The sequence below is a fragment of the Apiospora aurea genome (genome assembly GCF_038362705.1).
Source record: "Apiospora aurea strain CBS 24483 chromosome Unknown utg000006l_segment0_segment0, whole genome shotgun sequence".
NCBI lineage: Eukaryota > Fungi > Ascomycota > Sordariomycetes > Amphisphaeriales > Apiosporaceae > Apiospora > Apiospora aurea.
Window position 1 is genome coordinate 2,981,542 of NW_027117393.1, and position 134,394 is coordinate 3,115,935.

General features: G+C 54.1%; 40 protein-coding genes across 40 annotated transcripts in view; 18 read left to right on the top strand and 22 right to left on the bottom strand.

Moving 5' to 3' along the window:
• Positions 1 to 4,793: 4,793 nt before the first annotated feature.
• On the top strand, positions 4,794 to 5,679 carry PG986_009489 (ARP2/3 complex protein; the record flags this gene model as incomplete). The annotated part of the gene is made up of 3 exons (XM_066845711.1): positions 4,794 to 5,048; positions 5,215 to 5,342; positions 5,439 to 5,679. 3 exons carry the CDS (start codon positions 4,794 to 4,796, stop codon positions 5,677 to 5,679), a joined length of 624 nt encoding a protein of 207 aa, XP_066698109.1.
• A 773-nt stretch (positions 5,680 to 6,452) lies between these two features.
• PG986_009490 (uncharacterized protein) lies at positions 6,453 to 8,213 on the bottom strand (the record flags this gene model as incomplete). The annotated part of the gene is made up of 1 exon (XM_066845712.1): positions 6,453 to 8,213. One exon carries the CDS (start codon positions 8,211 to 8,213, stop codon positions 6,453 to 6,455), a length of 1,761 nt encoding a protein of 586 aa, XP_066698110.1.
• Positions 8,214 to 8,829: 616 nt separating this feature from the next.
• PG986_009491 (uncharacterized protein) lies at positions 8,830 to 9,887 on the bottom strand (the record flags this gene model as incomplete). Its single annotated transcript, XM_066845713.1, has 3 exons — positions 8,830 to 8,971; positions 9,111 to 9,522; positions 9,776 to 9,887. The coding sequence occupies 3 exons, from the start codon at positions 9,885 to 9,887 to the stop codon at positions 8,830 to 8,832; spliced, it is 666 nt and encodes a 221-aa protein (XP_066698111.1).
• An 812-nt stretch (positions 9,888 to 10,699) lies between these two features.
• Positions 10,700 to 14,026, bottom strand: PG986_009492 (uncharacterized protein; the record flags this gene model as incomplete). Its single annotated transcript, XM_066845714.1, has 7 exons — positions 10,700 to 10,864; positions 10,940 to 12,883; positions 12,942 to 13,275; positions 13,331 to 13,620; positions 13,677 to 13,720; positions 13,799 to 13,812; positions 13,875 to 14,026. 7 exons carry the CDS (start codon positions 14,024 to 14,026, stop codon positions 10,700 to 10,702), a joined length of 2,943 nt encoding a protein of 980 aa, XP_066698112.1.
• A 1,147-nt stretch (positions 14,027 to 15,173) lies between these two features.
• On the top strand, positions 15,174 to 16,240 carry PG986_009493 (uncharacterized protein; the record flags this gene model as incomplete). The annotated part of the gene is given in 2 exon segments (XM_066845715.1): positions 15,174 to 15,221; positions 15,236 to 16,240. 2 exon segments carry the CDS (start codon positions 15,174 to 15,176, stop codon positions 16,238 to 16,240), a joined length of 1,053 nt encoding a protein of 350 aa, XP_066698113.1.
• Positions 16,241 to 17,097: 857 nt separating this feature from the next.
• PG986_009494 (MFS-type transporter) lies at positions 17,098 to 18,792 on the top strand (the record flags this gene model as incomplete). The annotated part of the gene is made up of 3 exons (XM_066845716.1): positions 17,098 to 17,421; positions 17,538 to 18,197; positions 18,283 to 18,792. 3 exons carry the CDS (start codon positions 17,098 to 17,100, stop codon positions 18,790 to 18,792), a joined length of 1,494 nt encoding a protein of 497 aa, XP_066698114.1.
• Positions 18,793 to 19,985: 1,193 nt separating this feature from the next.
• Positions 19,986 to 20,619, top strand: PG986_009495 (uncharacterized protein; the record flags this gene model as incomplete). Its single annotated transcript, XM_066845717.1, has 2 exons — positions 19,986 to 20,061; positions 20,225 to 20,619. The coding sequence occupies 2 exons, from the start codon at positions 19,986 to 19,988 to the stop codon at positions 20,617 to 20,619; spliced, it is 471 nt and encodes a 156-aa protein (XP_066698115.1).
• Positions 20,620 to 20,844: 225 nt separating this feature from the next.
• On the bottom strand, positions 20,845 to 23,951 carry PG986_009496 (uncharacterized protein; the record flags this gene model as incomplete). Its single annotated transcript, XM_066845718.1, has 5 exons — positions 20,845 to 21,087; positions 21,167 to 21,459; positions 21,571 to 22,806; positions 22,890 to 23,305; positions 23,692 to 23,951. The coding sequence occupies 5 exons, from the start codon at positions 23,949 to 23,951 to the stop codon at positions 20,845 to 20,847; spliced, it is 2,448 nt and encodes an 815-aa protein (XP_066698116.1).
• A 912-nt stretch (positions 23,952 to 24,863) lies between these two features.
• PG986_009497 (phosphoesterase) lies at positions 24,864 to 26,245 on the top strand (the record flags this gene model as incomplete). The annotated part of the gene is made up of 3 exons (XM_066845719.1): positions 24,864 to 24,986; positions 25,089 to 25,396; positions 25,492 to 26,245. 3 exons carry the CDS (start codon positions 24,864 to 24,866, stop codon positions 26,243 to 26,245), a joined length of 1,185 nt encoding a protein of 394 aa, XP_066698117.1.
• Positions 26,246 to 27,617: 1,372 nt separating this feature from the next.
• On the bottom strand, positions 27,618 to 30,097 carry PG986_009498 (Nitrogen assimilation transcription factor nirA; the record flags this gene model as incomplete). Its single annotated transcript, XM_066845720.1, has 6 exons — positions 27,618 to 28,242; positions 28,307 to 28,372; positions 28,477 to 28,758; positions 28,815 to 29,125; positions 29,181 to 29,888; positions 29,960 to 30,097. The coding sequence occupies 6 exons, from the start codon at positions 30,095 to 30,097 to the stop codon at positions 27,618 to 27,620; spliced, it is 2,130 nt and encodes a 709-aa protein (XP_066698118.1).
• Positions 30,098 to 30,924: 827 nt separating this feature from the next.
• Positions 30,925 to 31,341, bottom strand: PG986_009499 (uncharacterized protein; the record flags this gene model as incomplete). The annotated part of the gene is made up of 1 exon (XM_066845721.1): positions 30,925 to 31,341. The coding sequence occupies one exon, from the start codon at positions 31,339 to 31,341 to the stop codon at positions 30,925 to 30,927; it is 417 nt and encodes a 138-aa protein (XP_066698119.1).
• A 4,353-nt stretch (positions 31,342 to 35,694) lies between these two features.
• PG986_009500 (thiolase-like protein) lies at positions 35,695 to 37,132 on the top strand (the record flags this gene model as incomplete). Its single annotated transcript, XM_066845722.1, has 2 exons — positions 35,695 to 36,188; positions 36,250 to 37,132. 2 exons carry the CDS (start codon positions 35,695 to 35,697, stop codon positions 37,130 to 37,132), a joined length of 1,377 nt encoding a protein of 458 aa, XP_066698120.1.
• Positions 37,133 to 38,745: 1,613 nt separating this feature from the next.
• On the top strand, positions 38,746 to 40,372 carry PG986_009501 (uncharacterized protein; the record flags this gene model as incomplete). The annotated part of the gene is made up of 5 exons (XM_066845723.1): positions 38,746 to 38,931; positions 39,118 to 39,457; positions 39,532 to 39,655; positions 39,726 to 39,821; positions 39,931 to 40,372. 5 exons carry the CDS (start codon positions 38,746 to 38,748, stop codon positions 40,370 to 40,372), a joined length of 1,188 nt encoding a protein of 395 aa, XP_066698121.1.
• A 919-nt stretch (positions 40,373 to 41,291) lies between these two features.
• Positions 41,292 to 43,341, top strand: PG986_009502 (maltose permease; the record flags this gene model as incomplete). Its single annotated transcript, XM_066845724.1, has 7 exons — positions 41,292 to 41,555; positions 41,626 to 41,635; positions 41,711 to 42,361; positions 42,435 to 42,475; positions 42,606 to 42,654; positions 42,735 to 43,165; positions 43,237 to 43,341. 7 exons carry the CDS (start codon positions 41,292 to 41,294, stop codon positions 43,339 to 43,341), a joined length of 1,551 nt encoding a protein of 516 aa, XP_066698122.1.
• A 545-nt stretch (positions 43,342 to 43,886) lies between these two features.
• Positions 43,887 to 46,417, bottom strand: PG986_009503 (fungal specific transcription factor; the record flags this gene model as incomplete). Its single annotated transcript, XM_066845725.1, has 4 exons — positions 43,887 to 43,895; positions 44,069 to 45,733; positions 45,787 to 46,105; positions 46,302 to 46,417. The coding sequence occupies 4 exons, from the start codon at positions 46,415 to 46,417 to the stop codon at positions 43,887 to 43,889; spliced, it is 2,109 nt and encodes a 702-aa protein (XP_066698123.1).
• A 1,654-nt stretch (positions 46,418 to 48,071) lies between these two features.
• Positions 48,072 to 48,721, top strand: PG986_009504 (uncharacterized protein; the record flags this gene model as incomplete). The annotated part of the gene is made up of 3 exons (XM_066845726.1): positions 48,072 to 48,117; positions 48,185 to 48,326; positions 48,622 to 48,721. The coding sequence occupies 3 exons, from the start codon at positions 48,072 to 48,074 to the stop codon at positions 48,719 to 48,721; spliced, it is 288 nt and encodes a 95-aa protein (XP_066698124.1).
• Positions 48,722 to 52,356: 3,635 nt separating this feature from the next.
• On the bottom strand, positions 52,357 to 52,788 carry PG986_009505 (Iron copper transporter; the record flags this gene model as incomplete). The annotated part of the gene is made up of 2 exons (XM_066845727.1): positions 52,357 to 52,526; positions 52,701 to 52,788. The coding sequence occupies 2 exons, from the start codon at positions 52,786 to 52,788 to the stop codon at positions 52,357 to 52,359; spliced, it is 258 nt and encodes an 85-aa protein (XP_066698125.1).
• A 1,245-nt stretch (positions 52,789 to 54,033) lies between these two features.
• PG986_009506 (Nulp1-pending protein) lies at positions 54,034 to 56,262 on the bottom strand (the record flags this gene model as incomplete). Its single annotated transcript, XM_066845728.1, has 1 exon — positions 54,034 to 56,262. The coding sequence occupies one exon, from the start codon at positions 56,260 to 56,262 to the stop codon at positions 54,034 to 54,036; it is 2,229 nt and encodes a 742-aa protein (XP_066698126.1).
• Positions 56,263 to 57,470: 1,208 nt separating this feature from the next.
• On the bottom strand, positions 57,471 to 59,359 carry PG986_009507 (uncharacterized protein; the record flags this gene model as incomplete). The annotated part of the gene is made up of 5 exons (XM_066845729.1): positions 57,471 to 57,476; positions 57,520 to 58,391; positions 58,504 to 58,600; positions 58,818 to 59,181; positions 59,343 to 59,359. The coding sequence occupies 5 exons, from the start codon at positions 59,357 to 59,359 to the stop codon at positions 57,471 to 57,473; spliced, it is 1,356 nt and encodes a 451-aa protein (XP_066698127.1).
• Positions 59,360 to 60,487: 1,128 nt separating this feature from the next.
• PG986_009508 (uncharacterized protein) lies at positions 60,488 to 61,801 on the bottom strand (the record flags this gene model as incomplete). Its single annotated transcript, XM_066845730.1, has 1 exon — positions 60,488 to 61,801. One exon carries the CDS (start codon positions 61,799 to 61,801, stop codon positions 60,488 to 60,490), a length of 1,314 nt encoding a protein of 437 aa, XP_066698128.1.
• Positions 61,802 to 62,253: 452 nt separating this feature from the next.
• PG986_009509 (Pyridoxal phosphate homeostasis protein) lies at positions 62,254 to 63,270 on the top strand (the record flags this gene model as incomplete). Its single annotated transcript, XM_066845731.1, has 3 exons — positions 62,254 to 62,361; positions 62,451 to 62,622; positions 62,693 to 63,270. 3 exons carry the CDS (start codon positions 62,254 to 62,256, stop codon positions 63,268 to 63,270), a joined length of 858 nt encoding a protein of 285 aa, XP_066698129.1.
• Positions 63,271 to 66,553: 3,283 nt separating this feature from the next.
• On the top strand, positions 66,554 to 68,030 carry PG986_009510 (uncharacterized protein; the record flags this gene model as incomplete). Its single annotated transcript, XM_066845732.1, has 3 exons — positions 66,554 to 66,793; positions 66,814 to 67,863; positions 67,923 to 68,030. The coding sequence occupies 3 exons, from the start codon at positions 66,554 to 66,556 to the stop codon at positions 68,028 to 68,030; spliced, it is 1,398 nt and encodes a 465-aa protein (XP_066698130.1).
• A 613-nt stretch (positions 68,031 to 68,643) lies between these two features.
• Positions 68,644 to 70,417, top strand: PG986_009511 (threonine synthase; the record flags this gene model as incomplete). Its single annotated transcript, XM_066845733.1, has 3 exons — positions 68,644 to 68,727; positions 68,799 to 69,171; positions 69,237 to 70,417. The coding sequence occupies 3 exons, from the start codon at positions 68,644 to 68,646 to the stop codon at positions 70,415 to 70,417; spliced, it is 1,638 nt and encodes a 545-aa protein (XP_066698131.1).
• Positions 70,418 to 70,935: 518 nt separating this feature from the next.
• PG986_009512 (uncharacterized protein) lies at positions 70,936 to 72,909 on the bottom strand (the record flags this gene model as incomplete). Its single annotated transcript, XM_066845734.1, has 3 exons — positions 70,936 to 71,304; positions 71,375 to 72,439; positions 72,490 to 72,909. The coding sequence occupies 3 exons, from the start codon at positions 72,907 to 72,909 to the stop codon at positions 70,936 to 70,938; spliced, it is 1,854 nt and encodes a 617-aa protein (XP_066698132.1).
• A 2,122-nt stretch (positions 72,910 to 75,031) lies between these two features.
• On the top strand, positions 75,032 to 75,797 carry PG986_009513 (cutinase precursor; the record flags this gene model as incomplete). Its single annotated transcript, XM_066845735.1, has 3 exons — positions 75,032 to 75,336; positions 75,405 to 75,562; positions 75,640 to 75,797. The coding sequence occupies 3 exons, from the start codon at positions 75,032 to 75,034 to the stop codon at positions 75,795 to 75,797; spliced, it is 621 nt and encodes a 206-aa protein (XP_066698133.1).
• A 355-nt stretch (positions 75,798 to 76,152) lies between these two features.
• On the bottom strand, positions 76,153 to 77,646 carry PG986_009514 (Acetylornithine aminotransferase; the record flags this gene model as incomplete). The annotated part of the gene is made up of 2 exons (XM_066845736.1): positions 76,153 to 77,178; positions 77,287 to 77,646. 2 exons carry the CDS (start codon positions 77,644 to 77,646, stop codon positions 76,153 to 76,155), a joined length of 1,386 nt encoding a protein of 461 aa, XP_066698134.1.
• A 1,503-nt stretch (positions 77,647 to 79,149) lies between these two features.
• Positions 79,150 to 81,368, top strand: PG986_009515 (uncharacterized protein; the record flags this gene model as incomplete). The annotated part of the gene is made up of 2 exons (XM_066845737.1): positions 79,150 to 79,241; positions 79,292 to 81,368. The coding sequence occupies 2 exons, from the start codon at positions 79,150 to 79,152 to the stop codon at positions 81,366 to 81,368; spliced, it is 2,169 nt and encodes a 722-aa protein (XP_066698135.1).
• A 482-nt stretch (positions 81,369 to 81,850) lies between these two features.
• On the bottom strand, positions 81,851 to 83,061 carry PG986_009516 (adenosine deaminase; the record flags this gene model as incomplete). The annotated part of the gene is made up of 2 exons (XM_066845738.1): positions 81,851 to 82,663; positions 82,690 to 83,061. The coding sequence occupies 2 exons, from the start codon at positions 83,059 to 83,061 to the stop codon at positions 81,851 to 81,853; spliced, it is 1,185 nt and encodes a 394-aa protein (XP_066698136.1).
• A 12,619-nt stretch (positions 83,062 to 95,680) lies between these two features.
• On the top strand, positions 95,681 to 98,317 carry PG986_009517 (fungal-specific transcription factor; the record flags this gene model as incomplete). Its single annotated transcript, XM_066845739.1, has 3 exons — positions 95,681 to 95,973; positions 96,252 to 96,863; positions 96,934 to 98,317. The coding sequence occupies 3 exons, from the start codon at positions 95,681 to 95,683 to the stop codon at positions 98,315 to 98,317; spliced, it is 2,289 nt and encodes a 762-aa protein (XP_066698137.1).
• A 2,157-nt stretch (positions 98,318 to 100,474) lies between these two features.
• PG986_009518 (glutamate decarboxylase) lies at positions 100,475 to 102,638 on the bottom strand (the record flags this gene model as incomplete). The annotated part of the gene is made up of 7 exons (XM_066845740.1): positions 100,475 to 100,528; positions 100,598 to 101,209; positions 101,267 to 101,443; positions 101,566 to 101,588; positions 101,649 to 101,817; positions 101,957 to 102,145; positions 102,282 to 102,638. 7 exons carry the CDS (start codon positions 102,636 to 102,638, stop codon positions 100,475 to 100,477), a joined length of 1,581 nt encoding a protein of 526 aa, XP_066698138.1.
• A 3,169-nt stretch (positions 102,639 to 105,807) lies between these two features.
• PG986_009519 (uncharacterized protein) lies at positions 105,808 to 110,212 on the bottom strand (the record flags this gene model as incomplete). Its single annotated transcript, XM_066845741.1, has 4 exons — positions 105,808 to 106,047; positions 106,093 to 109,778; positions 109,832 to 109,902; positions 109,959 to 110,212. 4 exons carry the CDS (start codon positions 110,210 to 110,212, stop codon positions 105,808 to 105,810), a joined length of 4,251 nt encoding a protein of 1,416 aa, XP_066698139.1.
• Positions 110,213 to 112,822: 2,610 nt separating this feature from the next.
• PG986_009520 (uncharacterized protein) lies at positions 112,823 to 116,122 on the top strand (the record flags this gene model as incomplete). The annotated part of the gene is made up of 1 exon (XM_066845742.1): positions 112,823 to 116,122. One exon carries the CDS (start codon positions 112,823 to 112,825, stop codon positions 116,120 to 116,122), a length of 3,300 nt encoding a protein of 1,099 aa, XP_066698140.1.
• Positions 116,123 to 116,700: 578 nt separating this feature from the next.
• PG986_009521 (uncharacterized protein) lies at positions 116,701 to 117,510 on the bottom strand (the record flags this gene model as incomplete). The annotated part of the gene is made up of 1 exon (XM_066845743.1): positions 116,701 to 117,510. One exon carries the CDS (start codon positions 117,508 to 117,510, stop codon positions 116,701 to 116,703), a length of 810 nt encoding a protein of 269 aa, XP_066698141.1.
• A 179-nt stretch (positions 117,511 to 117,689) lies between these two features.
• On the bottom strand, positions 117,690 to 118,464 carry PG986_009522 (uncharacterized protein; the record flags this gene model as incomplete). The annotated part of the gene is made up of 3 exons (XM_066845744.1): positions 117,690 to 118,085; positions 118,138 to 118,205; positions 118,260 to 118,464. 3 exons carry the CDS (start codon positions 118,462 to 118,464, stop codon positions 117,690 to 117,692), a joined length of 669 nt encoding a protein of 222 aa, XP_066698142.1.
• Positions 118,465 to 119,693: 1,229 nt separating this feature from the next.
• PG986_009523 (putative triacylglycerol lipase V precursor) lies at positions 119,694 to 121,824 on the bottom strand (the record flags this gene model as incomplete). Its single annotated transcript, XM_066845745.1, has 5 exons — positions 119,694 to 120,771; positions 120,867 to 121,061; positions 121,116 to 121,271; positions 121,327 to 121,447; positions 121,599 to 121,824. 5 exons carry the CDS (start codon positions 121,822 to 121,824, stop codon positions 119,694 to 119,696), a joined length of 1,776 nt encoding a protein of 591 aa, XP_066698143.1.
• A 2,346-nt stretch (positions 121,825 to 124,170) lies between these two features.
• PG986_009524 (uncharacterized protein) lies at positions 124,171 to 125,901 on the bottom strand (the record flags this gene model as incomplete). Its single annotated transcript, XM_066845746.1, has 1 exon — positions 124,171 to 125,901. The coding sequence occupies one exon, from the start codon at positions 125,899 to 125,901 to the stop codon at positions 124,171 to 124,173; it is 1,731 nt and encodes a 576-aa protein (XP_066698144.1).
• A 1,785-nt stretch (positions 125,902 to 127,686) lies between these two features.
• Positions 127,687 to 128,878, top strand: PG986_009525 (glycosyl hydrolase family 61-domain-containing protein; the record flags this gene model as incomplete). The annotated part of the gene is made up of 4 exons (XM_066845747.1): positions 127,687 to 127,821; positions 127,896 to 128,210; positions 128,270 to 128,323; positions 128,387 to 128,878. The coding sequence occupies 4 exons, from the start codon at positions 127,687 to 127,689 to the stop codon at positions 128,876 to 128,878; spliced, it is 996 nt and encodes a 331-aa protein (XP_066698145.1).
• Positions 128,879 to 129,118: 240 nt separating this feature from the next.
• On the bottom strand, positions 129,119 to 130,723 carry PG986_009526 (uncharacterized protein; the record flags this gene model as incomplete). Its single annotated transcript, XM_066845748.1, has 1 exon — positions 129,119 to 130,723. The coding sequence occupies one exon, from the start codon at positions 130,721 to 130,723 to the stop codon at positions 129,119 to 129,121; it is 1,605 nt and encodes a 534-aa protein (XP_066698146.1).
• Positions 130,724 to 131,164: 441 nt separating this feature from the next.
• PG986_009527 (Protein SDA1) lies at positions 131,165 to 133,435 on the top strand (the record flags this gene model as incomplete). Its single annotated transcript, XM_066845749.1, has 1 exon — positions 131,165 to 133,435. One exon carries the CDS (start codon positions 131,165 to 131,167, stop codon positions 133,433 to 133,435), a length of 2,271 nt encoding a protein of 756 aa, XP_066698147.1.
• Positions 133,436 to 133,818: 383 nt separating this feature from the next.
• Positions 133,819 to 134,394, bottom strand: part of PG986_009528 (uncharacterized protein) — a gene marked incomplete at both ends in the record, with an annotated part of 1,858 nt that continues 1,282 nt past the window's right edge. Inside the window, one exon of the mRNA XM_066845750.1 lies at positions 133,819 to 134,394. This exon is cut by the window's right edge and continues 1,011 nt beyond it. Coding sequence (XP_066698148.1) covers positions 133,819 to 134,394 — 576 coding nt within the window.

A 134,394-nucleotide genomic window follows, 5' to 3' on the forward strand; every position in this document is an offset into this window, starting at 1 on the left:
ATGGTAACGTGTGCAAACATACATACTACTACTGGCGAATGTAGACCGCCAAAGACACCATGCCGAATCCACTCGACTACGCCGACACGTCAACGTACATACCTACGTACAACATTCTCTGCATGTAAGAGACTTTTCTTCGGACCGAGCGACCGCCCAGGGGACAGATTCATCTTGTACGATACACACAGACTCGACAGGCCTCGGCATTCAATCTTTCTAGAAGGGTTCTAACGCTTCCATGCCCACTGAATTGGAATTGCAGCTAACGGCTATTGTTGACAACATACCCACTACCGCGTGGATCGCACCAGGGAGCCGAAGAAGTAAAGGAGTTGCCGGCCTCCACGATGGCTTCTAATCTCCAGGTGACAGCCGGCGGTCCCTTCGAACACTCCACCGCTCGAACACCAGCTATTTTCCACAAGGCAGGGCCATCATCTCCATACATGGCAGGGAAGGACCGCCTTGATCTGCTTTGCCGAAGAAAATGGCCTACCGAGCCGCCTAATGTTCGGGCCTTCCTTGAGGATGGGTCTGTTATGTACTCACAATGCACTATCCAAGGACCTACTATGCATGCATCATGCATGCTTTAGCAGAAGCAGGTAGGATCGCTGTGTAAGTACTTTTTCTCAACAGACACAATTCAGGGTAATCCATCAAGGGACAGGACTGGAGTATGCACCGTCCTCTGCGGTGACAGAGATAGGAGGGGAGGGTGCTTCGAAACGTTCATCCCACACCGCTGAGCTGCCTGTAGCTATATCATGGCAAGATAAGGTTCCAGGTGTCAGCTGCCGCATCGTCAATCCTTAACGTATAAACAAAACAGTCGTCATGTACATCATGTGTGTGACGGTGTAACAGTACATGTGCCTTCAGCGATGCCGTTACGGAGATATCGCTGCCGGTGCTGGTATGTGTGGGCTGGATGTATTAGGCCAGGACCCCTATTGTCTCTCTTTTCTGCTGCTTCTGCCGGGGTGACGTGGTGACGTGGTGACCAGAAGACGAGGGTCGCAAGAAGCCTCTCTCCACCTGCAGGGCAACTTACAAGGGACTGATGTACCGGACGTACTGCGTGCAGTCTAGCGAGCAGCAGTAGCGAGCCCAACGGGAATGGGTTTGTTTTCCCTCCAATCCATCGTATCCGTTCCAGCCTAGCGAGGAAGCCTTCTGGAAGGCTTCCCAGAAGGCTTCCCAGAAGGCTTCCGCCCTTCCTTCCTTCCTTCCTTCCGCCCACTTCTAATTCTAGGTAGCCTCTAGCTAGCTTCGGAGGGAGGCTCCACTGCACCTTTCCCCCAGCCACGTTGCATTGATAGCTTGGTACTGCTTCTACAGTACCTACTAGTAACCGTCCTGCATGACCCCCACTGGTTAAGCATTGATCTCAGAGAACAAAACCCATTGTTTACTCGACCGAAGTACACCGACCTCCTTGCAGTCAATCCATGCTCAGCCGAGGTGTAGGAGGTGGCCTCTGTTCGACTGTCTGTGTGGTGGTATTCGACTTGCGTCTGAGCCATGCCAATCCATCCATCTGCGTCCATGCAATCCGGCATTGGTGCACGATTCCGCCGATCTGGGCTTTTCTTCTTCTTCTTCGCAGATCAGAAGAGAACGACGCGAAAGCACGTGTGCAAAGAAAGCCGAAAAGAGGACGTTACATCAAATGCAAAGCAGCCTGACACTGACACTGACATCTGCATGTACATACCTGCTGTCCGCTTTCTAGCGTCCGCCAGTAGCAACGCGGTACATGTAGCAACGCAGCAGGGGGAGAAGAAGTGACAATCGAATATCTGGCCCTCCGACGACTGTATGTACCTCGTGGCGCCGTCACCGGGGAATCGTCCCGAGCCCTAGCACCTGAAACCAACTCTTACATGTACCAGTATTCCGACATTACCGTCCTGCTATTGACATCTCGCTAATCAGATAGGAAAATTTTTCCCTTTCCCTTGGGTCGCCTATAGCAAACACTCTGGGCCACGCCCGGGGCATCGGACCCTAGCTGCCTAGTGAGTAGCCCCGGGCGTTAGAAGGCAAAAAAAGTTTTCCATCCTGAACCAAAGGACGACGGTGGAAGGGATGATCTGCGGCTATGCAGGCTGATGGACTGATATTGACTGATATTGGGATGAACGGTGATGGGTTTGGCCGAGCTACCTGCTAGGATCTTCCTGGAAGTGACACGTTTCGGGATGCGGACTCGTTCCCCGTCGCAGCCCGTCTGGACGGCCTCGCCTCCACGGCTCAATGCCGTCCCTCTGCCTGCCAAACTTCGGGTGGTCGAAAAGGCTGGCTGGCTGCCTTACCCACCCGTTTCTTACGACGTGAGCACGATTGTGAAATCACAACCCCATGCCCACGCACCACACAGACGGGACTGCTCCCCAAACGGGCCCTGGGAAAGCCCACATGTCTTTGTTTTCGACCCCTGGGCGCCATAATAAAACCAGCATCAGCCTTGTTTGAGAAGCTGCTCACTAACGACACATTGATGCTACCAGAAGGTGTGGGTAAGGTGGACCATGGCGATTCTCGGTGAACCGCGATTTCTCACCTTGAGCCAGAACCGTGGCCCCCCTGCACGGAGAGGCCATATTCGGACTGATTGGAAGCATTATTGCCAATCCCCGTCGACCTGGGCAATGGATCAGATTGCCAGATGGGTGACCGCCAATGCCGCCCAATGTGACCCGGCACACCGGCGGTCAATCCGAACGAATCCAATAATTTTCCTTGGACCCGGGGGCCTCGGGGCTCAATTCGCTTCCACCGCAGCGGGATGTTGAGCCTGCATCCCGCCCCCTTTTGTTCCCACGGCCATTCCGCTCCAAGGTTTACAGGCTTACAGCTGTGGTTTGTAATTGGCGGTCTACTGTCACTGATACTGCCGGGTGATGTCACACAACGTATGTTCTGGTATGGTATTGTGTTCTACACTTGCTATTTTCGATTGGATTGTCTCGCCAAAACTCCTCTGTGCGATGCAAAACCTGTTTGCCTCCTGCAGACGAATGGCCTTTTCCACGTGGCTTATGCAAGGGCTGAGGAGACACTATTACCGCTCAGTCCAATGAGAAAAGCCGTCTGTCGCTTTGGAGTTTTGTCTATTTGCCCGACCTTCCGTCATACAGACGGTACCGGCAATCGCACATGCACATACGACGAGCTGTGATCATAGGGCTTCCCTTGGACCGTTCAGCTTCAAGGGATCGGGAGAGTACAAGGCCTGGCTGAGAAGGCGGAAGCTGGTAATACGAATTGGGGCATTCTACAACGAATTGCAGTGCTGCAACCACCATTGTATGACATTGCATGTCATTCAGCTTCCGATCCAACAGGACGTCTGCCCACACCCCTACTTACTTAGCTACTCCTTAGTAGGCGTAACTGCTATCGGATGCGCACATCTTGCAAGCTACCACTGGCTTGCCAACATCACTTTTTACCATGTCAGAACATCACCAAGGTCGTATGAAGGTTTTTTTTTTTTTTTTTTTTTTCCTTTTCCTTTAATCTTCTTCTTCTTCTTCTTCCCGCAGCTGAGTTTGTTGCGATGCTCCGGGTGTTCGGTTATTGCTGCCTAACCTCAACAAACTGGACCCTGATGAAGCAAGAATCGTTCGTTAGCTGATGGATAACTACGTGTCGTGCAGCTTGTTCATGTAGGAAGATGGATTTCGACGTTATATACGAACCACAGAAGCCCAACCAGCAAATGCCTGCCTGCCTGAACTAATGTAGCCCACGTGCCCCTGGCATGTGTGAATTATTCTCCATGTTTTTTTTTTTTCCCATAAAAATTTTATCAAAGAAAGACTGGCGCCCGCGGCGGGTTCGTTGTTTGTCCAAGACTCGGCGCGCATGCACTTGGAGCAGCAGATGTAGCGGTACAAACGCGCTGTCGAGACTATCCATCTGCCTAATGCAATGCAAGCAGCGCGCACATATGACTCACATTGTATCATCCTTTTGATTTTGGACTTTGGAAAGAGCGCAAGGGAGCCAATAGGTACGTGAAGGCGGTCGGTGTAAGTGCAGGTCTGCGACGAGACGAGGCAGACTGCTGCAAAAGGCCTGCAAAAGGCCTGCTCAGCCCCTCATCCAGCTCCCTGTCAAGCGCCCAATGAAGTGGGCAAGCCTGATGTGGCAGCTCTGATTTGGCCGTGGCCGTGGCTTGCCGACAGCTTTTCAGCAGCCTCGCCCCGCACTCGACCAGGCTTGACTGCACTCGACTGGGGAAAAAGGAGCTGCTCTCTGCAGTAGTGAGTAGCACGAGCAAGCACGAACAGGCTCTCGCTGCTGGTGCCGGCCAGCAATCAATCAATCAATCAATCGAAGCCAGCCAACATTCATTCGACCGACTCCGACCTCCTCCTCCATCACCGCCCGCCCCACTAACCCTCACCTCGAAAGACCAGAGACGCCTACCGCGGCAACAACCTCACCATTGATCCCATCCCATACCTACAGTACGTCTACGTACTTTGCGCTCGACCAGCAGCTGCAGCATTAGACACGCACCCCCCCCGCCGCCGCGCTCTATCGGCTGCACACACCTCACGATAACGTGTCACCTGATTCGTTGCCCCCTCACAACCGGCCGAACAACGCATACGTAGCTTGCGTAGTAGGAAGGCAGCAAAGCAGCAGCCAAAGCAGCCAAAGCAGCCAAAGCAGCAAGCAGCAAGGAAGCGACCAAGCGAGCAAGCACGACAAACCCACTCTCACACAATCCGACCGTCGTCGTCCCGTCGTCTCCCTCCTCAACAACATACGCCATGTCGATCATACAGCAGCACACCTCGGCGTCCCTGAGCGATGCGTGGCGCACCATCAACATCGACGCCCTGGACCCGGACTCCTCGCAGAACTTCGACACCACCACGCTCCACCCGCCGCTCCCCGAGATCAACGAGGCCGACGTCCGCCAGCTCAACGCCCAAGTCCGCCAGCTGCTGCGTGGCGGTGACGCCGAGGGCGCCCTACGAGGCTGTCTGGAGACGCCTGTCTACAATGGCTCCGAAAGTGCCAAGGTATGATGACGATGCTTCCTGCTATTGGCCCTTCCATGTTGTCCGGGACAACCAACCCCTATGGTCCTATCTGCTACGCCTACCGGTGGTAGGGGGGAGGAAGGATATAGGGGATGTGTAGAACCAAAAGATAGCTGGCTGACCATGATCTTGCACAACACTATAGGAGGCGCACCTACAGACCGTCACTGAGGTCCTCCAGTCGATAAAGGCGAGCGACATGTCGCCGATGCTGGAGCGCATCCACCAGTCCCCAGGAGGCAGTGAGCTCCTGGATGTCCTGATTAAATACCTGTACGTGGCCAGAATCGCTTTTAAACGGGGGACCATCCTCTTGTTTCTCTTGTTCAGAGGGAACCTATGACTTACTGACGAACTATCAAACTACAGGTACAAGGGCATGGCAGCCTCTGCCGGAGCCAGCGGTGCTCCTCGGGCGGCCGGAAGCCGGACCCCGAGCACCCTGACGCCTCAGCAGACGGGCTTCAGCCAGGTCGGTTCGCGGCCCGGCTCTACCAACGAGTCCACAGGTGCCGCCATGAGCGTGATCCTCAGCTGGCACGAGAAGGTCATCGACATCGCGGGCTTGGGCAGCATAGGCCGATGCATGACCGACTGGCGCAAGGTTTGAGCATAGACAGCACGTATTTTAGACTGGATGACAGAACCTTAACGAATTAAATGTTACATGATATATTCTGGTGCCGGGTACGCCTCTCAGGGATGACTTACCAAGATGGGTGAGACTGTGTTTGAAATGCAATTCGGATCGTAATCGTGGTGCCGGCTATCTGCTATCCTGTAGGATAACGTCTTCAGTCATTTGCATATCCAGGGGGTGCGTTACATTAGCCCCTCATGTAGAGAAATTGACTTTATCTCACTTCTATGTTATCACCAGTGATTGTGTCGTTTTATTTTAGCCAAACTGCTCACGATGGTAGCTATATTGTTGCGTTGGTCAGCAACTCGTACTATTTAGTAAACTACGTCTCGGCGGAAACAGGGTTTACGGTCATGATATCATATTGTCGGGTAATAATCACCTGGGCTAGTAGTCGATGTAATAACATGAGAGGAACGCGTTGAGAAATCGTTGACATACTCTGTCCGAGATTCAAAATAAATGATAACCATATATAGTAACAAGTTTGCTCGTCTCCCCCTATCCGACGAACTGTCTTGATTGAGATGCTGAGAGCCCGTCCTCAAGTTACCTCGTCTTCCACTACAGAAATATCTTACTCCCACTAGTTCTGATTGTGATGATACATCTAGTACTTCATTGTCTCTCCATTTCCCGGCCTTAATTGGGTACAACTTGCTTCCACATCGCGTCTGTTCGCCATCAATACAGAAGTGGCACTTTAGACTCCAAGCTGTTTGGTTCAGGCAGTGCAGATCTCACGCGCACCGGAAGCTTTCCGCCTTTGTAACATCCCCCTTCCCATCGTACCTAGCACGCTTCGGGTACTTGCACAGCACCCGCTGCCTGCTTCTAGCGGAACTAGCACCAACGTCGTCATGATCGTCGTCACCCAGAGGAGGGGAATTCGCCACCATCGTCCGAGCCGCAGCCGTGGCCGGCAGGACCTCAGGCGCCTTCCCCTCCTCGACCCACGCCCTCAGGGCCCCGACGAGCCCCTCCGGCCGGAACCCGACCCCGCCGGCGGCGCCGCCGCAGTGGCCGACGCCGGGCGCCTCGAAGAGCCGCAGGTAGTCGTCGACGTTGTTGGCAGGGTCCCGGGCCACGACGGACTCGTAGTACGTCCGCGTCTGCGCGTAGGGGATCGCCTCGTCGGCGAGGCCGTGCCACAGGAGCATCTTGGCCCCCGACGCCCGCAGCTCCGATAGGTCCGCGTCGCCCGTGCCGATGACGGATTCGTACCACTGTCGCGACGTGCGCAGGGCCCGCTTCAGGCCCGCGATCGTGAGGGTCGTCTCGTCGATGGGCTGGTGCGTCCGGTGGATGAAGTACTGTAGCCATTGCATCGAGGGCGCCAAAGCCGCCGACTTGCACTTGGGCGTGTTGGACTTGAAGTCGCACGTGGTGCGGAGGTAGTTGAAGGGCCCCTCCATGGCGGCTTGGTGGCCCAGCCCCGGCCAGATGAGCGTGCGCTCTCCTCCTTTCCCGTCGGTCTCGTCATACCAGCCCTCCCAGACGGCCTGGACTACCTGCGCGCCCTTTTCGGTGAGTTTCAGCTTTCTGCCGCCCGCACCCTCGTCCTCGCAGACGAATTCCTCGCCGGCCAGCTTCCGCGGATCGAAGCTCGCCGCGCACAGCTCCGTCTCCGAGATGACCCCGTCCTCGACGCCGTCCAAACCGTCGCAGTGAAGCAGGGCGCGGCGCGAGAACTCGTTGAGCTCGCACGCGGGCGGCACGTAGCCGAGCTCCGCCATGACGGCGTGCGGGTACAGGGCCGCGACGGTGAAGCGGTCCCAGTAGATCGCCGGGGCGCCCGCGAGGTACCCGTCGTACAGCTCGGGCCAGCGCTGCGCCAGCATGGCGGCCTGGCGCCCGCCCGTCGCGCAGCCCGCGTAGTAGGCCTTGTCAGGCCGCTTGCCGTAGAAGCTCGCCGCGACGTGCTTGCCGACGACGGCGGCGTCGCGCAGGGCGACGCTCGCAAAGTTTTGCAGCGCGTACAGGTCCACGTTGCCCTCGCCCGCGAGCGCCCACGTCGCCGGGTCCCCAGAGTTCTGCGTCGTGTGGCCCCCGTCCGTGCTGACGACGGCGTAGCCCTCGGACACGGCGGCGGCGTGGCTCCAGATCCAGTGGCCCGTCTGGAAGAAGCCGCCGCCGCCGCCGCCGCCGCCGATGCTCAGCATGACGTTGTTCCACGGGACGCCGCCGCCGTCGCCCTTTGGCGGCGGTAGGGGCAGCCAGACGTAGGTGTGGATGCGGTCGTGCTGGCCCGGGTGCGTGTGCGCCACCGTGACGTTGCAGAAGGCCTGCGGCGGCGTGCCGGCGGTGTGGTCCTTGTTGAAGGCGGTGTCGAAGCCCGGGGGTGTCGGCATGCTGTAGTTGGCTACGACGTGGGCCTCGACAGCGAGCAACTCGGCGCCCGTTAGGGTCGGGAAGGTGAAGGACGCGGGCTCGCACGTGGCGAGTCGGGAAAGGCCGCCGCCGCCAAACCCGAAGCCGAGACTGCGGGCTAGGAAGTCCATGATCAATGAAGATATGGCCAGCCCCCAATTATTTGAATATGGAGGTAAGAGTAGCCAGGGATTGTTAGAGGGTTCCTGATGAGAGTGGGATGGGAAAGAAGGCCATGTCGACTGTTGGGAGGAAATGGGACCTGTATTTATGTCTCGGATGCGTCGAACATGTGGATAACCAATGCATCGTGAACTCCACCCCCCATCCTTGCAGTCGTATCTGCATTCCCATCTTGAGTAAGTGCGTGTGTACTTGGCGGTGAGACACCAACCCGTGCTGGAGCTGCATCACACTTACAATCACCTGAATATATAAAGTCCAGTTTGCATGTAGATTCGGTTAGGAATCGGATGGTGGTTTGGTTTGCATCAGTTGATTCTATGTACATAAACTGGGGACCCAGCTTCAGGCGTCCGAAACGTATACAGAAGAAGCTTCCGGTGTTGGGTCGATGCCACGATCCCAGAATAATCATTACAAAAGATAATTCTTCCGGTCCCGCCAGTGCAACTTGGGCGTTTCGTACAGAGACCAAATCTCGAGCCTTTCCCTTTCCTCTTCTTTCTGCCTTTCCCTCTTCTCCCACAAGTTTGGCTACATGATCTTCTGATGTTTGGGCTTCTCTCACTTGGCGGCCCCGGCGCTGGTATCGCGTGTCGTAGCCGTCTGGTTCTGGACAAAGACTAATAGTCTGGCCATCTCCTCTAGGTTCAGCCGTTGGCTTTCGATGATGCCCTCTTGGGAATTTAGTAGCCCCCTGTTGAATCTGGACGAGCTTCAAGGCATAGTCCAGAGAGTCCTGTAGCTTGCGGCTCCTCTCCCATAGCTCACCGGTGACGGCGGCGCACAGATGTAGCGTTTCCAAGTCTGTTGCTGGCTTGTGTTGTCGGAGAAAGGTGACATACGATGATGGTATAGCATCCTCGACGCTTCGTCTGACGTGGACCCAGAGACCCAAAAGGCTGAGTCTCATCGTGATGAAGGGGTTGGCGGCAGACTGTCCACCCGCGGAGGAGACGGCAGGGTCGGAACCGGGCACCTCGCTTGCAGCGACCATGCCGGACACGGGGGTGTGCACCCAATTGCACAGCGTCAGGATCTTGGGCCGCTGGGGATCGGGGCAATACATGTTACCGGTCATGGCCGCCGTGGCAGAAGGCTCTATAGTCGTGGAAGCCTCGGGCGGCGTTATCACGGTAGGTGGTGCCGTGGTGGTCTCGGACGGCGGCAACACGAACACAGTCGTAGTCGAGTATACCGTCTTCCGCTTCTGCAGCGAGCCATCGCTGGTGTCGAGAGCTACAGTGGTGGATTGATCTGTAATGTGAATAATGTCAGCATCGATCCTTAAGGTCAGGGAAACGATGTGGACGATGGAATCCATCATATACCAAGGATATCAGCTGGGATCAAGCTTTCTTCGGCTTCAGCGTTGTCCACGGGATCTGCGGCTTGGCCATCCATTTCCATGACGATGTAACTGAATCCGACTGTGCATGCGTAATAATGGTCAGCTTGATGCACTGCCTATAGGTCGGTAGATATCATGGCCTGGGGAGGGAAAACATACATATCACGATCACCGTGGCAATGCCGCAGATGACGAGCAATCCGACCCAGGCCACCTTGTGGCGGCCCCGTTTAACCTTGTCCTCGACTGCTTGGTACTTGTCCCGTAGCATGTTGGCGTGGTTCCCCCCTCTGGCGTTGTCCGTGCGTACAAACAGCAGCTGTATGTATGGGTGGGTGGGCGAAGGAGGAACTGGAATCTGTACTCGATTCGAGAGGTGCGAGAGCAAAGCAGATGGAATACCAACTCCCAAATCCAGTGGAGTCGCTGATGTTTGTGACAAATATTTGACAGTGGTACAGGCGAGGCGACTACCCGACAGCAATGTGCGGTCAAGGGCCACTGGGATAATTGATCATACGAGTCAAGCTGCAAGATTGTGGTAGCATTCATTGACCAGTTGGTGTAGCAAACTCCAATGTTGCGAAAGACAATCGCATAGATCAGGTCGATTCTATCAGGTCCCACCTTCGGTGTTGTTGTGGTTGTTACTTAGGTGGGAAGGGGGACACCAATCCAGAACATACTTGAGAAGTGGTCATTGTTGGAACAATAAACACCGCCCCTTCACATGGACCTGGCCTGACTCAACTCGATCGTCTCCAGTTCAGACTCACCCATACAAATTCGGTACCCAGGCATCACATCACGTATCGCAAACCATCACCACACCACCATTAGGAAAACACGGGATCCAGGGATGTGGCCCGTTGCCGTCAACAAGACGAACTGGACTGTTCGAACAATCTGTCTGCATCAACTTCAAACACTTATGTACCCTACCCTACCCTACCCTAACCTCAGAACGCCAGTCGCTGTGGCTGTGGGAAAGCAGTAAGAAGCCGGGGCCGGATCTCTCCTATTAGTAAAACATGGCTTTTGTCCATCCATCTTTGTTCAGCCCCCCATATGTTCAAGAGTATCCTACGTGACCATGACGTTGCTAAACATGTCCGAGATATCCTGCTTGGTCGGCCCTTCGTGGAGCTCCGGTACTATCGACACTCCCGCGGCCAGCCTCTCCTCCATCATCTTCAGCATTACCGGAGGCACGCTCTCGTCAGTGGCGCGAATGGTCAGTCGAATCATCTAGTTGGTAAATGTCAGCTTAGTCTGGGAGCCCACGTAACCGACCATGGGAGAGGAAGCGTCATGTCATCTTACCTGTGATGTATAGTTGGGTTCCAGTCTCAACAGACAACCAAACTTGCCGCCTTCAGATGTGTGCAAAACACTGGCACCCACCAGGTTCTTGTTGTTTGGGTCAACTCCGTCCAGCACACCCCATCGGAAGCCTTGTACTGTCTTCCGGATGAAGCTCTCGTTGATTTCCCTCTCGTCCTTGTTTCCGGACAAGCCAAAGATCTGCTGGGCCTCTCGCGGTGCGCCTCCTATCTGCTTCCACCTCCTGAAGAAGTCATCTGCGGCAAGTTCCGCCGGGTCCATGAACTTGTGGGCAGTGAGCGGCAGCTTCAGCGTCAAGGCTTGAAGGGCGCCCGCAAGATAACTGATTCGAATAGTCGGTGCTTTTTCGAACACCCGTTTGCATTCAAACATGATGACTTGTCGCGTCTGGCCCCCATGGCTAATGCTGCTGTCGGGCATTGCCTTGATATCCCACGTGAGGTTGGCCTTCTCGCTTTCGTGAAGATCCAGAGTGGTTGTGAAGCCGCTGACGGTAGCTGGCGTCTTATTAGTGAAATAGAGAATGATGCAAGCCATCTGTCCTCTGTATTCTGATCGGACACCGACTTGTATTTGCCCGTCTTCGAACAAGATACCGTCAGCTCGAAGCAATAGCTTATAGAATCCTTGCTCCCAGCCCGGTGACAAATGCGCAGCACTGGCCAGGTTGGGCACCTTGAGCAGTTTCTGCTCGTTAGGACCAGCGTTCATATCCAATCCCACAAGATCGTCACTGGCATGTCCATTGGCGCCACCATTGGCCGAACCGTTCATGGGTCCGTTGGTGCTAAATGTCCTCTTCAGTCCAGAGTTCTTGGCCATGTTGAGTTCTGCCGAGTCCGCATTCGCCGACTTGCCTCCGACAACCCATGTACGCTTATCACTAGTGTTGACATGCTTCTGGTGCAGCCGGGACAGCAATGCGGACTGTCGTTCGGGGAAAGGGGGCATTTCGTCGCAGACCGTTCGCAGCAGGTCGTCTGTGGGCATGCTAGCAAGCGACAAGTATTCGCAAGCTCTTTGCTGAAGCTCCGAGTCCAGTGTATGGCTATAGACGTCAAACACGTGGACAAGTTGCGGTTTGATCTCAGGGAAGAGATTCACGAATTTGACGAAAGACGAAAGGATCATGGCTCGTGTACTGGAGGAGCAAGCCGGCAGTTTGGTCTGCAAGGCCAGGAATTGCTCGACAGGGCTGCACCCCGGTTCTTCCGCAATCAAATGGCCAAACTCTCCGAGGATGTATGCCCCTATTTTGACCAACGTCTCGTGACAATGGTCCTGCTTGACGTGCTGAAGGGTGTTTTGAGCTGCGTAGACCTGGAGTTCTTCGTTGTTTGTCACAATCTGGATGACTCGTTGCCAGACCTCATCGCTCAGGTGATCGCCAGCCACGGCGACTAAGCGTAAGGACACATTGATGTACCATTGGATGTCCGTGGCGTATTTTTCTGTGAGGATGGCAATCTTCAGGGCCATCTCCTCACGGATGGCGAAGTCGGCATTTTGCAGGTAGTGCAAGAGTTCCGACACGATGGGCCCGGAGTTGGTAGAATCGCACATACTATATAGCAAGTCAAGACCTTTCCTGCGCACACTGATATCTCGGTCTTTTAGGGATCCAAGAATGACATCTTGGTGCTGCTTAATCGGCTCGAGATCTTCAGCGCGGGCTGCCAAATGAGTCATGGCTTCCAGGCCAAGGTACCGCACATTGGTCTCCCTAGAGGTAATGAAGCGGCCCAGGCGCGTCGAGATTTGCCTCATCAAAGCGTGCTCGGTGTCGAGATGAATGATGAGGTCGATGGCTTCGAAGAGAACGGCATTCTGCGCGTTGTTTTGCTGGACATTTTTGTTGGTCTCCATGGCCAAGTTCAAGATCTTCTGTAGAGATTCCCTTATCATACCGCGAACATGGCTGTCCTCTGCAAGAAGTCTGAGCTCAGTATTGGTAAAGTTGTCGGGGCAAGTAAAAGCTTACCGGAAGGGGGAAATATTGCAGCAGGCGCAGAAGTTTGATCTGTATCCAGGGGCAAGGTACTTTGTAGTACAGGTAGTCTGGCGAGACTTCACCGTCGATAAGTATCCGCTTCAGTCTCGACGCCGCCTTGACGTAAGCCCCCTTGTATTGTTCCAGGTTGTCTTGGGCAACGGTCATGACCAGAGAGGTGATTGAGAGAGCTACTCCAAGATCCTGGTCATCCATTAAGGAGATGATTCGCTCCGCCCACTGTGGTTGAATGATATCCGGGTGCTTGCGGTACAGGCGCAACAACGTCAACGCCGCCTTCTTCTTCACAAAAGCTTTCGATGTCCTTTTCGACACGTTAGTACACATGTGCAAGGCAAGCGCGGATATCCTCGACTTACGGCGAGATTAACAGTCTGTGGACCTCGGCACTCAAGGCCTCACCCATCTCCCTACCTCCGACATTGGCGATCGCATGTAGAGCCAGACAGTTGAACAGCTCGTTGTGGTCGAGCAGATCTTTTCTTATACTGTTGACTACCAAGTGCAACAGCTCATGCTTCTCGTGCAGGAAGAGGGTCATCGCAAGATAACCAATCTGCTTCTCCGAGTATTTGTTGGCCGAGATTAGGTTTACGGCTTCGAGGTGCCCGAAATCGACGTTCCAGCCGAGTATGTAAATATAAAGCAACTACATATCGATGGGTTAGCCAAGCAATAGTTGGGGGGCCGGAAGGGCAGACTTACCTTGCAGACGTATTTCTTCTTGTGGTAGCCGCTTAAGCTGCCATCTGCGAGACCTCGTTGTCAATACTCTTCATCTCCAGGCGCATGTACACGACCAAGTCAGGATTCGTGCAAAGACAAACCTTTGAACTTTTGCCTATATGACACAGCCAGTTAGTATTTTAGACCCTAGTCGCAGCATCTTGACACCCAACGCACCGAATGTTGGCCAACTCCTTGTTGATCCGTTTCTCTTCCAGTTCCCGAGCTCGCGCATTTCTCAGGTCGGCAATGAACTGGACGAGGCCGCGCATATTCGAGTTGCTGCTGCTCGATCGGCCGAGGAAGCCGGCAGCTGCTGAGGAAGCCATGATGTCGTCGCTAGGGTGCCCCTATATGCTGTGCTACCATGGGTTCTCTCGGTAGGTCGGTTCGTGTCGGGATGTCGTAATTAATGTACAGGGCGTAGGGTGGTTCGGAAAGCGCGCGCTCTTGCTTGCGGCTATCTTGCCAGGTGTCGATTATTCACAGAACATGGTCTCGCGATCAGACGTTGGTGTCGCTTGGGGGGTTCGCGGGTCGGCGGCTGAGGAGAGGTTGAGGTTGATGATAGACCGGGGGTCGAGGGGTCCCGTCGACTTTCGGGAGCAGCTAAGGTTAATGTTAACCACGACCAAGTGGGATGCGCTAAGGTCGCGGGCCTTGTTGGTATGGGTATATATTCCTAGGCGTGTTTTCGCGCAAGTGAATTGAAATGCAGGGCCCCTGGCTCCTCCGGCGCTGGGTGCTGTTCACGAAAAGATTGGAGCAATACAGAAGCCCAGCCAGCTAGGGATCGATGGGCTCTCGGTTGAATTGAAGGGGGTGGGTTGGATTTACGGATGGGTAGCGGTAGCAGTAGCAACAGCAGCACAGAACGCGGTAGGGTCAATTTAGAGTGGTTGTCCCTCCTTCACCCGTGTTGATCACCCACTCACTCGGCGTCCTGTCTGTCTGTCTGTCTGTCTGTCTGTCTGTCTGTCTGTCTGTCTGTCTGTGTCTGTCTGTCTTGCCAGTGCGCCACCAATGGCTTCGTTTATTATTTATTATTATTAATTGGCCTGGGGAATCATAAGCAGAGCAGCGTTCAGGCGGATTGCAAACGAAAAACCTCCAGAACACGACCTAAGGCGCCTTGCCCGGGTTGATCAGTGGTGGCGGCAAAAGTGCCTGTTCATTGGCCTGACAAATTATGACAGAAGGTAGCAGTAGGGGATGCACAGGTCTATTCGGGCTAATTGGTCCCCACCTGTCCATGCCCAGCACGTATCATCAAAGCTTGACTGGGTGCATCCCACTGGAAGGTCTAGAGGCTCAGCTTGTACGGTCGGCCTCGACGTCACGCCCCTCGAAACGCCCATCTAACCTACACCTTTGCACATTGCCGGCCTGTGAGCTCCCCCAAAGCTCCCGTCTTACGACTCCAGGCGCTCTATTTCACGCTAGAATGTGAATTGGTCCTCCAATTGATCCGGGACAATGCATTGGACAGTCTCGCGCCTCCAGCTCCTGCGGACAGCCAAGGGAGTAGGAGCTGCTAGCTGTTGGTCGTCTGGAGCTCGACGGTCATACGCCTTTACCACAGCCGGGCCCCCGTTCACGAAGTTTTCAACACGCGGACGAAATGGCTGCAGAAAGAACGCGCCGCCTCCCGTCTCGAGGAGAGTCGAACCGCCGATTACTTGAAAGATGAAGTCGCCATACGCCTTTGCGAGAGACTGCTGGACATCAAGCGCAGCTACCCGCGCGTACTCGACGTGGGCGCCAACTCGTGCAATGTTGCCCGCGCCCTGACAGCTCCAAACCCCGACTCAGACCCAAACATGCCCGAGTCAGATCCGTTGGTTACAAAGATCAAACATCTGACAGCTGCGGAGTCGTCGGAAACGATGCTCTACCGCGACGTCGAGGAACCCTTCAACCAACAGATCAATATGACCCGCGAGGTTTTGGCCAGCCAAGAGACACTGCCCTATGGGGCCAACACGTTTGATCTTGTTCTGAGCTCTCTGAGTCTGCACTGGATAAACGACCTGCCCGGCATGCTCTCACAGATCAACAATATACTTAAACCGGACTGCGCCTTCATGGGCGCCATGTTTGGAGGAGATACCCTGTTCGAGTTGCGGACTTCGTTGCAGCTGGCGGAGCAGGAGCGTAGGGGCGGAATATCGCCCCACGTCTCGCCACTTGCCGATACTCGCGATTGTGGCGGTCTGCTACAACGAGCGGGCTTCAAAATGGTCGGTGTAGATGTCGATGACATCATTGTCGACTATCCCGATTCCTTTGCCCTCATGCAGGACCTGCAGGCCATGGGCGAGAGCAACGCGGTCCTGGGCCGAGAGATGGGTGCGATCCAGCGGGACGTGCTCCTGGCTGCCGATGCCATCTATCGTGAACTTCACGGCAATGAAGACGGCACCGTGCCCGCAACGTTTCGAATGATCTATATGATCGGCTGGAAAGAATCAGAGGACCAAGCCCAGCCATTGCCCAGAGGTAGCGGCCAAATCAACCTCAAAGATGTATTGGAGAGCAAATAGAGAGCCAGCGAATATCACGTATCAACAGGTAGTTTCGTCCATGCGCACGGAAGGTGAACAAGGCTAATATATGGGGACGCAAGTGCACCTGTTACGAGCCAAGGCGTCTGGGAATTTTCTTCTTTTTTGGTCAGATGTTCCTCGTTCTACCATCGTCTCCCCTTGGCTGCGGCAACGGTCGACGTGAACGATATGCACCACCGGGGTTTTGTGGGGGTTTCGGTGCGTTCTAGCGCGGAAGTGCCGGGGAGGCGATGCAATCTCCGGGAAAAGATGCCATCTTTACTTTCCACCTCTCAGTACCGAGTGACGGGCACCCTTTTGGGGCTTTTTGGGCGCCACAGGGATAGCCGCGGTTGGGATGCCAAGCAGCAGAACTCGCAGTTTCCAGAGCCATTCAGACGTCGCATCATAAATGCCGATACGCTTATCTTACGCTACCAGGGTGGGTGGCTTACAGGCCTTACAGCCAAGGGCCCATCCACTTTTTCGCTTAAGGTCGTAGCCATCGAGCGTCGTCGGCACCACCTGCAGTACGTAAATTGGGGCCGACGACCGGCCAGCCGAATCGAAGCCTGTCGCTGTGTCAGGACGACACGGTCACTTGGGATGAGCTCGCCACGCTCGCGTTCTCCTTCTCGGTTTAATGCCACCCCGTGGCCCAACCCACCGCATTGTGGGCTGGCTTGGCCCAACCATGGGAAACGCGAGTGTAAAAAAGATGGAGTTTGAGGACCGAAGGAAAAGAAATCCACACCCCAGCGGCAGGCTATTATTTAGGAATGGCTCGCTCCGATCCATTCTAGTTCGGTGTGTCCTCTTTCTCACTATCTAGAATTCAAGCAGGCAGTGACAAGATGGGGATAATCAACGAGAAAGATGACGAACGTTCGCCGCCCAAAATCATCGAGACGGCGGCGCCCCACGGTCCGGGTGGGCCAGGCACGCCCATCCGCTCAGACGTGCCCGACGACACGGACGGCGAGTCTATACCACCGCTTCCCAGCCGAGACGACGGGGCCTTGAGGCCCTCGAGGACCGGGGAGCGAGGAAGTTACATACCACGAGCATCAGAGGATCTCCGTAGGGTCGCCTCCAATGCCCTCACCCAGGTTGCCACGCGCCTAACAACGCGGGACCTACCCGAGCCGCCGCCTCCACCAGACGGCGGCCGTAAGGCTGTAAGTCACCTAATCTACCCCATATGCACACGCGCGGGTGTGCCAAGAAAGGCGCCGAGATGGCGCCTAAGTCAGTGGGTTTCCTATGCGGGATTGCTAACGTGAGGTCCGTATAGTGGACACAAGTCGCCTGCGGTTGGCTCGTTATTTTTACGACCTGGGGCTACGTCAACTCCTTTGGCGCCTTCCAGACGCACTACACGCTGACCATGGACAAGACCCCCTCCCAGATCTCCTGGATCGGCTCTGTCCAGACGTTCCTGACGCTGATAATCGGCGCCTTCTCCGGCCGCTTGCTGGACGCCGGCCTGTTCCTACCCACCTTCCTGGTCGGCGCCGTGCTCCAGGTCCTCGGCATGTTCCTCATGAGCATTTCGACGAGCTACTGGAGCCTGATGCTGACCCAGGGCATCCTCACCGGCATTGGTGGCGGAATCTTCTTCACCCCGTCCCTGGCCCTGGTGGCCACCTATTTCAAGGACCGCCGTGCCCTTGCCGTGGGCCTGGCGACGACGGGTAATTCGGCCGGCGGCATAATCTACCCTCTCGTCGTACGCCAGCTTATTCCCACGCTGGGCTTTGGCTGGACTGCTAGGGTCTTGGCCTTTATTAATCTGGGCTGCCTAGCTGTCGTTTTTGCCTTCATGAGGCCGCGACTTCCGCCGCGGAAGTCGGGTCCTTTGGTTGATGTTAGTGCCTTCAAGGAGGTCGTTTATGTAGGCTTTGTTGCCGGCTTATTCTGTCTAATGTGGGCCAACTACTATGCCTTCTATTATGTACGTATTGCCCACCTAGGCATCCCTCCATTTGCCTTTTTCCCCCTCCGAGCCATTGATTATCTCGCTAACACGCCACAAAAAGATTGCTTCGTATGGCAACGAAGTTCTGGGTCTCGATTATTCCAAGGCCTCGATCCTCGTCATCATCCTTAATGGCGCCGGGATGCCGTTCCGCGTGATCCCGCCGCTGGTGGCCGACCGCATCGGCCCGATCAACGTGCTGATCCCGGTGGCCTTTTTCTGGACCATTGTGACGTGGTGCTGGTTCGCCGTGGGGAGCGTGACGCAGTACTACGTCTTCACCGTCTTCTACGGCATCTCGGCGGGCGCCTTCCAGTGCCTCATCCCCACCACCGTCGCCAGCATCACCGAGCGCCTCGACATGGTCGGCACCCGCCTCGGCATGGCCTTCGCCGTGGTCTCGTTCGCGTCGCTCACGGGCCCGCCCATCGGCGGCGCCCTCCAAGGCGCCATGGGCGGCAGCTACACGGGGGCTCACGCCTGGGCCGCCGCCGTCACGACGCTGTCCATGGTCATGTTTGGCTTCGCCCGGTTCCATCTGTCGGGCTGGCAGGTTGCGAAGAAGTGTTAATGTTTGTTTTTGTCCTTATTGAGCGTGTATGTGTCATGATGTGCAGCTGAATAATGATCTATGGGATATAGACGGAAATTGTGTTAGCTTTGGCGGATTCCCTCAATTACGAACGATACGAGCCTAAACCTATTAGTATTTAAGAAACAAATATATACGACTGTTTTATAAATGGATATAAATGAAAATGTATTTTACCTCCTCATCAAATTGAATAAGCCCAATTTGTGATCTCCAGACCTCATGTTAGGCATTGGGAGGAGGTTGGCGAGTAAGCACCCACATACACAAGTATGCATGTACTTGTATTGCACTGGTTTGGCAGGTGAGGAGCCCCTGGAATTCCAAGGTGTGTGTGCGGGCTAGAATAGAAACATGGCCCACGATACGGTTCTGTGTAAGCTGACGCCCCAATAAATGCCCGAGTTGAGCCACTATGCACCGCGTTGCTCAGGAATCGGACTACTACTTACAAGTACTACTGCTACTAGTACTTGCGATCAGACTCCACGGTTTACCAGGCCCAATAATCCCCATGATGTCGCTGTATCGAAGAACGACCATATCTATATGTCTTTGAGAGGATATAACAATAACTGTGACTCGGCAATTGCTTGGCCGCCGTTGTCATCCCATCGAGGGGTGGCTTCTGATAAGCGCTGACACATACCACGGAAAAGCTGATCCTGTTACAGCCCTCATTTACTGACAAAATGTGTCACATGGTCCCCCAAATTAGGAATAAGAAGAAATGCCGACTTGAACCCTGTTGGTCTTTTTCCCCTTCTCATTCGGCATGCTGGCAAAGGTATTGCTGCTCGGCTGCGGCACGCATTGGTGCTGTCCACCCGAGACATGCCAACCCAATCCGGTTACACGAAACGTGCAGCAGCAAGCTCTGGTAGACCGTACGACAGTGCCGCCTGCCTGCTACTCCTCACGAACCCCTTGCGGCCTGCTGCTTGCAGCTGCCTAAGGATTAAATAAAATGGTAAATGCCCCCTTTCTCCCTTCCTCCCACTTGTGTTCACAATAGAAACAGACCCATGACTTCGTTTCACCTGGAAAACGCTAGAAACAGACGCCTATTTCTGTTGTATCGCGAGTCGGGCTAAGGATAACGACAGAAACCTATACGTTTCCCCAGGATCATGCGCGATGGGGGAACTAATCAACAAAGGCCTCAGGGCCCAATGCCCATCATAGTCTGTTGCAAGACGGAACAAGTCGGCGCCGGGGTGATTCAGAGTCTCAAGCCAGAGTACGACGGTGCGTTTTCTTGTGTTATCATCATGCGTCTACGAAAGAAAGAGGCGAGAGTCGTACCGTGGAAGAACCATACGAGAAAAGGGAGCCACATACATACACATACACATACACCCTTACATGAGAATTGAGACCAACCGTTGCCCCCCATTTGCCCCCTATACAGTAGTACACTTCATCATCGACGCCGAAAACGCGAGCCGCGAGATCGCCAGCGTCCTGCGCGGCCAAGCGCCTCCCACGCCGAGCAGCCGCCTGGGCAGCCGAAGATACGGCACGAGCGAAGCGCTGCGGCCGAGGGCGGTCGTGTTCGGCGGCGCCTGCGACGACGGGCTCATCGAGACTATAGGCGAGGAGGTCTTGCTGGGTAGCAGGATCGGCGGTTGCAAACCGACCACAGTAACGAAGGTACCGCTCCTCAAGGCGAATCAGGCGGCCGCGATGCCGCCGCTGGGCCCGGAGTACGGGAGGAAGATCGTGCAGCGAGTCAAGGCGTGCCTGCGGAGACTGGAGGAGGAAGGAAAGTTTGACGGGACGCATGGAGGGGTTTATCTATACTGAGAGAGATGGCGGGACCGTTTGAATACGGCGTATCAATACATTTGACGAGAGTGGTATATATGGACGTTTTTGAACTCGTACAAAACAAAACCCCTAGACACGCACACAACAGAGAAGTGTTTCTTTTTTTTTACACTCACATTGCCGCTCCCAATCCACCAGCATACACACAGGCTATGCAATTAACGCCTCCTTGCCACCAAGGTTTTACTCATATAGCTACACTCAAATGAAATTCTCATTGAAATCGATGCCCCACAGGTCGTTCAAATTCGTGCCGAGTAAGTCGAGATTGTAGTCTGGATTGGGGCCAAATACTTGGCTCGACTGGCCCGGATCGGCCATGGGCATGAGCCATCCAGGCATTGCCGCGGACGGGAGAGTAGGCGTTGCCGCAACGGTAGTAGAGGCCATTCCCAAGGAAGAGCTCAGGGGGGACGCCCCGTAGATGGAAGAAGGCGTATTTGGCTAGATATCTCACGGGTTAGTGTCATTCTATTTTTATTTATTTTCACGTGGATGGGGTTTGAAGTTTTAAACGCCGTACCTTGGGCCCATTATAGGACTCTGGACCGCTGGGCGGCTGACTGGTATCTACCGTCTGGTAAGCCAGAAGCTTGTAGTGGAGGCTGATAAATCGTTCCGCCGATGACGCTTTAGCAGCATCCGGGGTTTTGATGCCCAAGTGTGTCTCCAATAAGCCAATCCCGGCACACAGGGACGAATAACCCCAAGGGTCGTTGTTGCCGACTCGAAGTATTCGATCTTCTTTCATCGCCACGCACTTCTCCATGAGTCGTATTGTATCATTCGAGTTCGCCACAATAAGCCCGAGTGATTCTGAGACGTCGACTATTAGCAAAAACGGTAGGCAATCAATTTGGACGAAGGTGATAGATGGGGGTATATAGATTGGGGGCTTGTGATTGTCTCCCGCGCACTACCACTAACCTTTGGGTTGGAGAAGTGAAACGTGGGCCAAGTTCATTGCCGCATTCGACGCATCGTCTCGCAGGAAATATAATGCCCTCATCCCTTGCTGGAAGAGGCGGTCATGCATGAGAACAAGGTCCCGGGCTGCATTATAATAGAAATACTCAGCCACTTGGTACTTCGAGTTGAACTGGCGGAGCTTCAGAAAAGGTTGGTGCAGTGGAATGAGATACTGTCGCAGCTGCAAATGAAGCAACGTGTATCCGAGGATGGGTTGAGAAACGGCATCCGCGTCTTTCGTTAACTGGTCCAACGGAGGCAGCGAATCAATCTCTTGGAGAACCAAGTCGCGATACTTGGTAGCTTGGTCCCAGTCCCAATGCGGAGTAGGTCCAGACAGGACCTGACTAAGTTCCAGACGTAGCTGTAAGCTTTGTCGGCTGATGTGCTGATAGGAGGCGAACGTGTACCTGTCTGCGGGACGTGACGCCGGGAGCGACTCTGAATCCTCATCGAAGGCATCGTCCTCTATATTCCGGGGTGCCCTGGCCTGGATGTCCAGCTGACTCAGCATGGTGGGGAGACCTTGCTCGAAGGAGGATTGGATGTCAAACTCCATCATGGTGGCCCAGAGGCGCCTCCTCATCTCACTGTAAAAGGGGGTGATTTTGGTGGAGACGGAGTCTGGGTCACGGTGAAGGCCAACCGAGATGCCGTTAGCCACCAGAGCAGCCGAGGATGCCCACTGTCTCTTTTTCTTGATGACGTTGATTCTCCTGGCGACGTGCAGGAGACATATGATCTGATAGTGGATGAGTTTGCGGTGTTTCTGGCTCTGTTTATCTAGCCAAACATCGCAAGCCTTGATCCATCTCTCCGCGGTCTGGTACGAGCTCGACTTGACACCGACAAATTTGGCCGCATGCTCATCTAGAGAGTTTGATATCGAGAGTATAGCGAGAACTAGTGCAGTGAAAGCAGCGTATCTAGGGGTAGTAGGGTCCCAGAAACTGTTGTACTCGCGCCGAAAGGAGGGAATATGGAGGATTCGGTGAAGTTGCTCGAAATGGTCCAAGTACTTGTTGACGAGCAGGTCGACTTCCGTCTTTGGGGGCAACAGAGCTTCGAGTGACGCATCGGGCTCCAAGAACCGCTTGTCACGGTCCTCCTTGCGCTTCACTCGATCTTTACTCTGTATGTTCAGTGGTCTTAACCACTGATTAGCTGTCTCCTTCATGAACGGCATTAATCCATCTACGACGACATAACGTTAGCTTTGGTTCTTGAGTACGCCATGTTCGGCTCGGGGAAGGAAGGCAACAACAGAAGATCCTTACGTAGTTGATAGAAAGAGGACCAGGAGTTGTGTGGACCGAAGTAACGCGCTTTGAACTGGTTACCCTTCACAAATTGGCATTCGAGACCGTCGGAGGGTTCGTTGGCACAGCCAGGTGGCGCTTCGACCGGGGCCGCCGGGCTTTCCTTGAGCCCCTCTCGCAACGTCGATGGGGAGGCTACAGTCGTGCCATCCGGCGATGTCTGCTTTGATAGTGCGTTTCGGAGTTGGGAAACTTCGAGCTCGAGCCTTTTGATCCTGTCATGGTCCCGGGCAGCGTCTCTGAGGACAGAGGGCTCGATATCCCGACGGGGATGGGAGCTGTCGCCGGTGTGTAAGGACACAAGGCCATGGTCTGATAGAAGGGCCGAGGATGCTCTATCAGATGCCAAACCATCTCCACGGGGGCGGGCCTCACTATACCAGATGGTCAGTCTATATAACCACCCACGCTATCTTGAGTGACTAAGCCAAAGGAACTCTCATAACAGGTACGCGTTACAGCCAGTAAGTGATCGAAGATGACAGCATGCGCCGCCAAAACGAAGCCGATGTGGTTGCTAAACTCAGTGAGCATGGCGGCGTTTTTGGTAGACCACCAATCCACAGTCCGGCCTGGACGGGGTTGTAGGAAACATATCGCCGAGCAAGTGCGACTTCGGCCGAGCACCTATACGAGCCTGGGCCATTTGTGTAGGTGCATGTATATGTATGTATATATAAACCCGACGAGCCGGGTAGCACAAGAAGGTTTCATGCAAGCAGTGGTTTGTTGCAACACAAGCGCAGGAAGTTCCACTTACTAAGTACATCGTTCGGGGGTGCCGGACTTGACACAACGGTCGCAGGGAAGTTCTCTTGAGCAAGACAGCTTGCGGCGGCGGCACTCTAGACACGACAGACGGACCCGCTGTCTTTTGCGCGGCGGGTGACTAGCAGCTGAATCATCATGAGAGTGCGAGCCCTCGTCGTTGTGATCGTCATCTTGTCCGCCCTCTGGGTGGAGCGGATGGGTGATCTTTTCCGGTGCGGCCGCCGTGGTGTCTGCCGTTGTGTCCACCATGGTGGTTGCTGATGATGAGGTTGGTATATCTCGGGCGGGTGGCCAACCCGGAGCAGCAGCACAACGAAAGGAAGCTAGCCACGATAGTTGATTCAGAGATCAGAGATTGATAAGATTACTCGAGCTGAGTTTACAATGGGCCGGGACACGGATGGGCGGTGATACCATGGGGGGGGCCTTTGCTGACTTTGAAGGTATCCGGAGCAATAGGGAAATCTCACGCTCGGAGATGTCGGAAGTCCGAGCATGGGCGAAAATCCCGCGAGCTGACAAACCCAAGGATTCAACCAAACACTACCACCACCCGCCTACCAACACACGCGTCAAACGGCATTTCGCAGTGACTCGTTCGCTTACTCTGGTCAGGGTTTCTCGGAGTAAATAGAAACTGAGCCGAGTACAAATACTAAATAATATGATGAATCCATGGTTGGTTGTTGGCTGTTGCAACTTTAATGCACCGCTCCTGCCATCGAAAACAGGATGGCCAACACCTAATTACTGCGTGGATTGTTCTGCAATAAATAAGACTTACGACCCAACATGAGCGCAACATCGGATGACAGCAGATAGAAAGGGGGGGAAGCATTGGTGCTGGAAACCCAATCAGGTCAGAAAGTTCCATGTATACTTGGATTGAATATATATGGTGTAGGGAAGATAGATAGCCTGGAGGTTAGCTGCCACAGCTCTGGCAGCAAGGTTTACCGTCTGTCTCGTTGCAATGAAATGATGCTCTGGCCTATAGCGAGCCGCGTAGACACGGCTCGCGACCTGCCCCTGAGACCTGAATTGTGGCATTTCTCATCTGAAAACCCGAGCGCCCCAAACAAAGCCTTGTTACTAGATTGTCTGTTGTTGTATACAACGACAAGTCGGGCGGGCCATGCTTATCCAGCGTTGTTTTTAGCGATGTCGAATAACTTCCTGCGCCTACTTTTAGTGGGCTTCCTCGTCGGCCTAGCGCCCGCAAATAGTGCCATCTTCCCCGGGCGGGTCTTCGATAGGTTTATCAGCATCTGGCTCGAGAACCAGGTAAGTTCGCCCGTCGAGCCGCCGCCATTGCTCTCTCTCCCTCTCCTCTGCCTTGGGAGTATTTCCTCAAAATAACCCGACCTCTACGACCCGTCAATGTAGGACTTCGCGCAAGTGATCAAAGACCCCGACTTCGCCATCCTGAAGCGCTACGGCATCCTGCAGACCCGCTACTATGCCAACACGCACCCCAGCCAGCCCAACTACCTCGCCTCCGTGGCCGGCGACCACTTCGGCCTGAACCACGACGAGAGCGTGCGCGTGCCCGACAATGTCTCGACCATCGTCGACGTCCTCGAGACGCGCGGCATCAGCTGGGCCGGCTACTACGAACACATGCCGGGGCCCGGCTACCTGGCCGACTTCAGCCTCGATGCGAACGGTACATGGGACTACGTGAAGAAGCACAAGTAGGTTGAAGTCATTGCTCGGCTATGAGAACACTCCCGGTACTACATTTGAGCGGTTACACCAAACCAATACGTTTGTACTGTAACGCTGACAGCCAACGGGGGGAATCCCCCGCGACCAGCCATTTCGCCTCCTTCGACAGCATCAACAAGAACGGCACATGCCTGGCACAGCTCCGATCCTTCGAAGCCTTCAAGCGCGACCTCGCGGCGGGCACTGTCCCGCAATACGTCATGATGTCGCCGGACATGCGGAACGACGGGCACAACACGACGCTCGAGTACGCGACCAAGTGGGCGCGCGAGTTCCTGCTCCCGCTGCTCAAAGACGACAAGGACAAGAACAGTCTCGGGAAAGAGCGCACGGTGATCCAGCTGACGTACGACGAGGCCGACAGCTACGACCAGCCGAACCGCATCGCCTCGCTGCTGCTGGGCACGGGCGTCCCGAAAAGCCTCGAGGGCACCGAGGACGCCACCTTCTACACGCACTACTCGGTCCTCGCGACGGCGCAGAGCAACTGGGATCTGCCGAACCTGGGCCGCTACGACGCGGCCGCCAACGTGTTCCAGTTTGTCGCCGACGCGACGGGCCACGCGAACCGGGACCCGGCCAACTTGGCGGCGCTGGACAACTCGTTGTCGTACGCCGGCTTTCTCCACAACGAGACGGCGAACCAGCTCCCCGTCCCGCCGCCCAACCTGAAGCTGGTCGGGGCCGGCGGCCAGGGCGTGCTGCCGATGGTGCAGAGTATCTGGAAGGAGCTCGCCGGGGAGAAGTCGCCGTACGACAGCAGTGGAAACGTCTACGACGGCAAGACCGTCCCAGTGTACAGGCCGCAGGAATAGAATCACAAAGATAGATAGTTAGACTAGACAGCTTTCGTGCGTACAATTGAACCAAAGCGTCTCTATAGCCACAGGGGGTGTGTAGCTGAACAATAAGCAAAATGTCTATCTACAGCAGTGATCCTAGTTGCTCACGTCTAGTATGCAATGCGGTCGAGGACCGACTTACCTCGTCATGAGATATGATTAATTGGTTCGTACACGACGATAGGTACTCTGAACTCCACTCAAGCCCGGATTTCATGTTCTCCTGGGTGACTATAATACGATACAGTATATCTCTTTCGGAATCTTCTGTAAATGTAGCAGCGTTTAGAAAAAGAAAAGAAAAACCGCTTAGTGTGTGACATGCAATAAGCGGTGATATATATATAGACAGACAGGGGCATATGCATCACCCCTGCAGCCTTCGGTTTGAATGTCCCGTTGATACACAGCGGCAAACTACGTCGAAGGGGTACTCAAGGGGTACTTGCCAGTTCGTAGCGCCAGGTTCGGTTTAACTCCTCATGTATCATTTCTAATTGCTAGGTTTCATAGTGTGTGTGTGTATGTATGTATGTATGTATGTATGTATGTATGTGTCGTAGAAATGCAAAACAAGACATGTAGACGAGGTATCTAGAAGAAAACAAAAACAATCCGCAAATGTCGGCCGACGCCTTTCAGTACCATTAAGATAGAATCGCCGCCACCAAGATGCGAAACAAGTGATATATAACGTCGAATTTCCAGACTTCGGTGACCTTACTGGCTACCGAGCAGGCCCATATGCTGCGAATGGCAGATGCCACGCCACTCGCCCTCGATTTGGAAAGAAATACAAATGCTCAACGAAAGAGGCATGTTATTTTTTAGCGGGCAAAAGCTTTCGCCTTTGCCGTCCACTCACGTACCCGCTCAGTCCCATCAATGCTCTCCACGGCTTCAATTGCTTTCAAAACGTTGGCCATGGGGGTTCCAATTCGGTTCGTAGGATCGTGGAAGCCCAGATAATGTACAGGGCACACTATGGGCTTGAATCCCTATTCCATCAAGCATTGGGGCATGTCTGGTCTCGCCTGCCTGTGCACTGGACTCAAAGACCGACGACCAAGTCAAAAAGACTATCGTCGTCTGGAGACTTCTCTGCCTCGTGAAACTGAATTAACCGGCACCCGACCCGGCAAGTCGGACTTTCTAGTTCTGGGTAATGATCCACTGTCATAAATTGGCACAAGGTTGCGGTGGCAAAGGGGGAGGGCAACCCCGTTTTCGACTCCGACCTCGCACAGCGGATCGCATTCGAAGGGTCGTGAAGAAGGACCCAAGTCCACAACGTAAAGATGCCTGGCCTCTTGAGCATATTTCGTTGCGTGTGGTTGGTTAAGGGCTAAGGCTGGTATCTGACCCATCCTCCATTGGCGGTCAGATTGAAGCGATTGGTTTCGGTTGATTTGCCTTTGCTGGCTTGTGGTTCCAACCAGCGGATGAATTCGTGCAGTGAATGGTCAATGGGCTCCTTTGTTGCGCTGTAGACACCAATAGGCCATTGCGACCGAACCTCACGAATCATTATGGCCATCCTGTCGTCCTCATCGTCGCAGCTCGCAACCTCGCGCTTCAATACCTCCGAGAGCTCCGAGTCCTCAGGGCGCAGTGAGCCCAGGAGGAAATGGAAGACAGCTTCTGCGCCGTAGTAGTTCCGCCCTTGTTCCCATATGCCCTTGGCGCATAGGACCAGGGTCGAGATAAGGCTTTTCCGCTTTTCAGAGTCGACATCCTTCTTATCCGCATCTCTCAAATCGCTCAACGTGCCGAATGCAAGCATCGGGAGAAACTGTAACAATGTGGTGTCGTAAGACTCGAAGCCATGACGAAGGTAGTAGATGCGAACGAGAGTCTCGAAGCAAGCCTTTGACTTGGCTACAATCAATTCCGGCGCAGGATGATTGCTCGCCGGTTCGATATGCATATAGGGTTCAAACAAGCCCACCAGGAGTATGTGGAAATGCATGCTGGTTCGGGGTATTTGGATTAGAACAGGCTAGTGATTGAGAGGGCGAGCCGGATCAAACTCACTGAAGCTTCAAATGGCTTGGCAGAGCTATTCGATCAGGGGTCAGAGCCTCTGGAAGTCGCTGGTACCTGAGTTCGTTTAGTATGAGACCAACGAAGATGCACTATGTTACACGGGGAGTCGGCAGGACGTGCGAGCGCCGGATACTTGCCAATTGATAGGGCGCACTTACCAGATCTGCAGTTTACCATATGCGCCATAGGCGTCATTTAACGTTATGCAACTCGAGCTTTGTGGCTCTTTGAACGATTTCTGGGCAACTTCATTCATAATCTCGCGAAACTCTGAGATGGCCCTAAAGACGGCACCGTTGGAGATGCTTGTAGCCGTGTCGCTCCCCGGAAACTTGACTCGCACATCGCCATAGTAGTCCGGCTCAGCGTCAGGGTTCGGCAGTGGGCAGGTGGGTGGCTCATCCACCAATGGCGGCCTGAAATTGTGGTAACAGACTGCACTGTACGCCGGTCTTAGTATCTATCAATTCCCGAAAAGCAGTGATGTCTTGCTTACGCTTGCCAGTTGAACAGACTCCAGGCCGTGGTACCAGCAACGATCTGCCACAAACGGCTCGACTCTCGGCTGTGAACAAAAAGATCAAGCTGTCGCGCCAGACTCAGAGATTTGAGTAAAAATGGCCATCCTAACTCGTCAATGCCATTTATGATGCAAACCGAATTGAGGATCGCAGCAGCCTGCACGGTCGTGATCTTGGGAGATCCCTGATCGAGCTCCAAGAGTCGTTTGGCCTCCGCCAGAAACCGATACCCCATATTATCGGGGTGCCAATAAGCAGCCCGAGACTTGAACTCGCTGTTTCCGTGCTATGGAAGGGTCAGCGATTCGCAACGGGGCAAATAGTATATGCGGAAAACCCACCCATGCGGCTGCAAGCACTGCATTCACGAGAAGAGGTGAACAGAATCGGAGATCCCCGCTCAACAAATCATCAAGAAAGAGGTCCTTGTGGAAAAAAGGGTGAAACGGATATTCGAAGATGAAGTATATCTTCAAAAGGCGGCGCAGAAGCATGTTGTCGGGAGTCACAGCTGTCCACTTTGCAATATCGGCCGACTCAAGTTTGGGATCGGCCATCTCAGCCGTATGGTAGGGCACCAAGAACATCCTCTGCGATTCATCCGACATGATCGTCTCCAGATCGACGGCGGGCGATTGGCGTGGGGAGGGATGGATTAGAGCCCTTTGATGTAGTGTTGATCCCAAGTACGGGTTGGACCGGGCGTCGCCGTCCAGATTGGGTGGCATTTCTCGTATGTATGGGAACTCATATCGAAATCGATCCGGGGCTCGGAGGCGGAGTTGGAGGAGAAGGTCGCCGGCTTGCATGGTTTTCACGATAGCTGCAACATCGTCGCCGGCTCGAATCCGTCGAAGAACTATGTCCGCGTCGGGTCCCTGTCGACTCCTGAGGATCGTGTAGAGATCCTCGTAGGCCTCGCATTTTGCCTGGAGGTCAGTCAATCGGCGCTTCTGCGCGGTGAGGTGGGTTTCCGTCGGGAGGGTTTTGTATTCGCAGGGAGTCTGTCGCTCAACACAGATAGCACACCGCGGTCGCTCGGCGGTACACTAAGTAGTGGACAGTCAGTCGCGCATACAGAAGAAAACAACCGATCCGTGTGGAAGATGGGCAAAACAACCTTGGACTTTCTGCGGCGGCAGGCCTCGCAGGCGGCCTTGCTTGCAGTTCGCTTGGGTACCTGGGGAGTAGGCGACGAGTCGGAGCTATTTTGTTGTCCACGGCCGGCGGGCAGCAATGGGCGCAGCGAACGCGACATGACCTGCAAGTGGCAGCTTCTCGGGTGTGCTGCCAACGATGCCCAGGCGACACAACCGGGATTGGCAATCCTACACCCAGTGCGAACCCGAAACGAACAATCCTCCCAGCGCTTGAACCGCACGATGGATTATGTTAATCGCCCAGAACCCTGCGAGGAAATAGTGAGGCTGGTGCAAGTGGCGGTTGTGGCGTGTTGAACGGTGTGGACCATGTCGCTTTCAAGTTTCCCATCAGTCTGCCTCGGACGAAGGGCAAGTGTCATGGTATGGTCGGTGGTCGACGGAAACGAGGGTGCCAATCGCCTGGGATCAAAATGCATATGGGTTAGTTTTGGCCCAAGTCACGAGACAAGCCGTGCCCGCCCCGTTGTATGAATGCCCGAATGGACGGAGTGTGAAGGGTGCGGGAGAAGGCTGAAGTGAAGCGCCCGTGGATGGAGTGTTGTAGACGGTCGAGCTGGTGTTCGTTGCGTGGTATTCCAGCGCTGGGTGCCCTGTGCAATCGGCGGGTTTGGGGGCAGAATGCTAGTGAGTGTCGGTGTGTTAAGGCAGTAGTGTATCGCCAATGCTGATGCTGCCCTCTATGCCTCGCCCAATCTGATGCTGATTAGGCTGATCTTGGTAGGTACACACCAGCTTCATCTCCAGTTGTTGAGCCTCGCGCCCAAACCCAGGTCAATGGAACAAGACCTTTTCCGGTAGCTCAAACCAATGGACAGCGGAGCGGATGCCGGACGTATCCGGAACAGGTCACCCCTCCTGGGGGTTGCATGTAAGCGCCCCTGGTCGTGGGGACAGTAGATTTAGCACAAACGGCGGAGAGGTGCTACTGACTGACGGGGGCAGGAAGCTTGTAGCCATGTTGCCTTGCCAGCCCAGCAGCGAGACGAGCGTCGGCTCCAGCGAAGCCAAACCGGCAGGCGGCCATGGGCACAGGTTTCGGCTCCTGCAAAAAAACGCCAGCGTGAGTATGGAGATGGGTAGGAAAGGAAATGAAAGAGAGGTAAGTCGAAACTCGGTGCGAGCGAGGAGAGTTTGGGCGTTCTTGAAGCTGGTCTCTTGTCTTGACCTGTTCCAGAGGGAAACCCACTAGGTTGGCCAGAATCGGCCTGGCCACCACCCACCATGCAATTTTCCTCAGGTCAACGGCCAGAACGGCGCTATTGCGACGCCACTGATCAATGGGGGCTAGGCATGGACGCACGCTTTGCGTAACAATGCGAGTATCGTCTCGTCCGTTCATTGTTGCCCTCCATTGTTGCATGATTTTGAATTTCTCCTCTTACCGAGCTGTCCTGTAAAAAACCACCCTACCAAACTCAATTAGCTCTATCCCTGAAATCGACATCGCTTAAGCCCTTCCGGCCCTCACCGCGGTCTGGGGGCGGACTGGGGAAAGATAAGCAACTAACCGAGCGACTAGCATCTGGCCCAGCATCTGGCTGGCTGGCTGGCTGGCTGGCTGCTGCTGCTGCCGCTGCTGCTGCAGATTGGCCCTCCCGCGCTCCAAAAACTGCGATTAGCCAACCAAGACAAGGACACAAGTTAACACATCAGCCAGCAAGATGTGCTTCGAGTTGGCCCTTGATCCATTCCCGCTTTCGATTTGCGCATGCACAACACTTGTTAAGCATCGGAGAAAGAGGCGAAGGGGATAGAAAAAGGTATTCCGCCGTTACCGTCGCCGTGCACGGTTTTGGTTTTGCAACTTATCTTATACTGGCCATCTAGGGCAAATAGCATGGTGACGAAATCCGGGCAAGAAATGTTTGCTTTGTTAGCATCCCTCATCAGCCCGCGAAGGCCTCCATCTCGTGGACGTTGCCTTCGAGGCCTATGATATGGCTTGTATGGCTTGTATGGCTTGTAGTATAATCTTCGGAGAGGACTTTGCTCTCTCCAGCCTGCACCAAGCAGTGTTCCCGGCTGCAGGTTTGCTTGTACTACCTCACCTATATGTATACTGCAAGAGAGGCCTGGCCATACCGCCGAGTGATGGTGATGCGTTATCCCTGCGCATCTTGATGAATGCAAGCGTACAAAGGTTAAGATCACTTGATCCATTACTACTCGTCGAAAGCCCTGTTGTTGTAATTGGGTTTCTCGGCGTCTGGGTATTGTTCAAATGGGGGTTCCTTTGGTCGATACGGTCGAGGTCTAGGGACCGGCAAGATCGAGATGAGGTTTCCGGTAGCTAGCTAATCGCAGTTTGGTCTTCGGTATCGGTTCGGCTGCACACTGGTTCATCTTACGCAAGCGCAGAGGAGGAGTCTCCTGGCTTGACGTTCGAAAGGGGCATTCGAAGTGCGTATTGGCATGGATGGTCCCATGCCAAGGAATTTCGAAGGGTTCTTAATAGTGCCGCCACTCGCCAACGTGATGGAACATGATGGTAGCTTTGTTGCAAGGTTGGTTCTTGTTGAAGATCGACTCGGGGTTGGGTCATTCGTGTAGGTGACGAGTTTCGAGCCAGCGTATTGCGATCGAGCATATATAGCTTTGGGACTGTACAAACAAGCAGTCGGCTCCCATGCCGGATATTTCGGAGGAAAGAGCCCAAGTAGTGGCTAGAAAGACAGAAGTCGAGGGACATGGACGATGTCGGAATAGGGTTGGGTTTTGTGCGTGCAGAAGAGAGGCGGGCGGACACAGCCAGCCTTACAAAGGACGAAATGAACCTTCTTTTTGATAGCGGAGGCGCCTCCGGCTCCGCTGGTTGCCTGCCCACCGGTCCTGCAAAACCCTCGCATGTACACACGCGCGCTGTAAGTAAGTCTTCGGGACCTCGTTCCGCTTCGGCTGATCCACCAGTAATGTCGCATGCATAGCGACTGGGGGGCTGCCGCTACAGGGAGAAATTGCATACAGCAATCTATCGATACTTTTTCGAATCGCGGTCCCTTGATTGGTGCGTTTCCAGCTTAGGGGGGTTCTGATTCGTGTGAACTGCAACCTGGACCAACCTTGAGTCGATGGACGTGAGGGCGAGACGCCCACGACTTCAGCTGCATTGGGGTTCCTATTCTTTGCATGGCTTCGCGGTCTTTATCAGCCAAACAGAAAACCTATGTGTAACACCGCAGAGCAACCAGCTCGCTTGGAGCTGAATATTCCGATTGGAGAACCGAAGCCGGATTGCGTCCGGTCAGACTTCGCCAATCAAAAGCACTGTTTGCCGCAGGTACCGCTGCTCCAAGACATTGTAGAAGCAAACGACTTGAAGTTCACCCAGTACAGAGGAGTACCTTTGAAGGTTACACAACTGTTTCTGCCGTCGAATTGGTACGTTCCTAACACGCGGCATCCAAGGCTAGGGTTGAATCCACTCATCGATGTTATTGTATTCTATGTGAGTTTAAGTCCTTTAAAGTAACATACTACCGTCATTCTCATTTGCACCGAAGCCAAACTTGATTCAGTTGAAAGGGTCTCAGAGAGCAGCCCATCGCGGAGAGTCGAAGACGGATCTGGATCAGTGAGCATGGAATTTTCGGTGATAATGCTTAGTAGTCGAATATGTATGGTTGAAAGGATCCACGGATGGCGTAAATCTCTGACCCTCTTTGAAATACCGGTACCACGGATAGGAATGGCGCTATTGTGGTCTTCTCCTGGCGATTGAGTCAGGCTAGCATGCGTTTTCTTCTCGGCATGTGTCATTCGGTGGCTGGCTGCCCACGTGTGTCTGGGCGGAATATCAACAGGAGATGCATTTACACGGACACTTGAGCATATCGCTCTCGACTTCTTTGATATGGTTCCCTACAAGCATGGCCATCTCGCACCTAGCAAGAGCGACCGTTTCCAGTGCTGTTTCTCTGTACGGCGCCCATACCCAGGCCTTGTATAGTGGCAGTGGCAAGTTCCGCCGGTGACCGCACACCCCCGGCTATTCCTCGCCGTATAGTGCTAGACTAAACTCTAACACAGTTAGCATTGGTACATGTATGACAGCACAGCACAGTATTGAGTCGGAACTGCCACAAAAGTTCTCATGTGGGGTCCTGGCACTGGGGTCTTACGATGGTTTGATGGAGCCATGAAACCAGGGAAGTGGGATACTGACAAGAGAGGAGAGTGACCATCTCAAGATCCATGAAAAGTGCTCGGCCGGGCCTGGCCAAGACTGACCCGGGCCAAGTTGGCATGGGGCGCGTCCAAATCCCGATGCGCGAGACTGTCAGTTCCTACTTGATCCGTAGACCTCCGGTACCCAAAAAATAAAACCCGAAAGGGGCTTGTGCAGGACCGGCCTTTAGGAGGGCAGGTGGTCCCCATGAGTCCATGGGCGTGGCTCAGTAATAAGGTTCCGGCCGTCGAGAATTTTCGGGGCATCTTTTCAGGACAGTGTCGACCTGATCCGTGATTATCGGGTTTGGACGAGTATATGCATGTATATAGTATAGGAGGATCCGTCGAGGACTAGCTTGGGCGCGGAGTGGGGACCCGACTTGTCATCCCTAGTGCATCTCGCACTCAATCTATCAGCACAGATCTATTGGCCTGCGCTTTCCCCTTTGCGGCAGTCCTCCCAAAACGGTGGGAGCCCTGAGCCTCTTGGCCACGCGAATCAAAATTAGGCAACCCGCCTGCCGCTCAGCACCCGGCTTGACCTCGGGGTTTTTCTTCCCAGGACAGGAGAAGCCCGGATCTCGAGCAGTACTCGAGAGGGGATTTCGCGGTCGAGAGATTCCAAGCTCGTTGCCGCGATCCGTCTAGGCTCTGTTTTGTATGGCCATCTCATTCTCATACCATAAACACCATATGACATGACATGTCAATCTACCTACTGTACCTACAAGGTCGCACGGACCTGCCTGTGCGATGCGGTTACCTACATACCTGCATTCGCCTGAATAACATGCCAGCGCGAGTGCGAGGCGACAGTTGACCTCGCCTCGCTATTACTACCAGACACTACTCAATAATACACATAGTAGTAGTGCAGCCGAGTCGGTTGATTCCCGACAATGTTGGTTGCCAACTACCGCCGCCCCCCACGCCCGCATCCACACCTGCAGTATGCCAGTATCTACAAGAGAGCTCCTACCCGAGCACCTCGGCAAGCGTACCTACCATTGCTACCTCTGATTTGCAGACGGGGTTTGCGGCCGCCGCGGGAGGGCTTGTGGCCAGAATTGTGGCCTTGTGGCGTGCAGTTCATGTCGCATGGAGAGGTCACCTCGTCAATCAATCGGAAGAGGGGGTCGTATTGTTGATTGATGTTGTACCTTTGACTTTTGTCGCCGTCAGCTCCACGTCTCGCACTATGACCGAATCGGACAATACCTCGGTCCATGCTGACGCTGTGTGGCCACTGGCCAGTGTTCCCCCGCGCTTGCCTGTCGCACCGCAACGGCCATCATTGCACAGATTCATGGGGTAGCGGCCGGCGGGTCAAAAACCACATAAATCAATACCCGCGCAGCTAGATACTTTAGCCTCACCTACCCCGGATTTCGACGCGACACCGACATCAACCAGGACACTTACCACTCCACTGCCAACGCGCCCATCTACAGTAACTTGTTTCAAGCCCAGCGCCAAGTTAGGTAAGCAAGTGAGTGGTTGTTTGTTTGTCAGATTGGCCGTCAAGATGCCGTCCAAACAGAAAGCCCCTGTCTACGTCCTGGGCGTGGGCATGACCAAGTTCATCAAGCCCCGCGGCAAGGTCGACTACACCGAACTGGGCTTCGAAGCTGGCGTCAAAGCCATGCTAGATGCCCAGATCAACTACGACGATGTTGAGCAGGGCATTGCCTGCTACTGCTACGGCGACTCGACCTGCGGCCAGCGAGTCTTCTACCAGTTCGGCATGACCCAGATTCCCATCGTCAACGTCAACAACAATTGCTCGACCGGCTCGACCGGCCTTGCCATGGCCAGAACCACCATTGCCTATGGCGGGGCCGACTGCATCCTGGTCGTGGGCTTTGAGAAGATGATGCCCGGCAGTCTCCAGAGCTTCTTCAACGACAGAGAGAACCCCACCGGCACGAGCGGCATGATGATGGCCGAGACCAGAGGCGTCACCAATGCCCCCGGCGCAGCCCAGATGTTCGGTAATGCGGGACGAGAATACATGGAGAAGTAAGTCGGCCCTCCCCGTGGTGTGGAAGGAGCTGTGGCCCCTAACACAACACCGCCGCAGGTATGGCGCTAAGCTGGAGGATTTCGCCGAGATTGGCCGCATCAATCACCTGCACTCTGGCAAGAACCCTTACTCGCAGTTTCAAGACGTCTACACACATGAGCAGATCATGAAGGCGCCCATGATCCACGAACCCCTTACTAAGCTGCAGTGCTGCCCTACCTCGGATGGCGGCGCCGCGGCTGTCTTGGTCTCGCAGGAATTTCTCGATGCCAGGCCGCACCTGAAGGACCGCGCAATCCTCATTGCTGGCCAATGTCTTGCGACGGATGCCCCGAGCCTGTTTTCGAAGAGCTCAATTGATTTGATGGGGTTTGAGATGTCCAAGTACGCAGCGAAGATGGCTATGGCCGAGGCAGGTATCGCTCCCGGTGATGTCCAGGTCTGCGAGCTCCATGACTGTTTCTCTGCGAATGAGATGATCACCATTGATGCGCTCGGTCTCTGCGAAAAGGGCAAGGCCCACGAAATGGTACGGAAGGGCGACATCACCTATGGCGGCAAGATGGTCATCAACCCCTCTGGTGGCCTGATCTCGAAGGGCCACCCTCTCGGCGCTACCGGCATTGCGCAATGCGCAGAGCTAGTCTGGCACCTTAGGGGATGGGCGAACAATCGGGACTTCCCCCACACCAAATACGCGCTGCAACATAATTTGGGTCTGGGAGGAGCCGTCGTCGTAACTGTTTATTCCCGACCAGACCGGAGTGAGGCGCCGAAGCTGGACTCTGCCACGATCGGTACGATCAACAAACTGGGTTACAACCCAGCTATCGAAGCCAAGGGCTTCACCGCAGCCCAGGCAGCAGCCGTTCGCAGCAAGAGCAAGTCCAGTGCCTGGGCACTGCAAGACACCCTGAAGAAGGTTGAGGCCAGGTTCTAGAGGAGTGGTGTGACGACTATCAAAGTATGTATGTAGGTAAATAATTTATGTTTCCGCTTACCTGCAGCATCAATGCCAGCAATGCATTTCTTTCACTGGGCTATCTATGTGTACCTGCGTAGCCCCAGTCCCAGTCCCGTCCCCCTATGCATCACGACATCCCGAGCGCGACTCAGTTGAATGGCGCCTATTGTCTGGTGATGTTTCCAGACACGAGATGAGACGGCCAGGTCTTTTGTGGAGATGGTTGCTGTTTTTTTCCCCTTAACAGACCGTTCTAGGCGTCGATCAAACGTCGACAGTTCTTGCTCGCCCAAAGCGAAGCACCAGGGCATTGCCATTTCATGCGCTCCAACTCTAGATCAGGCAATCCAGGCATTGTGCCTGTAGCTACGTCAGCATAATGCCGTTTCCCCACACACGAGTCTCGGGTCAATTGTCGGATTTGGCATTGTTCGTCCGCCCGAGCCCGAGATGTTTTGACTGTTAGATGGAGAATAGTGCTTGTCTGAACGATAAACGGTTTGTTGAGTATTACTCGTGCTTATGACACTCGTACGGACTGATTTTTCCCGTACACCAGAAACCGGCAGTTGGCGATGATTATCGAGAACAGCCGAGCCGCCCCCTTGAGCCGGATGGGATATGTGCATCCTCCAGGGGGTCACCCCTGCCAAAGCGTCACTTCTGCCGAAACCTTAAAATGGGTTGCAACACCAGCAGGCCAGGGGCCAGATATAGCAATCGCAGACGACAGAAGCATCAGTGGCAAATGCGACCCCACGGCACGGCACCGCCCCCTTGGATCCTCTCTCTGCCTTGGGTTATCGTCTGTGAGGCCTCAATCAACTCGAGGCATGTTTCTTATCGCCAACTCCCTGATAATAGAAAGGCCTCGGGTGCCCACAGTATCCGTCATGGTGGGATGTCGGAACAGCTGAAGTGATCCAACGCAGCCCAACCCGGCATGTGTGCATCAAGGCCATGACTGCCCTGCCTCAAAATAGAAAGCCTTGCCCTATCCCTCTGGTCCGGGGAAGGTGCAATCTCTCGTGGCTTGGCGAGAACAAAAAGAAGCACCCGCGCTCGGAAAAACAAGACTATCAGAAAAAACACTCTTCCTGGACTTGACGACCTGAACCGATCCCTACCCGTGGCTGCGACTTGTTTCTAGGCTCCTCCGAGCCAAGCTATACATATACAAATGGTAGTTGCTGCCGTTTTGCAAAAAAGTCTATCTCGAAAGGGGTCAACGAAACGTGGATTACATAGAATCGTGATTGTCAGCTTCTTCTTTTCTTCCCTCTTCCAACTTCTGCCGTCTCGCCAGGGGTGTGTTTCGGTTCCATACACACTAGAAACAAGAACGAATCGCCGTATAAACAAGATCAACGACCCTGAAAGCAAAAGTGCTGGCTGCCGTCCACACACACAGACACACACGCTTGTATACTCAGGAACACCATAATCCGACCCGGCACGTGAATAATCTGGTGCCATCAGCACGACTGTCTAGCTCATTGTCGACGGGTCTCGATTCTAACTTCCTACCCTCACCCCCGAGCTCGCATTCCGTGTGGTCAACTACTGTCGTTCATGTCACCATCATCACCATGTCGGACACCATCCCGGACGAAGGCAGCGTGCCATCAACCACGCCGGATCAAGGAAAGATCCTTCTGGCGGTGTCGATATTGACCAATGTCGTCGCATTATGGACGTGCGCCATGAGGATATTCGTCAGCCGGGCCGACAAGGGAGAAACACACTGGGCCAACCGGTTCGTCGGCTTGGCTATGGTGAGAATCACTCCCTGTCTCGCACGCACACAAACCCCCTTGCTCATCCACTTACTCTTTCTTACACAACCGTTTAAGGAGACATGGCATCCGCCCCGTCCTCGTCGCCGCTTACCATGTGCATTTTGCCTGCCTACCTATCTACGTTTTTCGGCTGACCATGATGCTCCTCTCCCGCTTCGCTAGGCGTTGGGAGGCGTCAGCAACCTCTTCATAATAGTAGAGACGGTAAACTGGGACAAGCCCCAAGCGGCCTTGGAGGCCGACTTCTTTGCGCAACCGTGGTTGATACTCGGCGCCACTTCCGCCAAAACGGCGATATGCTTCTCGCTGGTGCCGCTCCTCCAAGTAGACATCTGGAGGCGCGTGCTCGAGATCCAGATCCTGGTCATTGGCTTGGTGAACTTCGCCTTCATCGCTGCCAGCCTGTTCCAATGCCAACCTATGTCGAACTTCTGGACCCCAGGCACCGATGGGCAGTGTTGGGCGTTGCATACCCGGCATAGTCTCGAATACGTCCAAGGCAGTGAGTCGGCAGCCCGCCCTTACGCATTGAGTTTCCCTTTTTGATCACCTGAACTGACCTCGCCATAATGATAGTCTTCGATTTGTTCTCACAGTTCTACATGGCCTTCATCGTATTGATCGTGGTGCACCAGAATTCGGCCACGGCGCGGCGCGGGCTGAAATGGGGCTTCTGCTTTCTCTCGGTGGCGAATTTGATGTAAGTCATGAGGCAAAGGCACCAGCGGCAAGCTTTGCGGGACTATGGCTGATACTGGTAATTGCCTTAGCATCGCCGTGACAATAACGGTCAAGATGTATTTCATCTCCCTCACCACTAGCGAGGACAGGTACCTGCCTCAGCCAGTCGGTACAATCCTCGCAGTGTAAGTTGCCCAATACTTGGGAAGTGGCGCATTCTCCTTCCCCTACCCAACAATACTTCTGGTCTGTATATGCAATGCGACTCGAGTATACTGATACATTGGAGAATAGTCTCGTTATGAACTTCCTGATCATGGCCGCAAACATCCTGCCCATCACCACGTTTTTCCTCAAGGACGGACGGACCCTGCTCCAGATGCTCCGGGAGCCGCGGCCCACCACGAGGCAGCAGCGAAACCACCCGGAGAGCGGTTTCTTCGTCCATTTCGACGCGGGGTCGATGATGTCGAAGGGGGGCGGCCCGATGAGGCCGAGCCTCGGCCGGGTCAGCTCGCTGCGAAGACGGAGCAGCGGATCTACGTTCTATGTCCAGACAGCCAGTCCGCAGGGAGGTCGGAACCAACAGGGGCACGTTGAAATCGATGGCCAGCCGCGACACGTGGAATTGGACGGGTTCGAGCACGTCGAGCTGGATACGGGCTCCGGGACGGTGATATGCAAGGTCATGCCGGGAGAGACGTTGCTGCTATCGCCCCAAGGTAGAGACAGATAGCAGCTGGCTTCCAATCTATACCCATGAACATAATGTGCTTCCTTCTGCTATTCTTCGTTCTCTTGACACGACATGTCGTATAATGTATAGCATAATATGTAGGCAAGGGGCCGATGTACATATACGAGGTACATGATGTAAGGTAGTAGGTAGTCGGACATCATCAGACTGGATGCATTAGCGCTCGGGTTGGATACTTGTACTTGAGTATGTGTACCCCGCCATTTCCAGGGAGTCGAGGGAAACTCCGGGGAAGTCCAGGCTGCCCAGCCGCTGCAACTTCTCCCTCCCCAAGTTACCACCTACTCCACTCTCCACCAACTCTCACTGTAACCTTCCCACCAACTCACCTCCCCCTGGCTACTTCATCCAGTAGTATTACGACCTCACTATTTGCCTGCATCACTCGTATCACTAACACATACATATACCGCATCGGGATTCTTCCTCTTTCAAGAATCCTAATTTTCGCTTGCTAGATAAGTGAGAGACAGTGGCGTGCATCGCTGGGCGTGCCGGCTAAATTCGGCTAGGATTGCCGGGGGGGGGGCTGCACTGCACTGCACTGCGCGGCACGGCACGGCACGGCATGCCTGCTGATTCGATAAGAAGGGAGCAGAGGACAATCAGGATAAGTACCTGCCACCCCCTACCGACCATGGAGGCAGGAGCCGACGACGATCAGCATGTCTCCGTTGTCGCGTGTCGTCGCCAATTGTCAGTCCGCCCTCCCTTGTCTCTCCGCTTCTTGTTGCTGTCCCTTGTGTTTGCATATATTATCGCAAACAACGCATTGAGTTCAAGATTTCTGTAGTTTAGCAGTACCACGAGTGCTGCCGGAGAAGAAGGCGACCAGGATTCAACAACAAACCTGATCCCGGCTGCTACTGCTACTGCTAGTGCTAGTGCCCCTGTCGCGATGAATACCGTCGACACGGCAGATGATCCCAAGCGCGGCGGCGCCACCACCACCAGCGCCGACCAAGTCGTCCTCGCCGAGGCCATCCAGTACGAGCATAGCCTCGCCTTCTGGCAGGCCGTCAAGCTCTACCCGGCCGCGGTCGGCTGGTCCATGTTCGTCTCCATCGGCGTCATCATGCTCGCCTTTGATCCGCAGCTCCTGGGCAACTTGTATGCGACACCGCAATTTGCCGCCGACTTTGGCTACGAGTATGAAGGAGAAGTAAGTATATCTACTGCCTCAGCCCTTACAGAGACTAGGCTAACAATATCACGCCTGTTTGTTTGTTCAGTACATCATCAGTAAGTGATTACAGCCATCTATATAACCCAGCCCAAAGCACATGTAACTCGAAGTACTCAATGGAACCCCAAAAGGCGCTCCCTGGCAAACGGGCCTGTCCATGGGCAACCCCATCGGCCAAGTAATCGGCGCCCTCATCTCCGCCTACCCCATGGATCTCTTCGGCCGCAAGCGCACCTTCGGCGTCTGCGTCGTCCTCACGGGCGGGCTCGTCTTCATCCAGTTCTTCGCGCGCTCGCTGCCCATGCTGCTCGCGGGCGAGCTCCTCGGCGGCCTCGTGCTGGGCTGCTACGTCGTCATCGCGCCCGCCTACGCGTCCGAGGTCTGCCCCTTGGCCCTGCGCGGCGTCCTGACCAGCTACACCAACCTGTGCTTCGTCATGGGCCAGCTGCTCGCCAACGGCGTCACCGCCGGCACCTCCCAGCTCACCGACCACTGGGCTTATAGTATCCCCTTCGCGCTGCAGTGGTTCTGGGTCGCCATCATCATCCCGGGAATGCTCTTCATCCCCGAGAGCCCCTGGTGGCTGGTACGCCAGGGGCGCTTCGCCGAGGCCGAGCACGCCCTCCGCCGGCTGTCCTCAAAGCAGGTCGACGTCGCGGCCACGTTGGCTGTCATCACCGAGACAGACCGCCTCGAGCAGGAGATTGAGGCGGGGAGCACTTACTGGGATTGCTTTAAGAGCGTGAATGTACGCCGGACGGAGATCTCGATTGGCGTTTACAGTATACAAGTACTTTCTGGTTTGTCTCTATGGAGCCTATGAGAACAAGTAACGATTGCTCACCTACTATATAGGCATCTATCTCATCAACTATGGGACCTATTTCTTCAAGCTGGTCAGTAGTGATGTAACCTCCCGAAACCGCTACATCCTTGGACTGCTGCCCGTTTCTCGCATCTAGCCAAACCCCTAACAGCACTCAATTTGTCGACTCTTGCAACTCGGGCTAATATAGACATGTGAAGGCCGGCCTTCCGACTGACAAAGCCTTTGACATGGGTATCGGTTTCTTAGGTGGGCCAACCTTCACAAGTAACTCTACGCAACTGCGGACATAAAGGAATGCTGACTCGAATCTCCCCTGGGACCAAAAGCCGTCGGCTTCGTCGCCACCATAATCTCCTGGTACCTCCTCACCGTCTTCGGCCGGCGCCCCATCTACCTCCACGGCCTCTCGGCCCTCGTGGTCCTGCAGCTGCTCATCGGCATCCTCGACTGCATCCCCGGCCGCCCCGCCGGCGTGGCCTGGGCCGAGTCCTCGCTCATGCTCGTCTGGAACTTCGCCTACGACCTCTCGGTCGGCCCCGTCTGCTTCACCATCCTCGGCGAGTGCTCCGCCACCCGCGTCCGGTCCAAGACCATCGCTGTGGCCACGGCGGCGCAGGCGCTCGTCGGCATCGCCATGACGGTCGCCATTCCGTACATGATCAATCCCGACGAGGCCAACATGCAAGGAAAGCTGGGCTTTTTCTTCGGTGGCCTCGCTGCCCTCTGCTACGTCTGGGCTTTCTTTCGTGTGCCCGAGGTAAGTACTATATCCCCATGCCCAGGTCTCTCCTGTACTGCGTGATCCTGGCCCTGACTCGCATATCCCAGACTGCTGGACGAACGTACGAGGAACTCGATATACTCTTCGCACAAAAGGTGCCAGCGAGAAAGTTCAAGACTCATCGGGTGGACATTACAGATCAGGGGCACTAGGGCGGATGCATACATGCATATAAAAGTAGATATATAAGATCTAAGGATCAGCAGATACCGACAAAAAGAGACGGTGTGGGGGGTAGGATATAGTTGATTCTGCCCCGCCATGTAGGACCAGAAGTACAACGAATAAGCGAATGTGGTATTATTCATTAAATAGGGTACGCACATATTGAATGTGTATATCGATGTGCTATATATATGGCTTTCGTAGCCGGGTCTCAATGATTAAAGAAGCTCCAGGGGATGAGCAATCATCACCACCCCCTATTTCTAACCTAGGTCAACCATCATTGACAGCTAGTAACTCAATCACCCCAGCCAACGCCCCAGCTGACGAGGTCAGATCGTGCCGTTTTGTAACAGCGGTTGCCAGAACTCCATATCCCACATTGCAAAATCATCGGGTATCTGAGGCCCGAGGAAAGTCAGCAAACAGGCACACCACCACAGCCTAGCTTCCAGGGATCAACAAGGGGCTCGGTTCCAGCGACTCACCACGTTAGGAAGCTCATCGGACATTATGAAAGGTTGCACAGGGTTCACATAGCCTGGAGGCGTCTGTATAGTTACCAAGGACATGGGTGTCTGTAAGACAGTCCAAATTCCCCGCTGGTCAGCTATCATGAAATAACTCTTACAACCCAGAGATGCACAGTATTTGCGTGCAGTACGAGCTTAAGATGGAACCAGAAATGGACAAAGGAAGGAAGTATTCACTTACAGGGAGCGAGGCAATGGCCTCATGGCTTGTCTGCATGGACTGCAAGCCCGTGTCGATAATGAGCTGGAGACCTTCAAGAGCCCTTTTCTGTACCTCATTGACGGTGCCACCGCGACAGACGCTCAGTACCACTGTCAGGGTAACGAGATCTTTGAGGTCGGTGCCGATCTCGCGGATGCGCCGGGTCTGGGAGTTGAAGGCGTTCTCCACCACGCGGATGAGCCGTGGTAGCGCGAGCGCGATGGAGTTCTCCGAGGCAACCAGACATGCCTCCTCAATCGTCTCGGGCTGCGTCCGTGTCGGGTTCCAGACCCCCGAGTGGAGCGTTGTTGCAGCGCTGCTTCTGGCATGGCTACCGTACTTGCCGTTGTTGGCGGCGATGATGTGCCTGATATAGTAGCAGACACTGAGCGCGGCTTGCAGTATGTCTTGCCGGAAGACGAGGTTATGGCTATGCCAGAGCTGCGTGTAGCTTTCAGAGCTTGGATCCAGATCGTCTAGGTAAGTGAGGAAGGCCACCGAGGATCGGAGATAAGCGGCCAAGATTTGCTGAGGCACGTCGGGGGTGCTCAATGCGAAAGGCCGGTACAGGTTCAGCAGCGCGCGGCGACAGTGCATGTCCAACACCGTCCGGATCGCCCATTGCTTGTTCCTCTCCTCGGGAGTGGCGGGAAGCGTCTGAGGCGCCACTGTGCGGATGTCATCCAAGGCGCGCTCGAGTGCTGTGCCGGTCTCGATTACTTGCTGGTAGTCGGTCAGGCTGTCAATGCGGTTGATGAGATCCACCACCTTGAAACGATATCGTATTGTACTCGAGGCGTACACCTGGATTTGCGAGTCGGTCATGTGGTCGATCGGCCTCGACTCCGGGAGTTCTTGCATTTCTAGATAGACCTCATCGTCGTTCAAATTCCGCGGCGGTCGGCACGTAAAATCGCCATCACGGACACAGACCGGCAAGTTGCATTGCGTCGACATCTGGACGTCTAATTCCAAGATGGTGTACCACAGCTTCCTCCTTTGCTCAGCCCAGTAGGGCGAGATCTTGAGAGGAAACTCGGACGCGTCCCGATGGAGTCCCATGGTCATGGCCATCCGCACAATCAGACCTAGGTGAGTCCATGTCTCCTGGTTCTTGGGGTTGATCATACGTTGTGCCAGCAAGAGCAGGACCTCGGCTTGAAGCGTGCCGAAATCCACCAACTGTTTGCCCCTGAGACCGTCCAGCCACCCCCTCACCAGGCTACAAGCTGTAGGTATGTGAACGCCGTCTCGATCGGGCTGCAGACCTTTTCCCAGGCCGTAAAACCTGTAGCCTATGCAGAGTGTTGAGAGAAGCTGTGGCAGGAATGACTCGGATTGCACGTTGCCTTCCCACCACCTATTGTAGATAGCCATGAAGGAAGGGATGTGAAGGACTCGGTAGATGGACTCGGACGCCATGAGATACACCTGCAGAAACTGGTCACATAACGCCTTTTTCGGTAGGATGTCTGCCATGCGTTTTTGGATCGGGGTCATGCTGTCCACAAAAACCGTGATTGGCGTAAGTGCCTTCCTCTGCTCATCCTGAAGTGTCCTGTGAATCTTCTGGATGTCGGAAAATGCCTCCATGACTTCACGAGGCTTGTTCCTGGAGAACATGAATTCCTTGGCTTCGTCGAACTACTGGATAGTCAGTACTTGGGCTTTCCACGAAGGAGGTAGATTGCCCTTACCAAGTTGAGGAGCACGCGGGTGCTGTTTTGCCCAAAGAACCTCGTTCGTAGGCCTCCCTTGACCGTGAGACCGCGGATAGTCATCGAGGAAGCTGTGAGAGGCTGGTGCCACAGATTAGGGGTTGAGTTTGTCGACCTTTCGGCATTCGCAAGGACGATTGCCTCTAGCCGATCCAGCCTGGCCCCGTAATCCTCGAGAACTGCATGTTGGGACGAGGCCGGAAGAAGCCGTTCCCGGGTCCTCGGGGTCTGCTCGTGGGCAGCGCTGGGCACGCAGTTCTTTTGGAGGCGCGCTCCGATACCTCGGCATCGGAGGCATCTGAAAGGTTGGCAGCGTCACCGTCGGGGGCATAGCGACAGTGGCGCTGCGACTTTTGACATTGTGAGCATGGCAACAGACGATCGCACTTGAGCTTGCGCTTGCGACACTCACTAAGGATGGTAGCGGAGGATTAGAAATTCGTACTCGGGCAGGCAGGTAGGTGGTTCATCTATGACGCGAATAGCTGGCTTACATGCAAGACTTGACTGGTCGAGGCCGCTTCACGCTTCGCGAAGGTGCAGCTCCGTGGCCGGTTCCGGGGTCGTGGGTCGACGTCGGCGTCGGCGTCGGCGTTGCATGGTCGGCCATTGGGGGCGGCGATTCTGGGAAGGTCTTCCTCAACAACAACAACGACAAAAACAAAAACGACAGCTACGTCGCGTGCCGTACTCCAATTCTCCTAAAGCAGTTGGGGATATATGGTATGGTCACCGTCCTGGGCAAACAAGAACTCGGACACGTTGGCACGAAGCAGCAACAGGACATCTGGCGATCCAGGCGAGTGACGGTGACGGTAGCAGCGGCAGTGACAGGGCCAGGTTATGCATAACCAGCGACTCGGCCGATCGAAGTCCGGATCTTTGCTTAGTAGATCTAGTTGGATGTCATGGACGAAGAGGAAGGGGCATGTAGAGACGAGGCTCGGGGGCGAAGGATGAATATTAGGTCAGCCTAGATCGAGTTAGGTTGTAGTAAGTATAGGTGCGTGAGTAGTCTGGTGAGATCGACTCAATTGATCAATTTGATCAATCAGTGGATGGTTGCATGTAAGTAATGGACCGTAGTAGTGTCTGTCTGTGTCGTTCCTTCCTTTTTTTTTCTGCTTCTTTCGTTTTTCCTTTTCTGATCAATTGATTCGATGCTGAGATCTGCTTTCTGCTCGGGCTTTAGCTCGATAAGCGATTGATTGCCATCCTCAAACCCCGAAAGTTCGCCTGGAGCAGACGGGCAGGCAGATAGATTTGATACGCAGACACAGGCTGGTCTTCTACCTAAGATGCACAGTCGAAGGCCCATGGCTTGTTGATCGTCCGCTTCCGTGGGGCTGAAGAAGGCCGTTTTGCCGCACAATGGATCAACCCGCAAGCATGGACACTGGCCACTCTCTCGCGTGCGCGCGCGCTCTCTCCCTCTCCCATTCTCTCACCTTGCAACGCTTGGCAACTGCTACCCGACTATTGCATTACTGTATTCGGCAGAGGCGAGACTGTACATCTGTACATCCGTGCCACCACGTCGCGACCCAAAAAGCCCACCACCACGTGACGGCCGGTCCAGCAATCCCTGTCTCATTTCATTGACACTTTCCCGAAGCGATGGGCAAAACCGTGGATCACCCAGGGCGCGGCCTCGAGCGGAGAGGGGAGGGACAGAAAAGGGCAAGACGGTTTGTTGGGCGAGGCGGGCTCCGTTCGGAGGAAAAGAAGCGAAACAATAACCGTTCCTCTCCACCCTGGCACGTTTGTTGGCCCTGGGTCGATCTTCAGACGTGCAACCCAGAGACTTGTGCTCGCTGGGCGCTGGGCGCTGGGCACTGCACTGCACTGCTGCTTGGACGGGCTTGCAGATTTTCAGCGCCACCAGAAATGGGCATATCACGACAGTCACATGCGACAATGCAGCCATTCCCGTTCGCCTGCCCACGCGGTAGGTGGAGACGATGCTAGAAGAGATGTCTAGGCAGATGGCAGATCTCATAGCCTCTCACGCCTTCGGTAGTCGCTACCGGTTCTTGGACCTTGTCGCATCCCAGCGCGCTCTGCCCAGCAGCCCAGCAGCAGCCCAGCACCTTCTGGTCGCTCCAAATCGCGCAACATGCGGTCAGCCAAAATTGCCGAAATTTCCCAAAACTACCACATACTTGAAGCCATATAGCCCATTCCCCCTCCCCATTGCCCATAGCTCCCCTGCCCTTCAAGGTCCCTCCCAGCACGAGTCCCAGCAATAACAGTCGAGCCATAACATGACGCGCAATGTTGTGGAACTTTGCGAGCACATGGCCGGAATAGGTAAGCAGGTAGGATGCTTACATGCACTCGCTGCACTTACACTGACACCTCGGATTACCCACGCCAGCCACGGGCAACGGGTGCTGCGGCGCAGGAGCCTGGGAGCCCAACGCTGAAGAGCAACGGCTAGGGAAAAGAGCCACAAAACCCATCGAACTGTTCCAATGCCTCCATCCGTCCGCTTTGCCCGCTCATGCATCCGACTCCACGTGAGTTTCCCGGCTTGGCAAGTCGTTTGAGAATCCGTCGTTTTGGATACTCGGCCGCCGCAACCCATCCAGGGGAGCAAACCCGAATGCAACCTCGCCCAGCGGAAATATGGGAGGATGCTACTACACCCGTCTTGCCGATCGTCACTACGCTCTCTCCTCCAGTCAGTATGACTGCTCTCTCTCTCTCTCTCTCTCTCTCTCTCTCTCTCTCTCTCTCTCTCTCGTTCGCCATCTAACCACAGTCACTCGCTGTCGGTAAGGCCACCTACCTACATGCTTCCTGATTGCACAGCTCACGGCTGGGTGGCTGGGCCAACGAGACGATTTGGATTAGTACAGCACATCTCGGCACGGCCGAATGGACACATGCGCAACCGCGCATTCCCAATTAATCCTTGTCGGCTGTTGCAGATGCTAGTCAAACCCGATAAATACGCCAGGGGTCGTTCCCCAACCTCGTCCCCGTCACGTAGCTTATTACCTGCCCAGAAGTAGAGATATGTACATATCGGTTTGAAATTTTACTAACTTGGATCGATTCGTTCGGAAAAATTGTACTTGATGGGTGCTACTGACCCATAATTCTTTCTGATCAACGCCAGCGCGATGCACCGTGGTTCAACGGCCAGTGCCGACGTTAGACTTATAAGGCGGTATATATTTGCTTCATGCTTTCATATATTGCAGGGGTTTCATCGGCCTCCTCTGGCCTCTTTCTACCTTACCGGTAAGCGAGAGGTGGCCATCGGGCTGGGAATTCATCGTCAAGGGCCGCGTCCGTGACAGCTCCTGCTCGTCTCAGGCGACGCAATTGATGCACAGCCGCGATACTCAATGGGTCAATCAATGCTGGCTAGGGCAGTCCGGCGCCGAAATTTCATTTGTTTTCGCCTACGCGTGTGTGTATGGTATGTGTGATGGGCATGCATCGTGACGACTTTTTCTTGGATCCGCCATCCCACCAAAGGCAGGAGAGATCCAAACCACCGAGGTGGGCTTACACTCTTGGACTGTGCCAGGTCAATCCAAATGTGGTCTCTCTCCTTTGGACGGACACCCAGTCATCCAGGACTGCGTCTGTGGCATACAATGGTGTGTTTACAAACCGGCCGGGAATAAGACTACCGGCGGATTTCGGAGCAATCAGCCAGTATAGCCTCTGTAAGTGTGCCCCCAAGATCGTCGCCCCTTCAAAGCTGTGGGTAATGCAGGTAGTCTAGCATGTAAGAAGAACGGTCCTGCGAAGCAGGTGACACGACATGGCTCGAAGAAGGGGTCCACGATCCTGTCGAGAAGGACAGTCACCCATGGCATGGGTTTGCTTGGCCTTTAAGGACGGTGATCATCTGATCTGAATACATGAATATGGACGTTTTTCAATGATGAGCTGTAAATGGTACGTATGTATGAGGGCGAAAGCAATATCAGTGCTCAAATGGGCAGCCTCGTTGTCAAGTACGATCGTACCTCGTGCCAGAAATTCTTTGCAGTAAGGCCTCTTTGGGCACCGCTTGGTCCGATATCCAGAATGAGCACCGGGCATACTGAACCCCCTTTCAATAAACCACACTCTGACGAATCGGTCGATAGCAGGGGCAGAGAAGCCACTTGACGAGTTCAGACACAGAGAGAGTGCCTGCTATTTCTGTGTGCCGTGACGTGCGCTTCTTTCTGCATGGTCGTCACGCTGGCATGCAGGCTCATGGATCTAATACGATGGCGAACCCAGACTTGGGGTGCCAGGGCCATCGTACCTACCCCTCCACGACACACAGCTGAGAGATTTTGACCAACGGCACTTTTATAGTAGCACGGACGTGACCACGCTGGCTGGGACGATGACTCACACGGCCCTGGCTCTGGCCCTGGCAGGCTCTGAGGGGACGAGGGACACCGCCTCTTTGTCACGTCCGCAAAGAGGAACGAGAGAAAAGCGGCGGGTATTTTTCTTGGAGAAGCGCATTAAGACGAGGAGGGGATAAAAGTTGTGAGGCATAGGGAACAGGACTCGGCGGCAAAGACGCCGGGTGTCGGCGTGGTTATGGGAGAATGCAAGGGCGCCCCAAAAAGATGGACTTTGGAGGAAATTGAAGAGGGTCCGGCACATGTTGATAGTGGGACATATTTTTTTCGTATATGCATCACTTCCCTAATGGTAAGTGAAGATGGATGCTTTCTATCATTGTTCTGGTGACACATTAAACACAAAGCCGCTACTGCAGCAACCGTAAAGGGGAGTAGGAGTCGAGTGTGTCGCATCCCTTTTGCCCAAACAGGTACTTCCGTCCTCATCGGGGCATCTGGTGTCATGAGCCGTGCATCTCTCTGAACTTCCGGGTATACATTTATCCCCCCATACTCCTCCGCCGCATGCGTTCCCTTTGATCCGTCGGGTGATCTGTCGTCTCAGCAGCTTATGCAAAGTCACCATGTCGAGTGGTAAGCAATATCTGAGATCTTCGGGGGGAGCATATGTGACCAGAGCCAGCCGGCCCCGTACAAATACGAAATCATCGTCAAGAACCGCACGAACGACTAGACAGACTTGAGTAAGCCCCCTGTCTTGTCAGAACGATGTCTCGAAAGCCGGCATACTCTGGGAATAGGAGACCAGTCAATACAGGTATTACACAAAGCTTGGCTCTGATCTCCCAATGGGAACTACCCCCTCCTATCTTCCTTTAGGCAAACAGCATGAATTGAGGTCTCATAGGACACTGAAACCCGAAACAGGAGACTGATACTACAGTAAGGCATGTCCCTATTCTGTCCGGGTTCGAGTTAGGAGACACCTCTGGCCATCCGGTACCATACAGGCATACTGTTTAGCTGAACACACACCCAGCCAAGCAGCACATCCCGTGCCCTCCATGATCCCAAGGACCAATCCAGCCCTTTGTGAAGCCAACATCGCATCCCTTACTCGATCATATCCGAGTCCAAAGTCACCGACGAGACACCTCGCGTACCTCGTCGAAAGTCTCGTCACTCCCAAGCAAACCATCAGGAGCTCTCCCCCGTTTACCCAACTATGCCTGAATCACATCACATCTATGCATAGCAGAGCCTTTCGCGGCGGGACCATACATCATTCATGAAGCATACCGTCAAACAAGAACCGGCGACACCGGCCCGGCAGGCAGGACGGAGACACGGAACGGCGCGAGAGAAAGGAGGCATACGGTGCTCCCAACGTCCCGAGGCGGCCGATCAGCCACTCCGACGAGAAGTTTTCACTTCATTCGGCGCTCTATCGAAAGAACATGCATGCCACGAACTGCTGCCGAAATACGAACAGACGCCAAGGAACTTGAGGAATACACCATATCGTGTTTGTAGTACACTTGTTGTCATGCATGATGTCCACGCCCGAGACCCCGTTCAGCTACGGACCAGGCAACTGGGGCCATATATCTTCTCAGGCCTGTTCTGGACTTACCAAAGGGCTCAGTGCTGTTAGTACCAAACATTTCTGCTCTCTTCTTCGTTGGACTTGGCGGGTCAGATGCAGGTAGACACAGGCATCCCAACCGCTTAGAATCGCGGCAACGGCAGAAGGCTTGGCACTCTTAGGCCTCGGGCATGCAGTAGTCCTTGGGCAGCTTCGAACATCACGATACGAGAGCAAGAAAAGAGGAGGGCAAATGGGCGAGTTGCACGGAGTTCCATGAACTCCTGGACCATATTTCCATTGATGCGTAGCATCATGTGAGACCGATGCTACGAAAAAAAAAAAAAGTCCCAAGCCGGAGAACTCCCTTCCAAGATATGAATCCCGCGTCATCGTTGACAACCCGACCGTCAAAAGAAGAGGAAAAAAAAATATCATTGCGTCATATCGAGATATGAGCCCGCTATGCTATGCTTGCCACCTTGTTCGTGCCCTTCCAGCCATCCCTCCGTCTCGATCGTCTAAGCCTCAAGTTGCAGTCGACGAAGGTACGTAGGCATGATCCTGCCATCGTTCCTATCCCTGTCGTTCCTTGTCGGCTTCGCGTGGGGCAAAGACCCTGCCGATAAAGCGTTTCTATGCGGATTCGGGCAGGTCAATGCTCTTGGACTCGCCGTCGGCCTCGCCGGACTTGACGGTCTTGCCGGTCTTCTTGATGGTGCGAAGGACGGTCTCGTAATCGAGGCCGGGCTCGGCAACGACGAGAGCCTCCTGCTTCTCGAGCGAGACTTCGTGCGACTTGACGCCTATAAGTGTCGCGAAACAGTTGAAGCAATTAGCGCATGTTTCCTTTTTGGTTCAACAAACATAGCAGGCTTCATTCTCGCCCTCTTTCTCTTCTGGCTTGGGTTTGGTTGCGCAAGTTGAGATGAGACGGATTGGTGGAGAGAGAGCCGGGAACGCAACGTAGGGGAGCTTACCGTCGAGCTTCTTCAGGACGCGGTCAATGGCGCCGGAGCAGCCACCGCAGGTCATCTGCACGCCGAACTTGTAGGTGTGGTCGGACATTTTGGCGAAGTGTGTGTATGTGGTGGGAATGAAATGTGTATGTAGGTAGGTTGTGTAGTTTGGAAAGTGTCGGTGATTTGATCTGCGACTTTCAGGCTGTTATATGGCGTTGCGGGGTTGAGGTTGGCGACGAGCAAGACTAGGGGAGTTGGATGGGAAAGAGAGTTCACAGTCTACCAGGCACGCACGCACGACTGGGCTCTTTATGTATGCAGACACAGACACTTTACGGGTCAAAAAAGACACGTCTTCGCCTCGCGCTCTTTCTTCTAGCTTGCGTGATCAGAATAGAGTGTGGCAGATGAAAGAAAAAGGGCATTAATAATCCGGATGAGCAAGTTTCCAATCCCCTGGGCCCTGCCTGCTACACGGTCCTTGCACCCCTTTCTGCCCCTCCCCCAACTTACTCCCGCGCCCGCCCCCTCCAAACGACGGTGTTGCTTCACAATCTGACAGGCTGTCCAGCCACTGTCTGGTAAGTAGGTTAACCGGCTATAGCGTTGATGTGAATGCGACAGACATACCTACGATTACCCCGCCATCTGTTCCCGCGCAATTGGGGAGCTCATATCGGAGTCTACATGTAAAGTAGATATGTACCCCACTACCAAAAGTCAGAAGTTGTATCATTGATCAATCCATCTAACGACCTATTCGACAGTATCTGGGCTATCCAATGCGCTTCGGAAGAATTCTGACTACACCTGGCAATTTCTACTAGTCTCAGCCTGCCTTGCTCCCGCTTTGGTTGAGGCCAGCGGCCGAAATCAGACTTCGTATTGGGCACTTATATCATGAAACGTGAGCAAGTTTTCTCGGCCTGAAACACCCACAGGTCAACATCCAGCCCTTGCTATTGCGACAAAGCGTGCCCTATGTGGTATCCCAGAGATGCCGTTTCGCGCAAACTGATTCTTGACGGCCAAATGTGTCGGCCATGCATTCACATGTATGATATGTCAAATACTTACTACTATATGCACCGCCAGCTGCATGCTGGCCGACGATCAATGCACATCTCAGATATCAAATGCACCAGAAAGCTTGGTTGGGCAAGTGTACCCACTGTCGTGTATCTGCCATGGCACGGAACGGGCCGGTAGCACACTGCGGTGGATCAATAGCCCGAATAATGCCCCGTCAAGTTCTAAATTAGGAGCAACAAGTCAAGAGGGGGAACATGTGCGTTGTCTTGACGGTTCTCTGTATTCAGCTATGTTCGCTACGTGATTCATGGCGGCTTGGTCACTCATCGTGCAGGCTCCAGATGAGGCATATCATCATCGCTGTCGGTATCCCTCTGTCTGGCGCCCCCGGTCCTTGTGATTGCGTAGCCTCCGCTGGGACCAGGGGCGGTATCTCGTCCTCGTCGTCATCGCTAGGCCAACCACCCGGGCCCAGGTATCTATCATCATCGTCGCTATCACTTTGGTTTCCGTCGTGCAACGTTCGTACGGGCCAGATCATATCCATGAAGTTTTGCCAGAGTCCGGCTTGTTGTTCGGCCTGGTGTGCTTCATCTTCTGCACCCTCGTCCGCACCGGACGCTTCCGCGTTCTGACCGTTGTGGCCAAGCGCCTCCTCGAGAGCCTGACGGACTTGCTCGGGGGCACCGTCTCTAATGACTTGTTGCAGCATCTGTTCCAATTCGCGCCGACCGACACCGTTCGGCAAGGGACCCAGCATGGGGTTATCGGCAGCACCGCGGTCGGGAGTCCATTGGACTTTTTGCGTATCATAACTGAAGATGTTCTCTTCTTGAGCTGGTGGCAATGGATCAAAATCCCAATTGGGGAAACTGTGAAGCATTCCATCGGGTACCAGGCCCATTAGAGCCGGTGTGTTGTCCAAATACACAAACCGGCCAACGTTTCGCCCTGCGATAGGTGGAGGTGCAAGAGCATCCATTGCTGACTTTTGGGCAGACGCAGCTGCTTCTTTCAGCAGCCCGATGGCCTGCGTATTGTCCCAAAGAGGCTTCGTCTGGTGGACATAGAGCTCCGTGAACAGGTTCTCATGCTCGTCTCTAGGTTCCATGCCCCATATAGCGCGGGGGACATCTAGGCCAAGAGCCTTGAATAGCGAGCTGTATAGCCAGGGCAAGCGCTCCATACCCTCGATCAAGAGGGCTTTGGCGCCCGCGTTGTCTTTTTGCTGCAGACGGGCAAGCACCAGGGTCTGCCGAATATAGTCCTGCGCCGTATCACACTCATCTAGCGCTTCCGAATCGCAGAAATCAATGAACCATTTCGACTCATGGGCTCGAATGGCCAATGGATGCAGGAAGTGGATGACGCCGTACGGATCAGCCAAATCCATGCTCAGAATCAGCTTGGTCCACTCAAGAGCTGTTCTGTAGGTGCCTTTCATGACCAAGCTTTTCAGGTAGTGGTATCCGGCAAGCCAGAATTGCCTGTTTTCAGGCCTCCGGAAATCCAGCCGTGCCTTGCCTTCCACGAGCTTCTGGCGGAACGTGGATATCGAGACACGGCCTAAAGTGAACAGGGCACGCTCACACAAATCGGCAGCCAGGGACGAGTTCTGATCCTGTTTCGCGATCTTGCTGACCTGGATCAACGAGGAAACGTGGTAGGGGTGGCGATGCAAGAAATGCACCAACTGCATAGGCTCGTACATCTGCGCGAGAGCGAAGAATTGTCGCTCTAGGTTGTTGTAGTTCTGGTCGTGTGCGTAGCTGAACTCGACAGTGCCGCACTTCGTTTCTATGGTTCCGTCCTTCACCTGCTTCATCGTGAGGCCATCTGTTGCTGCTCTTGGCCATGTCTCTTTTCCGAGCAAGAATGGGTTGCGACGGAGGGTGACCTCGGGTAGAGACTTTCCCGGAATGCCCCTGAGGAAAGTCTCCAGATCCACGTTCTCTCTCATTTGACGCTGTCCCCGTCGGCGATTGCGATTCTGCTCGTCTTCTTGCTCTTCCATCTCTGCCGCCGCCATTGCCTCCCGACCGAAAAGCGTGCGCATCTCGTTGATGGCCCGGAGGTGAACGGTATTGAGGCTAAGAAGCTCGCAGATACGCTCGTAGGGTTTCGCAGCTGCCGCAGTGGTAGGGCCAGGAACAGAGCCATTCTTGGATGACTTGGCCACCAAGTTGAGTTCACGGAGCGCACGATCAATCGAATCGGCGTCGGCATCGCCGGTTGTCTTGTTGTTGGATTCGGCCACTGCCTTCTTGGCCTTCTTCTTCTTCTTCTTTTTACTCTTCTTTGAGGCTGGCTTGATGGCCTCTACAACTTCTGACTCCTCGTCCGGGGCGACATCTTCTTTATTGTCGCTGTTGTCGGAGTCGTCCTCATCGGCACCACCCAGAGCCGCAAAGCCAGAGAAAAGACTCGGCTTAGATTTCTGGGCTGGGGCTTCGTCGCTCTCAGAAGCGCTGTCTTGTTCGTGCGTGCGCGCTTGCAGCTGTTCCAGCTCTTTCTGCTTTTGTAGCTTGCGCAACTGCCTGCTTGACATGGTCGCGGATTCGGAGGTGAACTTGGGCGAAGTCGCGAAAAAAAAAAAAAAAAAAAAAGCCGATTGTCTTCCCAGTCTTACAACAGGACACAGGCGAAATTTGCAAGTGGGAGTGGGATGAGATGGGATAGTGATCGGCCGTGGTGGGGTAGGTTGCAGAAAGGCAGCAGCAAAAGTGACCCCGCGCGCCCGGTGTGCGTCATACCGCAAACAATAGAAGAAAAAAAGTGTCTGGGTTAGGTTAGGTGACTAAGCTATGCATACACCTTGACCCCTAGTATGTAGAAGGTAAGGAATACCAAACACCAAGAAAACCCACTAGTCACATCTCTGCTAGCACCACACCAAGTCCCTTGGATCATGACATTCTTTGTACTCCAAAGGATAACATACGTTTTGTTAGCATAGATTCCAGTAACGTCCATCAACTCAAGTGCACAAAACAAGACGTCGACCAGTTAGCTTGCTTGATATGGCGCTTGTATTAACCACCGTGGCTTTCAACTATGTACAAAGCGCTAGTTGGCCATGGATATGTCCATGGTATGCTTGCCGTTCCTTGACAAGCAAGGGAAAATCAAGTTGGTATCAGTGCACTCTCGCTCCTAAACCATATCATATGCTTTCCCCCAAGTGTCCAAGGCTTCCCTTTTTGTATTTGATCCGTGACAACTCCTCGTAATCATCGTTAACGCCTTGTTCGTTCTCATTGATCGTAAAGTGACAAAACCATCTGAGCCCGTCTCAGATTGTTGCCATCCCCCTGCTGCCATGCCGTATTTTACACGCTAAGATTGGAGTGATGCTTTATGCGATGACTGGAGCAATAGGCTATGCAACATCCTATTACTGAGGCGCATCGCCACCTCGAGGTCGGAAACCACCCCCTCGGCTGAAGCCACGACCTCCTCCACGGGGCCCGCCACGGCCGCGGCCTCGGCCTCTTCCCCGGTATGATCGGTAGCCGCCATCAACGCTGCCCTGGCCAAAGGTCTCCATGTTCTTCCTTTGCTCTTCACCACGCCACTCGCGGCCACCAGGTTTCTGGCCACCACTTTCAGATCTCTCCTTGGACTCGCTGGAAATGTTGTCAAAGAAGGATCTTGTCTTGTTGTAGGCTTGGGCTGGGGCAGGCTCTTCGGCAACTTCTTGAGCCCCAGGGTCGGGTACAGATCCGTTAGGTGCCGTCTCGCCCAGAGGTGAACCAGCTACGGCTTCCTTGACAAGATCTTGCTTGTTGAACTTGGCATTCGCCACCTGGAAGTCGAAATCGGTTTCGGGAACGTCAACTTTGCCAGCGGCTCCACCACGGCTGCCCCTGCCGCCGCGGCCTCGAGTGCTAGGCCCACCTCGAGTGGCATTAACCCTCATCTCGTTGACCTTCTTGGTAAGGTTGTCCATCGCGTTGCCAGTTCCGTTGGCGGCAGGTTGCCAGGGAGCTGCTGAAGCATTCCCCAGCTTAGCCATTGCTACAGCCACAGCATCCTTCGCCTGCTGGGTAGCATCACGAATGCTCGCAGCAGAGGGAGGGGCATTCCCCGTCGTGGAGGGTTTAATAGAGGCAGCAGCAGCAGTAATCTGAGGCCCAGGTTGCCCTGAAGGGCCTGCCTTCGGAGCGCCGGTGAAAGGAACAGCCGGTGTCACGCGGTTGTTGTTTCTCGGTCCGGTGGGAACATTCTTCTGCTGTTGAGCGACCTTAGCAGGACCGTTGGCGTTGAGCGACTGCGCAGTAGCTCTTACCTCCTCTACACTTGGCTTCGAGTCAACGGGTGGTGTAGGTGCCGGAGCAGATCCATGAGGCGGTTGGGCGACAGCCTTTTGTTCACCAGCCGCCTCGGCTTGGGAAGGAGTTCCAGCTGGCTTTGGTCTCTCAATGCCAGGGGGAGCTCCGGGGCCAGCACCGATTGGTGTAGGCTTATTATCCTGCTGCGGTGTTCCACGCATGCCTTGGCCAAGGGCGCCAGGAGCACCAGGGGCACCAGGAATACCAGGGGCACCGGGTGGACCAGGAGGGCCATGGGGTCCAGGAGGGTAACCGAAGTTATTCCATGGGCCTGGACCAGGCGGGAAGCCTTGACCAGGAGGGAACCAGCCGGGAGGTGGGTAGTGCATACCACCAAATCTTGGGTCTGGAACAGGTCCAGGACCGGGACCAGGACCACCACCACGGCCACCCCAAGGACCAGGACCAGGGGGGCGGAAAGAAGCCAGGTTGCTGGAACGGAGAGGGATTGAAGCCACCTTGGTTGGGTCCAGGAGCAGCATTAGGAGGACCTGGGGGGCCAGCTGGGCCGGTAGGGCCGGTAGGGCCGGCAGGACCGACGGGACGAGCACGAGCCTAAGCGACAGGTCATACATGTTAGCGATGCTGTTAGAGCCGAAATGATGCTGTGCTTGTATGGAAGGAAGTTTTGCTTCGTGGATCAGAAGGAAGGCAACGGAAATATCAACATGAAGTTTGTTTGCGCAATTCAGTCAAGTTATAGTTTACATCCGAAATGTTTCATCATATGAAGCCGTTGTAGGTAGGTGGACAGGAATGAGAGAGAACTTACGCCGACAATAGCAGGGTCGTCGGGTACGGCGGGAGGCTTGTTCTCCTTGGTAGCAGGACCCTCCTCGATGCGCAGATCCTTCACGTCGCTTCCGCGGAAGACGATGTATTCATAGACCTGGTCAGAAGCCGGCAGCTCTTCCTCGGGCTGGCCTCTTCGCCCCTCGGTACCGTATGACCGGACATTTTCGAGTGACACTGTCGATTCTTCCGAATTGATCTCGTGTAGTATGCCCGAGTACCTGAGAGCAAGAAAAGATGGCGGGTCAGTACGAGAGGCTGGAGAGCAGGGGGCAGGATCGGGGAGGATGGAGGGAGGGAGTACTAACCTGATATCACTCTTTGAGATGAGTGATATGCGCGAACTGCAATGATGGAGTCAGCATCAGTGCCACCAGTTGCTCGCAAAGCTACACGTTGAGCTCCATGATGATAGATGGCTGACGATGCGGAGGCGGATGCAGCATGAAGCTACACCGGCGACAACCTATGCGTGCATGCTTATGGTGATGCTGAAGAAACATACCCCAAAAATTCAGACATTTTGCAAATCTGAATGCGCGAGATGCGCAATTTGTATGGATGCGAGGAGAGGAGGAGGGAGGGAGAGAGTACGAAAAGTAGAAAAAAAATCGAAAAGCAGAGTTTGTGGTGTGGGAAAGTCAGGGAAGCCCGTGTGGATACGGTCTAGGGATCTGGAGCTGGAAGAGGCTGAAATGAAAAGATGTTCTTTCTCATCAGTCTGGTGCGGGCTGGAGGTTGGTTCAGGTCGGGTCGGGTCAGAAGTGTGTATGTGTAACCTACATGCAGTGGCCAGTGGCCAGTGGGCGTGGGCGTGGGCTAGTGTGGTTGGGGGCGGCCCCACCAAAAATAGAACATTGAATTAATCAAATTGACGCTGCACAAACCATACTAGCATAGCAACCTTTGGAAGTGGGCTAGCTGCTCACTGCTGCCAGCCCATGGAATGAATTTTGATGTCCGCCAGAGTTTGGGATAAGTACGGACAAAATTTATGGTAATTCGAATAGTATACCTAGGTAATCCAGATACAAGATACAAGATACACATGGAAGACACCCAGGGACAACGGTCGAAAAACCACTCATTGAGCAATTGTTTGTATGGCGTAATGGCTACATGGTTCATCTCTGGCCATACAGCCCCAGATGCTGACCTCAAGCTAGCAGACTACGTATGTACCTACCAGGTAGGTATGCACTTACATGAAGCTAGCTCACCTTGCCTGCTCGCTACCAGCCACATTACCCCAGGAAATACGGGTAGCAGGCGACTCAGCAGGAAGTAGTAGTACAGTCCGTAGGTATGAACCGGCAACCAATGTACCTACACAAGACAGGCGATGAATCAAGCATGGGTGCCGGGTTGATAACAGCAACAATACATCCAGGGTATCACTTTTCTCTCTCACTTGAGGTTCTGAGCTATGCACAAATTCCTAACTACTTGTACACATTAGGTTGTTATTATTACATCTTCGTGATCATAAGACCATCTTATCCTGGACGTGTTTGCTTCTTCACAGCTTCGGTCTCCCTAAATTCTACCCTCCTGTAACAAAGAACAGACCTGGTACTGTATTCATACAGCCATGTTGCAGCCACTCCTTTACTCCATGCTGTAAGTGGTTTGTGCACTACCACTGTGGCCCTATTCCGTCTCCTCGTCCGAATCAGAATCGGAACCAGAGCTACTGGTGGTGTCGTCTGCCGGGTCCACTTCCATCTCGCTTTCCAGCTCTGCGTCGCCAGTCGCTTCGGCAACTTCGCCTTCTTCTTCCTCGCTCGCGTACTCAACCAACACTTCGCTCTTGCGCTTTTTCGAGGGCCGAGTGGCATCTTGGGAAGGGCTACTGTTCGTGGGTCGTTTCGCCAGTTGATAGCCTTGCGGGAGTTGCATGCCAGCTCGAGTGACGTAGATCGAGGGAAACTCCAACACTTCCATGCCAGCTAGTACAGATGCCAGGTCATCGTCTGCGTTGATGGGTATGAGCTTTTGCGGTTCCCGCGAAGGCGTTCCGGGGATGTGGAAGTAGAATTGGTATTCGTTCTTGGTATCCTTGGCGCGCCTTTGCCTCTCGCTCAGCTTCCGCAGCTTTCTCTCGCCTGTTGTCGTCGATGCATGCCAGCATCCATCCGCACGCTGAACAGGCACTGCAGCCGCTGTCCAGGTTGAGTCCTTCCAGTCTTGTCCGCCAAAAGTGGCATTGCCATTGTTGTCTTCGCCCGTCTCCTCCTCGGCATCGGCTGCCGCATCTTCCATCTGCTTTTGCTTCTTTTCCTGCTCTTTCTCTTTCTTTGACATTTGCGACCGTCGGTGGCATTCGCGACAATCGGCGTAGGCAAGGTACATAGGCACATTGTCGAGGGTCTTGTTCAGCAGCTTCTCGGGCTGGAGGGAGGGTTTCTCGGTCGAGGGGGCGGCTGAGTCCAGAAAGCACCATTCGACCTGCCAGTTGATGGTTTGTGTCCGCTTGTTGAAAGATGTGGTGTTGTTTTTCGGCCTGGTCATGCCATACGGTTGATGTTTGACGGTGATGCCCAATGTGTCCAGCTTCCTGACGGCCGCCCTCGCCCATGATCGCGAACCGCCTTCCAGAGTCGTCCGACCCCGGCTCTGTCCCTTATTCAGGCGTGCTTTCTTGTGCGGAGGCCCATGGGATTGGTCGTTTTGTTGGGCGCGGTCTGGCAAGATGCCTCGCTCTTCGACCAGGAACTTCTCTGTCTGTTCTAGTGACCTCTCGATCTTGGTCAAGAAGTTGTAATCATGGTCAATGCCCGCATCGGTGCGCAGCTTGGCAGGTGGCATGTAGACTGTCGGGTCGCGCTGGCCATTGCATGAGGACCATTTCTTGTGTCTCTTGACGCATGGAAGTGAACATGTGTTGGTGCCGCATCGAGGGCATTTGTACTTGGGTTCTCGGGTGCGGCATACACTGCAAAGCGAAGTCAAGAGAGGGTCCATCGTCTACGAGATGTCTGGGCTGGAGATGATGCAGTGCACAGCCAAAGACCGACGTCTTGAGTGGTTCAATGTTGAATTATCGTCAATTCCAGACGCAGGTCAGTAGGCAGTAGGTGCTGTTTTGGCTTGGATCCTCCCGTACTTTTTCTTGGGCAATCTAATCGGATAGCCCCACTGTTTCCCTTCCTGCATGCGGCACCGCAAACATGAACGGAAGTATTTCCGCTGACCAGCAAACATTGAAGTGCGTGCGTGTATGATCCGATCTGTCCACTCACACTCACCACCACTCGGTAAGCCACACCTAACCCATTTACGTAGTAAGCCATCAGTGTGTGTGTAATACAGATCAATCTAGACTTTAACTGTCTGCAAAATACCGTCCAGCTCGGCCATCTACCAGGTTACCTACCTGGCATTCATTAGCATTCAAATTCATATTGGCGCGCACAATGGCCAATGAGACCGAGATGAAGGTCGACCCGTCCAGAGCCACGGCTCTAATATCCCAGCTCGGCGGAATAAGCGAGCGAGTCGCAGCAGTGGCCAAGGGCAGGAATGTAAGCTGACAGCCAACGCCAACGACAACACAACATATGGCCAACCAACCGAGAAGTGAACTCTTTGAACTGACCGTTGTGACATCCAGGTACGACTGGTTGCAGTTTCGAAATTGAAGCCGGCCAACGACATTTTGGCATTATGTCAGCCGCCAACCTCTCATCTGCATTTTGGCGAGAACTATGCCCAGGAGCTAAGCCAGAAGGCAGAGCTTCTGCCCAGAAGCATACAGTGGCATTTCATCGGTGGTCTCCAGTCAGGTAACCAAGAGCCTGTTCTCGTCTATCCGCGCCACGACCTCCCTCAACCTAGATGCTAATGATGGCACAGGCCACTGCAAGAATCTAGCCAAGATTCCCAACCTTTTCTGTGTTTCGAGCGTGGACAGCACCAAGAAAGCACAAGTCCTGAACGAATACCGTGGGAAGCTTCTTGCCACAGATCCAGAGGCTCCCAAGCTGAACATCCACGTCCAAGTCAACACGTCGGGCGAAGAGTCCAAGTCCGGATGTCCTCCGGGAGAAGAGACGGTCGCTCTCTGCAAACTCGTAGAGGAGGCCCCTCACCTCAATCTCTTGGGCCTCATGACTATTGGCGCCATCGCTCGAAGTGTGGCCACGACAGCTGAAAATGAGAACGAGGACTTCACGTGCTTGCGGGAGCAGCGCGACCTGGTCGTGAAGGAGTTAGGACTAGACCGGGAGTTGGAGCTCAGCATGGGCATGAGCGAAGACTTTGAGGGCGCCATCGCCATGGGAAGCAGCGAGGTACGGGTAGGAAGCACAATTTTGGAATCCGAGGACCTAAAAGCGAGGCGAAAATCACGGTATGAAGGTCCCGAAATGTATGCAATTGTTTCGTCATCGAACTCGTTGATCGGTTGCTTCCTGCATAATCGTAATGCGTAAGCAAGAAATGAAGCGTGCATACACCCTACGTTGAGAGCCAAAGGTCAGAATGGAAACCAGTCACGCATATGAAGAACAAGGTACCACTTATCCATCTGCTACCACTAACATGCAGCATGTCAGCCAGCCGGATGTTGTGTCAGTGGCGTAGAAAGGGGGCTCGAGAAAGGGGCTGATCCTGCGACTTGAGAAGACGGGTGGAGTGAGGTGAGAAGTCTCGAAGGTCTCGTGTGCGAGACGGTGGGTAACAACATGAACATCATTGCAGCTCCCGAGGCTGGAGGAGAGCCCCATACCCAGATATAGAGGGGCAAGGACGTACACGGCTGGGCCGACATCACATGCAGCAGCACGTGGTGGTGGTAGTAGTGATGAGCACTGTTGTCCACCGAATGGGGTTCTCCGGCTTGCCTTTTGTGACCAGCCCGCCAGCCCGCCAGCCCGTCCAGTTGTTGATTGGTCTCCTCTATGATACTATGGGTTGTTATCAAGTTTCCGAAGACCGAGTGCTCTTAGCTGTGCCGGTAGACTGACTCTACCTAGTGGGTGGAGGTAACTCCTTTGGCAACTTGTTGGTTATCCGATTTAGGACAGCCGGGTGAAACATCCTCTTCATACTCATGCTTAAATGACCTAATGGTCAATAGGTTTCCTCTGTAAGCCCAGAGGATGGACAAAAATGAGGGGGCGAAAAGCACCCGCGAGGAGATACTGACAAATCGGCCTCAGGCATCGGCTACAGTTCATTAGGCTCTGAGCACCCCATAATGACAGTTATCTACAACCATATGCGCCGGGCATGTGTTGATAATATGCCCTGCAACAAGAATATGACACACCACAACACTGTCATATATGCATCTCCCATGTATTTTGCTAAGTAACCCCTTTACCTATGCCTAGGTGCCCACAGATTGATATTGTACCCAGATTCAAGTCGCAGGCATACTAGACCAGGGGATCATCTGATCATAAGCTTATTCCAGGAAAAGTTGCGAGAAAACCGAAGACCAATAGAAGCAACGGTATTTCGCACAGCTTAAGTTGCCACAAGGGGCTGGGCATAGGGATTTAGGAAGAAAAGGCCCCTACTATTGGCCACGTTGAGTTCTGGGTATCTCAAGATTCTGAACGATATGTACGGTTACCGAGATCGAAAACCCCTCTGCCTCATCGTCTCTACAAGCTTTTCGGATATCTCTGGTGTTCAGCAATCCCAGTAAAATAGAAAGGAGGAGGTGGGACAGAGCAGCCTCGGCCCCAGGAAAAGCAGGGCGTCCCAGGTTCAGGGGTCGATAGACTCCGGACGATCCAGATATGCATCCCATGTAGATCTGGACAAGGAAATGCCCAATGGCCCTCCCTGCCAGAGACTGGACCCAGCCCCGTCATGCTTGTGTGCCCAAATAGTTGGCGATCAATTTGGTACCGCCGAGGAGTAAGCAGCCAGAGCCAGATTCCCCCTCATGCCAGCATAAACAAATTGGCTTCAGCATAAGTTGATCCGCGGGCGAGTCATTAGTCAGGAGGTCGTGCTGTGGCTGGCAACTACAGCCTCAAGTTAATGACTCGCACCTGCTCACCTCCCCTTTTCTCATCATTAGCCGCCATCATCATCGGTCTAATCTCTAATCTGTTCTGGGAAAGCGTCGAAACAGCGGTGTTACCCAATATCTTGCAGGACGGAAACAATGTACGCTGGTACAGGTGAAGCCTAGAGGTGTAGATCACACGTATTACGGCCCGGATCGAATACAGGCTGCATAGAGGGCCTCTTCCCGTGTCTCGCTTCGAGAATAACGCAAGGACACGTGGTTCCCAACGGTAATAGATGATGTGCAGTTGTTTCGGGGGGTGGCGCTCGTAGCCGCGGTGTAGGCTGGTCCCTTTCCGGCAGACGATTAGAGCGCTTGGCCATGTATTTGTGAGTGAGCGGGTGTGTGTGTGTGAAGTATGTCAATGAACCTGGATATGAGCAAGTATCTTGGCTTGTTGTTTTTGTGTAAGCACTACGCCTGTTACGCCTGAGTTTCCTTCGTCATCTGACCTGCGAATAGATGAAAGAATAATGCGTTACTCGTCATACAGCTCGTCACAACCACGACAACGACAACATCCAGGGCCTTGTCGATCACGAACATGGCCAGGTCCATTTGGAGATGCAGAGAGCACAGCCGCCAAGTCCTGGTGAGCGGTGGTTGGCTGTTCGGGTTCGAAGATACTTCCGGTATACGACACCTGGTTGGCGCCCTGCCGCCTCCCAGGATGTTGTTGGTCAGCCTCGATCTCAGGATCGACGACTATCTACATACTACATGCGTGGGATCGATGTGACCAACCTCGCGTTTCTTTTCGTGTTCGAATGCCGCCTCACCGGCCAAATCTGTGTCAGCAACTTCCTTCTTTCCCAGCTTCGTTCGGAGTTTGCAACCACAATCATCCTCATGGCCAATCCCCAACAACCAGTGCCACTTCGTTGTGCCCGGAGACGTGACTGGCCCAGCTGCGCTGGAAAGCTATTTAGGTACACGGCTCTGGGAGCCGCCAGTGAAGTTGTCCGGATTTTTCAGGTGTTGTTGTGCTTATTCAGTGGCAGGTTTTTTTTCTTATTCTTGCAGCTGAACCGCGATAATCCTAGCAACCAACGCATATCAGATCTCGAATAGCTGGCTGGCTCCAACCACGCATGGCGTTCATCACTGTAGTCTGTTTCAGCATGGTCATTCCTGCGAGTATTGCTTTTCGCAGGCCGAGTCTAGCTCACGTCATTCCCTTCCATCCATTGCCTCCCTACGCGTCGCGGCGACCAGAAGCCACGATCACAGGACCCACCGCCAGGTTCTCCAGATACCCTGATCAACGGCATGCAGCGATCGACTTCAGGGTATATCCATATATCCAGGAGGATTTATAGTGCCGTAGTTTATTTTCATTCCAGTCTTGGGAACCAACCCCTAACTCTGGATCCATGGACCAGTTGGGCAAGAGCTGATAGTTATGCGAGTGGCTGGAGTCCTTGGATCAACGACGTATCTCTGCCTGCGAGACCACGTTGGATATACAGGATGGGGCACAAACGGCAATATCAGGATGAGCATATATACCCTCGGGTGCTCGTTCGATGTCGAGACCGGATTATACAGAACAACTCACCAACAAGATCACCTTTCTCACCAAGCTGGCCTACAGCCCCTTGGGCACATCATCAGTTCATCAAGACCTTATCTTCTCTCTTACTATCCCATAACAAGAATCAAGACCACTCAGTCTATCAACACTGAGTATGGCCTCCAGTCAGGACCCCCCGCAGTTGCCCCTACCTGGGCAGATGGGAATCCCTGGTGGTAACTCCGATCTCTCCGAAGTGCCTGAGCGCAATTCCAACTCGGACACGGGTGAGGATCAGCCCCAGAAATTTACCCCCGGCCCAAATCTGGCGACGCAAGCCGTGCTCGACGGGCGAGTTCAGCACGGCCTCATAGCAGGACTGCTCAAGCTGGGAATTCCCATGGATATTTTGGTCGTATCTCAAACTCACGCGAGAAGGACGATTGGTGGGAGGAGAATGACTTTGCCGACCGTGACGTTCCCCGGGGACGTGAAGAGCCCAAACACCCAGACCTTCCATCCCGAAGAGCCAGTCGAAGCCGGCCTCCTCGCGCTTTCCTGAACCGTCAATTTAGCGACTTCGACCAGACACCTTCAAAAGCCAATTTCGAAGAATCACGCAGTACCAGAAACGGTCAATTGGTAGACGAGGAGATGGGCTACCCCCTCCGAGCTCGTCCCACCTGGAAAGAGTTGAGCGACCAAGAGAAGATGCAAGTTCTCCGCTTGCCCATGACCCAATGGATGAACTCGAACTTCAAGAACCACTTCGTTGCCAGCTTGGGTGAGTTCATCGGGACCACGCTCTTCCTCTTCTTCGCATTTGGCGGGACTGAGGTGGCCAACATCCAATCTCAAGCCAACGACAACACAAGCAGTTCAGACAGCAACACGACAACGGGCGGCTCCACTGGCTTTGACGTCTCGGTTTTGCTGTATATTTCCGTCATCTTTGGCATGTCTCTCATGGTCAATGTGTGGATCTTCTTTCGCATCAGTGGTGGCCTCTTCAACCCGGCAGTGACGCTCGCCATGGTCATGGTGAAAGCCATCACGGTCACGCGGGCAGTGTGCTTGTTCGTCGCCCAGATGCTAGGGTCTCTGCTCGCCTCGGTTGTGGTCCGGTTCCTGTTTCCTGAGCAATTCAACGTCCGAACCACACTGAGCGGTGGCACCAGCCAAGTCCAAGGCGTCTTCATCGAGGCTATACTTACGGCCGAGCTGGTCTTCACCATTTTCATGATGGCCAAGGAGAAACACCGAGCGAGGTACCTTGCGCCGGTGGCTATTGGCATGGCCCTGTTCGTAGCCGAGATGGTCGGCGTCCAGTTCACTGGTGGCTCGCTCAACCCAGCGCGCTCTTTTGGGCCATGTGTCGTCACCTTGACATTCGACCCCGAGCATTGGATTTACTGGATTGGGCCGCTTATAGGGTCCATCTTGGCGGTCGCCTTCTATCAATTCATCAAGACGCTGGAATACGAGGTGAGCACCCCTTTTAAGGCACATGATTTTAGAGAAAGGAAGTTACTAACAGTGCACAGATGGCCAACCCAGGTGCTGATGGTGATCCGGTGAACGATCCCACCATTAACCCTGAAAAGAAGGCAGAGATCATGAGCCGTAGGCGGTCATCATCCACTGCCAGGTGAGCATGGCAGATCGCGCTGCCACTTGAGCTTGAAGCGAGAAGAGCAGCCACGGCAACATTGCGGACCCAAAGATCCAAAGGAGCACGACGAAGTCATGATATGATGAAACGATAATAACCACAGTAAAAAGTGTATATAAAGCGGGGCATGAGTGATGATGATGAGTAATGAGTACTTACTCTAGTCTTAGATATAGTTGCTTCTTATAGGAGGCAGAAATTGCAGGATAGATGCATCCTTCATCACATACTCCATACGAGTTTGGACTTATATTCAAAAGAAAAAGATGAGGTTCAGCCCCAGAGGCGGCTGCAGTCACGCTTATAGTGTAGTGCAGTTGCCCCCCTGGACTTTGACCCTGCCCCCGCCTGCAGGGATCGCCAGCGCTAGAATCCAAAAGCAGTTTAGTGCGGGGCAAAGCCGATTTTCGGGCAACCATCGCCCTCCTTCCTACTCATAGTCTAGAATTGTTTGCAACCGGCTGACTTTTAATACCGTCGCGCAATTTTTCTGCATGTAAGCACGATCCTATTATACTCCTCTAGGGGACCATTGGGGCATTCTGCTGACAACTCTTCGATATTCTCAAAGTCCAGAGACACACGATTCCACCATGTTAAACGGTGCTACTACTAACGGAGAAGCCTCCACTGGCTCACCCCAGCGCTATCTCAGCACGCGGGGTGATGACTACGATGTACGAGGATCCTGCTTGCTGCCCCTTTAACACAAGGCCGATCTCTGGTACGAATTACTGACACTGGGTAGCTCTCTTTCGAAGACGTTGTCCTGAAGGGTCTCGCATCTGATGGCGGTCTTTACATCCCAGAACAGATTCCTTCCGCCACCCAGTGGCAGAGCTGGAAGGACCTCTCCTTCGCAGACCTTGCCCTCGAGGTCCTGTCGCTGTACATCTCTCCTACCGAGATCCCCCGCGACGACCTCAAGGGCATCATCGATCGGAGTTACTCGACATTCCGCGCGCCCGAAACCGCCCCTCTGAAACACCTACACGACAACCTTTACCTTCTCGAGCTGTTCCACGGTCCTACATTCGCCTTCAAGGACGTTGCGCTGCAGTTCCTGGGCAACCTTTTCGAGTATTTCCTTACGAGGAAGAACGAGGGCAAGACTGGGCGAGGTGCGTTCCAAAACTCTGACGCCCCCTGATTGAACGCAGAAGGGCAGTGACTTACGATAAATTAGATCGACACCACTTGTCAGTTGTTGGCGCGACAAGCGGCGACACTGGTTCAGCTGCTATCTACGGCCTAAGGGGCAAGAAGGATGTCTCTGTATTCATTCTCCACCCCAAGGGACGAGTCAGCCCTATACAGGAGGCCCAGATGACGACGGTGCTGGATAAGAACGTTCACAACCTGGCTGTTACTGGCACCTTTGACGATTGCCAAGATATCGTCAAGGCTCTTTTTGCCGACCCCGACATCAACTCGACGCTTAATCTAGGTGCTGTTAACAGCATCAACTGGGCTCGCATTCTTGCTCAGATCGTTTACTACTTCCATTCATACTTCTCTCTCGTCAAGGCATCATCGACCTTTAACCTTGGAGACAAGGTACGGTTCGTGGTGCCCACGGGCAACTTCGGCGATATTCTGGCAGGCTACTTTGCGCATCGAATGGGGCTCCCCGTCGAGAAGTTTGTGGTCGCCACAAACGAGAATGACATCCTCGATCGTTTCTGGAAGACTGGCAAGTACGAGAAGAAGCCGGTTCACGGCGCCCAGGCAGAAGGTGGACTGGCCCAAGATGGTGTCCAAGCCGACCCCGAAGGCGTTAAGGAGACGCTGAGCCCCGCCATGGACATTCTTGTGTCGAGTAACTTTGAGCGACTACTCTGGTATCTCGCATACGAGTTTGCTGCATCGGCCAAGATGGACGACGAGTGGAACAAGAAGCAAGCAGGTCAAGAAGTCGCTTCTTGGCTCAAGCAGCTCAAGACCAGTGGCGGCTTCGGACCCGTCTACAAGGATGTCCATGAAGCTGCCAAGCGCGACTTCGAGAGCGAGCGGGTGAGCGACTCGCAAACTGTGGAGACGATCAAGCAATACTTCAACAAGATCAGCTACGTCTTGGATCCGCACACGGCTGTTGGTGTTGCCGCGGCCGCGCGCTCCAACCAGCGCGATGCGCAGACACCGCACATCTCGCTGTCTACTGCTCACCCGGCCAAGTTTGCAGGTGCTGTAGAGATGGCCCTCAAAGACGAGAGCGGGTTCGACTTCGAGAAACAGGTCTTGCCCGAGGAGTTCGTTGGATTGGAAAATAAGGAGAAGCGTATTGCGGAAGTCGAGAACGACTGGAAAGCTGTTCGCGAGCTCGTCAAGAAGCAGGTGGAAGAGGAGCTGAAGGCCGAGGAGGCATGAGACATGACCAGTTCGAAATGGCATGATGTTGGACCATCAGGTTGGATCTGGCCATCCCACTTAATTCCGGCATAGATGATAGATAAAAGCTTCAGTATTACAAGTCAGCATGCAAAGTGTCTTCTTGGGTATAAGATGAGAGTTACGGGATGTAACCGCTACTTTGCTGGAGTTTGTAGTGTCATAAAAGCAAGGACCGAAGAGAGAAGGGTCTGTCCAAATGCGAATATGGTGTGTAAGTGTAATACATGCCAGTTTCACCTGATCACCCAATCAAAGCGTTCTGTAAGAGCCATGCTTTCCCAAATAGGCACCCGGCAAAACCCCTATGTGGATATGTAAGTAAAATCTTTGGCACGGCTCAGTTTAGGTGGTTGAAATAACAGCAGGTGCCCCCATCACAGCAACATAGCTTTCTTTTATTTCATCCATCGTTTAGAGAATCTACTAGAGAGAAATCCTACTCGCGCCACTTGTGTTTCCATTCACCCATGCACCTTAATATCTCTCAGACTCCCTCAAGCCCCCGCCAATATATCCTCCGCCGCCTTCTCCCCCAGCATCATTGTAGGACACACGGGGAACGCCCCCGGCACGACGGGGAACGCGCTCCCGTCGACGACGCGCAGGTTCCGGACGCCGCGCACGCGGAACTTGGAGTCCAGGACCGCCATGGCGTCGTCGTCGCCGCCGATGGCGCACCCGGACGTCACGTGGTGGCTGTGGGCTTGCAGCTTGAGGTACTCCTTCTGCTCCGCGTCGGTACAGCCGGCCCCGGCCCCGGTTCCGGTCTCGCTGTCGTGGAACGCGCCGGGGCAGGGGTGCAGCTCGTTGAAGGGGTTGATGGGCGACGGGGCGGAGGCGAAGGCTTTGCGGAAGGTCTTGATCTGGAAAGGGGGGTGGTCGTTAGATTTTGTTTAGATGTGTCTAGTTTCTCACTTCCTAGTCAATGCTTACCGCATCCAGCTGTTCCGTCAGATCCTGGTCCGCGCCCGTCTCGTAGAAGCGCAGATTGATCTCGGGCGTATCGCGCGGGTCCGCGCTGCGCAGGCGCACGTAGCCAGCCTGCGACTTGGGGTTCATGTGCACGAAGGCGCACTCGTACTCGGCGGCGCCATAGTCGTCCGGATAGCCCGGCCAGTAGCCCTCAAAGGCGAACGAGTTGCACCAGGCGTAGATGTTGCGGCCGTACTTGTTCGCCAAAGCCGTCGGCGTCTGGAGCATCACCGAGATGGGGCCCGCGGAGCCGTTCAGGGGCTTCGCCGCCAGCGCCAGCAGGTTGTTCTCATAGTTGTCGGCCACGCGCTCGCCGACGCCCGGCAGGTCCTTGACGACGGGAATGCCGAACTCTTTCAGCTCCGCGGCGGGGCCGATGCCGCTCAGCTTGAGGATCTGCGGCGTGTTGAAGGCGCCGCCGGAGAGGATGACTTCCTTCTTGGCGTAGGCACGGCCCGGCTTGCCCTGGACCTTGGGGTCATAGCGGGGATCGGCGGAGTATAGGGACTTGCCTTCCAGAAACTCGACTCCGATAGCCGTTGGCTCTTTGGCTTTCTCGTCAAACAGTACCTTGGTCACGAGGGTCTCAAGTTGGATAGTCAAGGGGTATTTGGCAGAGTCGGCGAGAGTAGCTTTGAGGTACGTGTTGGTTCCCGTGCGCATGCCCTCCTTGTTCTGGTGCGCAGAGAGACTGAAAACGCCCGTGTCGTGGTCTCGTTCGGGGTTCGGCGCATTCATATCTCTCTTGGCCAAATCAACCAGATCAGATTTGTTGCCTCCCGTGGCCTCGGCCAATTGCTCAGCCATGGTTCTGATGTCGCTGTTGCCAGATGCCCAGGCAGTGTCGCCAATGGTGGTGCTCAGCCAGCCGTCAAAGCCGTGCCCAGGAGTCCCCTTGGGCAGGTCCTCGTTCTTCTCCATTTTGACCCAATACTTGCGCATATTTGCGGCCGACCAGCTCTCATCGCCCGTCTTGTTGACGATGATATCCCAGTCGGCGTCGGCGGGTAAGGCGCACACACCGGCCTAGCTCATTGTCAGCGTGCTGTCTGCCTCCAATACATCTGGCATTGTACATTATGCATGGCACATCCGCCTAGCGTTCCTGCTCGAGGATACCAGATACCCAGCTGCTTGGCGCCCTCGGGTGGATCGAGGCCCGTGTAGAAACTGCCATCCGTCTTTCTCCAGACCATACGCAGATACTTCAGCTCGCGTTCCGGGTCCTCGGAGTGCTTGGTCCAGAAGTCCCATCTCGTCTTCTCATCGTTGGTGGCAAGGTTGAAGTTGGCCAACGTGGAAATGTTCGGGTTGTTCGCCTGGTCATCTCCAGCCTCTAACAGAAGAACCGAATGGCCTCCTCGGGCCAGATTTGCCGCCAACGGCGCCCCCGCCGCCCCCGAGCCCACGACGATGTAGTCATAACTGGCCGAGGAGTTTTGTGCCACAGCACTCGTTGCTGCGAGCACCAGGGCTCCGAATAGACGGGGAAGCATTGCCAGGAGGGAGTCGGAGAAACAGCGGCCCAGTGACGTTTCGACGATATCACACAACACAGCCTGCTGCATATAGCAAACATATAAGACGCATGGCTGGTATTTATAGTCGTCACTCGTTTCCCCAAAGCTGCGACCCCACACTGCCTGTATCTCTCCATGGTCCAAGACGGGGTGGACATGAATCAGATGTCACTCATCTTGACCATGCGGGGAAGCGAGAGTCGGTGATAAAAAGCCCCCCGACACGCCAGTATAATGGCGTGAGCCCAATGAGAGAGAACGATCAACTGCAGGTGGCCGGGCTTGGCAGGAGATATCGAGGGCTAAATTCACGACAATGAACCCGATTCGCCGGTCAGCTCGCCATTGGCGGACCCGCGTATAGTGTGGGTGGTATCGAGCGTCGAAAAAGGTATGATGGATGCCACCTGCATATCTTCATGCCACAGGTGCGAGGTACCGGGGTAATAGTGATCGCACAGGCACGAACGACCTGATTCATGGCGGCACCGAAATAGACCGTTGCCATCACATTTGCACAGGAGCTCGCCATGTTGAATAACCGGATAAGCGAGGTCACCAAACAAAAACCAAGGACTGCTGTTGCCGCCGCCGCCGCCGCCACCGCCACTGCTGTGAAGATTGCTTGAAAGCCACTGACATGCGCCGTAGAGTTTTCGCAGACGAGACGAGAGGGGAACGGAAAGGTATCTACCGACGGACGATCCATTCCATTGCTGACGCCTGTAGCTGCATTATACTGAATGCAACATGAGTTCCCCAAAGGATAAGCACAATAGTCGGGCGCGTATGTATATCTCCCCTCGCGAGACCGACATTCTTGCGCTTGGCCCGGACGAGAGAAGTTTTCCAAGAAGGAACAACCGGCGCCACTCTATGCGGGGGATCAGCCCATGGCCCAATGTGAACGTCAGTATCGTCGCGGCTCCAAAAACCAAGCCGTATGGTTAAATGAGACGTATCGGACGTCCATCATACCAACTCAGTCAACATCTTGGCAGGTCGTAGACGTGCGTCGGTGCTGCAATCAATTAACACGGGTAAAAGGCTGATAGCGACTTTGAAGTGAGATAAGAGATCGCAGACAACGCATCCAGATAGACAGACAGACAAACAAGCAAACAAACAAACAAAGACCAAGTGAAATAGCTCGACGCCGTCACTATATTTTGCGCCGGGAATATATGAACCTCCTCGGGTTTTCCTATTTGGTGTTGATGCGACAGCCGGCCAGCGCGGCGCTCGTTTCCCGTTCGGGCTCTTGCCGCGAGCCGCCAGACAACTTTGGTTTGGAGCTTGGCAAGATCATCTGAAGCCTCGTTGACCTCTTCTCTGCGTAGTAAGTCGGTTTCGAGAAGGATACCTAGTTCAAAAATGCAATGCGCCCTCCCGCCTGCTAGCAAAAGCCAACTCCACAAAGCGGCCGCTATTGGTTTCACCTCGTCTGCTCGTCTGAAACAAAAAGCCACACGATCCCCGTCCAATCTATGGCCAAGAGTGCTGGCCAATCGCATCTCCCGAATGTCTCCGGTGAAGCTGGCCCTGTGCTACCATATAGTGGCCCAGGGCACGTGGTTTGGGCCGATCGTACGCCTCTTGGACCACGGGTTCTGCATCCGACACAAGACACCACTGGTTTCCATAGTAAATGGCCGCGCTAGGTGTACTCCCCGACTTCGAAACTACCTACTTCCTTACTGCTCCAGACCCTCCGAGAAGAACTCCCCGAGACGGCCCTTGATGATCCGCTGGCATCTTGCTTCTTTGAGCTGGATCGCGAAGTGTCTACCTGGAACAATGAAAGGGGGGGGCTCACCGCGCGCGGAAAGGACTTAGCTGCTCCGGTAGGAAGAGCACCTTTTGTGATGCCACAGCTGCTATTCAGCTTTTGATGGGACGAACTTCAGACGTAGCTTGATATCATGTCAACATCACCATCTATATAAAGTTGGATGTCGACCACCTCAAACTGTAGTCAGATGTAGCCAACCAACTCACTCCTTCACACTTCTTGAAAGCTTCTAGAAGAAGTCTCTCTGAAATTTCCATTCTCTTGTTATATTTGTACCCCATAACGTTCACACTATCCCTTCCAGGAATGCATTTCTCCGCAGCAACTGCCTTGATCGCCCTGGTGGGCTTCTCCGCGGCGTCGCCGGTCGACAAGCGCCAAAGCTTGGGCAGCACCACCCAGAACGGCCTCTCCGGCGGCTGCAAGGGCATGACCGTCATCTTTGCCCGCGGCACGACGGAGACCGGCAACGTCGGCACCGTCGCCGGCCCCCCTTTCTTTCAGGCCCTGTCCAAGAAGGTCAACGGCGATCTTGCGGTCCAGGGTGTTGAGTACCCGGCCGATATACCCGGCTTCCTCCAGGGAGGAGACAAGGACGGAAGTGCCAAGATGTATGTCATTCTCCTTGACCCTCACATAATCATATCGTAAGGGGTTTTCTAACAACCCGTGATATCAGGGCGCAACTGGTCCAGCAAGCTTTGGCCAAGTGCCCCGACACCAAGGTCGTCCTGTCTGGTTACTCCCAGGGAGGCCAGCTGGTACACAACGCCGCGAAGCAGCTCCCTGCCGCCACCGCCAGCAAGGTAGCTGGGGCCGTCATCTTCGGCGACCCTGGTAATTTCTCCCTCCCACCCCCTAGAATAAGACACCCCCGCCGCGCGTTACCCAGCGCTGACTCAAGCAACAACCAGACAACGGTCAAGCCGTCCAGGGAATCAGCAAGGACAAGACCAAGGTCATCTGCCACCAGGGAGATAACATCTGTGCCGGCGGCAACCTCATCCTGCAGCCGCACCTGACCTATGGCCAGGATGCCAACACGGCTGCCCAATTTGCCGCTGGACTGTAGGCGCACATGAGTGTTGTATGCGATTCGATTCTTGAAAAGCAACTTGGGTGTTGCCTGGTTCTATATTTGGGAAACTTTTATACTCATTAGCGTAGCGGATTTTGGCAATTTAATCTGGACTGCGTTTCCGTTGTCATATTCACCTTCATGCCAATAGCCGGGTTGCCCCTTGCGAAATTTGGATCGTAGAAACTCGAATATTCGTAAATGTGACGTGTAAACGTCAAGTGACAACATAACATCATGATTGCTCGTGGATATAGAACTTCAGCCACATGCGCTCTTGAATAAGTACAGCATATGGGAAACAACGCTAAAGATCGACTGCTTTCTCTTTTTCGTAGCCTCATGCTGTCTACATAGCAGCCTTGATAGCTTCTTCCAGGATGTCTAGACCACTTTCTATTTCTTCGTTGGTGATGGTCAGAGGCGGCACGAATCGGAGGGTGTTTGTGCCGCAGGTAATGACCAGGAGCCCCCGCTCGCGAGCAGCCTTGATGATGGGTGTAGGGTCTTGAGTCATCTGGAGTCCCAGAATCAAGCCCTTACCCCTGACTTCGGAGATCAGTTCTGGGAAACGCTGTCGCATCTTGTCGAACCTATCGGTAAACACCTTCGACTTCTCGACCACCTCCTTCTGCAGGGTCGGGTCTGCCAGCCGAGATACTACGTAATGGCCCAGTCGGCACGCCATCGGGTTGCCGCCAAATGTCGTACCGTGGTCACCAATCTTGATCTTCTCGCTCACATTGTTGTTCACAATGGTCGCGCCAATAGGGAAACCATTACCAAGCGCCTTAGCAGTTGTGATGATATCTGGATGAGCCTCCTTGGGCAGGTGGCTGTGAGCCCAGAAAGAACCGGTGCGGGACATGCCGCATTGGATCTCGTCGTAAGCGAGAACGGCGCCAACCTCGCGACAGCGTTTCGCAAGCGCAATCAGGAAGTCATCGCTCGCGACATTGACACCGCCTTCGCCTTGAATGGGCTCAATGAGCACACCGCATGTCTTCTCCGTCACCAGCTCGTTTATGCCTGCGATGTCATTGTAGGTCCCATACTTGAAGCCGGGCAGCATAGGTGCGAAAGGCTCCTGGTATTTGGGGTTTGGTGTGGCAGACAAGCTACCCATTGTTCGGCCGTGGAAAGACTGGTGGAAGGAGACAAACTCGTGCTTGGATCCCGAGGGATCTAGCACCTTGCCAACCTTGCGCGAGAACTTGATGGCAGCCTCGTTGGCTTCGGACCCGGAGTTACAGACAAAGACAGTCGCCGCGTCGTGCATCGCTCCGGACTCGAGGGTCTTTTCGACCAGAAGTTGCGATAGAGCTCCTGTCCAGGGGTTGTAGTAAAGGTTTGAGGCGTGCATCAACGTCTTGGCCTAGTAAGTGTAAGCTTCCAGGCGCAGAGTATTGCCTCATGCGTTTAAAATCACACAGGAGGGTCTACAGGACTCAATGCGGAGGACAAAAAGTCTTCAACTACTGACCTGATCAGCAATCACATTCCAAACACCCGGGTCGCAGTGACCGAGCGAATTGACTGCGATACCCGAAGTGAAGTCCAGGTACTTCCGGTTCTCCAAGTCATACAAGTACGACCCCTCTCCTCTCACAAACACCGGCGGCGGGCGGGCATAGGTGGCCAACATATACTTGGCATGCTCGTTGATCATGGCGGCGCTCGCAGAGTCCTCCGCGGGGTCGGGGTTCGGCACGGAAGCATCGTGCGCAATGGCTTGTTTGACTTGCTGGGAGAGATTGGAGCCCGCTGCGGCCGGAGAGGTTGACGAAAGGTAGCGTCGACCGGCGGCCGCCACGAGCCTTCGCGCAGGCAATCGGAAAGCCATTGAGGGAATTGACACGGGGAAGACTGCGAAAGAGATCGGTCGTCGTCTCGGCGCTTGTACTTGTCAGTCAGTCGGAGAGTCGCAGAAATGTCGCGAAACCTGCATGACTGTCAATTTTATCGATAAGACAAGCAATCGGTCCCGCCCTACAACCAAACGTGTCCGGCATCGGCTCATGACACACTTCAGGTACTTATGTAATACCAAAATCATCTTGGCTTTATGTAAGGTACGGCTTCCCACATCATAATCCCAACTTCTCGTGCTGCGTACGACATCCGTAACTGATGAGTAATATGTTCTTATATGCATACGAACTTGCCAGCTTGGTGTCTGTTGCCGATGCTTGTTTTTGCGTTTTGCTAATCAGACCATCTAAAATGCATCTACCTACTACTACCTACCTACGCCAATTCATTGACGCCAGGGATGGAAAATGCATAACCGCATTATTCTACCTACCTACCTTACCAAGTAGGTACGCTTTCGGCTCACACTTCCACTTGGCAGTCGACATGACTCGCATGTCCATGCTGGCGGTCTGTGGCCGCTGACGTCTGGCGCGACTGCAACAACCTGCATCGAACCAAATGCGTTTAATGGATCCCGAGCATGCTTCACTCGAGCAACCAATGACGCAACAGCGCTCTGATAGAAGAGTCGCCCAAGCTGCAGAGTTTACTTACTTTGCCTTTGTCGCGAGTCTAGCGAATCGGACAAGTCGGGCTCGCTGGGCCGTCGGCCGTCGGGGCATTTTTAGCACTCGAGCCCGCCACTGTTTCGTCGGGTTGGGCGCCTCCCAGAATCCCAGAATGCTAGGGAGAATCCCCAGAGAGCGCCAGGGCCCACCTCCATTCCAACGCGACGGAAGTTGGGGGCAGTTTGCATGTGGAAACGTGGGGGAATCCCAGTCTCAGACATACACCACCTGCCCAGCATTCCACTTTCACATGTCAGCCGCAAACGTAAGTACGCACCTCCTAAACTTACCCAAGTCCAGGTCAGAAAGTAGTCGCCCATAGCCCGCCAGCATGGCTCTCGGCGGCCACTCACGGCTTTCGTTTCCCACTCCCACTCTGATCACGTTGCACATCACTCCTAGATTGGGAGCTCATGTGCTTGTCCGAAGATGACCATGGTTACGCCTCAAGGCCGGCCAATAACATGGCACTTCTTTTTGCTACCTCCAATCCAACAACACATCATAACCCAGTAAAAGTTATCGTGTCAATAATACCTACCCGTTCCGGTTTCCTCGCGTGCGTGCCTCTACAACTACTAGCCTGTTCGTCGTCATATTGTCGGATCCCGTCTGACTCGGGTATTGCATCGCCGGAGACAGGATGCGCTGAGACTGCCCGGACCTGCTGAGCCTTCCCTAAACACTCCCTAACTTTGCCCTTTAGCCCATCTCGGAGACTCCGGGCAGAGCCACTCTCTTATAACCAACTATTCCTGCCGTATACTTATCCTCTCCATGTTACTCTTGCACCATATCTCAACATGATAGACCATGTATTGGGCAGACCCTCCGTAAAGTCGCGGAGGCTCCAAGTCTTGGGCGTGCTGGCCTTTTGGTCTTTGTACCTCTACCGGTGAGCCTCTCCAGGTCGTTGAAGATGCATTCTATACTAACGGTCTGCAGGGGTTCTCGCCATGGCCCTCCTATCATTCGCCTGATGTCGAGATTGTCTTCCAAATCATTAACAGCATGGCAGACCGTCGTCTTGACCATGATGTATCTGTATGCGGCGCGAAATTTTAGCACCCTGGTCGGCCTTGCCAGCCCTGAGCCCATGGCAAATATGTATGACGCCGCTTACTTCCGCGCAACTTGGGTCATGACGGCCCTGGACGCCGGCTTTTGGACAGCCATGAAGATCAAGAGCAAGTGGTTGCGTGATCTATCCAGCCTGGTCTTCTCCGTCTTCTATATGTTCGCTGCCGAGCGGGCCGACGAAAAAGTCCGCAAGGTCAGGGCGCTCCTCACGGTGGAACACCTTCGGGTCAGCTGGAACAAGTCGACGACGCCGTACCTCAATTTCTTCCAGAACCTCGTGCGACCTCGTTTCACTCGATACCCTCCCAGGGCGATCCGCATACCCAGGCCTAGTACAAGCGATTACAAAGAGCCCGTCTCGGGATGGCTGTACTACGACGGCCCCGTAGCAGACCTGGAGCATATCAACAAAATGATTCTGGATATTCCGGGCGGAGGCTTCGTTGCCATGGACCCGCGCACTAATGATGACAAGCTCTTCTCTTGGGCTGGCAAGACTGGGTTGCCGGTCCTGAGTTTGGACTACAAAAAGGCACCGGAGTTCCCGTATCCTTTCGCCCTGAACGAATGCTTCGACGTCTATACCAGCATTGTGAAGAGCAGAGGTAGATGTATTGGGATGTCTGGCCGGCAAGTCCCCAAGATCGTTGTGGCTGGCGACAGCGCCGGAGGCAATCTTGCGACAGCCATGACGCTCATGATTATCGAGACTATAGTAACGAAGAAACATCCCGGAATCAGCCCGACCGAGTTACCGATACCAGACGGGCTTGTACTGATCTACCCGGGGCTCGATATGAACATTGGCAACTGGATGTCGGACGAGCAGATGTCTCTGGTACAGGACAGAAGAATGCGGGTGACGAACAAGGATTATCTCAAGCGGAAAAGCACGCAATATACGGATCTAGTGGGGACGCCGCACCAATCTGATGACGAGGATGACACGCCGGCACAGATCGATAGTTCCAAGGCGTTGAAGCAGCATGGGCCAGGGGACGAAGATGGCATGCGGAGCCCTCACCCAGAGTACTCTCATGCCAACCCGAGGGACTGGACGAAGCTACCCCCGGCTACACCAGCCCCTGGAAGGCGTGAGAGCAACGTTAAGTCGTATAGACCGCAACCATTGCGCACTCGGCTTGCGATGGCTTCCATGATTTCTTATTTCAACGACCGCGTGTTGACGCCGGAGATGATGCGCGCCATGATCATTCTCTACGTCGGTCCTCATAACCGCCCGGATTTCTCTCAAGAGTACTTGCTGTCGCCAATCCTGGCGCCGGATATCCTCTTGCAGAGGTTCCCCAAGACGCATTTCCTCACTGGCGAACGTGACCCCTTGGTAGACGATACAGTGATCTTTGCAGGACGCCTACGTAAGGTGAAGCAGGCATACCACTCACAGCGTGCCTCTCAGGGACTGGGCAGCTTCCACGATATATCCGACTTTGACGAGAAGGATGTGACAGAAGTGGTTTTGATCCCTGGTATCAGCCATGGTTTCATCCAATTCCCGACCCTGTATCCGCCCGCTTGGAAGCTCATCGACCGCTGTGCGAAATGGGCCGTCGACCTCCTCAACGCGGCGGAGGCTCGCGAGAAGCGGCAAGAACAGGCAGCCCGGTCGAACCGGCATCACCACCGGGTGGAATCCAGCGGCGACGAGGACAAGCCCCTCGAGATTAGCATGACGAGGATGCGCAGCCGGACCGTCGGCGACGACAAGGCCAACAGTGAGGGTTCGGGTCCTGCGAGCCCGCCCATCAAAGTCAATGGTGAAAGCGGTACAAATAACGGCACGCCCAAGAAGAAGCGCGGTCAGGCCAGGTTCGAGAAGTCAAAGAGCATTGTGAAGCTGAATAGCTCGGACGACTTGCTTGGTCGCAGAATGCAGGGCTTGGCTGGACCCCTTACTGGAACAGGCGACGATGATGACTGAATAGGGGAGTATTGTTGATTAAAGCCGGACCATTGTAGTTTTGTTCAGCATAGTTTAGCCGCATAGCTATATGAATTGGATGAGACATGGCTTCTAGGTATACATCCAGCAAAGACCTGGCATTGTAATTCCGATAACGGTGCCTAACCCAGTGAAGCACTTACTTATTCAACAACTACTCGGTAACTCGGTAAGACAAGCGCTGGTGGGTTGCATTTTCTCTTTCTTCTTCTTTTTCCATTAGGTCCGGCACCCGCCAGATGGCTGCATAGGCAACGCAAGTAAGGCGATTGTGGCCTGGAGGCGGTCATCAGGGTACTCAAAATCTCACAACATGATTCCGTCGTACGTGTGCTACATGCATTTATCACCGCTCAAATACCACCGTCTCTCTTGACTGTAGTCTATTTGGTAGTACCAGGTCACACTGCCGGTTGGATTCGAGAGTTGGCGAGTTGCCTTTGGTTTGCTATGTACTTCCTCTATCGAGGGAGATATATATACATGGATCTCTCACTCGCAATGGGACTGGGATGCACATTCACTGCTCTCCCAATCCCATTGACCACTCCCCCAGTCAGAGCCTCGATCTCCGAGAGAATCTCCCACTTCCTACGATCGGCGCACCAACTTCCCATCACGGCCCCCTTGGCAACGGACTCCCACTCTCTCATGCTCAAGTTGAAGGCGTCCTGCAGCGCGCAGTAGTTCTCCAGGATGTACCCGCCAAAGTACGCCGGGTCATCGCTGTTGATACTAAACCGCACCCCGCGATCCAGCAGCTTGCGCAGCGGGAAATCCTTGACGGACTCGAGGCACCGCAGCCGCACGTTGGACAAGGGGCACAGCGTCAGCATGATCTTCTGCTCCACGAGCCGCTCGAGCAGCGCCTCGGTCACGCCCTCGTCGCCCTCCAGCACGGCGCGCAGGCCGTGGTCGATGCGCTGCGCGTCCAGCATGTCGAGCGAGTCGACAATGTACTGCGCGGGCCCTTCCTCGCCCGCGTGCGCGGTCCGCCGCACGCCCGCCTTCTTCGCGGCGCCGTACAGCTCCGTCCACAGCTCGGGCGGGAACGGCTTCTCCGAGGAGTCCAGGCCGATGCCGCCCAGCACGGGCTCCTTCTTCTTCTCCTTGTCCTTGCCATTGCTGGCATCATCATCGCTACCGCCACCAGCGACGAAGTATCCCGCCTCGCGCGCCTCCTCGAAGAGCGCCACGCCCTCCGCAGGCGGCAGGTGCCGCAGCACGCACATGATAAGGACCGACGAGACCCCCACTCGCGCTCCGCGCGCTCCCTCGCGGCCGAAAGGCCCTCGACGACCGTTGCCAACGCCACGCCGCGAGCCGAATGGGCCTGGGGGTCGAAGAAGACCTCGGCGTGGCGGACGTTCTGGGAGGCCGCGCGGCGGAAGTAGGCCTCGGCCAGGCGCGCAAAGTCGGAGGCGTCGACGAGCGCCGACATGGCGACGTAGTAGTACCCCAGGAAGTCGTCGAGGCCCGTAAAGGCCTCGTAGCGCTTGCGCAGGGCCTCGACGGACGCGTAGGCCGGGTCCGCCGCCGGCGACGGCAGGGCGACGCCGTTCTTGGCCGCGAGCTCGAAGAGGAGCTCGGGCTCGAGGGAGCCCTCGATGTGCATGTGGTGCTCACATTTGGGCAGGGCCTCGAGGAAGGGGTGGAGGGCGGTTTGGCACATGATGATGGTTCTGTTGACGATAATCTTCTGGTGGTTGAGGGGTCGCACAAAGACGGGCTTTTCGCTGCCAAGAGGAGGCGCTTTTACTAGTACTAGTCACACAATTCTTCTTATCGGACCTACTTCTTCCTACCTAGTATATCCCGCAGCGTGTGCGTAGAGTATCAGCGTAAATATACACGCACACTACGATGTATAATCTACGATAATTCGCTGCGATTGAGCTCATGTCACGACGGTCTCATGTTGTGTCGTCTACTCCTTCTTCCCTAGGGAGATTTGTCTATTCTCAATCTCCTGCGCCAGTCCAGTTTCATGGTGGCAGAAGGGGGTTGCTGATCGCACGAAAGAAAAGACGGCAGCTTCTCGGCGACACCCGCAGGCCCAAATGCAGTAAACAAATCGCTGGCGAAAACACCTTTTTCCACGCTAGAAGGGGGCGGGCGGCTTGTCAAGAGGAAAATCCTTGAGGGATCATCGTCAATAACAGAGGCAGTTATCGCCGCCAACTATGACGGGGGGCCGAATAGCAACGGAAGAGTGGAAGAGAAGCAGAAGCAGAAGCAGAAGAAGAAGAAGGCGACGAAGACGAAGGGAAGGCGGGATCGCTGATTCGCGTAGGATTAACGTTTGGCAAGGACATGGTTCAGGGTGTTGAGGCGAAATTACCTTAGGAAGGCCAGTACCGAAAAGCCCGCTGATCTTGGGCGAATTTCGGCTCCAGATCCGAGACAGCGGGCACTCCGAGGCAGCGAGGGCAGACGCGAGGGGAGGGAAGATAGGTAGGATAGGTCGGGATGACTTTGGGGGATAACGGCCAACCCTGCAGGCTTATGTCGATCAAAGGCGAGGGTGCGGTAAAAACCACGCATACTCGCAACAGTCGACCTGGTGGGAGAGGGAGGCAAACCGCATTCGTCGGCCAGCATGGGCGAAAGAGGGCCGATAGAGAAGAGAGGAGCGAATAGGAAAGATGCCAGGCCCAGCTGCCGTCGGTTCGGCTGGCAGGTCTCTCGCCTTGCAGATACATACTAATGTCAATACCAGAACAGATACCAAATACCATACTGTACAGGCTTCTGTGCAGGCTGGCTGTGCAGAGCCACCGATCCTCTTTTCCCTGACGGCAGAACATCGAGACCCATCAGGACATGACTCGCCAGGCCCGAGCAGCAGGTTATGGCCATCTACCAGCCTCGGGGGACGCGGCCCAGTCCGATGCCTGTCAGCAGGGAAGGGTTGGAGACCTTGACCATGCTTGCCCCCATGCAAGGAGTAGACTTATACTTCTTCTTTTTTCCTATTGCCTCCAGGGATGATGAATTGATGCTGATGCTACTTTCCGTAATGCCACCTAACCAACCTTGTCCAGCACATGGAGCCACCTCAAAAAGTACCTACTGGCAGGTGGATGCATACAGAAGGCCGTTACCTTGGGTGTTGCGATGCTTGCTTGTTATTGCTGCTGCTGCTGCTGCTGCTGGCTGTGACAGAAAGGAGGTTGGCCTTGGAGGCCAGTTGAAAGATGTCCCATATTTGTCGCGAGTCGTGGAAGCCTCGTTGCTCGATTGCTGAAGAGTTTATGAACCTTGGAACTTGGACGAATATCAACCAAAGTGACCGGCTGATAGTAGCGGGTGATCGTCGGGCCAGAGCACCTAATGCAGGTTGCCTACTGGCTACTGCCAAGCACCTACCTACCACTGTGCATGCAGCAGCGCATCTCAGGTCAATATACATACGGTACATAAATCTGCGCCCCCAGCGTGTCAAGGGCTGCCCGGGCAGCACTTGTGTCACATTAGTTCAACTTAGGTTAAGACTTGGAAGAAGAAAAAGGTTGAAGAAGCGGGCAAGCGGGGAATCCCGCATCGCATGGCGAGGCCCGCGAACAGAACAGACATTGCGCTGCGCCCGTAATAAATGTCAATTGACTTCGACCTATCGCGGCAAGTCGCTCTGCAGATTCATGTACTCTACCTGAGCTTGGCCGGCATGAATAAGTCGCAAGCAAGTGATTGGCAGAAAGGAGCTGTCTCCTACCCCGGCTTCGATTAGTGGGTGGTACTCGGAACTCCAGAGTCCAGTCTATCATCATTAGGTTAGCTGGTGCTAAGATTTAGGTAACCTAAGTACTTGCCTATGTACCTAGGTACTATACTGTAGCTGCTAGCTGGACCCCGACGTCTTGCTGGTAGTCGCTTCAGGTCGAGCTCGACATCAGGTAAGCCCAAAGCAAAGCCCGTTCCTTTTCCATTTTCCACTACCTATTTCCCATTTTCCCATTTTTCCATATCGACGTTTCCTTAGGTCATCTGTCCGACGCAAGTGTCGATGCCCTGTAACCTGCTTTCTTATATTTCATGCGGGCGGGCGGCATGGGTCCAAGCAGGCGACGCCGAGTATGTGTGTATCAATGCATGTACAAGTATAGTACTGGTAGGTACTTGCTTGTAGATGGCCGCCTCTGCAAGTGTATACCTACCTCCTAGCATCCTCCTTTCTGCCAGTCATACAGTAAACAGGAGAAATCCCGACAATGGCGGGCAGTCTAGGGGTTCTATCTCGCAGGCCAAACTACATACATACCCACACGTACGGCCTCTACACGAATCGGGACGGTCCCCTGCTCCGAAGCAAGCCGAGCGGCGAGACGACCGTTGAACTTGTTTTACTGGATCCCGTCCTTTGCCATCCTAGGCATGCTCGGCCGTTGCACTGCATGGGTTCGTGGGCCATCTCAGCTAAGGTGTGCGCACTGCTGCTGGATGTTTGTGTTTTGCGTGTCGTGTCTCGCCTTATTAATCACGGTAGCATCTACTCAATACCTGGTCTAGGTTAGCGACAGCGGCTGGGTGACACCTTTGCACGCGAGGAGCATGGTGTCTCGGCCTCTATCGTGTAACCAGCCTAGCTGTCGTCGTCGGCGTCGGCGGTCGTCCTCGTCGTCCCCGTCTTTGACGTACTCGAAAACGCCCCTCCATAACAACGCGCGGTTGGGAATAGAATAGAAAGGGCGAGGGCAGCGCACACACGCACGTACGCACACCCACACCCACGCCCACAAACATCAAATACCGAAGGTCGCAGGGCGTTACTGGGAACAGTGTTTATCCCGGTTCCATACCCCCTTCACCAACTCTTCCAAGCCACCCGATGCCAATCGGTTGAAAAGGCTTATGTCTAGTGCCTTTCTCGGTCACACAGCCGACTTGTTGCTTCCCTTCTTTCCATTTACCGCCGCACAGGCCTCTATGTCGGCGCTCTGTGCTGTGCACCGGATCTAGATAGGCTCTTAGGCTGACAGTCGTATTGGATATTTTCCTCCTCCCTTCTTTGGCCCTCTGCCCTCTGCCCTCTGCCCTCTGCCCTCTGCCCTCTGCCTACGCACCCAGCGTCACCGCCATGCACTCCGTAACCTGCTTGATCATTCGGCAGATGTGAAACGTGACCTATCAGACAATACTCTGCTTGTGAACGCTCATTGCATAGCAACCGAGGATGGAACCTAATCATTGGCAGTAGGGCGTACATGCCTCTCCGCATTTTTGTGCATAGCATTGTGTGGAAATCCATCGCGCGCTTTAAGCGATGCGCTGCATGGGCCTCCCTTTGCTTGCAAGGAAGCCGTGCAGAAAATAATGAAAAAGCAAAATCTCGGTACCAGCGATACCTACAACATCGGTTGACGGGAGACACCCATACATAGAACGGCTCTGTTAAGAAATAAGAAATCCTCGCGGGGTGTACCATTTCCAATCTTGACGACCCTCTCTTTTTCTCTCTCTGCCGTCGGGGGAATAGTCAAAAGGGGTGTCGCCCGTGTCTCAGGCCCCTGGAGTGGGTTGCGGGGCCGATCTCTGCCCTTCCCGCAGCATTCTAGAGATTCGGCAATCGGACTGAACCCAACGGGCCAGCTCGGTTCCACAGTCTCCATTAGGCTCTCCCTCCCCTTCACTGGTTTCGGTATCAGGCAAGAAATAGCTTGAATATCCTTTCAATGCCAGGTGGATGGGAAGGAGGAAGGGGTTGATGTGGGAGCGGTGACGCGGGAAATGATACACAGAAGGGGGTGTCGGCCAGGTTTGTTGCCTCTGCCTCCTACCAACGAATAAGTCTTGGCTCCCGCAGCGCATCAGAAGGGGCGCCCCTAGGGACTGTAGACATGTAGTTTCGAGCAGGGGATATTTGATTGCCCTGGCCGCAGTGGAATCTACCGTAGCCCGTTATCCTGTGAGCCCCTTTGATCATTACCGGTTTCTGGATTTTCCCGGTTCACCTGCCCCAAGACGTCCTTCGGCCCCCAAGATCCTTCCGACCCCTCACAGGTCTCTGGTTGGCAAAAGACAACTACATACCGCACAAACAATACCAGCTCCGACTCTATGCTCGTCTTGGGGAAACATGGACGGCTCCCTGCGGCATCGTAGGATGACCTGGTGTCTATTGTCTCGCTGCATCATACGCTAACACGTTTTCGTGTCCTTTGCTAATAGGACGCATCTAATGCTGCGAATATGTAATGGCGCTTTAAGCGCCGAGCCGCGGGCTAGATGCATTCCACCTGCGAACGGCCGCCAATACGATGATCTAGGTTGAACAGATTGGCGAGTCTCTGACTCGCTACAACGGCTAGTGGCATAGGCATACGGCTTCGAGAAGCTCTTCGTACTCCTTCGATATCTGGACATGTGTGGACGCCGGGACCCGTGCAAGCGGGCTTCGTTGCATCTAATTCAGCTTTTTGATGAGCTTCGGAAAACCGAAGGGCCGCAGCAGCCATGGCAGAAGCCACTGCACTGTGTGCGTTCCCTCGAAACTCGCTTGATCTGCAAAGTATACCGTGGTTTCGGCGGAATTTTCGTCACCCTCGATCCACTGTGGTGTGCACGTGTGCTCTGTGCCGAGACTACGGGCTTTTTTTCCCTGGCATGCCGTGTGATATGGGTAGGTGTGCCTGACAAGACGATGGCGATGTTGACCAAGTAGAAACCGGAGAAAACCGATAGGATGCACATCGCGAGGGCTACATTAGCTCTGCATATGCTTGTGTACTTGGACCCCCGTTGGAAGTCCCAAGTAGAAAGGGTTTTGTTGTTGACGGCGCCACAGGGAGCTCACAGCTGTGCATTAGAGCGTGCATATGAGGTGGTGTACACGTATGCCGCCTGATTATGGCGAGTTGCTTCCAATAACAGGGCAACGGCACGGTTATACTGGCCTGAGTGAGGTTGGCTGGCTGGTGCCACAACTTTGAGCTAGGTACGAGGCCAAATTACAAGAGTATAGGTCTTGAGTGGTGAAAGTCGCCTAGGACCATACTAGCAGGCAAGCAGGCAGGTAGGCAGGCAAGCAAGGTACTGTATGGTTTGCAGTCCAAAGTTGAAACAAGCCCTGGCAACACAGCAAGCGGTGATGCAGGTTTCCTGGCGCCTCGCTTCTGGAAGACGGGTAAGCAAGTAAGATAGGTAGGTCCAAATGGTATGGAAGCGAGCGGAACAGGAAAATTTCTAGAAGTGTTTCAGATATCAAGAGGATAAATTGGTGTCGGCAGGCAGCCGTGGTTGAGGCTCGTCTCGGAGCGCAACGGTTGCTCAAGCCTTGAAGCCTTGGCCGTCCACCCGGATAACACCCAAGACAAGACAAGATAAGAAGTACAACTTGTTGAACTTTAGCAAGCCCCGGGCGGGAAAGAGCGAAGGAATGCGCTGGTCCCCTTCCTGCCACGCCTGCCACGCCTGCCACGCCTGCCACGCCTGCCACGCCTGCCACGCGCATGCGAGCAACAACCAACTCCAACTCCAACTCCAACTCCAACTCCAAGCCCAAGCCCAAAAGAGATGACGAGGTGCACATCAGTGGTTGGTGTGGACCCTTGGCTTTTCAATCAATATGCATGCCATGCCAATATCATTTTGCACCCGAGTCATCAGAGATGGATAGTCCATGTGTGTGCCCCCGTTGGGAACAAACACTCGTTGGAAACATCCACGAGCGGTGCCATTCCCACTGCTACCTAGGCAGGTAGGCATGCAGGCAGGTAGGTAGGTAGGTAGGTAGGTAGAATGAAGTTGCCATCTACTCCTCTACACATGACCATGTACCAGGAGTGACATGCTAGCTGTACAGCCCTACCTAACAAGTCCACCCAACTCAGTTGACGGCGGTCAAGGTCAAGCCATTGGCCCCAAAGCGCTGGATCAGCTAGCGAGTAGGCCGGAATCCAAGGGATGCTAGCACGCTGTGCTGTACTGGACATGACCTAGGCTAGTGGCGGTAGGGTTTGTGCTGGCTTCGGGCGGCTTCTCAGGAAACCATCGGCAACGGTCATGAACCCCATCACCGGTAAGCAACTCCGTGCCGTCTTGTCTGTTTTGCACTCTAGCTTGCATTCCCAAATCTCCCCGTGAGCCGGCTTAGGCTAAGCGGCCGAATGGCAGGCAGCACTTACCGTTCTTTGCGCCTGCATATTCCAGCCCAGGCGCAAGAGGAGCCTGGAGCACGTTGCATTCCATACAAGTTCCATTTGATGTCGCTTCTTCAATATGAGGTACTTTTACGCAACCCCCTCCCTCCTGCACTCCATTGTTGGCCGAGGTATTGTTGGTGTACGGAGTGCCACTGGTACATACCGAACATATCCTCCTCGCTCGCAGTCAACAAGATTAGGTAGGCATCGCCGAAGAACGAGCTGGCAGCAGCAGTAAGCACCCTTCCCCACCTCCTTGGCCATATCTCATCTCATTTCCTCCTCATGTTACTTACACTGTACAGCAGCAGCAGACAAATCCAGCAAGGGTTGAAGCAAAGCGGATATTTTATCGTATTGGTCGGAGGCTGCTCCGTCTTGGCTGATGAGTGTGCAGGGGACCCCCGCAACTGAGAAACCCCATGTCAGAAAATTGACGCACCGCGTTAGCTCCGAATGTTTCTCTACCGTGTTTCTCATCGAGTTGTTTCTCATCGAGGCCAGGACCAGGTCACAAACCCAGGTCCCAAATATTGTTGGTGAGTTATGCGGGATACGCACCCACATGTAGGAGAGATGATGGTTCTGCATCGGCGTAAAACCACAATCTGCACACTTTGCGTCCTGGCTTCCTCTCCAAGAGAACCGGCGTACTATGTGGTACACTGCTTGAGTCGAAAATCGGAAGGATGAACCAAACACCCGCAATCGGCCTTGGCCACTTACAGGGACCATTATGCAGGAGTCACTTGCTTTTCTACCTAATAGGGGGAGAGGCTGTCCATTTTCGGTAAATACATCATGCAGGCAGCTAGGTATTTCCCCCGAGGCCGAACCTCCCGAATGCTAGGACGGACTCTGAGGGCTGCTCAGAAAAGGTGGAGAGCGAAACCCGTAAGCTGCAACATCCCAATAGTCTCCTGGCCGCGGAAGCGATCGCTTTCGCCATCTATGTCGTTTTTTAACCGGTTGGGAGGCGTAAGTGGCATGCACACGATGCGTCCTTGGCAGTGGCCCTTATGGACAGCAATCTTGCAAATTGGAGGTCGTGGCAGGCACGCAATATGCAATGATCAGCATGTGTTTTCATTCTGACCCTCTCTCTACTTTACTCGACCTCCCGTCAGCCGCCACAGCCCCTGGCGACCTGCTTCTTGGGATGAGCTGGCCAGTCTGGGCCAGTCACACCTGTTCAGATGCATCTGGCGTCAGCGATATCCTAGCACCACAAAGTTCAACGTGGTGAGATGGCCTGAGCGAAATCCCGGTCACATCCCAGAAATCTCGTGGGTTGGCTTTTTCTTCTCCCTCGGCTGTATTGTCAATGTATACCCCTTACGACAAAGGATCTTGCCTGGTCTAGCCTCGATCACTCGAAGCAGGGGGTGCTGTGACCCGTTGGCTCTGGTCACTGTACTGTTTGCTTTCCGGACAACGACTCCTCGGCCTGCAGGGCTTGGCAACGCCTGGGATATGGGATAGCGATGGGGCTCCCAAGGTGCCTGTTCATTTCAGCCTGTCTGCTGCTGGATGAGCCCGAGTATGTATGGGCTAGGCCACAAGCCTGTTCCTTGACTCCTCGTTTCAAAGAGCAAAGGTGACGTGATGCTTGAGAAAACGGACGGCACTACAGCCGCTTCTACGAGCATCCTTCCTCTGCTAGACAAAACATGCATATATATTGCATGCATGCATAATTACCTGACCTATACAAATGGGGAAGAGCCACAGAGGCTGCTATTGAACAACTACCGGTGCCCATCAGAGATTTCCTCGCGCGCAACACTAGATCTCCAGAGGCAAGATCGGAAGCGGTCGGATATCTGAGATCGCTCATTGGACTAAGTGATCAGGTCAAGCAAGCGCTGCATTGTTTATGTAAGATGACAATCTAACCTGACAAGCTCGTAGGCTGGTTGTTTTTGGGAATCCACCCTGCTCCCCGTCGCGGAACCAGCCTGCAATGAGACCTTGACAAGGCCGGGATCTCCTCAACTACATAGTGCACTGCCCCCAGAGGGACGCTTCCTGGCACGCTGGCTAGAAACGGCACTGTACTAGGCTGTTAGCGCGCACAAAGGTGCAAGTCGAAGCTCGCTAAGCACGTAGGTCCCTCCAACCTTGGGCGTGTTCGACTGGATCAGGCAGGCCTTTTGTCCGAGTTGAGGCAAGTATAGGGAGCAGAGCAAGGCATAGCAGAGGGCAATTATAGCCAGCGGCCATTTGCAATCAAGTGCCGACAGCCAGCCCTGCGTATCGAAATAGCGGCACAGGTACAAGGCTATATCGGACTGAGTACCCAGATGGATGGCATCATGAATGACAAGCTCCTTGCCATGGCTGCGATCCTCACCGACTCATGAGATTGATTGTATGCCATGGGTAGTAAGTGGGTTTAGGCCCGAACGGAAGATACCACCCCTGCTCATCCTGCTGTAGAGCGCGCCAGTGCTGCAGTACTGTACTTGATAAGCGATCGCCCTTACTACTAATAAGTCACATGCAGAGTTGCAGTATTGTTACCAGCTATACTCCTCGCTTCAGATTATGTACCTACTTCAACTTGGCATTGATGCTTTCTGGCTCCCAATCGCCAATGCAAGGCGAAACCGGAAGGATAGAGGAAGAGATATGTACATACATAGACAGCACCAGCACAATTGAAGATGATATGTCGAGTACCTACGTACTTGAACTACAGACACAAGGGAAAAGATGGGGTTGCCAAAGCGCCCGACCTGGTTCAAGTGAGCATCGACACCCAGACAAGCGACTGCTAGTTCCAGTCGGTTAGTGGGACCGGTCAACTGGGGACGCTATTTCGTACATCTGCCCGCCCTTGGGTGTAAGGAATGAGATCCGACGGTGTTCGGCGAGTAAGGAAAGACTTCCCCTGGTAGATAAAATCGGTACATACGTAACGCTAGGCTGAAAAAGGGGGAAGGGGGCAGCAGGAGGAGGAGGAGCAGCAAGGTGGAGACAGGCAGAATGGAAAAGTGGAAAGGGAAGGGGTCAGAAAAAGATGATGCATGCATGTTGTCGTTGTTTTTTGGACACTGGGAACGGATTTTCCCCCTCTCAAGTATTGATCCTTTTGCGCCGAGCCGACAGAAGCAATCTGATAGGCGAATGTACCACCATGGACGGACGACATGCAGACAACGCACGCGCGCAACGACACAAGACGCACCACCACCCCCATATCTCCAAGGGCTGATGGTTTTGATTCACCGTCCCTTTGGGGCTTTTGGGTTTCGTGTGGCATGCGGGAAGAATAGAATTCGGCAACTGGCTAGCTCGCTATGTTTCAAAATGTTTCCATTTTGGTTCTGCATGGTCTTGATCAACCGTCAGGGCCGGTATCCCTATTCCTTTTGCTTTTTGTTTCTGAACTGCCCTTTCCTGTCGTGTGTCAAACGTGCAGCGATACACAATCCTACTCTATATGAGCACCATGCCTGCGTATAACGAGACCGGGGCTTCGCTTCTACTGTCGCCGTGAGCTGTCTGTTGGTGCGTTTACTGCCTGCCGACCGCTAAGGTTGCCTACCAGGTCCCGATCGACTGGCGGACTGCCCTCTTGATTGCTTGCCGGCCAATCCTCAAGACGCAATCTTCAATGGGGTCGAACGTAGCTTCGTATGATGGCGACGCATCCGGAATCCGTCCAGTAACAAACCTGCATATCATACAAACATCAATATATCAAACTGCAAGCGTGGATACTACTCGTGTGCTACATGCATTTGCGCGCTTGTTCACAGCCAGGGCGGCCTACCACTCTACATAAGAATAATCATACAAACATAAACCCCCTTGCAAATATCAAATGTTGGAAGTGAGTGACAGTGACTGGCGGTGGAGATTGCTCGCTCGCTCCCAGCGCTGCGCTGTGTGTGTACAAGTACTTGGTGTCAGGCAAAAGTTTCGACCCCCTTGTCGTGTACCGCGCACGAACCAGATCTTTGAATAACGCTTAGCATTTTGGCATAACTTGAGCACAACTACCCTGGCCTTACCCTGGCTCTACACGGTGGAGGGATTGGAACTTACCCATCCCACTCAGTACATGTCGAATTGATTTATGTCCCGCTAACTGGGGCAGCCCATAGTACACACACACACACACACACACACACACACGCGCACACAATGCAATGCCGACTCGACGTGCCTAGCCCGCCCACCCAACGCTAATATACATGCGGACAACACGGTACAGTACAAGTTACAGACCGCAGAGGAGCACATGGTTGGATACGACCGGGTTTCTTTCTCTGATATGCGCGCCCAGACGGCCATTCTCAGTCGGACGAGCGAGCATTGTTGCGCTCGGCGGCGAGGATGGACAGCTAAGGTAGGTATGTGTGTAGTTACTTACCACTGCTACTGCGCATAGGTCGCCACCCACGATATATATATCGATGCAACCGAGAGCGTATCTGATGAGAGCCGACGTCCTTGGACGGGACACCGATGGGATGGAGGATCGATGTTGGCCAATGGCCGCTCTTGCCTGGGGCTTCAGGCATAGTGCTTGTCTCCACGTCCTGGTGTCGTCTGGTGTTTTCTGGTCGAGCGCCAGCACCGGACCCCCGACAAGACTACACACACACACACACACAACATACATACATACATCCAGAGCGAGAGGGACGGGTAATAAGAATAAGATGTGAGTGGTGGTAGTGGTAGTGTGTAGTAGTAGATGTCAGGTTGACTGGCGCATCACCTTAAACCGGGTTTCGAATGGATAGCCGGCTCGTTCGCCAGCAGCGGCAACCGCAGCACAAAGCAGAACCAGCACCAGCAAAGCAGAGGCGAGCGTGGCCCGACTTACTCCATGCTTCTCAAGTTTACATTAGTTTCGGGGCCCAGGGTTTCCTCCTCTTTTTTAGTCGACTTGGTCCGAGGTTACTTACTAGAACAGAACATGAGCCCAGCAGAAGGACGGCCCACCTCCGCTCGAAACACGTTAGCGATTTTGGGCGATGAACATCACTCCGAGCCCTGTCCCCTTCTCTCTTCCCACTCTTGTCCTGTTCATCTGCAGGGATACGCACCTCTAGGAGGATTCGCTCACCCCTCCAGATTATATTTCCGATTTTCTGCTTTGGCGCACGGAGAGCCCCGGGGCCTGGTCCCGGGCAAGCTACTCTATTGTACATGGCTGCTTGACTACCGTCCGCCGTCCGCCAACCGACTAGACCTGCCCCCATCACTATTACCACTACTCCTACTCTGCTGCCCACTACATACTACATACTACTATTACTGTTGTCACTGCTGCTGCTGCTGCTGCTGTTGCCGTTACTATTACTACCACCTCTTCCCTTTCCCAACGCCGCCGCCCGTACTCGTAGGTACTTCCTACTTGTTGTTGTTGTTGTTCCCGACCAAAGGAGGAAAAAAAGAGGGTATTCTTGTTTCCTCCCTCTCTGTCTGTGTGTTTTGCGTATACACCACCACTCTGCCACCTACGGTCCTTGCATTTCTAGCCGTGGTGCCTCTGGGCGAGTGTGCTTTTCCAAACAACATCCATAATTCACCGCTATCTGGATTCCTGTTTAGGCAACCCGCGTCGAAGAGGCCAACCCTGGGAGGGTCACAATACTATACTCACCAAAGGGCAATTCAGCACAACCGCCACAATCAATGCTAAGCTGCCATCTTGTTCTAGGTCAACTGGCGCTTCTACAATAACCGGTCGCCCACCTGGTTCCTGAAACCTGCGGGACACTGCTCGGTCAGGCGAGCATACTGCGGAAACGCAGAGAGGACATAGCGGCAGTCAAGTTGCACAACGCTGCAACGCTGCAAGGCGCTGTCCGCTGAGATCGCCTCGACGACGTACTCGAGAGTCGTTTGCCCTTGGGGTTCCGAATCTCTTGTGACATTAGTACGAGGGGGTCCCCCAGCCCAGCCCACTCGCCATTTTCTGGTTGCATATCAGTCCTCACCCAGGTACATTCTGCATCAACCGTGGCGCCCTGTGGCCACCACCCAGCTACTAAGACGCCTCCCCCGAGACTCCAATAACCGTACTGCATGTTCCTCGAGCACCAACCTCTCGGGATCCGACCTTTTGGGGAGTCCTTGGAACCTGTGCCCAATCAGACCACGGCCTACTGGAGACTGAAGTTGCCCACGATGGCAACTTCGTCACACAATGCCTTTCCTCGATCCCCGAATCCATCCACAAGGTCATACGACTCGTCGTCAGTTTCGTCCGCAACCTCACCGAAGCCGCCAGCCCAGTACCTCAGCAGCTTGATGAGCACAAGTGTGAGGTCCGGCGGCGCTCATGCTCCCCAATCTATTGGCATCCCACCTCTACCTTCTGTCAGTCAGTCGGCATTCCAGCCATACACCCCAGGGACAGCGTCGTCGGTAATGGGAAGAGACTCACTTCCTTCCAACGACTCGGTCGCGAGTACCCCCGGGTCTGTCAAATGCGCAGCTTTCCGCCAATGTCCAAGCACAGAAACGTGCATATCGCCAAAGAAGGAAAGATCCTAGGTACGAAACCCCTACCTTGCCTGGTCCCGATCCCGCGTAGCTCCGTGACGGCCTGATGATGATCTTCATGCGCATGTTGTGTGCTTCGCACCATCGATCCGTGAATCCAGAGTCGGGGTCTTCAAGTCTGCGCCGTCGGATTCGTCCTAATTCTAGATGATGCATACTGTCGGACTGGCTGCTAACCTTCTACAACGAAAAGCTGTGATGCCTGTCGCGAGAGGAAGGTCAAATGCGACGCAACGGAGACAACAAGCTGCTCGGAGTGCTCCAGTCGCAATGTCAAATGCCAGTTCACAAAGGAGACGAACCGACGAATGTCTTCCATCAAGCAGGTACAAGATCTCGAGAAGCAGATCGAACGTGTACGTAGGGAGAACAACACGCTCAAACGCCTCCTAAACGACAGAGATGGCCAGATGGACCTGGACGTAGAAGGGGTTGATCAGTTGGCCATCCCTATTCCGGAAATTGGGTCCGAGCCCAAACGACGGAAACGAGCAGCACCGCTTCACGACCCATCGAGGGCACGGGCGAACGTCCGGAATATTTCAAAAGGGCTATTCAAGCCGCCGGCACCTTATCGACCGACGCCGATGGCTGCGCCTCCCGAGGTGCGGCTTCCATCACCGCCACCCAGGTCTGTCACGGAGGCGCTTTTGCATTCCTACTATGGGGCGATTCACGTCATGATGCCGTTACTACACTGGCCGACGCTGCAGCAGGAAGTGGAGGGAGATATACCAGGGTGCTGGCCTACAACGCATGTCAGCTTCTTGGCTGTCGACTTTCTTCGCAATTTTGGCAGGTGGAAGTGTGTTCAGCAGCGAGCGTCATCCGGACCGCATACATCAGGCAGCCGAACTACTGGAAATCTCGCGCAGTCTTGTTGATCCTTGGAATAACGATTTCAGCCTCGACAACGTGAGGACGGCGTTTCTCACTTCACTCGTTCTGAATGAACTTAACCTGAAGTCAGCAGCTTGGAGCGGGCTGGGCACTGCGGTAAAAATGGCGCAGGATATGAGTCTACATCTTGAAGTAGGGGCTCCCTCGAGGCTCGAGGCCGACATGCGGCGGCGGGTGTGGTGGTCGATCTACATCCTCGACCGAACCATGTCGCTCGACATGGGCCGTCCCTCCCTTATCCACGATGCCGATTGCGATGTTACATTACCAGAAGCGATAGACGACCATTATCTCCACGCGGAAGGTCCGGTACATCCCCTCAATGCCGACTCCCTGACTCATTCGCTACACGTTATTCTCAACGTGGTTCGCTCAATGCCTGCCATTGCCCAAGCTCGAAGCTCCTTGCCTATTACGCCGACGCGGCTATCCGCTTTTGATACGCACTTCGCCAATTGCCAGAGGGCCTTCCCGGCAGCCTGCGATCCCGAGAACCCCCTTCCTATCCCGCCGCATATGCTGATGCCAATGGCTTATCTCCTGAGCGCCAGGCTGCTGCTTCACCGGCACAATCTCGCACCAACCTGCCCTCCCGATATCCGATCGAACGCTATCGCCCAGTGTAGCTATACTGCTGCCGAAACGGCCAAGCTTATCGCTCGAACAAACGCCTCCCTTGCCGACACTGCCACAGCGCTACTCACCACTCATATCTTCAGATCGGCTCTGTTCCTGGTTATGACTGAACAGCACGAACTGGCAGGAGTTTGCATCCGTGCGCTGAAGTCGATAGACATTCGGCGCGATGTTGCAGTCCCCTGTGGCCGATTTCTTTCGTTGTTCTTATCGGCTGTGGCCAACAAGCGCGCCGAGGTAGCAGCGTATCTTCCTAGGTCTGTCCCCGGCTTTGGTGCACAGCGTCCACCACCTGCAGCTGCTCTTCAGGAGGCCTTGTACAGGGATGAAGAGCTATTAGCATACCTGAGCGCCGACTTGCAAGGGGGCGTTGAATCCGCATGGGTATGGGTCGGGGCTGAACGGGATACCATGCCCGCGGCAGCTTCGGCGTCGAGTGGAATAGTAAGATCTGAGAACAGGACTGGACTCAGCGCGGAGGATGTCCGAGACTGGATTGGTTGGGATCGGCTGGACGGGCAGTTGCGAGGTCTAGCGACGGAAGGTTGGAGCCCGACTTCTCAGTACGCCCCTCATACGCTGCCGCCGATCAAGATGGAACCGGCGCCGGGACCGAGCATCCCAAGAAGCAGTATACCCCCGAACGAAGGCTCGTCTGCCAGCCCGGCGCCAAGCGCTGCGAAGCGGAATACGGAACGAATCAGCATCGCTAATATCATCTGAACCCTCGTCAGATAGAGCAGGAGAAGGATATCCAAAAGCGCAAAAGAAAATAAACAATACAAGGGAAGATCCCAACGGACTTCACGGAACTTTTATGAAACGAGCGAGCGAAGGCAATGCCCAAACGTTTTTTTTCCTCTTTCATGACGATTTTCAAGCCTACATTCAGCGGCTTGGTATCAAGCGTCATCAAGAATAATCACTGTATCATTATTGTCATTTCATAAAAACGCGGTCGTCATTGGTATTGAGCGGAAGGCTCTGGTTTCTCGACGATGCTATGCCCCCCCCAACTGGTGTACTGCTTCGATGATCTATTACCTCTCTCATTTTTCCTTACTGCCTACTTACTCATACCGCTTGGTCACAATCTCGACTTATCTCGCCAGCAATTACAGCCTCCACTCAGCGTCTCATGCACAACACGCTTTTCTCTTCTTCTGTTTCCCTTACAGCATTACGACGGCGCAAAGCCACCCAATGGAAGAAAACGGCGGGCGGGCAGACAGGGGTCAAGGGGAAGAGCCGATGCTAATGAAGAAGCTTCGAACTTGTTAATGCTACAACTGGGGTTGTCGTAGTCATCGTCGTCGTCGTCCTTCGGTGTGTGGGAAACCGGGGCTGGGGCGCTGGGGCCGGTGGGTATTATTACAGGTTCGCTATAGGGTAGGGTCGGGTCTGACGGCAGTCCCGCTTGGAAGCAAGGAAAGTCGGTCGATCCATCCGTCGCGGTGGGAAGAGGAGGAGGGGGGTGGGAGGAGGAGCCACGAAAGATCATCATCACCACCACTACCACCATAGCAGAGGGTCTGAATGGGCGTGCATATATGTCATATTGTGCTTATGTAATGTTGTAATTTACGTGGTGAAGGGGGGCATAGGGGCTGGTGGGATATGGAGATGGGGATTGATACACATGCCCAACCAGATACCTCTGTCCGACGTAAGAAGTCGGTTTCCCACAATCAACAAGACATCAAACAAAAAACAAAAACAACAAAACGCGTTCTGGGGGCTATCCCGATGCGTTGCTATTACTGGAAATCCGGAATGTGATGATGACGCAGCACTGCAACGTCTAATCATGTAATAGGGGGGGCTGAGCAAACTTGCGTACTGTAGGTTACAGGACTACTACTTTATAGCCTACCATGGTTGCAACGGGGAGGAGACATTTCGGAAAGCCGCCCGACTTTTGGCGCCATCAACCGTTGCCCAGACCGCTGCTAGCCACGACACAGCCAGCAGTCACGTTGTCTGCGGACTTGCGTAGGTTTCGAATTTCCCGAATTTCCATGGCAAATGCGATGATCAACAAAAAAGGCGCTGTGGGCAAACGGGGAAGAGGAGCCGATGGCTTACCCAGACGCCGGGAAATTGGATCATCTTGTTAGCCCAGCAGGGATTCGCGCGAGTGGTTTGGGCGGTTTGGCTGCTTAGCTGGTTAGCCGGTCAGGGGCTCGGCAGAAGGGCCGACGGAAACTAGAACAATCACGGTGGAGCCCCCTCGTGGGAATGGAACGAGTCGACAGCTGGGGAGGGGAGTTGCAAGTTCTCAGTCCACTTCCACACTTCCACTGCCGTACCAAGGGAACAACCGACAACGTCGTCACATGTCTTCTAAAACATAAACGTCAGCCGCAGGTGGATAAGAGCCTCTCGGACAAGTACCTACCGTACAAACACCAGCAATCATCGTCACAAGTGCACAGCTTAATGCAAGATACGAGTGGGGAATCCCAGACTTGCTGCAGCCTACATAGTATGATGGGTAAATAAGTGCCAATCCACCGTGTAGTGACAGGGTTGTTATGCTCACGTTATGTTAAAATAATGCGCGTTATTTAAAGATCTGGCTCGTGCTCGGTACTTGACAAGGGGGTCGTTATTTCGGCCTCCTACCACGTACGGAAAAGAGTCACAAGGTTCAATAGTCTCCGTATATTCAGCAGTCATATGATGCTGAAGCTACAGTCCTTGAGGACATCCGTGTACATGGGGGCTTGGGCCCATATAGTAGTATCTCGCCGAAGTGTCCTTTTTTTTTAATATATCTTCCAGCCTTTGGAAAACACATCGCCCAATGTGCTGCACGCTCTGGCAGCAGCTGTCATGATTCATCAAGCCTTCAAAGCCTTCCAACATGGCATGGGCACTCTAGCAGATAGAGTGAGTCTTGCCATGTTTACCTTGAATGGAATGTTTCTCGTTCTATACGCAGCTGTTAGCCCCTTGTCCTATTACTCTTCTCGCATGCAGACCAGGCTGGAGTTTGCTTACAGCGAATTTGGGATGGTTGTGCTTCGATTGAGATGAGTTAGTAGCATGGTGGGTTTTGACGAAGGCCTCCATCTTCTTCACGGAATCCCGGTCCATCTGCTCGAGCAGCTCCATGCAATACTTGATATCACAGATCAGGGCGTCGCATCGGTTCTTGGTGAAATCCTCACGGACGACAACACGCAGCATCTTCAGCTGACCCGTGTGGGGCGCCATCGTGTAGGCCGGTACGACCCAACCACGAGCACGCAGTCTGTGTGCCAGGGCGAACTCGTCAAATTCGTGCTTGTCATCTGTGTTCAAGCGGAATGCAACGAGGGGTAGACCTTCGCCCGACTTCTTCGACATGATAACAAATCCCAGAGCCTCCAACGAGTTCGATAGGTAGTCGGCGGTGCGGGTCAAGTTGCTCATAATGGCGCGGTAGCCCTTCTTACCGAGTCGAATCAGCTGGTAATACTGTCCAATAACCTGACTGGCACCCTTGGAGAAGTTCAAGGTAAAACTCGACTGATCGGCGCCGAGGTAGTTGATGTTGAAGACGAGCTCCTGGGGCAGGTACTCGGCAGAGCGCCAGACAACCCATCCTACACCTGGGTACACAAGGCCATACTGGAACTGGTCAGTTACTTGGCAACCTGGCGGCACATTCTAAGATGATTGACATACCTTGTGGCCAGATACGTTGATTGACACCACACGTTCCAGTCTGAAGTCCCATTGCAGATCGGGCATCACAAATGGTGCCACGAAACCGCCGCTGGCAGCATCGACGTGAATCGGTGTATCCATGCCTCTCTGCACCAGCAGGTCGTTGATGGCCTTAACATCCTCGTACTCGCCAGTCTAAGCATTCTTGTTAGCCACATACTTACATTTGGCAGACTTGAATCTTTCAGAAGCTCATGCTGTATTCAAGGAAAACAGGCCGAGTGTTGCTGAAATGTCCCTAAGTTGGCTTTTTTCACCAACTTTGAAAGCAAATGACTTACTAATAGCATATTCGTTGTTAGCAAGAGAGATTCTCAGGAATTGCATATCTGAAGCTTACCGTAGGTGGTTCCCAGAATCGCGCAAATGCCGATGGTATTCTCATCAACCAGATTCACCGTCTCCTCCGGGTCGAGGACATAGCGTTCCGGTGTGCAGTAGACAAGCTTCTCCTCAATCTCGAAGTATCTTGCCGCTTTCTCCCAGCAAACTTGGACAGCCGAGGACATCTAAGAAGCACAATCAGCATCGCATTGCCGAGACGTGGGGATTGGCCGCGAGCAGCGTGCCTTCCACCCCACCATTCACTCCAAGCACGCTCTGATGGTGCATAACGTGGCTGGTTTTGCTCTCTTGGGGAATACTTACGATGATGTTTGGGTTCTCTGTGGAAAGGCCAGCCGCCTTTCTCTGGTTCTTCCACCGTCTCTTCATGGCAAGAACTCCCAGCATGATGGCTTCTGAAGAGCCGATGCAGGAAGTGCCAATGGCACCAGCTGCGTTACTATCATCGGTGGGCGCGTTGAACAAGCGGCCAATCATGGATACACAACGGTTCTACCGCAACGGGAAAGAAAGTGCACATGTCAGTGAGACGTCCATGTGGTCCGGTACACTTGAACCCTTTGTCTTGCAGTGGGCCGCCCCCCAACGTGCTGTGAGGCGAGGTCGGAGCAGAGAGGGAGGGACTCACCTGGATGTCGGCAGACTGGGGGTACTCCTCATAGTCGATGAAGTTCTTGGAGAAGGACTCGGTCATGAGCTTCTCGGCCTCGTCCTCCATGTAGGTGGTGACGAACGAGGCCAGGTTCAACATGGGGTTACCATCGAGACTGAGGTCGTCCTTGATCATGCGGTAGGCGACCTCTTTGGGCATCTCACCCTCGGGCATCTCGTGGCGGGGCAGGTCTTCGGCGGCAAAGCGGGAGCCGTAGACGCTCGTGGTGAAGGAATCGTCCTCGTTGCTCAGCTGCAAACTTATCTTCTTGACGGCATCAGGGAGCTTATCCTTGATGTCGGCGTCATTGGGGATGTTTGCAAGGTGGACCATCTTGGCGGTCTTGAGGGAACTAGTCTATCTAGTATACGCAACTGGAATTATGGGGTGCTGCTTGTGTATCCACAAGAGAGAGAGAGAGAGAGAGAGCGCGCGCGAGTGAGGTTTGAAGAGAAAAAAGGAAGGTTGATTGTCTGGAAAGAGTTGACCAGAATGAAGAGCGGGCGGCCAGAACAGTACTCGAGGAAGGAAAGGCAGGTGCAGGTGCGTTCAGGCGGATGACCTTGGTTGAGTCCGACTTACACGTCGACTTTATAGTCAGGCACGCTTCTGAATGCAAGTGCAATATAGAGGGAAGCTACGTACCTACACCGACCACCGACCTGTGGATCAATTTTGATGATAGATGTCAATGGATGGATGCCAGGAAGGTGCGGGTGCGGGGTAGCAACGGTGCAATGTGCGATTACAAAGTGCCAGGAGAGGAGCGCGAATGCTGGAATGCCAACTACACGTACTTGGAAGGACGAGGTTCTGTTGCTTCCGCAGGCAGAGTGGGCGCTTTTATTTATACCTACGTGCATTCACTCACCATCGACGACGGCCAGCTAGAAGGACAAGGGAAGAGGGTGCCTCCGCTGGTGTCATTGGAAGTCTGGTGCTGGTGCCATTGTCGGCGTCAGTGTCAGGCCAGCTTACAGTGCGTAACCCAGCAGGTTACCTGACTTGTCCTGTTCAGACAGGGACATGTAGGTAGGGAGCTGATTTGAAGTTAGTAAGTGCGAGAGTGGTCACCCCACGACACACACCGGATCGACTCCTCGTTTCCCCCCTAAACCGTACAGGAAGCTGGGGCAGGCATGGTTTCAGCCGTGGTAGGGTGCTGTTCCAATGTTTATGTGCGTAATTGGCGAACGCTGGGGTAGCACGAAAACAACAAAGCCCAGCACGCCCTGGAGGGTTGGCAGAAAAGCTTGGCACGGAGTGTTTCCACTGGCCAGGCACTAGCAGGGATCGATCTGGTGGGTGGGTGTGGTGTGCTTCGTGCTTCGTGCTTCGTGCTTTGGAATCCACCATCCCATCACTCTCCGAACCATCCCGCTTGGCTCACTGCCAATGGTCACTTTTCGTTAGCTGGCACTTCAGACTTCTACTGTACACGCTTAGCTAGTAGCAGAGGCTTATGGTCAGAGCCCTTGCCGGCCCGCGGATATCTACCGGTCAGTCACCGACTCCTTTTCCCTGAGCCCCAGAGGAAACGTGCATGGCCATCCGCTGCTTGCTTGTGGATGGCAATAGCAGGCGAATGCACGAGGCTTTTTCCTCCTTCTTTTCCCGAACCCGTTCATGCAAGTGCAAGGCAGGCCAGTCGGGTCAAGAAGTACTGAGGGAGTGAGGGAGTGAGCTTACTCATTTGTCACCAGTTCAACAGCGCATCAATGAACAACGCCGGCCTCTTGGGACCATGACCACCACAGTACTTGCTTTCCCGCTGCACTCTGGACTGGTGGGTTTCTGTAGCTCGAGATCGTACAGGAAGGAGTAAGATGAGGCCGCCTGTATGCAGCGCTAGCTAGGCTCGGGTACAGAAAGCTTGAAAATTCCCATTCCCATTAGGCCCGCCTGGAGTGCTGGTGACATCATGCAAATCAGACCGGAGCGTCCACGTCAGCTACTATTAAGGCCAGCTACCATTACGGGGCAATGTTTGAGGTAGGGTGGAATGGACTGTTGCTGTGTTGAGCTGTGAGCGGCGCGGTATTGCCGGCTTACAGGCGCCGCCCCCAAGGGGGAGCCAGGCCTGATTAATTGAACCTAAACGACCACGACGTCGTAGTCGTCGTAGCTACCCGCTCGCTCCCGTCTGAAGAGAAAAAAGAAAAGAAAAGACAAATCTGATGTTCGGGTGGCACGTCGATGGTTGAAAACTGAGCAAACACACTACCCCTTTTTTCCTTTCTCCTACCTACTATTTTCTGATCCGTCTAATCCGAGCAATTCAGGCTGCGCCCTGGGCATGGGTGCTGGTCGGATAATCACATACGAGGGCGTCTTCACCTCATGGTAAAACGACACGATTCGGGCCCGTGGTCAATGTGCCGTGCGTGATTTGATACTCAACAGCCGATTATGTTTGCTTATTCCTTTGCCCTTCTAGAACGATTGCCACAACCCTTGTCCCAGTAGATCTGCCCACGTTTTTGCCACTCCGTCACGTGGCACGCGATACACTTGTCCCTCACTGAGTTGTCTTAGGACGTGTTTACTCTAGTCAGCCAGCTTCCAGCTTATCGGCCGACGTACGCACCTCTTCAGCCAGCTTATTCGAATCTTATTCGAAATAAGAATCAACCTTTCGGGAGATCGAGCGTACGTTAAGGGCCGAGCGTAAGCAATGCTACACACACCAATTTTGACGCACGCCGGTTCGAGGACCGAGCGCGAGCAATGCTACACTCATCACTCCCACAGTACCCTTCATAAGCTACAGCACTCTTTACAGCACCCTTTACAGCGCCCTCTACGCCCTGTAAGGCCCTGTAAGGCAGTCGAAAAGCTGGATCAGCCGGCCTAAGGTCGGCTGTTTCATTCAGCCAAGATTCGTCGATATAATTAAATACGATTGGCCGGTCCCGAGACGAGACGAAAAAAGACAAGACGACGGTCAGCCAGCTTTTTTTCATTTTCAGCCAAGGGGTCGAAGTAAACACACTGCTGGATTTTCGGCTAATATGTAAAAAAAGGGGGCCGTCACCGGACGTATGCTTCTAGCCCCTTTAAGGGGACGTGCGCGGCCCAAAAGTTCAGCTGGCTAACCAGAGTAAACACGCCCTTAGGCTACCTTGGAGTATTCCAGTCAGTCTCGAGGTACACGAGACCATTGCAGTGCGATCAGGCCATGATACCCGTTACTTTTGTGTGCTGCATCGCGACACAGTAGGCACTTTGTCATTGTGTCTTTGTCTCACTTGGAACCATATTCTGTCTAAAGCCAGATCTTCTCATTGTGTCACCCCTGAATCTTTGGGCTATCTATCGTCGCCATCGCTTAGCAAGTCTTAATAATACAACTAATCAAACATAATCGCAGTACCTAAACGATACCGTGAATCCATGAAACCAAGCCGCTGCTTCTAGGCCATATTATTCAACCTGATGAACATGGTGATCATGTTAACCAGCGCCAGGCCTCCTTGTGCGATACCAAAGGGGTTCCGCAGGTCTAGTCCCGCTCGCCGAGATCCTTCTCCTCCTCGCCAGGATCATCTTCCTGCTCGCCGAGGTCGGCCTTATCATCATCGATCTCCTGATCCTTCGGCGGGAATCTGTCAGGATAGTCCTCAGGGTACATCTCAGGAAAGTATGATCCTCTCTCCGATGGCTTGACAAAGGTTGGGCCACGCAGACTTGGTGTCACGTCACAGGCAGCCCGGTCCTCGGCGGTCCAGGGGACCGGTCGGCGCTTCGTAGGGTCCTTCAGTTCCTCCTAGGTAACAAAGGAATACACCTCGAGCTCCGTGAGGTCGGCGGCCGTGTAGCCTTCGCGGATCCGTGTACCGTTCTCGAGAATGGTCGGGCCGGAGGGCGGGTCCGGGCAGGACGCGGGCGCGGACCGCGGGATGGAGACGTGAAAAACAGTTGTAGGCGTGTTGGCAGAGTTCTCGTGGCTCTGGACGTCGGCGTCAGACACGGGCTGGTCCATATACTCAAACGAACTAGGCACCGGGGCGTCCACAGAACTGTCATCGGAAGGACCAGTCTCCAATGTGCTGTTACCAGGGTCATCATGATCCTGGACGTTGGCGTCGGTTTCGAATTGGTCCAAGTATTCGAACGAACTAGGCACCGGAGCGCTTACGGGGCTGTCATTAAGGGGACCAGTCTCCGGTGTGTTGCTAGGGTTAACATAGGCCTGGACGTCGACGCCGACGTCGGACTCGGACTGGTCCAAGTTATCGAACGAACTAGGCACCGGGGCGTCCGTGGGACTTTCATTGGAAGGACAAGTCTCTGGTGTGTTGATAGGAACGTCGGAGGCCTGGGCGTCGGTGTCGGCGTCGGGCTCAGACTGGGTCAAATTCTCCAGGGGAGCAGGGCCCGGGGCATTTGCAGGGCTGTCGTGGGAGGTGGTCTGGGTGGCGCGGAAAGTCCGTCTGGCTTTTTTGAGTTTCTCGAACATGACCCTCGCAACTGTGACCTCGGTAATCGGAGCGTTACCTTGTGCTGCTGCGGCTGCGGCAAGGATATCGAGTCCAGTGAGCCCGCCGATTTCACCATCACCCTTATCTGCGGCCAAAAGCTCTGCAGCCAGAGTTTCGCTGTCTTCTTCACCCTGGGCCACGACCTGAGCGCCGGCCGTGATTCCGTTGGCTCTTTCTATAGCCCCGAGTACAGCCTCAACCTCAGCCTCGGCTTGAGCCTCAGCCTCAGCCTGTGCCTCAGCCAGTGCTCGGACCCGAGCTTCGGCCTCAGCCCGGGCTAGGACCTGAGCCTCGACCTCAGCCGTATCCTTCTCAGCCTTGGATCTGGCCTTGCGATTTTGGCGTTTCTTCTGGGCTCTGGTCAATTTGGGCTCGGTATCCTGAGCTTCGGCGCCGGCGTTTTCATCAACGATGGCGTCGCCGCCATTATCCGCCTCAATCTGTAAGCCCGTGTCTTGAGCCTCCTCATCGACGTAACCATCATCATTGCCGGCTGCTTCTTGGATCTTCACATCATCGCTTCCGCCCGTGACTGTGTGGTTCTCCGTGTGGCTGTCTGACACAATCGGGTTTCTATCGCCTGGGCTGTACATTGCGGACTCAGGTTGCTTATCCTCAGTCTGCGGGTCGGGTTGGCCAACAGGCTCGGGATGGTAAGTGGCCGGCTCGATCTCCGGGTCCTGAGGTGCATACAAAGGTGCTTGGGACGCAGATGGATAGGGGGCGGTCTGGTTGTCGCTAGCCTGCGATTCGACTGGGCCTACAGACTCAGGCGGGTCAGCAACCGTGGCCGTGAGAATTGAAACCCTTCTGCCGTGACGATAATGGGTTTCCTGGTGAACAATGCGCTCACCAGGTCTCGCAACGACGTCCGGCATAGCGTGACGCCGGTGGGCCATAGGGGCCAGGCGAAGCGCGGCTGCCGGATCTCTACTTTGGCTGGCGAGCGGTGCCTGAGTGGTCGCCACGAACCGGGAAAAGGGTGGGAGCTGAGCACTGGTACCATCTCCATTGCCCGGTGCCACGTGGACGGGCTCCTCTGGTGCTTGCTGCTCGGGCGCCTCTGGCCACAGGCCGATCATGGGTCCACTGAGTTGCGCGGAGGTATACAGTGGCGGCAATTGCATTGGACTAGGCTGTGAGTCCGCCGATACGTCAGCTTCGGCCGCGGTGTGCGCCGGTCCCTTTCCCTCATAAGTACTCACAAGGTCCTCGGCGTACACCTCCCACGGGTTCTCTCCCCTACGCGGCAGAGGCTTACTGTGCGCACGGCGCTGCTCTCGGACCTCTCGTCTCATTGTCTCTGACTGCTGGGTTGAAAGAGGACTCGTAGCGATACTAGGAGGTAGTGATATAGTGGCTTCGCTTGGCAAAGACCCGAATGAGGATAGACAAGGTGTGATGTAACGAGAGTCCGTGGCGGGTGTAAATACAGGCATCCGTCCAAACTGGATTTGCTTCACGGCTTTTTTCGGCTCTGTCTGTATGGCAACCGTAACCGGTTGATCCTCGGTTTCCTCTGCAAGCGGTGCTGCGGGTTGTTCTTGCAGAATGTCGGCCGGAGTCGAAACAGGTTGCTCTTGCAGAATGTCGGCCAGAATTGAAACAGGTTGCCCTTCCACAGCGGTGGGAGAACTTGAGACCGCACTTCCTTGATCAGTCTCTCGTCCATTTTTCTCATCCTCGTCATCGTCCTCAGGTGACGACGTTACAGTAAGTTGCTGATGCGAATGTTCACGCGCAACCGGCTCGGAACCTCCTGAGCTACTGGATGGAGTAAATACGACTCTAGACGACTCCGATGCTGTATCGCTTTCTGGGTCCGAGGTGTCGATGGGGGGTTCGTATTTTGGCTCCAAGCTCTCATGAACCTTCGGCTCCTTGGCCGATTTGGCTGCAGCCAACTTCCTCTTGTTCGCTAAGGCAGCCTTACGTCTCTCCGACTTTGTCATGCGCTTCCTGCGGGACTGCTCTCCCGACTGGGGCTTTCCAGGGTTACCTCCCTGCTCCTTAGTGCCCTCGGCAACCTTTGCGGGGCGGTCGTCGGATGACGCTTGGGCTTTGGTGTCGCTAGAAGAGCCATCCTGGACCTCTTTGTGACTAAGGATGATGAGCTTTGTGAGGTCTTCCAAACTAACCATGGCCAACTTGGGCTCAGCCTGCCATTTCGCAGTCCAGTCTATGTTGGGCGCTGGACAACTTCGGGGGCCTATGATGATTTTGTAGTCCCCAGTGTGCTCCAGGACTTTCAGGAAATTCATCAGCTTCTTTCTCATGTAGTAAAAGAAGTTGCCATGGCCATCGTCTTCTGGCAAGTCGGATCGGCTATCAGGCTTATAGATGTCCACCCAAGCCTCCATCGGGTCGAAGCCATAGTCTCGGCATCTTTCCCAATCTCGGAAGAATGCCGGGTTCGGGTGCCTAAAGTCTTCCTTTGAAGTGCCTATGGGACCTAATACACCCGTCTTCAGGTACTCCATCTGGCTGGAGCGCCATTCTGGATGAGCCTGTCCTAGGAGCTCGGCTGCGATGCCTTTTCGGCGGCGGCTGATGTTGTGCGCCCTCTGTAACATAGCACGACGCTTAGGTAGATGGCATGCCCGTATAAAGCTCATGAGGTCATCACGAGCGAATTTGCCCGAGAACCAGTACACGAACAAGTTGGTTGGCGATTTGTTGCCATGGTTCAGTTTGGCCTGTACAAAGGCCTCATCAATACCATTGCATTCGGATTGTACCGCCAATGCCGCTTCTCCGACATGCTTTTCGAGGAATCGTACCACCCAATAGGGGAGAAATGCCGAGTACCAATAGTGCAATATGGCCTCGGCCGTCTGAAGATAGTGGGTACACATGGAGGCCATGGTAAGGATGACAAACAGACGTGCGATGGCCTCGTCGTCTGCCTCCACCATGTGGAAACCGATTCCCTTCTTGGTACCTTTTGGGATTGATAAAAACGACTCAATGACTAATCCCAAGTCACCGAACCCTTTTCGTTCATTAGCGATTCTGGCCGTCCAGAGGTTGGCTGAATTGACTTACCCTCTATGTCGATGTTGATCTCATCAGCGGTCTCGCTAACTTCAGGAGTGATGAGACTCTTGACCTTGTTACTGGAAAAAGTCTCGGCTCTTCTCCATGTCTTGGTGCCTCCTGGAGGGTACCTGACCTGAGGTGAGGGTATGGGAGCTCGCCGTCGTCCTCCACCACCAGCTCTCTGGTGTCCTGGCCTACTTTGTAGAATTTACCCTTTCGGCTTTGATGAGAACTACACAGTGATCCATGCCTAGCTTGATCTTGCTTCCAGCAATCGTCGCTGCAGTACCGGACGAGCTGGCACCACTGACACTCAACCGTTATACGCTGATTGTTGGGGCAGTCAGGCTTTGCGCACGTAGCGCGGACTGGCGCCCAGCTATCCATGTTGGACAGAGCAGCAATACTCTGTCAGTAACAACCCTGTTCTTTTTTATATTAGTCGCAGGAGAGGAGTGAAAGGGAGCGAAAGCATGGGAGCGGGGGCGGGGGCGGGTGTGAATTCAAGCAGTACTGACCTCTAGCGGGCAATAGCATTCACGAAAGCTAGATGGGAGGCGTGGTGTAGGTGTGCAATGAAAGTCGTGAGGGGTGGTATGAGGTTGTATTCACGACGAAGTGGTATAAGGTGAAAGTTGCGGCAGGAGGGTATGAGATGGGAACCACAAGGGGATGGTATGAGACGAAACCCAACCGATATGAAAGGTGTTTTGTAACAGTATGAACTGTTGGAAGTCAAGCTGAATGAAAGGTTGGAGGCCAGAGTGAGATGCTTGTGGCGAGCATCACTGTTGAAACATACCAGCTGATCTTATCGGGCGAGTGCCTCTCTGTTCCTCGCGGAGTGGAAGAGATAACAGAATTTTCACCTTGAATCGAACAATGCTGAATAACAAAACACGAAACGGTCACGCTGACTTAGAAAAAGCGTGGGAGAAATATGAAAGGATCTTGGAGGGGTTGGACTATGTCCAAGGCAAGGTGAAGGGTCGGTACCGAGCGTATTCCCGACCAAACTTGATCCCAGGGCACCAAGGCGCTGTTATTTAGTTCCTAAGGCGCCAAAGACGCGCCTGGGGTTTGTTATCGGACTGATAAAGTCACTGCGTGGCTGGTTTAGATATTTTCTGCCATTGCAACCTGCAGCAGCAAGGGCCGTTGGCTCAGGCTAGGAGCTCATCGTCGACCAGGGGCTCGTCGGCGCCCAGGGGTTTGTCGACGGCCCAGGGGGTTGTTCATGGCAAAGGGCTCGTCGGCGTGATCTAGGGGTTGTCGATGGAAAGGGGCTCGTCGGCGTGTGACCACTACTACGTTGCCTGGGTTGCAGACAAATCACACTCTAGTACCAAACGTCTAAGTAAGTGTGATGTGTTCTTTGTCTTCCTTCGTCTATTGCCCCGGCCTTGTGTATTACTACAAATACTTTGCCTGTTATTTCTCATCATCTGCATCTGCCCTTCCAGCGCTGTCCCCTTTCAACAAGTCTTAAACAGCAGATACCCGACACATGGAGCACGCATTTGGTTACGATAACGAGATGGCTAACACTGAAATTTGCTTCAATACCACCGAAGAAGGCACGCCTATGTATCTGTCTCCGTACTGACTTGATAGAAACACAGAATCAACCAATTCAGTGTTATACCTTCAAGACGAATGCTCAATCCATAGAAGACCGCTCGTCATCGGATATGCTCATAGCATTACCACGAGCCACCGTAGAAGCCGAGAACCAGAGACAACCATTTTCAAACAAGGATCAGTGGCGATGGCGTAGCTGGCCACCATCGTTTGACTCTGACTTCGAGGAGTGGGAGTTTACCTTCACCAGGTTGTGAAGCCACTTTATTGCCAGCTTCATCTGGGAATAGTATATAATAACCTTCTGCGTGGTGTTGCTGCTACGTATGGAATTTGCAACATATGTAATTCTATGTCCGGCCGTCGCTGTACACGAGTTGGAATCCTAGCACTCCCGGTGGACTTGCTGCGGTTTGCAGCAGTGACTTTGGTTGTTATGGGCCAGTGCTCTTTATTCTTTCCACAAATAGCCTCTGGCTAAATTTGGTGATGGTCTCAAAGCGGATAGATAGTATGTGCCTATGTATAAACCAGCCCTTGGGCGTACAAAATTAGCATACGTGTAGCTAACGTCTGATACAGAATTCCAGTAGGCCGATCCCTTGGTAGACCAGCTCCAGCTGGGTGAATTCCATCAAGCGATGGCTTAAAATGGAAATACCAGGCCTAGGGCTGACTACTTGTGCACCGCAAGACCCACTGCGGAACATTGTTGAAGGGACATTGAACCCTGAGAGCGGCAGCTGCTTGGCATGCATTCCCATTGAATTGATCACCGTCGCCATATGCAAGCCAAGGAAATCAATTGGACCGGGGGCAGGGCCATTGGGCATGGATTCGAGACAGTCGCACCCGCTAGCGATGTCTGTCGATACCTGTCGATACCTGTCGATACCTGTCCGCCCGCCCACAGCGCTACGTGCCACTAAGATACAAAAATCCGGGGCACAGCTGGCAGCCTATTAGTTGTTTCTAGCAGGTGCTAGTGTATGTACTTAAGTACTGTTGGAGCTTGAGTAACGGTACTGGTACCTCTTACCCAGCCAACCAACACAGAACTAAATTAAACATTAGGTAGCCTACGACATCTGTGTAACTGCACCGGGACCTTTTTAGCCAAGATATACCTAACTTGCATAAGATAACATAAACGCCCCCCCTCCAATACCCGAACACTTGAACCTAAGTAAGTAGGTAGCCATGCATCACAAGCCGTCACTGTTCGGTTTCTGTTTTTATTAACCACATACACACACACACACACACACACACCCAAGAGCCATGTCTCAAACGGGCACACACTTTCTCTTGCTGCTACCAACACAGACAGCACAGCCAAGATAACTTCCTTCCAATCCCGCGCCCGCTTGCCCACTCGCCCGCTCGCAACCTGGATGCTGCTTGCTGGGCTATGCCATGAACCATGAAATGGAGCCCGAACCCTCAGCGCACCTTGAGCGCTCTACGTCACAGCTATCAACCGCCTCCATCAGGAGCACCAGAGGCCACACCCTCCGCGCCAAATCCCGATCAAGGGCCAAAATCACCTCTCAGCCCTCCAGCTCGGCCTCGTCCATTGCCGCGTCTGACAAGTCGCTGACCTCGTTTCCCGACTTCTCCCCGGGCTCTCCCTCATTCGAGCGCCCCCTGACGCCTGACCTCGAGATCGCTGCCACCGCCGCCGCTGCAACGGCCACTGTCTCGCCCAGGAAGACGTCCAACCCACAGTCCGTCCATTCCATAGTCGACACCTTGATCTCTTCCGACACCCCGAACAAAACTTCGCCACGAAATGCCCTCTTCGAAGATACCCCGCTGGCGACCCGCAAGGTGCCCGGTGCGCTTCATGTTGCGCCCGACGAGCATATCGAAGGCCTGATCGCCAAGCAAGGAGCCGTGCCCCTCGTTCGCCAGATTTCAGAAGACCTGGCGCAGCGCGAAGCGCAGATTGATACCCTCCGGCGCAAGGCCGACATCCGCGAGAGAGCTCTGCGCAAGATAATACTAGAGTGTGGCTTGTCCAATCTCGACCTCGAAACCAAACTGCGGGCGATCGAATTGGACCTGAAAGCCCAGGAGGAATCCAAAAGGGCCCGTGGCGATGGACTGTCGGACCTCATGAGCGATGCGATGCAGGACTCGGTGTCGTATGGGAATTACGTCCTAGGAGACACCAATGATGCCACCATCAGAGGGAACAGTCTACCTGGCCCCAAGGGAGACGAAGCGAAGGGCACAACGAGAGGGTGGAAAGACTGGATCCTGGGGAGTGGCACATCAAAAAGGAACAGTCGGACAAGCAGTCTCAATGGCGATCCGGCTCGCGCGGCTGTTCGAGCTCCAGCAACGGGGGAGCGACGACCCCCGCTCCAGGAGAATCTTTTCACTCCTCCCGACTCGGCTTCCGTAAGGAGCTCCAGCAGGGCTTCGAGTGTCTATTCGAACCAAGTACCCAGGAAGCAGTCAGGGTCTCTTGCTAGCATGGCTTTGCAACTAGTAGCAGGAAAAACTGCCCGTGATGGCGATTCCTTCCGGGGGAGAACGAGCTCGGCAGGCCAAGGCGGTTCTTTGCGGGCACCTTCGAGCACCAGTGCCAAGTCGAGTGCTTCGAGCCGAGCCGTCTCTACCCAGTTCGGCCCCAAATCTCTCATGGCCATGCGACGGCCAACACCAGCTCCGCTCAATGTTGCACCACGGAGCCAGCCGCATGAGAGGTGGGACACGATGGGCACAAGCCCTCCTAGCCCCTCGGCCACCCGACCTGACAAGTACGGCCCTGTTGAGATGGACACAATTTTCTCCCCTGAAGGCCAGCCGCCGACGCTGACGCATATTTATAACAACTACATGGGCTCCGATTATCTTACTGACCGCTTTGGGTTCATTTACGACCAACGCCGTAAGAAAAGGCAGAGGGAAGCAGCACAGGTGGCGCGACAGGTGAAAAGGGGCAGCCGCACTGAGATGCTGACTAGCGGACGATCGAATATATCGCCTAACCTACTGGACGATAATGCCAGCTCAACTATCGACATCGGCAGTGGCGATAGGCCCGGCACGCCAAATTCTAGCGAGGGTTCTGTGGAACAGGGCAAAGCCAAACGTTGGCAGGACTATCTAAAGATCGCTACGTTTCCCACGGAGCTGCTCTCGCATACCCCTTCCATTACTGCATCAGGCATCCAAGTTCTGGACGGCAGCGATGCTTCTAGGTCACCCGTTGTCATAACTTCAGACGAGCGTGGGTTTGTACCTCCCCTGGGTACCGCACCTGCTCCTAACATCGAGGGAGCCGCAAAGCCCGATGATGAACCTGCTGCAGCAACCTTGGTCAAAGAAGACGCCGAACCGGTGAAACTACTACTGCAGCAGCTTAGTGATGTTCATGATGCTCTCCAGAGAGAGAAGACTTTACGCTGGAATGAATTTTTGCGCAAAGTGAGAGCAGAACGCCGGCGCGAAGACGAAGCCGCCATTGCGGCGGCTACCGCCGCTGCGGAGGCTCGTTTTCAGAAAGCTCCCGTCATGATTCCTGAGGCTAAATTCTCCGACGGGGAGACCATTGGCGTTGCCGACCTTGGCGTCAAGGGGAAGGTCGGCCGCGCAAAGGCGAACGAATTCAAAACCTTGGTTTTAGGAGGTATCCCCGTCGCCAATCGTCCAAAGATCTGGTCAGAGTGCTCGGGCGCACTTTCCACGCGAATTCCAGGCTACTACGATGATCTCGTCAGTCAATCAGCAGAAGACGACGATCCTGCGGTCGTCTCACAAATCGAGATGGACATCACTCGTACGTTGACGGACAACATCTTCTTCCGTAAAGGACCAGGAGTTGGCAAACTGAAGCAGGTTCTCCTCGCCTATTCCAGACGCAACCACGAAGTTGGGTACTGCCAAGGCATGAACCTCATCGCTGCCAACTTGCTTCTAATCATGCCCTCCACCGAGGATGCGTTTTGGGTCTTGACCTCGATCATCGAGCAGATCCTGCCGCAGGGCTACTACGACCACAGCCTGATGGCGTCGCGCGCGGATCAACAGGTCCTGCGCCAGTACGTGGCCCATGTGCTGCCGAAGTTGTCGCAGCACCTCGACGACCTGAGCATCGAGCTCGAGGCCCTGACCTTCCAGTGGTTCCTCAGCGTCTTTACGGACTGCCTCTCGGCCGAGGCCCTGTTCCGCGTCTGGGACGTGGTCCTCTGCATCAACGACGGCAGCACTTTCTTGTTCCGGGTCGCCCTCGCCCTCCTCAAGCTCAACGAGCCCCAGCTGCTCCAGTGCGACGCCCCGGCCGCGGTCTACACCTACATCAACCACCAGATGACCAACCACGCCATCAGCATCGACGGCCTCATCCAGGCCTCGGAGGGCCTCCGCAAGGTCGTCCGCCGCGAGGACGTCGAGGAGATGCGCGACCGCGCCATTGCGGCCGAGAAGCAGCTCGTCAAGGAGCGCGAGGAGATGAACCTGCTCCGTCGGAGTAACAACGCCAACAATAACCAGCACAAGGCGACATCGGCCCCTGCGCTCATCACAGAGGAGACCGCATCGAGGGTTCCCAGTCCCATGCCTAGTCCGCGACCCGACATGGACAGCGAGAGTGCTAGCTTCTCAAGGAGTCAGAGCGCCGCGTGCTTGGGTCTGCATCTAGATAGGGCTGAAATGTCCAAGACGCCGACGCCTGCAGAAGAGGAGGCGACATTCGGACTCGGTTGAAAAACCCGAGACAGAATACAGCGACCAAGGGGAAACGAAATTGGACGGACAGATTCTCCAATTATTGCATTTTTATATATTGTTTTCTTGAATCCGGGATGGTGTTCTTTTATAGATTCGGCCAGCCAAGATACCCCATCACACACACACACACTTTTTCTTTTTCTTTTGGTCGCATAGAGGGGATTTTCTTGGACAACTCTTTGGAGGGCGGCATGCAAGAGTCGATTAGGGGACGGGCGGATGGAATAGGAGCATTAGCGTAGCGTCACGGCCGGAATAGGAGTAAACGATTGTTTGATTTCACTTTTAACTTTCCTATTCGAATTACATGGTGATGGAAATCTTACAAGTCTATTAAAGATACTTGTTATCTAAAAAGCCGTAAAAGGAAAATAGGTGCAGGCGTCGGTTTGTGGCGTAGGCCTATATGTACAAAAGAATAATGGATGACATGTCCTCCAAATTTGACAAATCCGTCATTTTCGCCGTCTAATAGTGATGTAAGGTATTAAGTAGTGGTAGTACAGAGCTGGTCTGTTGTGCGGCGAAGATGGAAGTCAGTTTAGCTTCTGGATCTAGCTGGGCGGCGTATCCAAGTTCAAACCCCTTTCCGACGAGTGATAACTATTTACGTCATCACAGCTTGTGACGTGCGTCTCGAAGGACTGGCCGCGGTGCCCTGGTTCGACGTCCTCGACCCGCATCACGACCACGCGACGGACCTGGATGTCACCAAACGAGGAGCGTATGCTAGACCGGCTGCTAATGCGCGAGACTTGGCGCCGCAGGTGGTTTTGGGACATGTGCATTGGTCCACCGGGGGTCGACGGCGTGGAGGGCGTCGTGGGGGTCACGCAACGCGATCCAGGTCCTATCATCGACGAAGGCGTCACGCACCGCGAGGAGGGCGTCGCGCTGCGTAGGCTGCCCATCAGCGCGCCCTGATTTATTAGCTCATGGATCGAGTCGTTCTCCTCGCCGGCTTCTTCGGGCGTCTGCTGCTGTTGTTCCCGCTCCCGCTCCTGCTGCATGTTCGTGTGGGATCTACCGTACGAGGAAAAGACCGGGGTGGGTGTGTTGGTCCATCGTACTGTGTCGTCGCCGGCAGTGGTAGTAGTCAGGCCAGTCATACTCATCAAGGTGGGCCCAGGGCTCGGAGTGGCGAGGATGCGTGCAATGGCCTCAGCGGTGGTCCCGTGGCTGTCGTGGCGTTTGATGTAGGCCTTTTTGAATTGCCGATAGTCCTGCCCCGAAGAATCGGTATCGTCCATACGCAGCCACCTGGCGATCAGGGGGCCTGCCGAGAGGAGGTTCGCGCAAGTGAAGCCTACGAGAACTTCTACGACACCCCAGATGTTATAGCTAACAAACGTGTCTGGTACCATTTTAGCAACCAATGCTGTTTTTCCTCGATGGTGTAAGAGACCTACAAGTTACATCGTTCCAATCGATGAGGCTGACCACTGCAACGCGGACAATGCTGGCAACCAAAGCACTAGAGATAAGACAAGTTTCAGTGTGATGTCGTGAAACCCAAGATTACCCTCAAGAGCGTTGCAAAGACCTACAAGATTCCGAGCATAAAAAGAAGTGCCGAGGCAACGATTCGTCTCCTAGAGGTTTGCCAGGACCAGACCACCGGCAAAGGCAGCACCAGAAGACCGATATTCAATAAAGAGTTGATAGAAGTTGAGGCGAAGTAGAACGAGGTCCTGTTGAGGCATTGCGATTGCGCTGGGTCAGGGGTGGCTGCCCAAAAGCTCGAAACTGGGAGGCACTGCGCGGCGAACCCAATCGAGTTAACGAAAAACAGACATATCGAGCAAATGGCGAAGCCGATTATGCATTTCTGGAACATGGAATGATTTGGCGGCGGGCTCAGACGCCAGTAGGATAGGAGGATGCCAATCTTGACACCAACGGTGCTGACGGTCCAAAGCAACATGGACGCGTACAGGTTCTACGCCCCAACTGTTAGCGACTCTCCCGATGCACTTGGGTACCCTTCTTACCTGTTTAAAACTTATCACCATGCCAGGCGAAAGATGGCTTGCGTGAGTCCCGTAGCCGTATTGAACCCCTGAACAATGTAAGCATATCGATATCAGTTTCGCCTAGCCAGGGGACTGCTCACCCATGTATTCACTGGCATTCATACCGAGACACAGCAACAGTACGCCAGCCATCCAGTAATCACCAATCCAGTCCTTTGAGCCTCCCTGACGCAGCGGCGAACCACAGCGCAGCGCGAAAGACGCTGTCGCTAGTGTGATACATGCTGTTACCACGGCAATAATGAGCCGCTGGGTCTGGAGTTCGCTTGGCTGGAGGTTGTCCATGGCGGCGACGACTATAATCGTGCCCGTAGCCGATAGGTGCTGGAAGAAAGCACACCTGGTAAGATTGGCAGTGGCTCTGGGCGTCCTGTTCGATGGTGACTGGTGACCCGAATAAGATATTTGCGATAAGTCCTCCTCTATAGGGGTCGAAGAAGCAAGGAAGCGGGAAGATAAAGATTAAGAATCACGATTGATTGTCATGGCTGTGGTCTTAAGCCTGTTATCCGGCCCCGCGAGGCGAGCCGACGTCCGTCATTGTGCTTGTCTGGCTCCCTGCGTCCGGGGCCTCGTGGGATGTGTGTGCGCCCACGACTCCCACATGGAATGCTGACCGTCACTCTAAGACACTTGACGGGTACCGCCCGAGCGTTTGTAGGTTAGGCTTTTATCAACAACGGTGAACTGCTTGAATCATATGTGCACCATTCCTCTTTTATTGAAAGACGGGTAAGCTTGGAGTAGGGTTTGAATGAAGTATAAGAAGGAGTAGGAGGATGGATGGAGTCGGTGCGAGAAAGGAAGGGCACTTGGACCTCCAGGAGTCGATCCATCGAGCATGTCTCCCAACCGCCCGCCTCTGCCGACCGTGCGTGAGTATATCTCGACCTTCATCAGTGGCAACTGGCTGTCCGGGAATTCGAACGACCACAGGCATGGCAGGTATTGAAGGAGGCAAAACCGGTGTCCAGGTAGCCGAGTCTTGTCTGAGATGGACCAAACTCCGCCCGAGCGCCTGCCTCACTTCAATTTTGCCAGGTTGCATAAGTGAATCCCTCCTTCCGCACATCCTTCCAGAGTGCTTACTCTAGTAAGTAAGTCGTAGTTTAGTTGCTTAGCCCCCGGGGGGACAAGGGGGACCAATGAGGAAGGACCAAATCAGCATGCCATATAGCGCAAACACATTCCCATCAACGTCAATCAACAGCTTGGTGTGTTTGGCTACACCTGTCCTGCCTACGTACGTAAGCTTGTTTTGTGTGGTTTGTATGATAGCCAACCCCAGCCGTAGACGTTGGATAGATGCATGTATCCGATTTGATGCCTCTTGAGAGGATCTGCCCAGACCGCCCAACAAAGCTCAAGTGGCATCTTGGAAGGGTTCATGCCTGCTGTGACTGACTTCAAAAGAGCTCGTCCGGTCCCCGGAACCAAGCTAGCAACTAAGGTTTGCTCTTGTAGCCTCGTAAGAAAACCCCCCAAACAATGTACCCAATACCACCAACCCTCATTCACACACGGAGTGACCCAATGTTATTGGTGATGAAATCATACGACGCACTCCTGAAGTCATCCGCCAGGAGAGTGCTGCGGTCGTTGTAGAACTGCATCAGCTTCTTGCCGACCTTCCACTGCGGCCACGCGGGCAGACCGGTCGAAGCCGTCCCGTCGCCGTTGGGGTCCAGGTGGTAGAGGAAGTTGAAGTAGTACGTCTGCGTCGACCGGCTCGCGTAGTTGGGCAGCACCCCGTAGAAGATCTGCAGGATGTCCGCCGCGTGGAAGGTGCCCAGGATGGGCGTGCCCGAGTTCCAGCTGCCCAGGAACGACCACGAGGGCACGTCCGGGTTGACCTGCGCCCCTACGTCCAGGAAGGCCCGGCGCGTCAGCGTGAAGGCCAGGTCGCCTAGGATGGCCGCCAGCCGCTTGTACTGCGGGTAGATGGCGTTCAGGATGCCCGTGCCAAAGGGGCTGCCCGCCGTAATGGAGGCCGGGTACGTCTCGACCAGCTGGCTGACCAGGTCGCGCGTGGCCTTGGTGAAGAAGAGGTCGCTCAGGTAGTACACCAGCTTGTTCGTCGTGGTGATGTTACCTTGGAAGAGGGCAAAGATGGTGCCCTCGTCCTCCATGTCGCCGATGATCATGGGCACCGCAGCGTACTTTTTCTCCTGTGCCAGCACTTCGGGACTCGCGGTCAGCGCGCTGAAGTCCGGACGCGGCATGTACGAAAGCGCGATCGAGGAGTAGCTGAGGAGGCCGGGCACGCTGTTGACCGCATTCAGGAACTTGTCGTAGCTCAGACCGCGCAGGCACTCGAGTGTGTCCGCGGCACCGGAACAGCCACCTGTCGTGACCACCATATCATAGACAACCTGGCACTTCTCACAATCCACAGGGTCTGTAGGGAGGATAGTACCGCTGTTCATGATAGCACCACGGAACAACGGCTTCCCGTTGTAGGTGTTATTACCATCGTAGAGTGCCATCTGATTGAAGACACTAATGGCACCAGCGCTCTCACCCCAGATGGTGACCTTTTCAGGATCACCACCAAAAGCCTCGATATTATCTGCCACCCACTCGAGGCCCATTCTGTAGAGCCATCAGTATTCGTCGGTTCTTGAGGCGACCATATGAGTCGGCTTCAGTGACCCATAAGCCAGGGTCTGTTGGAAATAAGAACTGACCTTTGATCAAGATGCCCCAAGTTAGCAGCGCCATCCGCCAGGATCTCCTTGCCTGGCAAGAAGCCAAAGCCGGCAACTCTGTAGTTGACCGCGGCAAAAATGAAGGGCTTCCCCTGAGCAACGGCGCTGGCCAGCAAGGCTGTAGCATCGTACATTTGCGGGGACCCTAATTCGAAGCCACCCCCGAAGATCCAGCTGGGTTTTTATTAGTCCCACATACTCTCCGCAAAGGTGGGAAGGGTCATTTACAAGAAGACCGGCAGTTTGTCACCTGCCTTGGTACCAACAGGTCGCTGGACTCTCATCGTCAAGCAATCTTCGGTCTGCTGCGTGACCACCTGAAAGAGCGGAGTGTTGATCAGGTTACCTATCACCTTCGGTATGAACTCATTGCCACCCGTCGTGCTAATATCCAGGTAAGCTTCTGTATATAAACTTGAGCTGTCATATGGTAACTTACAAGAACATCTGAGGACACGATGGCCCTGCTCCAGTTGCATCGATGGTCCCGAAGCTCTCAGTGAGCCTCTGGGGCGGTCTTAAGCGCAGAGACGCCACCGGTGGTTTCGCAAAGGGCATGCCTATGATAGTAACGATGATAGTTAGCTTCACAAGAGCCCACCAATGTTGTGACATTGCCAGGCATGATACACAGGTTTTTGAATGAATATATCCCGAGACAGATGCAAACGAAAAAGCAATTCATATGACAGATTGCTTGTAGGTACTAACCTCCGAAGTTCTCAACCCCTGCTAGCACAGAGCCAATAACGGTTCCCGCTGGGATAGCCACTGTTGTCTTGGCTATAGCCTGAACTTCCACGGTGGCATCAGGGGCAGGAGCAGGAGCCGGCTCGAGAGTCGGAACAGGTTCGGGAGCAGCCGCAGATGCAGGCAGAGCAAGCGCCGAGCCGGACAACACCGCAGCCACGACGACAGAGAACCAAGACGTCTTCATGGTGAGAACCGTCTACAGGGCTTTTCAAAAAAGCGAGAGCAGGCTCAACCCAGGAACAGGCCAAGGGGGAGAAGGGGGCAGAGGAACGAGAAGAGGAAGAAGGAGAGGATACCAGAGGCACGGGGCTGTGACCACCAGGCAAGACAACATGAAGCCTGATACGGAGGACTTATGGCAATCTTTATAGCGATACCTCAGCTTGACTGGCGTCTTCACCATTTTCCCCTTTAGGCAACCAGGTAACGGTATGGGCTCATCACGAGGCCCTTTCCCGGCCTACTTTAAGGATTGGAACAGGGGCCCCTTCAGCCTTAGGGGCCGATCTGGATGTTGGGTAGCCATCGTCCGTCCAGCTGACGGGTTCTCCGACCCCGAAGATCATGAATGGGTGAAGCAGATGTGTGCTGCGGCCGTCGCAGCTATTTCCTGTATTGTCGCCAGCTCCGAGAAGCCAACTTAGCTTCTGGAGGCCGGCGTAGCGGGAGTTGGAGGCAAGGCCTTGGACAAATAGTAACCGTTGGGCAGGGCAGGGGCAATCCCAACGCCTCCCCGCTTATTGTGTCCCGCAGATCCCGCTCATGCATTTGCTTTTCTGGTAGAGAAGACCCGAGCCACGCCGTGTCACCAACCATGTGGCCGGGCACAACTGGCCAAATGGGGCCGGAACGAAATGGATGTAGGTGAATGGGTAGAGGCTTGCGAAAGTAGGCTTGCTTGGCTACCTTGCATTGCCGTTACTGCTGCTTGCTTGCTTGCTTCTGCCGCCTAAGCATCAAGAGAATTCGAGGAATGCCGCTTGGCGATCATGATTGTTGCATGGCACATTCCCGGTGCCCCGTTTCATTTCGTGCCATTCCCGCCGCTGCACCACATGATAAAAAGATTCGACACGCTGGGTGCCTGCATACAAACAGACATGGACCGAGGCAGGACCATCGCTAGTCAGACCAGCGGTAAGGGAAGAAGAGTGAGTAGCCGCGGGCTGGTTGGGTGAGGAAGGAGGGGGGTTCCTCGGCGCATGTCCCGAATGTTGCGCAGTTGGGCGTCAGAGATGGTGTGTAGGTGATCAAATAATTCGTCGTATGGTTGGTGATTCAACAGGTTTGTTGGCTGGCTGGAAGGCTTGGTTTGGTTGGCTGGGGGCCGCCAGAGGACTGCGACATGCATGGAAAATGTCGGTGATATCTTGGGAATATACGTGATCCGCGCATGGCGGCGTTGAAGAAACGACCCAATCGACGCCCGGCGGGTTGCATCGTCTTCCCCGCAATCTATTCTGCCTGCCGGGCTTTTTCTTGCATCGTCCATTCCCGTGCGGATGACAGAGGCCCCACCGGGGAGTGGAGGGTACTACTATAGGTATGCTTCTGGACTATTCACAGTAGTCGTACCAGTCAACGTTGGCTGATGTCAATGTACATGTAGCTGACAACCCATACGGAACACGCAACATTATGCTTCCCCATCTTGGGTGCAATGGCCGTACCTACTTCCTTATATGCCGGAATCCTTTCACACCCTCTTCTCGCACACTCTCCTCTCCATGCTCTTCTTACTTTCCCATGTGCTTTTCGGCCGAGACACAGCACGCCCTTCTGCGCCTACCTATAGCTTTCTCCCACAAGTCGTATTCGGGAGCTCTTTAAAAAAGACAGACATCCGAATCTAGTAATGAGCTCGTACGCGGAACTGCCGTCCTTCTACTAAAGCATGGCGCCAAGTCTTCCACCCCAATTATCCTGGTCATGACGTTTGCTTTCTCCCGAAGCCCACCCCTAGCAGCTCAGCTTTGTAGATATTGGGATTCGAGCTGGATACCCAGCAATCCGTCCCCTTCACGGTATAGTGCTTATGGCATGTGAATATTCGGGCGAGCCACGGTCGTATACGCAGCTCTCGGCATCGAAGACGATAATTCTAGATACGAAGACGGTGCGATGCCTTCGTTGCGCGAAGCAGTGAGCCGAATGAGGTGTTGTTCTGCGATATAAGGTTACAACTCCCGAGTCCAGGCTAAGGTCACTTGACCTCGGTCGTCGAACCAGATATGGAAGTCAAGCATGCAATGCACACCTGGATCTGACATACTACGTAGAGAAGCAGAGTGATTCCTGGAACTTCCCAGTGCCGATCCTTTGTCGTACTCACGTGCTCGACTTGGCTTGTGGAGTAGGTAGACTAGTGGTAGAACATGTAGTCAAGGTGCCGGTGTCGCTGAGGGTTGGCAAACTGGTCCATTGACCCGGGACTTCTATTGGCATAGACGAAATATGTAACCAACAACGTGGGAGTATGTGCAGTCTAAGAAGAAATCAAGTGTTGGTCCATCCGCAAAAAGAAGGTCAACTAGATCACAACACCACGCTGAGCCCAGCCGTTCCTCCCTTTCCATGCCCAGAAGATCATCCCGCAACCCACCCAAATCGAAGCAGTCATCGCCCAGAACGTGATGGAGTAACACTTTGTGCCGTAGCAGAAAGTATCGTCCTCGGAATGGGTGGCTGGAGAAGACGTGTTGGCGCCGGCTTCGTAGACGGCGGAGTAGATCAGACCCCACATGGTCGATCCGATGGCCGGAAACAAGGCAACGATTCCGAAGTTGGTGCCGAAGTTTTCCACGCCCCAGATGATGGTAACAATAATAGGCATCAGGCTGAAAAGGCCACCATAGCCAGCCCCAATCAAGCTGGACACGATCCAGAACCGATCACCATGCTCCTGGATAGCTCCAGTTGCCAGAATCAGGGTACCTAAGGAGATGATGATGCCCGCCGTAATAATCAGAGCGATGCGTGAAATGGTGATTCTTTGACCAGCTGGTGCATGCGATGAGTGTAGACCACCTTGCAGATGGGCACTTTGTGGCTTCGGCGAAGCAAAATCGCTCAGGGAGCCGACAACAAGACGAGCCACAGTGTTGGTAGCAGCAATGATCGAGACGTGGGTTGCCGGAGTTGTTATACTCTCACTGATTTGCGGCGTGTGTAGAGTCCCGATGACGGTACCGAAGTTGTTAATGAAAGCTTCGCCTGGCCCGATTATGAGCCAGAAGCCCAGAGCGAACCACCACATAGTATGGTCTGACAGGAAGCGTCGAGTCTCGCTATTGAGTAACCATGTCTTTTTCAAGGCATCGTTGTCATCCTCATGGTCTTTGATGGAGTTGATAAAGCCGCCGTCCTCGGCGTCTCCGCCAGCGCTAGCAATGCCGTAGCCTGAAGAAGTGGTAGATCGTCGCCTGAAGATTTCGCTTCCTTCGAGGAGACCACTCCTCTCAAGCTCGTCAACAGCTTCATTGATGAGCTCGTCTTCGTCAATGATGCGGAGAGTGAAGGTGCCAAACAGACCAACAAAGGTCAGGCAGACGGAGAGGAACACAAAGAAATAGAAGACGCTGAATTCGCCTCGGGAGCCGTCCGCGTGTTTCTCGTATAGGATCCGGCTTGCCACCTGACTGACCAGGACTCCGCTGAACCCAAGGGTTGCTATCGGTGCCACGAGCATCAAGCCGCGGTATTTGCCCTTGCTGAAGTTCTTGGCGCACGTCGTGACGGATGCGACGTATACGCAAGCGGTGCCAGCACCGATAAGAACAAACGCAAACACCATGAATGGGAACAGGATAGGGTCCTTACGCCCGAGTCCGCCCAGCGCGATATCTCCTTTGCGATATAGTCCGGCTGCGAGCCCGTAGCCTCCGCCCAGTAGCACGGCCGAAATCAGGGCGATCCGGCTCGGGCCGGTGCGGTCGCACATGTATCCGATCAGTGGAACTGGGATGTAGAGCGCAAGGCTCATGGCGCTGGCGACGCCATTGATTTCGAATTGCGTGAAGCGCAAACGCGACTGGAAACTGGGGCCGTACAGCGAGAAGACGGTGATGGTACCGGCGGCAGCGGCAGCCAGAAGCGACCCGATAAATGCCATGATGCGCAAGAAGCGCGTCTTGGCTCGGTAGGAGGTGGTTCTCGATCCATCGAGTATAGAGCTGTTGGAGCTCAGGGGCCCAAGAGTAGACGCCGGAGACGAGGGTCGTAGGAGCGGCGCCCGGTCGTCTGATACGGAGGTGGAAGCCATGGCGATGGCGAGTTGGAGGTTCGTTCGCTGCGTCGGGTCGTTCGGGGTCAAACGCAACACTGAAGAAGGCGTTTGTGCAGGAGGATAGATGGACTTTATGGCGCAGGTCGCATCTGCTTGTAATCAGGGGCGCTTTAAAGGCGCGTGCGGTGGGAAGGAGATGATCATGTGGACATTGTCATAGAAGATTGATTGGATTGGTATTCCTTTTGGGGGATGTTGGTCTTAGATCCAGGTATCGTCAGCTGCTATGATTATGACGAGCTCCGATATCAGGCAGCATCCAGTCTTATCGAGCTATGTCGCATTTTCTGGGCCGCTTTAGTGGGTTCCTTGCAGTGAGGCGTCGTGCCTGTAACAGTCGCCGCCCCCGCCATCGGTCTAATTGGGGCCTGCAAGTGCCTATCGGATTCACTAAAGGACCAACGGCGCCCCCAAACTGCCCAAGAAACGTGGACGTGTTGCGCTTGGTAGCTTGGTTAGGCGTCCTATATTTCCACATCTTTGAAGCTATTTGAACTGCTGACATCCGTATTGGGCCTCGTGACAACAATGAACATCTTTCTTGGAGCGTTATCTCAAACCTTACATACCTGCCGAAGCTTCTCAGGGTTCTGCTAAGGGACACTTTCAGTTGAGACTGATAGCTCTGCTCCGGTAACACAACATTAAACGCACTAGGTACACCGTACGTAGGTACAGTACCCATGGCATCTGCCAATGCGCGCGCGTCCGTGTACACTCGCATAAGATCAGCCCAATGTTCATCATGGCTCGTGTCGAGTCATGTGTGTTCGCGTTCTCCAGGATCAAAACTCCACGGGCCCAAGCCCAGTCTGACTGAATCGATGCCGGAAGCCGTGGATTAGCCATTGGTATGATCCGGTCCCAGCGTGCTGGCTATGACGATGTGTGAGTAAGTACGACGTAGCATTTTCGATTTTGTCGCGTGGCGCTTCAGAGCTTGCGTGGTCGCACTTGTCAACCTACAGTACAGTAGATGTCCAGTCATTAGGATGCATATGTAGTGAGTACATACTTACCTAAAGGGCGGCACGGCGACAACACATCCCAATGCGCTGAAAGTACTTACACTTGTTTCCAATCACCGAGTTTTGAGCGCCTTTTGAGCACGCAAACTTCGTCATATCGCCGCAGCCATATAACCAAGTCAGCCTTACTCTTGAATGGCCATCAAAGAGGTTCGCATAGATGCATTAAGTACATGGAGATGGCACTTGGATCGCGCTCAACTCCAAACCCGGATGTGGAGAGACACATTCCGCCTTGGCACGAACTGGTGGAAAAATCCACTTCCTTTGCTTCATCAACCTCAATCAAGGTCCGGACTCGGGCGCTGCAGAATTCTCCACGAATATCAATGCTGGAATTCTCCCACAGCTGTTTCGAAACGCCGCTTTATAAGGCAAGCTTCCAAACTCTCGGTGATTGCATGCTGTAGAAGGGGTCTTGCGACACGAAACATGATCCTGCCCCCGTTATATAAGATAGCTCTACCGAAAGGGTCACGCCCCGAGGACCCATTTCGGTCCGTTGACAGGCGCTTGCCGAGCTGTGAACATCTGGCAAATCTTATTGTTTCGTGGTTCGCCTATTGACGATGGCCTCACCAGCAGGTCTTACGATGATTTGAATTCCGCCAATGAAAGGAGTCTCCCCAGAAATGGGTAGCTCCTATGTCCGAGTAGATATGTATATAGGCTCTGAGCCGTCCGGTGTTCATAGGGATACACGATCCAAGACACTGACCGGTAAACCGATACAATGTTGAAGACGACTGTTATCGCATCTTTGTTCTCAGCGGCCACGGCGCACCAGAACTTCCATCAGTTCTGGGTCGATGGAGAGACACCAGGCTATCAAGCCGGCATTCGGATGCCGCCAAGCAATAGCCCAGTGGTAAGTTTGACTATTGGCTATTGCCATCAGCCCATCTTTGTCATGGCTCTCTCTAATGGCTTATTTACTGTTAGACCGATATAACCAGCGACGATATAGTTTGCAACGTCAATGGTGCCAAGGTCCCCTCGGGCGTTGACACCGTTGCAGCCAAGGAAGGCTCGGAGATCAAAGTCCAGTGGGACCAAAGCTCGCATCCCGGCCCTATCACTCACATGCTGTACGGCCCGGTCGACGATGCTTCCCAGGCGACTGGCATCGGCGCTGGCTGGTTCAAGATTGACGAGCAGGACTATGTCGACGGCAAGTGGGCCAACGAGATCATGGAGGCAGACAACATGACCCATACCTTCACATTGCCCAAGGGCCTAGCCAGTGGTGAATATCTGGTAAGCCAGTGCATATGCTCTACATACCTTGTCCTGATTCTTGCTAACATTCGGTACAGCTTCGTTCTGAGATGCTGGCTCTCCATGCAGCCCAGACTGTCGGGGGTGCGCAGGTATGTATAGAGAATTGCCCCTCGCTTACTTACCAACTCATACTCTAACACGGTATATGGTAGTTCTACATTGGCTGTGCTCAGCTCAAGATTACTGGCACTGGCAGCACCGACTGCAGCCCCAAGATCACGCTACCGGGCGCCTACAAGGACTCCGATAGCAACATTTACATCCCCAACTTTTACAACGGCTTCAAGGCGGATAGCTACAAAGCCCCTGGAGGTGATGTTGCAACTTGTGGAGCTGGCAGCGGTGGATCAAACCCTCAACCGGCGCCCACATCCAGCGCTCGACCAACTTCAAGTGCCGCACCGCAGACCACTCTCACTTCGAGTGCCGCTCCGAAGACGACTTTGACTTCTTCTGCCGCGCCGCAGACGACTCTGACCACGAAAACCAGTTCATCGGCGGCCTCGGCCCCGACTTCTTCGCCTGGGGGTGTAGCGCTGTATGGGCAATGCGGGGGTATTGGTTACACCGGGGAAACGAACTGCGCGTCTGGAGCGAAATGCGTCAAGCAGAATGACTACTACTCTCAGTGTGTCTCTGCTTAAGTCCGCTTGAGTTCAACTATATTTATTCTCTTCGTAAAGCCGCATTGGAAGTCGGGGATCCTATCTGTCACGCATGGACGTGTAGCCTGGGTTTGAATGGACCGAGACCAATAGCATTCATTATCAAGTTTTTACCATCCAGTCTCATGTTCCAATTTGGTGGTTTTGTGAATTTCTGTTGAAGTAGTGCAGTCCAAGCCTGAGGACCTTCTCCTAGGAGAAAGATGTGGGCGTCGGGCTTTACGATGGTTGCGGGGCTGTTGCTTTCGGGCGAGAAGGTCTCGAGTCTAAACGCCACACAACGTAACCATTGTAGAAAAGCGCAATCATGAAGTTGTCGTCATGGATGATGGCTCGGGGATGGGGGTCGAAATGTTCAAAGTCAGGCTCCGCCTCGGTGTCAAGCCACGGGATTCCTCTCCGAGAAGCTGGCCGGTGTTGTTCCAGGCCAGGTTGATGGACAACAACGGTAATTTCTCCGTCATCTAGCCACTTCATACCCCCGAAAACGAGACAGTTGTTCCATACGCGGTGTTTTGTCTTAGGATAGAACATTGGCAGCTCGAACCGCTGCTCAACAAACTGTTTGTGGTATATGTCGAATTGAGTGGTGCAGATTCGCCCAGCATGCTGGTCGGGGTGTTTCTGCCTGCCTACATCAGTATGGCACAAGGCATATAACCCATAGGAGTTGGTCTTTTCGAAGTCCGCCCAATAGTGGACCTCCTTTTCCCCAAATCCAGACGTGGTGGACTGGAGATTGATGTCGTCAGGTAATTGGCCTTCATATGATCTCACAAACCTCAGCTTGTTGAATTCGTAGACAACAAGCGTCGTAGCTTTATCAGAAGAGACCCTCTTCGTTGCCATGAATATGGTATCCTCATCGTTTGGGTGTGCTATTGCCACAGGCGTCGCTTTGGCGTCGTCTAGTGGCGGCGAGATGCTGGTTACATCCACAGATAATAACGAAGCTCCATATTTCCAAACATATAATTGCTTGTCTCTGGTAACGAAGGCTACTCGATCCCCTTCAGTTGTGCATGTCTGGACCCAGCTGGGCAATTTGACTTGTTCTAGGCGGCCTGTCTCGATATCCCAGGCAAAGAAGGTCCGTTTGAGGACGCTAGCGACCAGAAGCTTGGATCCCAACGCCTCCAATTGCATAACCGGCGTGAACAACTTTGAACTTGAGGAGGAATAAATTCTCCGTTTCCAAGTGTTCAAGCAATCGATGACGAACGTGTGGCTCTCGTATGCCCAGGCAATGCGACCGTACGCATACAGAGAATCGCAAGCTAGTCCGGAGTCGTTGGACGGCTTGGGGTACCGATCATATTCCTCCGGGTTGATGCTGAAATATCGTTCGTATTTCCAAGAGAACTTGTTCACCAGCTCCGAGCGAAACGGTGTCTTGTTGCAACGCAGCGAAGCTCGCACCGCTTGTATGAACAGCGAGCTGATGCTCTTGGCAGCACTGGTGCCGCGGCGCGCAGACTCTCCCCACGTATATGATATTGCGGGAAAATGGACATCTGATAATGCGCGGCTGATGTCTTGGCTCATCAGCCTCGACCTCCATGTCTTGGACACTGTCAGGCAGGACCAAATGTCGCGCAGTTGCAGATGCCTCACGACAGCAATAACAAGCTCAACCGGCAGCTTTGACAGAATGTCGGTCTGGAAGGTAAACTGTGACAGAAGGCCTCTGAGCAAGCGTATCTCATTGGTCGTCAGGGAGCCGCCTTGTACAAGGTAAGAGAGGTTGGCCTCCCGAGCGTGATGGTCAATTTGACCATCAGCCAATTTCAGACCACCCAGTGCATGGGCCAGTGTTTGCTCCATCGGCACGTATGATAGGTATGATGTTTGGTGAGAAACACTGGCAGGGAAGACTGGGTGTAGCAGGCTCTGGCAGCGTGCCAGGGTGGATGGCTCTATGTATGTGTGATAGATCTTCACCATTAAAGGAGGGCTGTTTGCAATTTCCCCTGGCTTCATTCAAGACAGCAGTGCTCGGTGCACTAGCAGCACGATGAAGGCCCGTTTGTACGCAGGCCAGCGCGTTCACTCAACCCCCACCAAATAAGCTCCCCTCCCGGGACTGCTGGAGTCTGGACCCCACCTGGATTTACAGGGGTCTGCGCCTACCAAAAAGTTTCTTATCCGCTGTACGATAAGCCCAGAATCGAAATTTCTCCAGCCATCCTCGCCTGTATACCGTCTTCAACCTCCAGCAGACAACACGGCAACCAAGTTGGATTCACCTCCAACAACAGAATCGCAATGGGCCGCACTGCTCTCGAGAAGACCGAGGCGGATCTGGTGACTTTGCAGTACAAAATCAGACGAGATCCCCAGGCCTACGAAAAAGAGTTTCTCGAGCTATGGAACCAGTATGAGTCGACAAGAGACCAGTTTCTGGCCGCCCCAGTCACCAGCGAGTCCAACGTCCTCATCTCCTACAGAGAACTGGTAGACCTGATTGCCCATTGTGCCGATCGTAAGTTGGACTCCCAGCCTCCCGTTGCATTGCATTGCAATGCAGCCGCGACACTCTTGCTGACAAGAGCCCTTTTAGTGTACCCCGAGCACACTGTCGGGTTCGCCGACGGCTTGAAGGAGACGCTCACGAAACACCACGCTGTGCTTGAGTCCGACCTGCGAGAGAAGATCGTAACTAGTCTCGTCCTTCTCAGGAGGAAAGATGTAGTCGACTCGGGTTATCTCCTTACTACCCTCCTTCCGATCCTTGTCTCGACGCCCTCCAAGTCTCTGCGCCATCTGCTTTTCACCAAGATCCTCAGCGACCTACGCAATTCCAACACCAAATCCATCAACCACAAGTTGAACCGCACAGTACAGAATGCCCTCTTCACTCTTGTCACGAGCGACCGAACATCCTCGAAGGGCCTTTGGGCAGTCAAGTTGACTCGCGAAATGTGGCGTCGCCAGCTGTGGACCGACGCCAAGCCGGTCGCCATCATGAAGGAAGCATGCTTGTCCGATAATGGAAAGGTCATGGTGGGTGGCGTCCGGTTTTTCCTGGGCAGTGACCAGGAGCGTGAAGAGTTACAGGACGAAAGCAGTGACGAAGAAACACCCGACATCAAGCAGGTCAAGCATCAAATTGGCATCAACAAGAAGTCGAAGAAGAAGAAGAAGGCTCTGGACAAGGCTGTAGACAAGGTAAAGAGGGCCCAGAAGAAAAAGAACGCACCCAACCCTCTCAACTTCTCAGCATTGCATCTTCTGCACGACCCTCAGGGATTCTCAGAGGCGCTCTTTGCTAAACATCTCCATGGAAAATCGAGATTGGCTCTGGAGTCGAAGCTTCAGGTCCTCCAGCTCATCACGAGACTGGTTGGTCTGCATCAGCTGACTCTCCTCTCTCTTTACTCCTGGTTCACCAAGCATCTCACTCCTAGACAGCAAAATGTTACCACATTTCTGGCTTGCCTTGCACAAGCTACGCATGAGCTGGTGCCTCCGGATGTGCTAGAGGTTCTGATACAGAAGATCGCAAATGAATTCGTCAGCGAAGCCGCTGCCGCCGAAGTGGCCTCAGCTGGTCTTAATGCAATTCGAGAGATTTGTGCGAGACAGCCCTTGGCCATGACAGACACTTTATTGCAGGATCTTGTTCAGTACATCAAGTCTAAAGACAAGGGTGTCCAAATGGCGGCGCGGGGCTTGCGTTCTCTGTATCGTGAGCAAGCGGCCGAAATGCTTCAGAGGAAGGATCGCGGCAAGCAGGCGACTATGAACCTCAAGAGCGGCGAGCAACGACAGAAGAAATTCGGTGAGCAAGAAGTCGGTGGTATCGAGGGACTCGAGTTACTCGCGAAGTGGAAAGAAGACGAGCGAAAGAGGAAGCGAGCCGAGAAGGGCTTGTCAGAGGGCGGTGATGACAATGATGAGGAGGAGGAGGAGGAAGAGGACGATGGCTGGGAGGTCGCCTCCAATGAGAGCAGTGACTCCGGTGAATGGATTAGAGTCAGCGATTCTGAGGATGAGGATGAACCAGCCCCCAAGAAGCAGAAGCGCGACTCCGAGGAACCCGAAGATGAAGGTGATGCCGCTAAAGAACTCGAAGAGTTGTCAAAGCTGGCAACTACTTCGATCTTGACTCCGGCGGATCTGGCCAAACTACGTGAGCTGCGCATGGAAGCGAGCATCGACAAGGCCATGGGCCACAAGAAGCGCAAGGGAGAACAGCAATCGCGTCACTTCGACGAAGGCTTGACGGCGGAGCAGATCGAAGCCCCCGCCAGGCTGCGTAAGGACACGAAGGAGGAGCGCATAGCCAAGGCTAAGGAAGGAAAGGGTGAACGATCCGAGCACAAGTCGACGCAGGCCATCCGCAAGTCCAAGAAGGACGCTGAGGGCAAATCTACCACCAACCAGGAGAAGGCCCGCAAGAAGAACTTCTTGATGACCTTGGGCAAGGCCAAGTCGAAGCAGAAGCGAAGTCTGGTGGACACGAGGAATGCACTCAAGAATCATATCTCGAGGAGCAAAGCCGGTGGCAGAAGACGGAACGGTGTGGCGAAATAAACGTAGCGCTAGGTTTCTGTCTCAAGCTTATCAATATACCCTAAAGTCTTCATTTGAGGAACATCCTTCTATCTTCTCAACTGGCGTTAACGACCCAGCATCAATATCTCGTGCTACTCGTGCCCCTTTTACTACGCCTGTAGTCCATTGGGTATCCCTACGTCTCCGACCGCATTGAAGCTAACAATATGTCGCAACATATTTCAGGGTCTGCTGACTTATCATTTAGGCTGTTTGCCAGATTCACTGCTCAAAGTCAACATGCAGTCTAGGTAACATCTACACATACATTTACGACTTGACTGCACCAAGCCTGTCATATACAATGTCAATTCCACATGCTCCAAAGCGAGACGTACAAAATTAGAAAAAGTATCGGGTATCTACAGGTCGGCACGTTCCAGGCGGAGGTAACACTGCGTCGGTTCTCGTGCGAACTTCTGCACGGCATCGTAGCTGTTCAGCTCCGTCGGCGTCTCCAGCAATCTGAAGTTCCAAACGAAAAGTGCAAACTGCAACTTCAGCGCCTGCAGCGCCAGCTTCTTGCCGAAGCAGCCCCGCAGCCCAGCCCCGAAGGCCAGGTTCGGGCCCGCCATGGGGTCGAACCTCTCCGTACCCGACTCGGGGTCCCTCTTCAGCCAGCGCTCGGGTTTGAAGGCCCCAATGTTTGCATCGTCCCACAGGCTCGTGAGGGACTTGCCGCCGTCCGGCCGGGCGCCGGGACTGCGCATGACGGCGTTCTCGGCATCGCCGTCACGCTTGTCCTCGGCGATCCGCATGTTGGGCTCCAGGTACCCGGGCCCGTTGGCCATCAGCAGCACGTCGGTCCCTTTGGGTATGCGCTGGCCCAGCACGGTCGTGTCCAGCATCGCCCTCCGTGCGACGAAGGCGATGGTGTTGGCGTGGCGCGTGATCTCCTCGATAACGGCGTCGAGGTACGGCACGTGCGCCTTGATGAG